Source organism: Colletotrichum graminicola (genome assembly GCF_000149035.1).
Source record: "Colletotrichum graminicola M1.001 genomic scaffold supercont1.1, whole genome shotgun sequence".
NCBI lineage: Eukaryota > Fungi > Ascomycota > Sordariomycetes > Glomerellales > Glomerellaceae > Colletotrichum > Colletotrichum graminicola.
Window position 1 is genome coordinate 1,390,736 of NW_007361005.1, and position 121,896 is coordinate 1,512,631.

Here is a 121,896-nt window from a genome sequence, read left to right on the forward strand (position 1 = left end):
GCTACCCTAGGCGCCCTTTGTCCTTTTCAGGAACGTACCAGGCGTTAAATACAACAACAACAACAACAACAACAACCACTGTTAGTAGCTGTTAAGACCATAGAGGGCTCCGGCCCACCGCACTACTATTTCCCATCATCAGCCCACGCGAGCTGAATCCGACTATCATGGCCGTTTCCTTAAACGTATGGCCATCCACCACGGTTCATGGGAACGCCAGTACATCTCGACGGTCTGGACGTGTCCGGAAACCGACCGCAAAGGTCAGAGTGGTTGAGCAAGTCAGCTAACAGGACAATACTGAGCTTAAGGATGAGATCAACAAGCTTTCGAATCTCGTCCAGGACCTCCTATGACGGGATGCCGAGAAGGAACAATTCCTAAAAGACTGCTTAAAGAGAATCGGATCCTTGGAAAGAGAGCTTCAGAAGGAGAAGCAGCGTTCAGACCGGCAGCAACGTGGTCTAGCAAGGTCCATGGACCCAGCGAGTCCGCCCTGAGTCTCCAAGAGCATCCCTTACATACATGTTCTCTCCAGAGTCTCAGCTAAAGGCGTAATCATACCTTGTTCGACCCTCTCCCAAAGCTAATTCATGAGCGAGACCTGTGATGAATTGGCGGCGCTTTGCAGTGATGATTCTGGAATTGAAAGGGTGGATCCGGGGCCGGAGAGATGTTCAACAAGAGCAGAGACGGCCTCTTGGTGCCGGTTGGATGGGGGCCCATCTGGCCCGACGAGACGGGAGTAAGGGGCTAATGGTATTTCCAACTTGGAGATTTGTCGTCGTCATTGAGGCGTTGAGGCTGGAATGGGGAATGGCAGTCGTCAAAATCCAGTCTTGGCGTTGGTTTAGCTGGCGTGATAGCAGAAACGTATTTGTCGTCAACAACGAGTGGGCCCAGGAACTCCAGTCAGTGACTGATGCGTGTATAAATCGCGGGAGACACGTTGCTGACGTTAGGCGCCCTGATGTGGTGATCTACATAATGACGTCGGTCTCGTCGACGGTGATGGGCCGCTGGAAGTTGTGGGCTTTCATCTCGAAGGTACGGAAGAGAGCTGTTATTATCAACCGACATTATTATCGACCGACATTGCCATCGGCTGCCATTACCATCAACCGCCATTGACGTCAGCCGACATTGTCATTACTAGCCCTAACGGTCTGCTGCCTCGGGGATGCCTGTGACGATAAATGCGGTCAAACGGTGGTTTTTGTCAGCTCAAAACAGTGCACAGTGCATTCCTCAGCAATTGAAATGTGATGGACGATGACACTGGAGCAGCCGCAAGACCGTCAGCTCGGAATAGCTAGCCAAGAACTTTAACAAACTTCCATCACCATGATACGGACGATATCGTAATCATACAAGACAGAACCAAGGCCAACCGCATTAGACGCACAGCCTGACTTGCATGGATAGCTCCTCAGGGGGCAGGCAGCAGCTTCAATCATCTTCCTCCAAAAGAACGACACGCGAGTAATCGTGTGCGTGTTTCCCATTCTCCGCCCTGACGGAATTGACACCAAAGTCCGAGTCAGGCTCTAGACCCACTTCGACCGCCGCCTCACATATCCCCCGAAGCCCCAATCCGCCCTCGACTTCCACGTGGATTGTCGGCGTGTTACCGCCGCCATCTGACAGAAATGTCGCACCGACCGTTTTGATGTTTTTCGGCGTGATCTTGGTCAGCTGGTACGCGAGCACGATCTCGCCCGGGACGCTCCGCTGCAGCATCCGCGACGCGGCGCTCGACCCGTGCACGCCACCGGACGCGGATGCGGATGCGTCGGGCGAGAGGGCCCCGCCGAGCCCGGCGCCGCCCTCCGTCGAGTTCCCGGCGACGGTCCAGACCTTCAGGCCCGTGGCGTATTTTATGCCCGTGATCATGTACACTGAGGGACCGAAGCCCATGAGTTCCTTCTGCAGGGCCGCCTCGCTCGGGCGCGCAATGCGCTGGCGAATGTACGATCCTACGCCCGAGAGCGTGACGGTCTCGAGATGGTCAACTTCATAGACGACCTCTAGATCTCGCCCGTGGTCGGTGCCGACGGAGAGGTGCAGCACGGAAAGGAACTTGGCCAGGAGATTGGCGCCCCAGGACGAGGCGTGCGTCTCGCGGAGGTAGAGACCTGTCTCTGTCACGGATTGTGTCGCGCTAGCGGGAATGTCTCCCGGCTTGACTTTGGACAGCGGGCCGGCGACTTTGTCTTCTACCTGGAACGGGCCGTTGAAGATATTGCCCAGCACAATGTGGCCATTGCGCGTCGTGCTGAGATCCGAAAGAAAGAAGGTGGGCTTTGCGACGTGCTGGGGAGCCATGCTTTTCTGGAGGGTTTGTTATTGATCCTTCTTGAATGGTGGTTCTTGGCTGTAGGTGAATGCGGTGCGAGAGATTGCAACAGAGAATGAGACAAGAAGAGGGAAGCCTCGCAGCCGAACAGGGGGAAACAGCCCGGAGCTTAACGATGCAATAAGTACTTTGGTGGAAAAGTTCGGCCCATGGGCATAGACACCTAGGTACCCAACGTAGACTGACGCCTCAAGCAGGCTGTGTCCAAGTCCCGGGTTGTGATCGGCGGACCAGTCCGCAGTCAGCCAAGGACAAGCCCTGCTGCATATGCATTAGCGGGCCGATTGCTTGTGGCCGCGAACCATCTCAGATGACTGGATTGTGCGAGAGAGCCGCCTGATGGGAAATTCTAGGCCCGGCCGTCAGCAGTTCTGGTTTCTCTGGGGCATTCAATGTTGGGAAAGGAAAGGGAGAAGCACCCCCGACCACGAAAGGCGATTCTAGGAGACCTAGAAGCCAGTAACAAGCAGACCCGAGATAAGTGTCACAGAGCCAGGTTTCTTCTATCGACATGGTGAGGCAGTGTATCCCTTGATCACTACTAGCCTTTACATGACGCTGTGTGGCCTTCGTATTAGTGCGCCCGCGTAATCATGATGTGGTGCAGTCCTGAGTCATGTCGATGACTTGGGATATGTTGTACGTCTTTAGTACCGTCTCTTTTGCGTTCCATCGTCAGATCCTTCATGGTCATCTCCAAGCCTTCGTGTCTTCGATCATCTCGCCACCCTTGTCTACAATTGAACTTGTAAGTTCCATGCACGAGATAGATAGCCTGTGGTGTGTCAAGGCCATGTCAGGCCTCTTTACTAAGTCATCAGCCAATTTTGACCGTCCATCTTGAAGTACTAGTCTCTTCGGCTTGAGAGACTACTCCCCCCTATTTCCCAATTGTAATTTATGCCCAGGAATCAAATCCATCACCCGGAACGGCAAGAGACAACAACCCAAATTATTAATTTGACGTCACGTAGCAAGACGACGCCGTTAGTTACAGGGCAGTAACTAACGCCTAACTCCCCCACCATATATCTGGGCCGCCCAAGAAAAGTAAATATACTGGAGTAGGGCGGGGTGATCAGCCCGGACTTGGTAGGACACGTGCACCGATCAGAACAACTTAGTATCCGATCGTAAGCTGAAGATATAAGCCGACAGACGATAGATTTAGGGATGTTCATACATAATTTCACCTTTGTTCTTAGACCTACCGTTGCCTGATTGAACTAGAGCCTTCCTATGATCTACTATCGAACGCGGTAACACAAGATGATCGGGAGTATCTACTGACCTGATTCGGAGCACTGCTGTGTCCGATCGGGACACTTGGCTCTTATGATTAAGGCCAACCATAGACCGATTGGCATGATATGTACACCGATTGGCGAGGAATCTTGTGTTGCTTTAGTGGTTGAGGTGTTCTGTATAGTCACCGCACCGCAAAAGTCCCATCATACCCTATGCGCTTCTAATAGCTTTTATACTTTTAGAACTTATAGTTCTTACATGATGAAGCCTAGTATACTTGATCTTATAATCACTATATACTCTTAGTAAAAAAGTATTTAATAAGATTTTATTTTATTTTAAACCTTGAATAAACCTTTAAAATTATCAAAAATAAAGTAGTACTCTTTGACTAAGAATAAGATTATATAGTAATATTGGAAGATTACTAAGCTAAATCTCAGTACATATAAACTTTCTACCTTATACTACCTAGTATGTATATAGTTATCTTTAGAGCCTAGTATGATATAGTGTTAAGGTCGAAAGAATAGTTAGGATGTAATGGCCTGGATATGGCGGTGGCCTGGATGTGGGGTAGGGGAGTTATAATATTGTGACACTTGAATAAAAACCGTGAGTCGGTTTAAAATCCTTTTGTTCGCATTTTGAGTCCGGAAACCGATCGGCTCGTCATATAAATCAAAGGGCGGCTTGTCATTCTCCCAATCCTCTAAGAGTTTGCCTCCGTGTCGACGTGAAGTTCGACGGGAAGATGCTCCATCGTCGTACGACGGTGAAGCTGAGCCCATTTGAGATTCGGAGGAACACCCAGCCGACAGGGGGTGCATATCGGAAACTGATCGCTGCGTCATCGTGGGCGAAGGGATAGCCGAGCCCGGGCTTTGTGTTCTTGTCCTCCGTTTATTTCGGTGGGAACCAGCCGAACGATGGGCCACAGAGGGCTCGATAATGCGTGGGATATTCAGAGTCTGGGGGTAGCGAGATCGATATACGGAAGGGCTTGCTTCGCCGGCTATTGAGCCCGTCGAACTCATGCTTCTGGGTCTTCTCCTATAAGGTATGCATAGTGGGACAAGCCCCAAAGCTTCACAGGGACTCTTTCCACTGCTAGTCGAAGGTGGGAAGGCTGACCAGGCTAGATCCTGTAAGCAGGTCGCTATGTGATCCAAGTCGCTTCCCTCTGTCGAACGAAGCGCGCACATAGGGCACGAAAGATCAAAATTCGGTTCATTCCGCGCGTGAGAGGACACTATCCATGGCATGCAGCGTTCTGGTATTTTGACACTCGAAACATGTTCCGTGGCCAGGTGGGAAGAGAAGTCATACTCTTTATCGAATGTGATTTGGCAGTCCGGGCAAACCCAACGCATGGTGGCATGAGCACTCAAGATGTGAGCTTTCCAGTCTTCCTTTGTGGAATAGAGCCAGGTGTCATTTGCGCAGTTAGGACCGATGCAAGTAAACGGACAAAGATCGGCGGCCATGTGTTCTCTCCAAGGGCCTGGGTCCGCGAAAAAAGCAGGCAGCATCTGATGACAGTAGGGGCACTCAAAAGCTGCGCAGTCGTTGGAGATTTGAGGAGGGTCAGGATAGACAACTTTGGATCGTCTTGACCATTTCGGTTCCACGAGACTGGGTCTTTCGCAACGTATGCCATCCGGGCATACCTGTGCCCTGCCAGAACGAGATTCGCGAGCGTAGAGGAATCGATGGCGCCTGATGAGGTTGGCGCGCATCAGACGTGCTTGGATGGCTGTGGCCTTTAGGGGCGATCTCATCTGTTCAAGCGGTTTTTGCCCATAATCCCGCAAGTCGTCGTCGTCTTCTTTAAAGGTGAAATCTGCAAGCCATAGACTCGACTGCGCAAGGGAACGATGCGCTACAGCGGTGACTTGAACGACGGAAGAGAATGTGTCCTCTGCAGCATCCCTGGCCTCGCGTTCTTCTGGCAACAGTTCACGTTTCGGCTTTTTGACCTGCGTTCTGAACCATGACGATGCTTTGTGGTGATCATGGCTGATTGCAGCTCCGCCGGTTGAGATGACTGGGGTCGCTGAAATACCTGGGCCGGTCCGCGCTTCCTGCTCAACGCTGCGTGAAGCAGACTCCAGTAGACTGGGCGAGGGGCTGCAAGCGTCAACAAATACGGAGACAAGGCCAACAAGGTCCGAAACCACCGTGGATGTCGTTTTTGTCAGGATGAGCTTGTTGTCCAGGCTGTATCTACCATCGTCCAAGGCCCCGGAGGCAGCAGACCACATATTGAAGTCGATCAGGCGCTGGCTGGCCCAGTCGTCGTCAAATGGCGCATACCGATCGACGCAGCGACGAAGGCTTTCATGGCAGGAAAACGAAGCCGTGAATATGGGCCGGTCCATGGATATGTGCGCCACAAGAATGAGCGAGCGATGCGCATAGTTGGGTGGTGTTGTTTTCGACTCTAGGAGAGAGCAAGATGCTCAAGAGATGGAGTACATATTACTCCGTACATAGTGGTCCGCATTGAAGGATACCGTACCTATGCGTCAGGCGGCAGCAGGCGGCATCAGGCGCGAGGCATCCATCCAAACTGTATGTGGCTTGGCCTGTTGCAATGGCGCGCTCTGACATTCCTCCTGGCTGCAGTGGTGTGTCGTGTGGTGTGGTGGTGGGTGGCGGTGGTGATGCGCCTTGCTTATGGCTCATGTCGGTCTGGGTGAGTGCTCGCTCCGATGCGGCGTGAGTTGTCATCTGATGCCTCCGACCTCTTACAAAGTGCCATTCTATATATAGGCTGACTGTTACTCCGTACTGGATGCCTACTGCATCCTTTCTTAGATGAAAGCCTCGGAACCGCCTTACAAAGTACCACACCACATAGAGTAGGTAATAGTGTATCCGTAAAGGAGGGGTAGATAGGCGCTAGGTTTGCAAGGAAAGGAGCTGAGCTGAGAGAGTGGCCATTTGTTGCATCACTACATATGTATAATGTCTCGGCGCCCCCCCTTTCCAACAGCATAGCGCGGGGGTTCGATTGCAGCTTTCTACATACATATCGGCGGCTAAGCAACTTCAACATGCGGTCCCATTGGATGGTTGACAGAGATAAGGCATCACAGTCCTTTCCGGATGGAATCCTCTCCGGAACAGAGCCTTTACAATCGTTCGGCCTTGTCTGCAGCAGGTACCGGTATGAGGAAAAGGGCGCCCATGTCCCCTGTCTCGTGGATGTCAGCCGAGGGCCGATCCCTTTGCTCTTCTCGAGAGCCGGCTGAATCATCCAGTGCTTCCATCTCCCTCTTCTGCTTGACATCCGTGCAAAGCGACAAGTTGTCCTCGTTCCCTTGAAACAGCGCATGCTGCAGTGACCGTTAGCCAGGCAGCGGGCTACATACCTCATGATTATTACTCTTCAGCGGTAATACCCGCAACCATCAGGCAGTTAGTTAGGCAAGTATTCCCATCGAATCAAGGACGGGAGCCTGATTACGTTCTTCGTCCAATCTCTGAAGCCGTCCGGAATGAGCTCGACGAGACGCTCTTCCTTACGCTCGGCAAGTCACATGCAACTGGCAGTCTCGGTATGCAAATCGCTTGCGAGTCGCTGTTCTGCTGCAGCCAAAAAGAATTTCGGAATTGACATCCTACAACGGCGCCGACTAGGAAACTTGGCCGCCAAACTTGTCACCCTGTCGTTGAGTCTTAAGGAACAGGTCGACTACGACAAGATTTTGCATTTCCTGGAGCTGTTGGAAGGCTTTGTAGCGCCACTTAATACAGTAAGCGCAGTTGTTCCCCTTCCCACTTGTTATATTTCCATCAGCACATGTTGGACCTGATTGACATGACCAGTCATACGACCTCGCCGTAGTCTCCGTGCTACGGACTCTGTCGGTGCAAAACTTTCCCGTCGGGCCATGCTGACCGCGCACTTTTGCACAGGCCACGGATACCGGCTACGATGGCAGCCAGTTTCAACAGTTGCTCCAAATCGCAAGCGCCGGGTTCGATCCCAAGCGACTGGACGCTTACCTTGTTTCTGTAGACTCCAACGAGCTTGAGAACATCATTCAACGTTTAACAACCACGGCAGAGGCACCCGAAAAGGCGCCGTTGTGGGAATCGCATAGGCCCAGGCCAACCACGCTCGCACCCAGGTGGCATCCTCGCGACTTTGAAACAAGCCTCTGGTCTAGTTTAAACAGCCACACTTCGTGCTCTTGTAGAGGAGAGGAGACAGACTACGATCATTTGCGCCAGCTGTATATTCGCTGCCCTGCCGAGGCCCCGCAGCAGCATGATTCGCGGCTAGTGTCATACGATGCTCTGCTGTCCTTGTCGCCTGAAGTCACCCTTCAGTCATATGATGAGAGGGCAACTTTCCTCCATAAGTCAACTTTTTACGTAGCTTCGTGAGTCGCGATACGACCGAACCCTTTTCACTGACCTCGCTAAGGCGCAGCTGACACCGCGCCAGGCGCTCTGAGGAGATACCGGACTCTTGCTTAGGACTGCCCATTCCCCGTGCCTATGGCCGTTTGTGCCATATTCTACGCCATGAGCGACGCAGAAACTCTAAGTTCTTTATTCACGAGGGCGATAATGGGCCGCGTATGTGGGACATATCGTCAACGTTGGGCCCCTCACAACCCGGACAGGTCCCCGTTCAGGTTTACTCCCATTCGTTGGAAGAGCTCATGCAGGCGGAAAAATGGATCCCGTCCGCCGGGAGAGACATCCGGCTGGCCTACATTTTTGCTCTTGCTATATGGCAGTACTACGACACCGAGTGGATGCCGCATCCTTGGACCAAGAGCAACATAGAGATCACCAGCGAGATAGACAGCGACGATTGTTACCCTTATATCAACCCTTCTCTGTGGCGTGGGCGGACAAGTTCAAAAGGCCGCGAGACACTCGAAGAGACGCGCATCGCAGGATACGGTACTGTTTATCCCAAGCTCATGGCGTTGGGGATTCTGATGGTTGAGCTGCGCAAGGGCCCGACCTATGGCGACGGTAGCCAGACGGACATGACCGAACAGAGAATCCGCGATAATATGGATTACTTCAACTACCTGCCGCGCTATGGGCGTGATTGGAATCCCGACTACGTCAACGTCATTCGTAAATGTTTCGACTCCTCACTGTTCCAGGGCTCGTCCGGTGTAGAATCACGGCAGCACATCATCGAGCGAGAAATTGTGATACCGCTCGAAAGACTGTATCGATATGCCGTCTGCAACGAGCCGCCCACAAGGGCCATCACGGAGCCTGATGAGTCGCCTGATGCCGAAGCTTCGCAAATTTCTATCCAGGCTGCTGTATCGTTGTGAGTCGGGTTTCCACGCCTTTTCCACCTCTTAGTTATGTCCTCGTCCGTGTTGGTCATCTAATAACTTTTACTGGAAGGACGCCAGAGGAAATATGGATCCAGGAACAGTTCATGCATGTTCAACCCATATTTGCGGAGCCAGGGACAATCCAGCAAGTCAAGATCGCCGTATTCGATACAGGTTGTAGCCCCGACGCACCTCATTTCCGACAGCGCAGGCATGATTGGAGGCGGGTTGTCTGGCGCGACTTTGTCGAGACGAATAATCAGACGGCGTGGAAAGACGAAGATACGACAGCTCGATCGTTAGGGCACGGCTCTCTGATTGTCTCGCTGCTCCTGAGATTACTTCCCAAGGCCAAGATTTTTGTCGGTCGGATTGCACGGACTCGCAAAGACTTGGAGACCAAGGCCGCCAAACAGGCAATCAAAGATGTAGGAGCACCTGAATGGCAAGCAATCTTGGCACGCGAGCCTGTGGCTAATTCACCGTTCCATTGCAGGCTATAAGATGGTCGGTCGAGCCAGAACAAGATGTCGACATAATCAACCTCTCGTTCGGCTTTGACCAAGAGGTCACGGGCATATCCGACGCAATCGAGGAAGCCATCAGAGTGAAGAAACACAAGTTGCTTGTCTTCGCGGCCGCCAGCAACCAGGGCAACGGGATAGAAAAGTTCCCAGCCTCCATGCATGCGAGTGTAATCTCGGTCCGTGGCGCCGGGACCAGCGGGGATCCGATTCCGGCTTATAACCCTAGACCGATGGCCAGCACTGCGCCGCGAATGTTCTGCACTCTGGCCGAGAACGTCCCATGCGACTCGGCAGGCCACAATATGTCGGGGTGCTCGGTGGCAACGCCCATTCTCGCGGCGACTGCCGCCCTGTTCCTGCAATATGCTTCTTTGATGACAACTAAGGACCCGAAGGTCCATGGAAGGCAAGTGCAAGCATTGTACAAGAAGAACAGAATGGAGGATTTGTTTCGTTCGATTGGCAGGCCAATGCAGAAGGACCTTTGGTATGTGCAGCCAAAGGATCTCTTACGGGACTCGAATACGGATATCGACCACATCATTATGGCTGCGGAGATTTGGACGATCATAGGTCGTCAATTAGAGATCGACGAAACATGAGGCCGGGCACAAGAATCATCCGTCTTTGAATTTAAATGAATGCTTGTGTCGAAGTGGGCAATATGGCTGTGCGCGCCTCAGCGAAAGTAGGGAAAATAGCTAGAAATGCACTAGTCAGTCCTAGATTTCCCTAACTAAATAAATGGAAAATCTTATTCTTAATATTTACCCCTTTAAAGGGCCTGGTTAGTAATAGCAGCAGATAGATACACATAGCAATGTCGTGAAGCTGGAATAGCTTCGTGTGGCTAGTACCAGTAGACACCGCCACGAAGGTGGCGTACCAACCGCACAGACCATGTGAGAAGGGTATTTCTACCACTTCTCCGGTTCATACGTAGATTCTTAATAAGACAACTACTTTACCCTCAAATGACCAGACGCTGCGGTTCATCGCAACATAATCATTAGTTAATACAAGGATATTACTGCCGTATTATGTACTTTAATAGAAGTTGAGCCTTTCACTTTGGATTCAGCCAGAAGCGCCCAGGCAGCAAAGTGGATGCATAAGGCATATCCACCGTCCGAAACGGATTCGATCGGCTAGACTGCGTTCCGTGCCGTCCGTTCATCGGAACGGTGCCCACCACTTTGGGTTGGCGAAGCCATCACGAATAACGCTGCCTCTGCTCTATTTATATGATTCCAGTGAGGGCCGGATTAGTAGTTGGGTCGGTGACGACTAGCGAACACTTGGTGTTGTATGTCTGTTACGCCATGTTTTTTTTTTGGATTTCAGACACTTACTCGGTCGCGTGGGACTCGTTTTTTTTTGTCTTGTCATTAGACATTAGCAAGTCGGGCACTAAACTGTTGAGGCTTGTGGTCGACGCTGAACGCTTCTACACTTAAAGTGTGTTTTGTGGCAAGGGATAATCGAACTTGAACGTCTGCGGGAGTGACTGAGTGAGACTTTGGGAGCCCGAACACCCTGAATCCACGCGTCAATCTAGTCGAGTGACGTTTTCGACAAGCAGCTGCCAATCACAGTTCTATGGATTGAGTGATACTATTCGACCTGGCGCCCCATGCACGAATTGCTCGTTAGACACATCCCTTACGTCGCGATACCCTCATGACTACCGCGCAGCCCCGTGAGATCGATCTCCACCCGGCCCGAACAATACCTATCCCGGCCCTCCGGAGCGGCCCCATTTCGCGGGATCCGCTTTATCCGTCTCGGCCCAGACCATCTTACTTGTGGATGTTCAAGCTGTTTCCTCCATCCCACCCATAGGTGACTCTGCGCCTCATTCGCTGTTCAATACCTCATTGAATATGTCGTCATATGGCACCTGTCAATAGGTGTAATGCCTGCATCATTGTTCCTTCTTGTGGTAGAGAGAAAGTGACTAGTCACAGTCTCAAGTGTCTGTCTGAACTCCACTCTGTGGTTCTATCGGCTGTGCATGGCCGGACATTGCTACGCATCTTCTTTACCCATCTCAGGATAGTTACTAAGGACTATGGGTCGGTTATTATTTGCAAGCAAAGTAGTGACACAAATCAATTTAGTTTCTAAACATTGCAGGCTAGGGATATCGCCCTAAAGATGTCTAGACATGCTTAATTAAGGCGCGGCAGTAACAAAGGATCCTTTAATAACCGTGCCATAGCGTCAGTGCTAATGTGAACCGAGATATCGACGCCGCTATCAGTCCAAGACGGCTGAGTTCCCGACAATAATCCACCAGAAGATGGGGGCGCTTCCTTGATAACAACGCTGCTGTCCAGATTTGGCACAACGCTGTCGGCAAACCGTATACGTGAGCCGAGTCCAAAATCAACATCGTACATGCCGGCGCGCGCCCAGGTTGTTACCACGATATGGCGCCGTCCTAGAAATCCTTGCCATATCCGTTGAGGTGACTTCTCGTACGCAATGTTATGAAGATGATCCGCGAGGCTAGAAACCTTGTTCACCCTGGATATTGTATCGCGAATCTTCCGAGCGATGTGAACCGTGGCTCCCGGGGCGTTGCCTGATCCCACACAGCTGACCTCGGAGTAGGGCAGCTCCACATTCATCATGACGATTGGGGAACCCATGAAGTCCTCACCCAGCTTGAAAGCGGATCGGACGCCGAGCGCAAGGTCGCAATAGACCGGGCCGTCATCCTTTCCCGTCCCGAGTTGGCGTGCACGCATGATGCAGGACCAAACATGAGCTAAGACGGCATCATGCTTGCTAATTCTCGGGCCATGGGCCTCTGCACCATTCGTAGCCTGCTTCCAGAGGAAGTCAACCTGCTCTTTGTTGAGATGAATAGTGTAATGAGAGATAGGCGCGTTGAGATCCCACTCATCCCAGGGTATGGGCTCGCTTGCCAGAGACACTGGTATGGCCTTATCGAGGAATGCCGCGGGGGGCTTCCCAGGTGTGGCCCACCAATCATACCGGTGAAACGGCAGACTGTGGGCACGTCTGATGATAGCCGAATCCGGCTCCTCGGCGCTGATGTCTCCCGCGGCAAGATTGTCCAACCGCGCTGGCTCGAAGACTGGGTTCAAGACCAGAGACGTCGAGCCCTCGACTACGGTGCGGCTCACACTCGCCCAGTCCTTGACGAAGCGAACAAGGCTTGTGATGTCTGCTAGTGGATGCGCCGTTTTGACAGCCAGGACGAAGCCACCATCTGATAACGCGGTGTATTGGATGGCCATGACGGGCTTTCGCAATCCGGTCTCTGTATCGGGCTCGTTGGGAAAGAGAGCATGCGCTATGTCGGAAGGAGGCACAAACATGTCGAAACTGTCATCTTTGCGGTCCCATAGGGGTTGCGCCTCGGTGCGCTCGGTTCGGTAGAGCAAGTTCGTGGTAGCAGAGCTGGTTGCCGAGGTGAACTCCACACCGACGTCGGCGGCAGTGCCGAAGTGCGCGTATACGCGACCGAAGCGACGGGCGTGAACAGGGAAGTCCTTGGCTTCAGCTGGAACCAGTGCGTCGTCCAAGACAGCGATGGACTTCAACTGGCCGGCCCATTGAGGGTAGGAGCTCAACGCCGTGCCGAGGGTTTGGCGGAGGTGCTCGACCATGTCTGGCACATCCTTCCCAGCAAGGGGCTCAAAGAGCCATACGGCGTTTGTGTGAGCAAAGTTGGTAAGAGTTGCATCCAGCAGCGACAAGGGGATCACTTGCTCATGTCTCGACGGCGTTTGGGGAAATACTCGCTCCGATTTCGTTATTTGGATTTCCACGGGCGGTTTGGTTGTGGACGGCATGTTGGACACAGAAAGCAGGTGCTGCTGATGAGACGTGATACGGTATTCTTCCTTCTGTCGTGGATGTCAAATGCAGAAGATGATGAGGAACTACTCTCAGCTACTTAATATCCTTCAGAGACACAGCAAAACTGTCGCAGGCGGATCGTTCAATAGAACACCTGCCCGGCTCTTGACTTCTCCGAACTTTCATGATGCGGCCAATCCGGTCGGACCAACGAGGTTGAAACAAGTAGGATTGTAGTAGCTTGGGCCCTGGGCTAAGATGCCCTACTTCGGATGTCTGTAAGATAGAAAGGAATGAGATTCAGACTTGTTTCTGGATCTCTCTTTTACATTTCTCTTCTTGATACTGGTTGGAGTGCTCGCAAGTTATGGTACGGAGGTGATGGAGAGTGCTAGCGATACTGGGCAGGCAACTGGCCTGATGCTGGCGGCTGGGCTCTGGCAATAGTGGGCAGGTATTAATTGGCAGGCGCTATTAGCTGCTACATACATACCAAGCATGGGCAGATAAAAGCTGCTCCTCAGCTTACAACGTTAGCAGTATCCGTTGCTTGTGTTGCGCTAAGTGATCCTTGCAGCGCCGAAACGAAGTCGTTTCCCCGGCTGCACGTCGTTCGCCCCGTGAGACGCCTTTAGCTGCGCGCCGGGGCCTTTCTGACCCTGCAGCTAAGCTGGGGAAACCCATGTGTGAGTTTTACAAGTATGCAAGGAGGGGAATTGAGAGTCTGCCCTGCCACCCTGCGTTTGGACGTGAAACCATAACTTTCCAGGAAGTTTCTGGCAGGGTGTCATGTGGGCAAAAACGCGTTTAGCAGACGTCCCTAAGAAGCGCCACATGCGGCTAACTGTGCAATTGACTAATCATTGCTAGCTTGTCCGGCACGTGTTTATATCGCCCTATTCTAGTAGTCTATCATTATGCCCAAGTCATTCATTGTAAGTCACACCACCAATCCGACTTATTCTCTACCTCTGTGTATTCGGTAGGCCCATACAGGTCATTGTCTGCTACATCCATGTTACAAACGTTGATATTGAAGTTGCATGGCGTCAATAGATCCAAAAGGGCGCCACTTGATGATACCGCCTCCCAGGGGTTATATAGCTGCTTGTGGCCGTGCGTGTCGAGGCACTTGGTGTGCCCGAGGGAAATGTCCTCCTTGGGAAGATTGTAGGCTTCCTGAAGCTGGGACGCGATATAGTGTTCAGGTACAGGATCCGGGGAGCGCATTTGGGCTGCCGCTGACAGAAGAAGGCGCCCGTGTAGTACTTTCCAATACTATAACTCGATAGGTTGAAGGTGAGAGTGATGTAGACGTTTTGCGCCTGTAGTATCAGGCCCATTGCATTGATACTGCCAGTCTTGTACATCCACTTCTCGACGTCATCTTGCGTGAAGCTCTTGCTACGCATGAGGTACTCGCCGCCCTGGAGAACCGAGTTGACACCATACTTTGTGTTGTTGATGGGGGCGTTGATGCTGTTTTGCGCGTGCTGGCTGATGACTCCCTTGTAGTCGTCCGGCTTGACACTCAGCCGGTCAGCTATGCCACTCCATTTCACGTATTGCTGGTTTGCCGCTGGCGGCTGCATCATGCCGTCGATGTACGATGGAATTCCAGTAACAGTAAGCTACTTTTTTTAGCAAAGGGTTTTGTTACCTGTAGTCATGGTAATTTTTAATCAAGACATCTGCCTAGATGTTTGGGTAGATAGAGGCTACTAGACCTAGCTAGGAGAGTAGAGGGGTCATCAGTGTTACAACCTAATGAGCACTAACCAACAAAGACCACCCCTTGCTTATAGTTATGGAAGAATAACCCACTTACTGAAAATATTAGAGACGGACGAACTCCTTATAATGCCCATCCAAATTGATCCGCTATCCCTAACCACTCCTCACTAAGAAATACCTCACTTGTAATTCCGTCAATGTTAAGCTCATTGTCACCCTGCCGTCCAAGCCCTTCGCCACTTTCCCAAGTAAAAGGCTCCAGCATGCTAGCTAACTTGCGAAACACTGCTGACTTCCCATCTCTCTTTGCTCCGGGATGCATCGACGCATCTCCAAGGTTGCGAATCACCTGCTGATACCAGTCTGCAAGCTTCTCTACGCGCTGCTTGTCATACATCTGTGTCGTGAGCTGGGATGAGAGTTTCCGCAGCGAGAGGGCTGCATGCATCGTCTGGTACAGCTCCGCTAGCGTAAAACCTGAGTACTCGCTTGGTTGGAAGGAAAGGAAGGCGTTAAAGTAGGATTTCAGGGCCTCGTATGTGGTGTAGAGATGCTGTGGGTCTGGAGAGGGGAGAGTGAGGGTGAATTCCGAGATCGCAAACGAGGCGTAGGTGTGGTGGCATGCTATAACTGCGCTCATGTGTCAGCTACTGAGATCGGTACTTTCTCAAAGGACTGAGAAAATCATTACCGGGACTTTCCACGGGATAAGGGGCCTCTGTGGCGAGCTTTTCCAGCTCGGTTTGCAACGCCGCAGCGACGAAGTCTGCTGGGGTTTCCAGGACTGGCATCTGCGAGTTTGGAGGGGAGTAGAATGCCCTGTCAAGGATTCTACTTATCTTAACCACATATACGAGTGCGGCATCACCAGGTGTACCGCTGATTGTGAGGTCGTCAAGACAGGTGCTCATGTACCGCGTCCACAGCAGTCTGTCTGTTCGACGCATGTACGACGATACGCTGGTTCTCATATTACCAGCAAATTCCTTCACCTTCGTCAGAAGGGAAAGATGTGAACTTACATGGAGCTGAGATAATAACACGCAACCACGGCCCTTTGCTCCTCGACCGTGCGGGTCCCAGATACCCATGGCCGATGGATGGTCAACCTCAGCATTGCCTCGGGAATAATCTGCGGCGGCTGGTTTAAACCCAGATCAAAGACGATTGTGTTTGCAAGCTGGGTAAAGAGGGTCAGAAACGGGCGCTGATGGACTTGGAAGTTGCCCCTTGAGAGTGGACCCATCGTTAGTAACGTATGAGATGGTGGCTGGTGATGAAAGGGTTGGTGTGGGGAGCGTACCATGCTATGCACACCAGAAGGCCTTGGAGGAGCTCTAGATTTCGCTCTAGATTGAGGACCATACGTTGTGCTACTATCCTTCGGACTTTGTCGTTGAAGGCGGCTTGTGGGAGGGTGTGACTTTCGGAGACGGCGACGAGGCAGAGCCAAAGGAAGGGCCTTTCTTGGCGCAGGGAGCTTGGGGGTGAGTCAGATGGGAGGGATAGGAAGGGCAGGTGTGGGTGATGAGCTTTTTTGAAATGTGAAAGGACGTCCTCGTCGTTGATTGATGAGGAGACTTCGTTGATATATGAGAGTAAATCACCGTCAGCCTGCGGCGACAGCGTCACTGGCAGCGAAATGTGGCTTGAGCTGAACACTGATCCTGCAGGCGTCTCATGGGTGTTTTTCGTGATAAGCGAGACCAAGCCATCAATCTTTGCCTCTAATTGACTAGGCTGGGACGGCTCGTCGTTCTCAGTGCTCTTTTGTGTCCGCTTGTGATTTGATGGGACGCAATCCTTCCCCAGACGCTGACATCTGATGAATGTTGGTTATCGAGTTGGATTGAGACAGGCCCAGACTCACCTTTCACAGGGCGACCCCGGAGAAGTTGCGATGCAGCGGGATTTGGTTCGTGAGCATTCAGAGCAAGCCGTCCCGTACGGGGCGTGTCGTTTGCGGGATTGCATGTGCTTCCGTGCGGTGCTTTCCTACAGGGCATATGCCAGGGAATATGTTGCAAGTCAGTCAAATTCCGGATATGGCAGCCAGAGACGGAGATGGCGACGGATCGTGAGCGCAAGTTATGAGTTGACATGGACGGTAGGGTGGAACACAATCGGATAGATCGGCATTGAACGCCGGAACGCCGGGACGCCGACCGCAGACGGCGTTCAACTCTCCGAACGCCGCCTCAGCCTAGGTTCGCACGGTGAAGTCGGTTCAGACAAACGTGTATATATCTCAGCCTCCATTTCCCACTCGATCATCCTGTAGTTTCTTATCACCCAAATCGATCAATTTTCTAGCGACGTCTCGGAACTATTTCCCAAAACCGGTACAGCAAACGCAGTGCTACGACCATGTCTTCCTGGCAACCCCTCTCCTTCTCAACGGCCGTCGTCGTCGCCAGCATCCTCACGGCACTATGCTCCAGAGCCCCACGCGAAGCGGAACGAACATGGGGTAGGGACCGGCTCGGCATCTGGGCGACGCCCAAGGTCTCATTCATCCGACGACTTGTCACGGTGGCCGTTGGCGCATGCCACGCCGTCGTAGCGTCCTCGTCTTCCGAGACCGACCTCGTCTGTCGCCATCCGCAAAACATTAATCGCAAACTCTTCGAATGGAACAAATACACGACGCTCTGTTTGTTTCTCATCGTTGGCATCGGTGCCCCATTGCGGCTTTTGGCTTTCGCCCAGCTCGGTGGGAATTTCACGTTCCAGCTTGCAAGGCCGAGCGGTCTTACGACGACGGGAGTTTACCGATACATCCAGCACCCGGGATACACGGGACAAGTCCTCGTGTTGTTGGCAAACTTGGCGTACTTGTTCCGATGGGACGGGGTTGTCGGTTGTTGGGTTTCTCAGGAGCTAGAGGCACGGTTGAATGGATGGGGGCTGGTTTGCTATGGTGTTATGGTACTGGTCATGGCGAGGAAAGTTTTGGTGAGAGTTATGGATGAAGAGGAGATGTTGAGAAAGACCTTTGGAGACGAGTGGGTTCTGTGGCACACTCGAACTATGCGGTTTATTCCTGGGGTCATGTAATTTGAAAGAAGAGCCTCACAGTGGTCATTGTTAGGTCTTTCTCGGGTGCCTATACTTAAGGATAGTGCAGCCTCTATAATTGCAGGGGGGTGGGTTGAGAGCCTGCTCTGCCGTCCTGCGTTTTGGTTGTAAAAACGATAACTGCCTGGGAAGTTTTTGTGGCAGGGGTTATGTGGTAAACTCGGGTTTGGCAGAAGTCCCTTTCGAAGCGCCAAAGGCGGCTAATTGCGTGTAATTGTTATCTTCACTACCCCAGTCTTGAGGTAGTGTTATACCTCACATGAATTGCGAATATATCCTGGGTGTGAGTGCAAAAGAAAATAAATATGGAAGATGGGAAAATCGGGACAGCGGCGGATCATGCCCATGTTATGTGTGTTGGAAAGCAGGTATCCTGTTTTTGTGCGGCATGAATTGCTGCGGGATCGTGACTCTCCTGGACAACTGGCCGGATTGGGTTGGACAGATGGGCGTCCAACGGTCTGATGAGCCAGCAAGCCACACAAAAAATGTACTGTCTGACCCACAGATAGATACCTCACTTTAGGTCGTCTCACGCTCGTGTATGCAGCCAGAACGGGTTGCATTTGAGGTCAAACAGGAACACACTTGTTGAAAGAAGAAGAATGGCGGGAGGAAAACACATTGAAAGAATCATTTCTAACATTGAACAGAATGTCCGACAGTCTGACAAATGATGCGTAAGAGCCCGCTAACTCGCTTTTTCGATCAAGAGAAGTTTGCTCGGCAGACAGTTTGTTTATACGGTAAGACGCAACACAACCAGCACAACCGAAAAAGGAAATCCCACAGAATCATACCGCAGGATCCCCATCACTTACCGGACAATCAGTGCCCCCCATCGGCGACAAAAGCCTTTTACATATATTGTATATATTACTGTATTATTACAAGTATCAACCTTGGCTTCTGTAAATCACCATCAGTGCGAACCGCACCAGTCAACTCCGTTGGCACAGAGGCGCACTTCCTGAACCCGCATAGTACAAGAGCGTTTGGCATTAGCCCTGGCCACCAAAACCAGTGCGTGACGCATGTACTGAGCCACCATTCATTCTTCCACTGAAAAACTATAGTCAACCAACCGACCGCTGGAAGGACTGCAGCGCATACACATGGTCTACATCATGTTTTCAGTTACCTATCAGGAAGCATGCCGCGAAGCTGCGCAACAATGTGTACTGGTTGTTTTGCAATGGGATTTGTAGCGAAGAAAGTAGTCTGGCTACGCCAAGACATGCAATCATCCATATTACCGCACAACCAACCTAACTAGCTAATCCTGACGTCTCATGACTTTCATCATGCAACTTTTCCGACCGTAGGCTGCGCAAGGCAACCGTGACATGAGCAACCCCGCGCTACTCGACATGAAGAGTGTAAAACAACCCGCAATACCAAAGCTATAGGCTAAACCTTGCCCCTCTTTCAGCCCGCATCATTTGTCTCAACCAACCCATCCGATTCGTAGGTTGAACAACAACTTCGCCGGGCCTTGAGGTTGTAAAGGACACATCTCGAACCACAAAACCCAGCGTCTTTATCTCAGTAGCTGGCTGGAGTTGAGTAGACCGCCCAAGCGACCCGCGAGCACAGACGTTTCTTCTACCAGCACGTCGTCAGTCGCCACCCGAGCATATAAATTCAAAGTACTTGACCTACCTGCAGGATGCTGCGTAACCTCACTGGCCGATGCAGCCGAACGCCGCCGTCTCGCCTCGAGCTTACGAGCCCGCCGACCCCGCCTAGCCTCAGAAGTTATAGATTGTCGCCGCCGAGAGCTGACTGGGGTTGTGTCCTCCCAGAAGTGACTTCGGGAAGACGCTGGCGCACGCTCCCATGGGTTGGACTGCCAGAAAGGGTCCTCAAGGACTGGGGTGGGAGGCATGGGTTTCAAGATGCTGTCAGCTTCACGCTCTTGACGCTTGAACCTGCGAATGGAATTGGCAAAGTTTTGGGCAGCCCTGCCCGAGATTTTGAGTGGTTCCTCAAAACCGTCAAAGACGATGTTCGTCTGGGCTTCAGCCTCATCGAGAAACGCCTCTAGATCCTCATCCTCGCTATCGTTGGCGCCAAAACTTTCTGCTCCGTCTTGAGGTCCGAATTTTTTGACTTCTCGGGGGGGCAGTCTGGATGGGACTGATCCATCGAGGATCATGTTCTCCTCCCAGGAATGTATCGTAAAGTTGATTCCTGTAAGCTGAGCAAGTTTTTGAACAAAAGGAACACACCGTCCCGCCTTGTGGGGTGTCCCACAAGGCGCACGGCTCAGATGCAATTCGAAATGGGGCTTGAGACCCTTCTGTCGCAGGCACTGACGAAGTCGACGGAAGTCTTCCAGGAAGACCTTACGCGTCTTGCTAACTAGTCGAAACTTGGACAAGAAAGTCCACACAATGTGTGTAGCCAGCTTCTTCTCGATGTGTCCGGCTCGCCAGTTTCCGATATTATCTGGGGTTGCTTTCTGGTTATGCCCATCGTATATCGTACGCAAATTTATCTTCATGCGCTTGGCGAATTGTTTAACTCTTGTAGCCCACTTAGCGTGGAAGATGAAGTCATTCTTGTCCTCCTCCCGACGTGGTTTAAACGAAGTGCCACTGACGGCAAGCTTGAGCACCCGCAACTGACTGTCAGAGTCACGTGTACCAACAAACCCACACGTCTTCTTGGCGAAGGTATGTTTGACTTTAGATGTTGAAGATGTAGGGTCCACGTACTCCACGTTCCCGATGGACTGCAACAACTTAATTTCCGCACCGCCTTTCCGGTAGATGTACATGTCATCGCATGCCTCCCAGACAGCGAATTCGGCCTTATTCGTGCCTGGATGGAGACTACCTGTTCCTATTTGGAGAAGGACGTCGAATCGGGGATGACCGTTGAAAAATCTCTTAAAAAAGAATATCTTTTCGCAGGACTTTTCGGAAGCGAAAATGTCGCCCAGGGATGCGGACTCGGGAGCTGGACTCTCTTCCTTGATCTCGATGTCACCATCGGGATCGACCCGGCTTTGGCCTTTAGGTTGACAAGCCATTGTGATGAGGATTGTGACTGATAGTTGGCGATCTAAAGATACGATGTAAGTAAGTGAGACTTTGTGAGCTCACCCAAGAGAAAGTGAGACTTGGTAGCAAGTGAAATGGTACAAACCTGAAAACACGTTTCAAGGTGAGCGGCGTGTCTCTCTGGAGTAAACGTTTGCTGAGCAGCAGAGAGGCTCGAGATACGAGAGAGGGTGCGGGACGAGAAGAGGAGGTCGACGTTTGGACTCGACAATCGGGTGATGAGTTGAATAATTGAGACCTTCAAAGAAATGAGGGGTACTGAAGAAGAAAGAGACTGAAGTTCAACCCGACAGAGAGATCATTAGTTCTCGCCTGCCCAAATTGTGCTGGCGGAGAGAAAGGATGCGTTGAAGATGGGTTGGCGCAAATATCGCCAGATATTGACACGACGGTGAAGGTGACGCGTTACAGCGGCTGCGGTTTTGTGGCGAGATAGGTTCAGTGGGAAAAGTCGGTAGGAAATGATGAAGATGAAGTAAAGTGAAATGACTGGGCGGTTGAAAGAAAAGGGCAGGAGCGACCGTGAGGAAGGCAGGACCTGGGTGAGATATTTGGAGGTTATGAGTGAGGCCTTTTGTGATGTGTCGATGATGACGGCCGTCGTGGGATTGGGAAGGATCAAAATAAATGAGAAGGAGGGCCGCCAGTGAATCACAGACGCGTGTGGAAAGCAGGCAAGAAAGAAAGGTACAGCGGCATCACTTCATGACCAACATGACAGCGGGAGATGACCAAGGTCCAGGGCGTGGATTCTGACGGCACGCAGAACTACATGTCAGGATAACAATGCGAGTACGACAAAGCACCAGGTGAAGACGGAACTTGAATTTGGGTGCGGTTCCAAATGTGGTGGTCAATCATGAAACCCGTGATCCATTTTCAGACGCCTAACCCAATGCCCTTTTTATGTTGCCGTAGCCATGACCCGGAAGAACCTCAATTTTAACCACAAGCTTTTCATTTTTATGAGTAATATGCACGAGGGTTGGGAATAATTTACTCGTCATCCTCCTCCTCCTCCTCAGCCTCGGCAGTGGTCTGGGCGATACCTGGTGGGGGGTGTCAATACTCCAATTCGGAAACGCAAAAGTATGCGCAGGGGGGAAACTCACGGTCCAAGTCACGCTGGCCGGACTGGGTGATGCGGCGGCCACCCTTCTCCTCGTCCTGCTCGAGGACGCCAATCTTCTCCAGGGCCTGGACGATCTTGCGGTCGACGGAGCCGGAGGCGTCGACATGGTGGGAGGGGCGGACACCGCGGTTCTTGGCGGAGCCGTGGACCTTGCGGAGGCGGCCGACACCGACGGTCTTGCGGAGGTAGATGTGGCGGGCGACGGAGGCGGCACGGACGTAGAACCAGTCAATGTTCTGGGGGGGGAGCTCCTTGGCGGGGCCGGTCTTGACGATATCAACCCAACCTGAACAGGGAGGTTAGCCATGAGCTCCCAAGGCCGACGAGGGCTCGTGTCGTGTGAGCAGGATTATACATACCGGGGATGGGCAGCTTGCCCTGACGCTTCAAGAAAGCGGCATACGCGTTGATGAACTTCTGCGCCTGCCCGAAGAAAAACAACCAATTAGCATGATTCCGTCATCAGAAGTCTTTCGACTCCCTCGCGCCTGCTCCGTTTCCTCAAATTGTATCCATGTGTTCTTCCTTCGTATCCCCCTCGCCGGGTTACCGTTTGTCCTCGAAAGCCTGTCGCTCCTCGTACACTGCTCGCCGCCTCTCTGCTTCCGCGCGTCATTATGGCGACAGCCGCAAAATGCATAATGGGGTATATCTCAACTCCTCATTGTGAGCAAGATTTGCGGGCGCGGAAGCGAGGCCGAAACGAAACTCGTGGTCACGGTGATGAAGCGCGACGTGTGCGTGCGTGGATGTGCGGGTGGCTCATGGGCTTTCGAGGCGACAGCGCGGTGTCATCGGAGGTACGGAACGGTCGAAAGATTGCAATTCGAGACTTCGAACTAGTCCTTTTTTTGTTTTCGCTTCGAGAGAGAGTCTCTGGGCAAGTGTGGTGTTAACCTACATCGACATCGCGGACGTTGATTCCACCGGCCATTTTTGCGGTATTGATTGGGGTAGTGAGGGAGAGGGGCGGACTTGGGTGCGGGCGCTGGGCGATGGAAGTGGGCGATGAGGTCGGTCGGTCGGTCGGGAAAATCGTCGCAAGGCGGGCGTTTCGATGGAAATTTTTGGTGTTAATTGCGAGCCTTGGTGCAGGGTTTTCCTGCCCTGGGTGGGAGCGGGGCATCACGTGCTATTAAAAAAAAATACTTGGTTGAAACAGTCACCGAAGCCTCACCTGGATTACCTAAGTGTTCGCTTGCGCTTGACTCGAATGGTGTGCGGTGGGGTCCGCCCGCCTCATGTGGGGTTCAACATCGGGTTCAGATCTTTTGATTCTTTTGCCTCAAGACCCCACCAGTTGATTTGATGCTCTCTTGTCTGAAGTCCAGCTATGAAGCATTCGAGACGCCGTCTAAGCATTATCCTTCGGATATAATTCCGTGCGGAAGATTGACCCTTACCCGGTTTGCATGCCGTCCTATTCACGATTGGGCTGATCACTAACACAAACACAACATAACCAATGATACCTCTGGCATTGGGACCGAATCGTAATCGATTCCTTCTATAGACATAATTACTGTGTAGGTTTGACAGGCGCCATGCAACAGCTTCTTCTCATGCAAAAATCCAAAATGCCTCTAAAGTGGAATACCCCGCTGTGCAAACAAGGCAGGCTCACAGGCCCAAATACCATTACCTTCCCATTCTTTTTCCGTTACCCATGACACGCCGCTCAAAAGGAGATTCCAATTCTAATCCGCACAACGGCCATTGCGGCCAACATGTTAAGCCTAAGCCCAGTTGGCCAAGATAGCCATGACGCAGGCGCCGAGAGCGACGCAGCCGAAAGCGAAGAGCTGCACCTTGAGCGGCGAGTTTCTCATTTGCGGGTTGAACATGAATTCGTGCGCCAGCAACTCGACCAAACCTGTGTACATCAGAATACCGGCACTGATACAGTCGAAGATTCCGTTGACGAGAGTCTGCGTCTGGGCGCTGCTCGGCCTAGCAGCAATACCAACGGCAATGGCAAGTGGGGTCGAGAGGCCATAGATGGTCGCAAGGATGTGAGGCCACCAGCGTCCGTGGGAGGGCCAGTCGGCAGTCGCCAGACGGGAGCCCAAACCGAGACCCTCAAAGCACTGGTGGAAGGTCAGGACGATGAGAAGAACGACGAGCTCGTCGCTGGTGGCGAGGACAAGTCCTATGAAGATGGAGTGGAACACGACGCCAAACTCGAGGATGAAGATGGCGATCAGCTGGCCAGCGAGACCACTGTGGCTGTCTCCCTCCTTATGATCGCGAGCGTGGCCAAGGTGGTCTCTTCCGCCTGGAGGGTAGCTGACATCGTCAGGGAGTCCAGGCACCTTCTGGGGGTCAATGAAGCCGTTGCCCCTCTCAGCGTCGCCGATCTCGTGCGGACAAGCATCGCTTTCGGTTGTTTGTTCGTTGGACTTGACTGCAACAGGGCCCTGTCCCAGGTCGTGGTCATGACCGTGAGAAAAGGCGGAAGAGGCAAGGTTAGATGCCACCATTTCGATCAAAAACATAACCATGACGGTCATCAGACCGATGGCGAAGGCCCAGTCGTAGTCACCGAGCATGGGTGCCAAGCACTCGTTGTGCAGGGCCTCGACGCCGGGAGACAGAAGATGCATCCAAGCGGTTGCGATGATGACGCCGGTACCAATATACTTGAAGATGAAAAATGTCATCTTGGGAACGTGCATCCTGGAGGTCCGGGCCAGGCAGATGGGCAGGAAGCTACCGAAAAGCGAGGCGATGAGGATGACGAAGATAGCGGCGATACGCAGGGGCATGTTGCTCACGTCGACGGCGGCAGCGCCGCACGCGTTGACGGCCTCGTCGGCTCCAGCACCCTCATCCTGACGGAGGGCGAGGAGCTTCACTGCGGAAATTTCTAAAGGATTCATGATTGCTGATATTCTTGCAGATTCCGTAAAATGGGGTACGCCAGAGGTTTGCTCTAAGACTCTGGTGTGCGTTGATCTCTAGAGAGCAGCAGTCGGAAATAGGTAGCGGCTCGGAGGAGCGAGACGCCGCAAAAGGGTCACACACGTTGAACTTTGTCGAACAGAGATGGTGACGGTATGCCGACAAGACGGTGGGCTTTGGGACCTTTGCGTCCACGAGACGATGCTTCGAATGTCGACCAGGTGTACCCGCGAGTGTCAGTTCAAGACAAGAATGCCGAATTCGTCGAAGAGGCGCCGCGATTGGGGGTAGTGGGTGCGGTCAGTCGCGGGTCGTAGGGCGGGGGGGAGGCTCTTGAAAATGGATCCTCGCAGGTCTCGGCTCGCAGCTTGGCGTCTTGGTAGGTGGGAGGGGATGTGAGGCTCTGGGGCAGGCGACGAACAGTATATAAGGTGTGCCAAGGGCAATGGGGGAGGGTACTTGCTGCAGCAAGAGAAGAATGCAAAATAAAAAAGTCTTTTGAGGGTGGAGGGGAGGTATGTCGGGAACCCGGATGGTCGATCGGTCAGTCGCGAACGGGGGTCAGGAGAACATAAGAAAGACAGAGGGACACCCCGCTTGGGCACAAGGGGGCTCGACGACGAGAACCACAAAAGGGTCGGGAAGTCGGCAACCTGCAGATGGGAGACCGAGTGTATCTTTTTTGGTCGACTTGACCGGTTTTCTGTAGTTTTCCGAGCTCGCTGTATCAGTTACCTGCCTCTTTTTCTTCCCGACTGACAAGAGTCTGCGGCGGTAATGAGGTTTAGGTAGGTAATTATTAACGGTTTAGGACGAGATATCACAGCTACTGGGGAAAGAAGAGCCGAACTCTAAGAGTGAGAAGGGGGAAGTCATCGGAAGGCAGTTAGATAGAGTTCCGGCGGCTGATCTTGATTCTGCTGTCAGACCGCGAAGGTTGGCACTTGGTAGTGAAGGACCGGGAGCAGGGACACGGGACGAGCGGTTGCGCAAATGGAAGAATGAGAACCTTGATGGCCCAACCGTAGATTCGGGTCCACTCTCCCGCATCTCACTTGCTCTTACCTCACCTCACGTTACCTTACTGTTCTTATCGCCGATAGAAGCAACTATCCTGTCGCAGCAGCTTCTTTCTGCTTTCGTCAAATGTCAAGGAGGGATATCGCGTCATCAGATCCGCAATCTTTACATGCCTCCGCTTGCTGCCAGTACACATTCGGTGTTTTACCAAAACAGAATAAGACATTATACCCGGGAAAACTATAAAAATAACAATAAAAAAGATTTGATTTGTCGCGCGGCGTCCCTAAGAACAGTAGGTAACAGCATCCAGAAAAAACAAAAACCTTGATTCAATCGTTCATCAGCGCACATTCCTTCCCAGTTCGCTGGCATCCCGAAACTGGCTCCATCCCTGCTCCATCGCGCTAATCTTCGGCTGACCCGTCAGCCTCAGATTCTGCTTCTACCATTGGCTGTCATGTTGACCATCAAGGTTCTCCATGCCACACTACGTAGTTAGCTTAACCATCAAGGTCCCCCATTCTGATGTCGGAGAGACAAGCGCGCAACAAATCCAAGTTGGCCACAAATGAATGCTGTCCAGCTATCATCGGCCATATTACATGCATAGATGAGCTGACACGGGTATGGCGGCCACAGTCGCTTATACCGTGCACTCCATCAGAGTGAGTTGGGGCTTGGGTGTACCTTGTTTGAATTACCTAGGTTTTAAGAATTATGGTTCATTTTATATTGATTCTGGGAAGCAAGCCGTCGCCGGAGATGCTGCCTCTGCATTTCTCCAAGGCTTGCGCAACGGTTTGGTGGCATTTGCTCCACCCATCGAAAATGACACTATCCAAGATGGACCTGCCTCATTATGCTTCTCATTAATGGCCACTCGATCCCTTGACGTTGGCAACTGAGATGCCGCCTCGTCGTCGCCTATCTCATAGCTGAGAAAGCTTGGCTAAGCCATGTCTCGCTAGCCAAGCGTCAGCCAAGCCGGGCACGCGCGCCTCCATCGGCGGTCCTGTGATGGAGAACAACCCAGAAGCTGTACTAGTCCTTTATTCACAAGCCATCGTGGCGCGGGACATCTGTCCGACTTTTTTCCTCCTTGCCTCCTTGATGTGCTTTCAACGTGGGTTCCCTGAGATAGCCAACGGCCCGGGCGACGTTGCATTCTTTTCTCCCACCTGATGCAACCGTCAAGGTTCTCACGAGACCGTCCTGCATCAATAGCCACGACGCCAACTTGGGTCGCGCCCACTAGACCCGTGGCCGCGACACAGGTACCGGATCACACTCGCTCATGCAAGCGGTGGTGCTATTGCTACCCTATAGCAGATTGCCGAAGGGTCATGCTGCGCCCTAGCTGCACGAGGTTATGCTCGAGGCTTCGGGCCCAGCGTCGCATCGCGAGGATTGTCAGTGGGCTTCCGATGCCGCGGTCCGTCATGAAGAGAACTGGATTTCCACACCCACTGTGCGGAACGGCGAATCAAGCTTGCGCAAGTCGATGGCGCTCCCTAGGCTGAACAGCAAAGATTTGAACCGGCCTTCCCACAGGACGCCGATCTTCATGTTTTGGTCCAGCCGTGCCTTGATGACACTGCCGTATTCGTCCACGCCCGTCGCCTGCGGCGTGCCGCCATCTCCCGATTCCGTCCCATCCAGATCAGGGTCGTCCAGTCTCCATTCCATCTTGGCCTGAAAGCTGCGCTCCTTCGGCTTCTCTTTCCGTTCCTTTTCGGAGATTGGCTTCACAGGTTTGGGCAGGGCCTCCGGCTCGTCCAGCCTCCATTCCAGCTTCGCCTGGAAGCTCCGCTCTTTTTGGACAAAGTTCTCGGCGGAGAGCGCGGGCTCGATGTTGCGGGTCAGATTCTTGCGCCACAGCTCCATGCCCACGGACCAGTCGCTCTCGTAACTGTACACGTTAAAGTCCATGCGCGTCGCGAGGCTGCAGTGCTGGCCCGCCACAACAGCGTAGCTGGCGCTGATATTGCCCATTAGGGGGTTGATCGTCAGCGTCGCCGTTAAAGGCGTCCCTCGATGCTCTGGCAGCGTGGCAAAGCGGCCCCCGAAGCTGATTCCACCGGATTTGTTCAATGTGCCGTAGTATATCTCTCCGCCGGCGCTGAAACGCCCGTAGATGCGCTCCTTTGTCTCGTCGCTGAGCCCGATCGGCTTCCCATTCAGCCGGCCGGTCGACCGTGACTGAGACGGCTGGTTATTTTCCGCATCCCCGCCAAAGTTGTAGACACCTCGAAATCCCAGTAGCCCACCGTCTGACGATCCGAGACCCTCAATGGCGTACCTGCCAACATCGTATTGGGCCAGTCCGAGAAGCGTACCGCCGTTGCGCAAGAACTTGCCCGACACAGCGCTGACCTGGAGCTGCAGCGCCGGAGAGATCCGCTTGACAACGAGCGCTTCGAGCATCGACTCCGGGAGGTAGAGGCGGCCGTACAGCAGCGAGGCAGCAGCTGGGCTGAGCAGGGGATATGTTCTCTTATCGGGCCGGGGCGGAAGATCGGCGAGCGGGCGATAGGAGCGCAGCAGCGCCGGCAATGGGATGGCATTGGATTGCGGGGTGAGATGCGCGCGGAGGGGCACAGACGAGTACAAGTAGGAGATGGAGCCGTCGACGACGCCTACGGAGCCAAGCTGATACGAGGTCGCGAAGTGAGGGGTCGCGAGGGAGGAGAGCGTGAGGCGTAGGCCTTGCGGCGTCGGGAATTTGAGGAGTGCTGCCAGTGACTCGCACGTCAGCCATTATTCATCTAGCAAAGAGCATCCAATTGCGCCAACATCAAGCGTACAATCTGCGGTTGCGTTGAGCGACGAGTACGAGTTGTCGCGGTTCCAGCCAGTCGCCTCATAGAACGCGCTCTGGACGTAGCTCATGAACTCGCGCATGGTGGGCGGATTTGCAGGGTTACGTTACTGAGCAACGTGCTCGGCATGTGCTATTGCGTCAGGGACATTTGGTTCTGAAGTGCGCAAGGCCTGTTCGACGTCGAAAGCTGCATTGACAATGTGCCGTCTCAAAGTTACGGCAATCGACCATTCAAGGCGGGTCTGAATGTATCGTTTGCTTATGTAAGCAGATTGGTCTGCAGGAAACTGAATATCAGAAACGTACCGATTAAGATATTTTCGGTTACACTGATCCCGGCTTATGTCTTCTCACTCTTCTTGTCATGTCAGAGGTATCTTCTATGTATTTTGGGTTATTACACTCGCTACTGCGTTGACGGGTTTTGCATCAGTGCTGGAGTGGAATTTACACAATATGCTACGCGTCCATTTTTACATGACAACCTCCGTTAGGCAGAACCATACGACATCATAGTCAAGTGGCTCTACAAGAATCTTTTAGTCTCTGTTTCCATTTTTTATGTGTTGGCCTACAGATTTCCTCTGTCGAAATAACTATGGTCATATACCAGCCACAGTGGCGGCTAAACACTTCTGGGGGCATTATGTATAATGTAAATCTCTATCCCGATAATATTACTACATAGAGACAGAGCCGAGCAGCCATTTGGCGTTTGGCCAACGTGTTCTATTCCTGTCAAGATTGGGCCCAGTCCGCTATCTTTCGGAAAATCAGTTTCGCATCTTCTTCACTTGAGGACATCTCCGAGTAGTAGCGCTGCAGGTCCTCCTCGGTGGGCAAGGTAGCTCTGTAATATGGCACATTCGTCTCGAAAAGCTGCCTAGACAGCTCCCCGTAGATCTCGGGGTGTCCTTGGAGAGACAAGACAAGCCCCGAGTCGGAAAAAAGGATTTCGTTGTCGGGTGCCATTGGTTTGAAGCCATCCGGAACCTGTTGGACAAAGCGCCTGTGGAACTTGGTGAGTTTCTTTGTAGCGGGTCGTTAGCATCAGTTGTAATGTTACAGAAAATGTCCCTGACGTACTAATGTATCCCTCCCAAACATCTCTTTTCCGTTATCATTCAGTGTGAGGTGTTGTACGCCAACCTATGCAGCAATTCATTAGTCCGGACTGCCGAGAAGAACGTAGATTGCATAGTACATACCCTTGGATGCTCAAAGCTTCCAATACTTCCTGAAAGCGCGGTTGCGATTGCTTGGTGACCCCAGCAAATACCGAGGAGCTTTGTTTTGGTGATGTGCTGCTGTGACACTACCTGCCGAATCCACTCGAGAGTCGTGTTGACCCATGGCTCAAACGTCGCCTGGCACAAGTTGCTCAGCCCACCAGTTATAATGACGAGGTCGTAGTTCGCAGGGTTCGGTAGATGCCCATCTTGATTCATCGGCCTGTATGCGTTGATGACTGCATCGGGCACCTGCTGCAGGATGTTGTCACGAAATGACTGCAGCATGCCTCTGTGCTTTGGCTCATCGATCTCATAGGCCTTCACGATGGCGACCCTCAAGGGGTTGCTTTGCGGAAGTGATCCCATTGCTACAGTGAACTGGAATTCCTTCTGACTTCTGGTGACTCCGCCGGTGTCTGCTGAGAATGAAACGTTGAACTTGGGTTATCGGGCTGTAGCGATGAAAAGGGGGAGGGGGGGGATATTGGCTGATAAGAAAGATAGCAAGCTGTGGTCGCTTTCCTAGCTCGTTGTGCTTGGGGTTTCGGAAGGCCAACACTGACCTCCGTAACCCCCGGCAAGGTGTTCCGGCTAACATCGGAGGGACGTCCCACACCATCTCCGGCATCGGTCACTTAAGACATCCACGAGACCCCAAGCCCATATAATTGCTAATGGAAGGGTGCTGCTGCAACCATTGTCAAGAGCATGCAAAATGGTGTTCTGCTACTGGTTACTTCTCAAGCCGGGTCTGCCAAGGGACTTCGTTGTTGAAGGAACATTACTGTAGAGTTCGAATTGTGGCTTCCTCATCAGGAATGATCTTGCATGAGCCAAGAATCCCTGGCATTTAGGAATGCATGCGTGCGCCCTCCAGACTGGGCTCTCCAAAGCAGCACCTTATCTATCAACTGCAAGATCTGGTCTCCCTTCCGCAGTAAACCCGTCGCCAGGGTTGAACAGTCTCGCCCCGCCGACCGTCGGATAGTAGGCCACGGCTCCGATTGCCTAGATTGGAAATTTTAGACCGGGGCCGGTAATCTCGGGGGAGCCCAGCCCGATAACCCTCAGATTAGAACCAAAGCGAGACTGCTGGCCTCGCTATCAAATCACCGCTCTTCTTTTGCTAGTCTACGTCCATCTGGGTGGTGATTTCAAACGTATTGCCCAATCCGCGCGGGCAAGCGATCAAAATGTCCAGAAGCATCGGGCTTGGCAATCACGGCCACGAATCAAACAACCCAGACTCTCAACTATTCCCATTGTCCATCTTTGGAGGTCATAACAAAATCGAGTTATAAGCAACAAGCCTATTCAACATTCGGCCACTCTGACGCCTTCGTGCTGTTATTCTCGGGCCCGATTTCTGCATCCAAGTGCTACGTAGTGGATCCATGGAGGGGCTTCGGTTGCCCTATCCGTACACAAGACGATAATCCAGGGCATCCACCTCATCCACTAATTGTCTCTGTGGTCCTCTCCCTCCGTCCACGATGGGCCCCTTCTTGTCATCTTCCACCCGTCCTGTCCAGCACGCACACAGTCTCTGTGGCTCAGTCGGTAGAGCGTTGGTCTCATATTACATCAATATGACCGTACCTCTAGGTAGGGATATCCAAAGGTCGCAAGTTCGAGCCTTGCCAGGGACAGTGAATTACTTTTACATTTTTGTTTGCTTACTCTATCAGTTATATATTCATGTTGATCATGGTATTATCATCATTTGTCCGACCAGGCCGCATGAATGTAAGACATCCATCCATCCCTCGGACTTGATGACCGGGGGTCAGTTCCTAGGCTATGATAGGGACTCTTTCCTTATTTAGCAACACTGATCTACGTAGTACTGTTTTTCGCCCAAGGCTTAAAGAATATTGAAGCTGATGCCGCTATGCTTCCATTTCGACTTTGCGGGGTTCCAAAGTCTCTTCTCGAGCATGACTGAATGTTCGCGGAAGACGACATTGCAATCAGCAATATGGCATTGCTCATCGAGGGCATAGCCGGCCGATGACATCTCGTTCAGCCACTCAATCATGAGCAGAAACCCATGTGTGTCCCAAAGACCATCACGTCTAGGATACTCCTTGAACAGCCGAACGACCTCGTCCTTCACTTCACTGGCCTGGCACATGAGGAAGGCTGACCCGAGAGGCCACGTCGGGCTGTCTTCCAACGTGAAGATCTCGCCGTTCGGCACGAGGAGCTGCCGGGTGGCCTGCGCTGGAAGAAGCTCCCGGCTGAGCGCGACGATATCGAGGAAGGTGGGCGTGATCCGGCCTATGTCTTCGAAGTCCGTCCACCCCACAGTACGTATGGACGCCCACATGTGCAGGTAGTGAATTCTCAGGTTGAGCGCCTTGAGATAGTCCGCGGCGTTGGCCGTTTTCCCGGACTCTGCTTTGATGGCGAGCGGTTGGAAAGACAGGTCCCAGGCGTCGAGGAAATGGACGAAGCTTCGGATGCGTTTCTGGGACGCTGGCGAGGCGTAATCCGGCGGCACCTGTTTGGTCTTCCCAGAACGTACTCCTTCTACTCGAAATCCCGTTTGCAGTGGTGCATGGTGCTCGAGATGGTGTCTGACGATATCCCACCACCGACGAGCCATTTCCAGGCTCTCGAAGACCGAGGGCATTTCTTGCACAGCGTATCTCGCTTTGCGCCCCCGGCAGCACCACGGTACCCGGATATCAGTCTCCTTAGGATGTGCGCCGCTGTGGCTCCAAGACTGAAGGCCAAAGTGCTGGAAACTTGTCATGACTTCATCAAGCAAGGGGTCCGGATCAACACCCTGGGGAGTATGCTGATCAAGAATGAGGGAGCCGTGATTGATATGGCTTAGCCCCGCAACTTTGTTTCCTCGGAGACTTTCAAAGGTGATGAACAGGAGGCATGCCAGTAACGTTCTCTCGGGCGACATTTTTGACGAAAACAAGAGTTTCATAGCCTTTCCATAGTGCATAAGAGCGTCCGAGTTGAATCTCCCCTTTCCCAGCATTCGCTCTCTTCGCGTGGTCCCGCTAAGAGCCGATGCACCAACCGCCAGAGCTGCATGTTTGATTACAGGATCCTGCCAGGAAAGCTGTGGGATGACTTTTGTAAGGAGGTCAGAACGGAAAAGCAGCGTGGTCTCAGTAAAGGCGAGCCAGTAGTCGAAGTGATCCTTCTCTAGTTGGTTGGAAAACATGCAAGACGTGTAATTCGGTTCTCTCGGAAAGGCTTTCTCGGCATCTTTGCGTTCCAGCCTCGGGCGGATTGTTCGATATTGATATCGAGATGGATACCCAACCTCTTGAGACTTACTACCCTCGTACCCCTCGCACCGGCCTTGATACTTGAGACACACCGAGCAGGCTGGCTTGCTTTCGTCACACTTGACACGGCGTCGTCTATCAACGAACTTTAGCTGCAGGCCCAGAACAGAAATGGTACGGCGTCTTATCATACCTGCAGGTGATACAGCCGGTGCGCACTTTAGGCTTGCTAGCCCTGATATGAGGCAGCCTGTGGTCGAGGGCGAACTTGGCAACAAAGGGGGTAAGGCTCGTCATAGTCAGCAACAGGTTCTTGTTTCCAATTGACGAGGTCTGTTTTGCTTCAAACAAGAGAGTTTCTATAACATATTGCCTGCTGGGAATGTGTCTCTGTCAGGAAGTAGGAATGGCAATGTTGCCGTGCACATTCGAGAACTTGGTGCGTAGCGTCATGGGCAGAAACCATGGTAATCATTTACTAGGCAGCAGCAGCATCCTGTGTAAGCACTAGGCCAATTCAGATCTTACAGCAGCATCCAATACCTTGCACCATGTCGTTGTTTTGCGTATACGTTTGAAACGTTGGTTCCGCCAATGGACTATTAGGGATACGAGGAGATTGGCTACAGTGCACCTCCAACCCGGCATATGAAGAGCTGTTCGGTTAGCCCTCCCCATAAAAGTTGAGGTAACCAGTCCGGACTAGACTGCATGCCAACGAGGAACCTCAGGGTTGTCAATATCGCTCGACGGCAGTGCTCTTAACATCTCGTGGATCACGCATTTCTTTCACATAAGCCATGATATCGAGAACAATCATTCTTTTTGAAAGAAAGAAAAAAAATGCTTTTGCGTTGTTGGAGAACACACCATATTCATTCATGGGTTTCTCCACTGTCGATCTCGGGCGTCCTTCTACCCAAGTACTGGAAGTCGCTGGTTCCCGCTACACCAATGGTAAATAGCCTCTCTTGGTCCGTTGACCTTCGGAACCATCCCATTCGGAATCTCAGATACGATATCTGGCCGTGGAGCTCGTCCGGAGACAGCAGCTCGGTGCTCTCAGGCAAGTAGTCCGGCGCGTTCGAGCCCCGGAGCAGTGCGCCCATGGCCGCCATGCTGTGGAACCCGTCGGGGGCCAGGCCCTTAACGTCCATGTCGAACAGCCAGCTCCCGCCCACCAGGGGGCGGCAGGCGGCCGAGACCAGCGCCCAGACGTTCGCGAGAGCCACGACGCCCAGCACCCCGACTAATACGTACGTGACTTGAGGGTTCTGGACCAGCCGGCGTCGGCCATTGTCTTTCACGGTCGCTTCAAGCGCCGGGAGCCCATCGGCCGGAGGCGGCCTGTCCCTGGAGCTCTCGGTCAGGTTGTAGCGGTTTTCGATATTGGCGAGCTGGGCCGCGACGAGTCCATAGTTGTGCTGCAGACCCCGCAGGATCTCGTCGTCTCGGACCGGGTCGCCTATTGCTTCCAGCGGAAGCTGCCCGAACGGCTCAATCAACGCCTTGAACTGGTCGTCCATCGATCCGGCAAGGGAGTTAGCGAGGGTCAAGCTGGGGAAGGCGGAGTAGATTCCGCGACCGGAGAACTCATTGTCCACATGCGGTACAGCCAATGGAGGGCTCCACGGTTTTGTCGTCGACAAGTTGGGCCGAGGAGGCCTTTCCGGGTCCAGTATGTAGTTCCCTTGATTGGCGGTGAGATGGACCTCCGTCGCTGTCTCGACCCATGTGTAGTTGCATCTCCACATTGAAAAGTGTTTGAAGTCGTTCTTCTCCTTCGAGTATTCCCCCCAGGCATAGGTCAGGAATCTCCACGACGCGTACTCGTAAGCACTTGCATTTAGGCCCAGTCTGCAAGCGCCGTTTAGGTTAATGAGATTCTGTGGGGACGGCAAGATGTCCGCGACGTATGAGCGACCGAGACGATGCGTCGCGGAACCCATGTCCATCGTGGCAAATATTTCCCCCCGAGATCCGTTTGGGCAGCTGAGGGACTGGGTAATGTCGGCCTTGTAGTACGTAGTCTCCTCTGTCCAGTTGTTGATGTCGATGGTGTAGTCAGCCGTAGGGACTTGGAAGCAAGTGACGGGATGAAGTTTCGCGGCTGGGACCGTGGCTGTAATCGTTGTGTTCTCCGGAGCAGCAACGCCCTCGACACCTCCGAGAACGGGGAATACGAGGTCATCGTACGTGTTTCTGGGGTACGCCAGAGCGGCTTCGCCTTGACGAGAGACAAGGCTGCTGATGAGCTGTCGATTAGCCCGGGAGACGGATAGGTCGTCCAGTCCTCCTGCGATATCTCTCGAGCCGAACCAGGTTTCCTGTCGGAGCTGGACGGTCTTGAAGTCGGGGATATGCTCGACCGTGAAGATGACGGACACAAGTGTTGTCAAGAAGGCGCAAATGATGGACAGGAGCTGTGATAGTGTGACTGCCCATGTCCGTTGTCTGACCGAGTGATAGAGAGCCCGGAAGCCAAGCATATCTAGCAGCGACATGTCCAGTTCCCTTGCGCTGCATGGGCGTGAGGAGAGGCAAGAGAGGGTCGCCAACTCTTTGTGGGCGAACGCGCAACAGCTGGCATACACCGCGATCCCGAGCATGACGAGTGCCGGGCACGAAGTCCACAGCAAATGGAGATAGCCTTCGTCACTCACTGTTGCGAGGCCGCCGGAGGTTTCCGAAACCTTGAGCGCATACAAGAGCCCGACAATCACGGCGAGCGTAAGAATGGCGGACAAACCCCTTGCCCAGCCCCTCAAGACCATGGGTGTGAAGCCGGAACGGCTCCAATCCGTCGAGCCGTTCTCGGTGGAAAGCGTGCTGTAAGCGGCGCGGCTCAAGACGTCCGGGTGTTCCTTGAAGAAGATCATGTTGCCCAGGATGCTCGTCGGATCCCTGTGCCAGATGGCGGTTCGGGCGGTGTACCGTAGCAAAACGAAAGTGACCATGACGCTAAGAAGAGCAAAAAGAGCCGCCATTGACCAGCAGACCCACTGGTTGACGACCAGCCTGTCAATGGTATTGATCGTGAAGCCCGTGGTCAGCGGTTGGGACTCGTTGTCTGCCCGGAGACGATAATGCCCCAGCAAAGGACCCAAGGCCTGAGATGTGGCCATGACGGCATGTTCTAGCATCTCGTTGGTGTACAGCTTGGGATCCGAAACGTTCAGCCCGGTCCCTAACGACTCGCCCCGGAACCGTGCGAGGGAGGCGACCGGCCCTGCAACATTGCCGGTGGCCGAAGTGCCCCAGAGGCCGCCGGATTCGGGCATGGCCCAGTTGAGCATCGTCCAGAGATCGGAGTTGACCGGTGTCTTGACTTGGTTGTCCAGGACCGTGGCCATCGGATTGACGCCGTCGTCGACCACTCGAACCTTTGAGACCCAGTCGGTCGATGTGCAGAGAACGGCGGCGACGTTGAGGAAAGCCGGCCGCGAGGAGTTCTTGGCGGAAGGGCTGAACATGGCGGCGTAGTACAGCGACTGGTTGTTTTGCCGAGGCAGGTTGGGGCAGGGCATCCCGACGGTCATGTTGACCACCCAGTTGCCGGTGGTTTCTCCGCGCTCCGTCCTGTTCTTGTTCCGCATGATCCGGTTGCTTGCGACTGGCACGCGCGCATCGCAGCCAGGAAACGTGAGGTCGACGTCGAAGGTGTAGTAGTTGAGGTTGGTGACTGTCGGCTCCGAGGCAGTGTAGCTCTCCATCTTTAAGCATTCCATCTTGGAGAAGTAACCGTCGACGTCGACCGTCAGCGGCGCGCCGGTGGAACCTCGAGCGGTGCCGTTGCCGAACTTGAAGGTCTGATACGACAAATCCTTGGTGACGCCGAAGGGGAAACGCATGTCGAAGTTGTCTAGGGCTCTTGCCATGTAATACGCACTGCCGTCCGTGTACTGTTGCGGCGGGGCAGTCGTGTTGAACGAGTCTAGGAGCTGGACTTGAACTTCTTCCGTGATTCTGAAGGTGGCCAAGCTGTACAGAGACGGCGCAAGAACGATCTGGATCTTCAGGACCAGGGTTACGACGGCAGCCAGGAAGACGAAATAATGCCCCCTTTTCAACGACTGGAAAAGGACCACGGGCGATATCATGACAGTGTAGTCGAGATCGTATACGTCTACATCCTTCCCGAGTTCACGTGCACGACGTTCAGCAATCCAGGGCATGTGTAGGTTAACTTGGAACTCGACCCTGGCCCACAAAGACAATACTACGGTCAGGACTGGGACACACATCCGTTGTTAGAGGCGTTCTTTTCTCTACCCCGGGTGGGGGGAACAGTAGACTTACTTGCTGTTGGACCAAAGCGCCACAGGTAGACAAGGCTCTCCCGAGTCTGGAAGAGTCCGTTATGGTTCTGAGAGTACCAAAGCATCACGGGAAGAACGACGGCGAGTAAAACGAATAGAGCGAGGAAGGTCAGCAGGACAATGGGCCGGAGCCAAATCGGACGCCATCTCGCGATTTCTGCCCGAATACTGCCGCTCTTCTCGGTGCGGAGAAAAGAGTCGCTCAAGAGTCTGCGGTGGCTGTCCGGAGTCGGGCGAACGTCCATCGGGGTTTCGGCAGGGTCCGCATATTTTCCCTCGTCCGGTTCGTAACGCGGGCTTAGTGTTTGGCCGTATGATCCGGTGAAGTAGCCGCCGCCTGTTCCGGTTGTCAAGCCTTGTGGGCCCGTGTTGTGCGGCGCCATCTTTGGTGATTGTGGTTGGGGCCTGTTCTGGTTCCCTAAAGGCTCATTATCCACATCAGTCGCTTCAGGGCTTCGTTCGAACGATAACGCCAGGAACCTCGGGTCGCAAGTTTCAGCATTGGCAGTTATTTGGTTGGAAATCGCTAAAGGAATATGTATTCGGGAAAACTCGTGCAAAACCTCTTGGGTGAATGAGCTCTATAAATCAGGTGGATGCATGGTCTTGAAATGCAAATCTGCAGGGTTTCCGTTTGGCCACAGCTGGGGAATGACTCTCCCCCTCCATTAGGTTGAAAGAATTAATTCAATTCACTGGCCAGTCAATACGAATTATTGAACCGAGGTGGGTTTCAGACCACCCGGGAGTCCTGCATAAGCCCCAGGCGACGCTTCAGCTGGCGCTCTTGGCCATGCATGTCAGACGGGAGGACATCGGCAAGCCTACCAGAACAGGCCATGCCTCAATGGCTAGCTGCTGTACCACAGTACCAGTAGGCTACGAGCAGGCTGCTAGGCAACAGTGTAATAGAAGCCGGGTGCTCATGACACAACCCTTGCAGCTCAGCGCAAGACGCTGGCGACCAGTCTCCACGCACGAGGAATCTGATGGGGTAATTAGTATGGGTGAAAGCAAACATTCGGCAGCATCTTCTGGCCCCTTTTATAGCGCTCCGGAGAGACACCGGATGACACTGCGGTGTTCGGGACAGTGAGCGCGGGGCCGCCCGCGCCGACTTCGGGCGGATTCCGTCCGACCCCGGAGAAAACTTCGGAGGCACGTGCCTCCACCTTGCAGTCTGTCTCTCACTCAACAACCCGATCAACTCAACCCATCTCTCTCACTCTCACTCCACACTCATCACGGAATAACTCACCTCAGTCTATACCTACAAAACTCATTTCCCAGAACTGCAATTCTCTCAAAAGTAGCCCCGCGGAACCTCCCCCTCCTCCCACACCTGCAAACAAGAAAGAGGGAAAAGAGAGAGAGAGAAAAACAAAATGTCCTCCACCCCTTCTCAGCCCCCGCCGCCCGCCGCCGCCTCCGCCGCGGCGTCGGACCCCGCCACCTTTGCCCACATTGAGAAGTACATCGCGACGCGCTGCAACGCCTCCCCCATCTACGCCTTCCTCTTCGGGCCCGGCCTGCGGCTCACCCATGCGTCCAAGGGCCTTGTCATCGCGCGCCTGCCCGTCGCGGCGGAGCACCTCAACACGGCCGGCAGCATCCACGGCAGCGTCTCGGCGACCGTCGTCGACTGGGCCGGCGGGCTCGCCATCGCGTCCTGGGACATGCGCGAGGCGACCGGCGTCAGCGTCGACATCAACGTCAGCTACCTGTCCGGCGCCAAGCTGGGCGACGAGGTCGAGATCGAGGGCAGGGTTGAGAAGCTCGGCGGCAGCCTGGCCTTCACCCATGTCAACATCTACAAGGTCGCCGCCGACGGCACGCGGGGCGCCACCGTGGCGAGCGGGAGGCACACCAAGTTTGTGAGGAGCCGGTAGATGAGTAACGCGATTTGGGGCTCGGAAGACGGGGGGATGGACCATAGACTGTGTGCTCGCTTTCCGGCTAGACAGGGTAGCACTTGGAGAAAAAAGATTTGTTACAGCGTTTCGTGATAATTATTAACAATATTCCGAGGTTTGACCACGCCATGCTCAACAAATATGTTACCTAGCTGCCGGGCAAGGCTCAGACCCGTTGTCATAAGCCTTCTTGGAACGGCGAAAGCAAGGCAAACATCGTCAGAGGGGGGGGAGGGGTATTTAAGGTAGAGCACTCTAGCCGAAGCCGAAATCTGGCGTGCACGCGTCGCGAGGCTTCGAATAGCCTCTTCAGACCCCTGTCAGACCTCGAGGGCCAAGCCACCAACAAGTGGTTACCCTAGCAAGCTCCTGACGTTGCTCCAACATTAGCTCCGAGAGACGCGAGCAGAGAGGGAGCGGAGCGTCTCTCGGTCAATTTGAGCAAGTTCATCAGCCTAGTTATCCAAAGTTTGACAAAAGATGAAAGTAACCTGGTCTCATTACTGTAACGGATAAGAAAACAGATCTAACCGGCCGTCTATCCGATCGGGTATCACAGCGCGCACGACGACAATGAAATAGCAACTCTTCCTCAGCCCGCAGGGGTGGTAGGGAGGATAGAATGGAAGGGGGTCCCCTACTCCGCCTTGGCCCTCCTCCTCGCCCTCCTCGCCCTCCTCTTCTTCTGCTTCTTCCTGTCGGCGCTGATCTTCCGCTTCTGCCAGAAGGACACGCACCAGGCCCAGATCCAGGAGCGCATCATGATCAGGATGGTGCAGAAGACGACCGGACAGGCGATGATCCAGCTGTTTTCCGGTGAAGCTTGGTTAGCAAAACAAACCCCAAGGCCGGAGGCTCCGTGTTGTTCGTCAAAGGAGAAGGGGGGAGGTGGGCTGGAGGTGATTGGGAGTTAGGGACTCACAAAAACTGGATACCCATGGGGTTCTCAATGTCGGGGAATTTAGTAAAGTTCTGGCCAAAGTAGCCGGTCAAGAAGGTCAGGGGCAGGAAGATGATGGTGATGATGGTCAGCTGCTTCATGCTCTCGTTTTGGTTGGCAGAAATGGTGTTGAAGATGAGGTCGATGAGGTTGTCGGCGGAGCGCTTAATCTGCTGCATGCTCTCGGTGATGATGACGCAGTGGTCGAGGACGTCGCCGAGGTAGGTGTGGGTGAGGGGGGTGACGATGACGCCGCTGGCCGGGTTCCGCAGCTGGCGGGCGGCCTCGTCCTGGGTCAGCTCGGTGCGGTGGTCGCGCAGGACGTTGACGAGGTTGTCGATAGGGTTGAGGAAGGTGAGCATCTTGTTGATCTCGCTGACGCAGATGTACAGGCTGCGGGTCTGCTTGATGCTCGGGGAGGTGAGGACGTCGAGCTCGAGGTCGCCGATGACGTCGCTGTAGACGGCCGTCAGCGGGATGGCGAGGTCGATGATGGCGTCGATGATGGCCTGTACGACGAGCGAGGCATCGCACGATTGCCGCAGGATGGTGGAGGGGTCGCCCAGGCGGACGGTGATGGGGCGCTCAATATCCTCGGCGGACATCTCGAAGAAGGAGATGACGGTATTGTCCGAGGTGAGAAAGATGGCGACCTGCTCGGCCGAGACGGCCAGGCCGCGGGAGATGAGGGACGAGTGCGTCTCCATGTACTCGGTGCGGACCTCGTTGGCCGAGGCGTGGTAGCGCTGGAGGGTGCGGACGAAGGCCGTCTCGGGCAGCTGGGATAGGTTGCTGGTATGGTGGTTCAGCCGGTGCCCGTAGCCGGTGCCCTGGGGCGTAATGGTGGGCCTGACGACGGGCGGTCTGCCGGTCTCGGGGTCCGCCCGCGGCCGCGGCTTGCCGCCCAATGTGAAGGCGCGCTTCAGCTTCCTCATGCCCCTGGTGGACTTGCTGGTCTTGACGCTGTAACCGTCGTCCGAGTCGTCGTCGCTACTGCTGCTGCTGCTGCTGCTGCTGCTGCTGTCATCGTCGAGGAGGAGCACGAGCTTCTGTAGGGTCAGGACGATGAAGGCATGGTTGGCGTACCAGTCGGCCTTTGTGCGATTCCTCGTGTTCATCACGTCCTCGATGGAGAGCTTATGCAGCTTATATGACTGCCCGCAGGCCTGGATGACGTCCCAGCTGAGGCCGTTGACGTTGATCCAGCGGCTCTGGACCCAGGGCTCCTGGGGCTTCCGCAAGAAGTCGACGAAGCCCTCGTTGCCAAACTTGTGCTGCACCATCCTGTTCTGGCTGAAGTCGAAGACGGATATGTCGCAGTCGGCGCGGAGGGTGGGCATAGAGGCGTGGCCTCCGTCCGACTTGTTGGGGTCGAAACCGGGCTCGGAGCCGGGCTGCCAGCCGGGACGGGACATCTCAAAGTCGCCATAGTCCTCGACTGGCTTGAAGGTGCCGGCTCGGCGACGCATGGGAGAGATGATCTGGTCGGTGGATGCGCGCGTCAGGGGGGCACCGATTGTGTCGCAAGGCATGGCGAAGGCGCGGGTCCCCGTGGGCGAGGTCGGGGAGATGGCATGGTCTTGTGCGTCGATCTGGAGCGAGGGGAACCGGACGGTGCGCGACCGGTCTTCGGGTTCGTCAATGGTCTTGGGCATTGTTGCGTCGGAGTCGATGGAGTCGGACGACATGGCATGCGGGCGCCTCCGCGGTAGGAAGGGGGGGGGGGAGGTTTGAGTCGGAGGAATGGAGACGGCAATTCAAGACATTAATATTCTCGAGCGACTCTCTCAGCTGTATAGCGTGGCGCACATGCGCTAAGAATCCAGGGACTCAAACGGCGCGAAGTCCAGCCCGAACGGTCGGTCAGAAGAGATGGCAGTTTCGGCTTCGTCGTGGCGTCGAATCAGGGGGCGAGCATCGTCGGATATGCTCTCTCAGCCGCATGTACCAAGGTTGCCCGTGCTTTTTGCTACCGCTTCATTGGTAAAGATATACCTAGGCTCAATTGGGGTGTGGCATGAGATGACGGGAAAAGGAGGGATAAAATAGAGCGTGACAACTTTGTGGAATGATTTTGCAAAGTGGAAGCAAAGCACAGCGAAACGGGGCGAGGTTGCGGCTCTTTCCCCTTAAAATAACAAGTGACCGACTGTGGTGAGTGTATGTACTGCGTACAAAGGTGCAGAGTCGCTGGTGTAATGTAATGCGTAACCGCGCTATGCCCGCGACCCCCACTATGGTCTCTCCTCTTGGCGCCTATTGGACCATCACCATCCCTACCTAAAGGAAATACTTTGGTTACATATCGTATTGATACCTGGGATTAAGCTTTCGGCTGGTGCCGGTCATCCGCCCCAAGCTTCTTTTCCCATCGATGCGGTGGATCGAATGGTGGTGCGGTGGGTTTGTCGAGGAGCACGTAGCCAATGGCTATCCATTGACGATGCCCATCTGTTTCGGGAGACATCGAGTCAAGCTTTTGCCAAACTATGTAGAGGGTCTGGGCAGCAACCCCGTCCCGAGATAAAACAAAAATAAATATGCTTATATAAATAGGAAGAGCAGCACAATGTCAGACAACGCCACCATATGCATTGTTCGGCATGGCTGTCCATCGTCTGAATTCCGTGTAACCTAGCCATACACACCCGTAATACAACACCATGATACACAAGTAATTGAGGACCTGTTTCGAGGTCTCTATCGATGAGAAGAAGAAGAGTGACTCCCATAGCCACTAAAAAGGCCACGAAAAAGAAAAGCGGGCTCAAACAACGATCTTGTACGTCTCGCTGCCGTCCCCCTTGCACGCCGCCGTGACCAGGCGCCCCTGGTCCCCAGGTACCACGCACGTCGCCTCGTCGTTTACGGGCGACCACAGGAAGCTGTCCCCAAACACTCGCACCAGCTGCCCCGCGTTCGTCTGGCCCTCGCCCGCCGCGCGTCCGCCGCACGAGAATACGGTCACAGTGTCGCCGTCCGTCCGCCGCCCGTCCGTGCTGACGCATCCGTTCATCAGGCTGCTCACGACCAGCATGCCGTTGTCCTTGCCGTCGTTGTGCTTCCCCTTGGACACCATGTCCCACTGCTGATTCGCCGTGCCGTCGCACTCTGCCAGAGCGACGGGGATGAGGTTCTGGCGGAAGTCGCCCGCCGTCGGGTCCACAGAGAGGCATCGTCCGTCGGGGGCACTGATGGCCGCCTTGGTGAAGGCCCGGGTGGCCGTCGAGTCGAACGCGTTCGCCTCGGCCGCCGCCGTCGGGTTGAGGGTCCCGCCAGCGCGGGAGACGGGCACCGGCGTCGTCGGGTTGACCGCGGGGATTCTTCCGTTTCCGTTTCCGTTTCCGTTTCCGTTTCCGTTGCCGTTGCCGTTGCCGTTGCCGTTGCCGTTGCCGTTGCCGTTGCCGGTGGCCGGTGAAGTCGTCGCAGCAGGCGATGCCGTGGCCGTTGTGGACGTCGTGCCGGGTGCGATGGTGACCACGGGCACGTTCCCAGAGTTATCGGTCCCATTATTGTTATTACCTCCGTTGTTCCCGCCGTTGTTTCCTCCCCCGCCGCTGCCCCCGGTAGCAGGGCCGCCAAACGCAAAGGACTGCGCCTTGTCGTTGGCGTCGCAGTCGGTCACGTCGACGACGCCACCCCGGACCGCAAAACACTTGCCCTTGGCGTTCCTCGGTTGGAAGGTTGACGGGCCCGCCCCCGGGTCCAGGGCGAACAGTTGCGAGTCCGTCACCAGGCCCTCGCCTGCCGCGCGGCCGCCGCACGAGAAGAGGTTGACCTGATCTCCCGCCTTGCGGCGCGGGTCAAAATTGAAGCACGCTTGCGTCTGGACCGCCCTCCGGTTAGCAACCGCTACTCCGACGGAAAGGGGTGTGTTTAAGTACCAGAGTGCTCACGAGGAGCATCGTGTTGGCCTGATCGTTATGCTTCCCGGAGGTGATGACGTCCCAACCCTGGCTGTCGTTGATGGCGCAGTCGCCGACCTGAATGGGGGTCAGGTTCGCGCGGAAGTCGCCCGACAGCTTGTCGACGAAGAGGCACTTGCCGTCGGCGGTAAGGATCTGGACGTTGGAAAAGGCGCGGGTGGCCGTGTCGTCGCGCGGGTGCGCCTCCTTGGTGGCGGCCTCGTCGAGTTCCGTCACGGCCCGGCGCTGGGCAACGGGGCTCGCCGTGGCGAGGAGAGCGGCATATGCCAAAAGAGTGGCCGCCAGGGAGACCATGGTGGGCCAAAGGTCGAGTGACTGTTGTCAAACTTGTAAAAGGGTATATCCGTGTATTCGAAGGAAAGGAAGCCTGCTCAGCAGGTATCGACGCAAGGAAGAAGCGACCGGCAACGAAGAGAAATATTAGAGAAATGAAACGAATGAGGTGGGGCGGCAGCAGTCGATGCAAAGGCCGTGATTGACACTGTAAGGCGGCGATGTCGTAAATGGAAGCTGGAGGGAGAGAACCCCGGCGGTAAAGCAGTCTTATACCGGATTTATCGTGACGGGTGAGTCTGCGTCGCCCGTCGCCCATGACCCTTCGCCTGTCATCCGTCATCTGTTACCCAAGCGCCGTCCTGTCTACGTCCGAAAGACAACAGGAGCTCCCGCATGCCTCCGCCCTCATCCTTCAGCCCCCCTTGGCCCCCCAAAAGCCTGCGGGTTTGAACGAGGTTTCACGATTTCGCCAACTGCAGCGTGTTCCCGTTTATGTCGGTCCTAGAGGGGAGGAGGGCCGAAGACACGAGGCCGCGGGCATGTCCAATCCGATCGTCTGGTTCCCTTGGTTGTTCGTCTGTTTCCCTTGGCCTGCTCAACCCCCTGCAGCACATCGTTCGTTCGTCACCGTCCGAGCAACTTTGTCCACTGGACGGGGACACGGCGCGCTAGGTATCGCCCAATTCGTGCAGTAGCGATGCGGGAAGGAGACGTCGCAGCGGTTCCTTGGCTATGATGTCCCGGCCCATGAAACTGTTCGCGTAGCAGGGCGACAGATCCTGAAGGGATGGCGCGGGGATCGTGGCGGGAAAGATAAGACGGAAAACAGGGGACAAGAGGGGCAAGAACCAACAGGAAATGGAGGGGAGGGGGAGATACTGCGTAAGAGGCCCGCGCTTCGGGCCCTTCAATGGCGCAATGATTGGACGGCGGGCGCAGCACGCACTGCCGGACCCCGAATTGAGTCCCCTGATATGCCCGATGGGGCGTGGGCGCTTGTCGGACTTTCGGGCGTTTAAATTGCAGAGGTGAGACGTTTAATTCAAGCTTAAAGCCGTTTTCTTCCCTTGATAGGTAGATACCAGGGCCTGTTCTATGCGAGTGCCCTTGATATCGTCGCATTCATTCTCTTCTGTTTCGTTGGTTTGCTCTCCTACGTTTCAAGGCAGCATCCCCCCCCCCCGGCGATGCTTTCCAGATTCAGTTCCAGATGGGATTCAGAATAAGCCACCGGCTTCAAAAATGGTTCATGATACAGCTAGAGTCGTGACTTGGCGATGCGTTACACAATTCACACCCAACTCTCCACGGCAGGAGTTGGTGAAAGGCTGGTTTTGGTCATCGCTGCCAGCAATTCACTGACTCATCCATTCCATTGCATCAATGTAGGTTCACCACGATGGCGTAACACAGACACAGCCGGACACCATGGATCGCAATATCTGACATCCGCCTGCTCCCCCTACCTAAAGCCGTTCAGCTCGTTGAAGCCGGCCTGCACCAGGCTCTGCCTTCCCTTACGGTCCCCGACGCCGGTCCAGTAAAAGAGCCCGCCGAGGCCCATGCTCTTGGCATACTGGGCCTTGATGGCCACCGTTCCCGGCACGTCGAACGTCATGAAGCCGTGCTCGGCGTCGACATACGACGCCGCCGCAGCCGTGGCGTCCACCGTCGCCCGGTCCACCATCTCGTCCGACATGTCGCAGTAATCCACCTCGCCCGCGTCCTTGGACGGCCCACCGGGGCCTCTGGCCCGCGGGAACGTGCGCGCGTATGCGGGGATCCCGAGCAGCACCTTGCGGCTCGGGAACCCGCTTTGGATCACATAGTGGACACCGTCAGCGCACGCCGCCCGGAGGCAGGGGTTGTTGCTCGCCAGGCTCCGGGGAGGCAACAGCTGCGCGTGGTTGCCCGAGACCTCGGTCCAGGGCCCCGTCAGGTCGTAGCACATGAGGTTCAGGTAGTCGAGCAGGGCCGCCGCCCGTCTGAGGTCGATGTTCCTCAGGACGTACTGGCCCTGCGGCAGCGCCGAGGTGAGGAGGTACCAGCCCGCCGGCATGTAGCGGCGGATTTCGCTCAAGAGGGCAATGTAGTCTTGGCCTTGCTTGGCGTCGCTCGGATGCTCCCAGTCAACTAGGTAGGCGGCGTGTTAGAGGAAAACCAACAGGTGGCCCAAAGAGAGTGAGAAGGAGAAGAAAGAAAATCACTCACTATCGACACCATTGAGCTGGTACTTGTCGCAAAACCCCTTGATCTCGTGGGCGAAACGGGCGCGAGCGGCCGGATTGGCGGCCAGGGCCGGAAACTCGGCACTCCCGCCGCCGCCGCCGACGGAGATGAGTGTGCGGATGTGCGGGGCCGAGGCCTTGAGGTTAGCGAGGGCTGAGAGACATCCCCTGGTGCCGTCCACGGCGATTTGGGTATCCGCCCAGTCGTCGGTGAGCTTCAGCGTCCCGTCCGTGTTGACTTTGATGAAGGCGTATAAAACGTGGGTGACGGCGTTCGTCGGCAGGCAGGCCGGTGTCTGGTTCTTGTAGACGCGCCAGTTGGGGTAGTAGACGGCGTTGACCCAGCCTTGAGACATGACGGACAGTTTGAAGAGTGCAACAAAGATGACGAGTTGGAATATGAACAAGGACAAAGGAAATCCCCGTCATGAAGGTGATGCTGTTGAGGTTGAGGTTGATGTTGGTTTTGGTTTTGGTGTTGAGGCTGCGGCGCGGGGGAGGGGCACTAATAGTGCTTAGACCATCTTCTGCATATGGGCGATCCAGCGCGTCCGGGTGCGGCGGAGTGGTGCTGACGTGGAAGGCTCAGAGGGCGGTGCTTGCCGTGGAAGCCGCTGCGTGGCGCCCAGCCGGATCGCTACTGGGGAGCAATGACAGCCAAGGCAGCTAGCTGTAGCTATGATGGAGCGCTGAGCCCATGAACTCTCCTTGGCATCTCTTTTCTCCTCCCTTTTTCTCTCAATCACCGACTTTGTTGATTATCGTCTGCCACGAACGCAGCAGAGACACAGCCGGCATGGATACGGCTGAACGACTACACTCCTTCACTCACGCAAGCACCGCCCTATTTTTACATGTACTCTTCCCGGCGTCTTTTTAGCCGTCTCGCCCAAGGAGACGCTGCAGTACAGCTCGCTCCCTTTCGGGACGACAGAACACGCCCAGACGGGAAGCGATTCCGAATTGAAGCCATTCCGACCGTGTCCTCGGTCGGACGGAGGGCCCGCGTTCGTCTGACTGGGAAATGACACACTCGATGATGATTGCAGCCGGCGCTCCGAGGCACGCATGCAGGCAAACCAAAAACTCTGCTTTGGGGGCAGTAGCAGCCACCTAGATCATGGCCTCTATCGTCAGGACGCCAGCCTCCCGAGTGTACACCTCTGCCCTCACTTCGACTTCGATGGATATGTGGCTCCCAAGACCCCTAACTAGTCTACGGTCAACTTTCATAGTTCCGGTAAAATAATGAAGGAGGTGCTTCGCCCCTCTGGGCATCTGCTAACCAGCATCGAGAGACTCGGTATCGTGGCCTCGTTCTTTGGCGATCGGGTTGCTTACGCCCGTGGATTGGACAGGATCAAAGACGACTGGAGGGTGGTGGAAGGCTAATGGACGCACCATGACCGGATTTGCAATTGACTGACACGATGAGGCAGAGTATGTTCTCGGCAAAGCTCCGCAGAGTACGAAGGGTTGATGGAGGTTAAGCATAACCGACACCTATACCGACCCAAGGACCACCGGCATCGACAGCCGCGCAATTACATGCCGAGAGCAGCGGCAGCCTCGTCAAACGTAGCCGAATACCCGTCCCGGGAACTCCGAAAAACAAGTTTTAGGTCCGGTTTTCTGAATCGTTCAACCATCCTGGAGATGCGTGAGACACGCACTCTCGCCGGTTACGAGGTCGGAGGTCGAGCTACCTTGGTCTGCTCCGAGCTGGCTTCTCCGATTAAACGCGTAGGTACCCTCTTCGGCAGCGTGGAGGGGGGGGGGGGGGGGGGGGGGGGCGGGATCGACGAAACCCCGTTTCAATCCCGAGGTCGAAACAAAAGTGCGTGCTCGAAACAAAGTGCGCGCAGACGACAACGGCATCGTCATCCGCGCTCGTCGGGAGGCGGAACGGGTTCTCGGCCAAAAACATCGGGATCAATGTTTCGCACATCGTGCAACGTCCAACGTCGAAACATCGCCGACTCGTTTTGAGAACTATCCCAATAACGGCACAGGAGGCGGCACAAACGTCGTCGGCGAACAGCTGAAATGGCAAGCATCGGCCGCTGCTGACTCGTGAGAGGACAGATGCCGTGCGTTTGGGCTGTCATTCGCCAGCCATAGGAGCCTTGACATGTTCATGTTTGCTGCGGAATCTTGAAACATGGCTTTTGCCATGCTTCAGAGACTGGTGTTGTGGTTTTATCGATGCATTATGTCACGCAGGCGGGGGGGATCTGACAACGGAAACGAGGAAACGAGGCTGCTTGGAGTGGAGAAGGCGAGAACTCGGCGGCGCACCGTAACAAACCGGGGAGCCGTTTGCCGTCTTGCAAGGTCTCGCAACAGATCTTAAATCGGGAAGTCGGAGTAAGTGTCAGTGAGTCTGCCCGGCCGTCGACGGTGTTCCATACAACGGGCGGATGCCCGCTCCATTTTCTGTACGGCTTTCGGGACCACCAGCGCTGGTTGGGCGAGCCCCAGATGGATCCAGTTCGGGTGGCGTATGTTTCTTCGTCGCAGAGCATCTCCAGCCCAGGAGAGAGAGGGTTGGAAACCGGTTCGGCGCCAAGAGCAGCTTCTCTTACGAAAGACCTCAAGGTGCGCCTGACGTGGCCGTGCATCGCGTAAACGAAAAGAGAAGAGCAGAGAATGTCGCTCCAGCGTACCGGTCAAAGCCAAGCTCAATGTCTCGTTCGCCTCGCAGATGCCCGCCCTGTCTCGGAGAAGAAGCACTAGTCGCGTATGGACTTCAGCCCTTGGAGAGGCATAAGCCAACATGACTTATTGCTTCCATGGTAGTATGTTGGAAGCATTGCCAGGTTCGCCTGCGGGATGGTTGGCCCCGTAAGCGCAAGTATGTCGCATGCCGGGCCTGGACTTAAGCAGCATGCATCTCTGCGACATTCATTCGTTCGTCTGCTCATTGAGGGTTTGATTGACAGGAAATGAAGGGGGGGCGAGGAGATGAGATGGCGCGCCGGGTTAGCACGACGGGACGACAAAAACTTACAGAGACACTCACACACATTTGATGCCGCTGATGGTGGTTAGGTACAACACCACGATGCACAAGGTCCAACGTGGGGCTCCCGACTTGTCGGGATGGTCCCTGAGTCTGTTTCTTGTTTCGACCGCCAAGAGCCTTGGCCACTGAAAGATGGCAAAGTCAAAAAAGCCGAGCGTTCCAAACTTGGAACTCCACGACTCGCCCAACGGTCTACTGCATACGGTCGCTGGGGGTTCCGGACAGTGATATCCTATCTGGTAATACTGACCGCAGTATCACCGATTCCCAGCATCATGGTTTCTATCTTGCTGGTACCCATTTCCACCCAGATTAGCTGCGGCGCATTTGCTCTCTGGTCGGCAAATGTGGACGAGTTCGTCCTTTGTTCTGCCGTGATTGTGGCGCTGGCACTACGCATGTTTCAGCTTCCGACCCGACCACCTGGCCAACCGCACAGAACAGGAAGCTTTCCTACCTTTGCGGCGATGGAAAATTCCACCCTTGCCCCATGTCTGATCTGGTCGTCGTCGGGCGGCAAGACGAAGCGAGCCGGCAATAGGAAAGCAACCAACACAGATACCCAACGGCATCGATAACAGATGGATGGAAGCTGCCTCCATGGGGCGGGATGATGAACAAGGATCTATCTCACTGCTCCTGTCAGCAGCTTGCCACTGCGTGCGTGGGCGTTTCTCTTGGATGCACGTCCATAAGACACAAAGCCCACGGTTGCGTTGCCAACTCACCATGCACCGATCGGTTCCATCATTACAGGGAATGGGGGAGGTCAAGAAAACAATATTTCTGTCCTCTCTGGGCGTCGTCACTTCCTTTGTTCTTTGCCAACAAGGAAGGGCCTGGCAGCCTCAGTTTGACACGACTCCAACTCTTTAACCCTTTGCCCCGTCGTCGCCGTGCGTGAGCACCTCACATGACACGACATGTCAAGCCTTTCTATTGCCAACCCAATGCCGTTTTCCCCCCAATATGTACGCTCAAGAGCTCGTCGCTCAATGCACACCTGGCAGATGCGCCATTGTCCTCGGCATCTTGTCGAAGGGCGGACTCCGACAAATCCAGGGAAACTAATGGCTATGGCAGGGTACAATTCACGATAACATCCTGCATGAGGAGTTCCACGACAGTCCTCGTATTCATAGAATCGAGTCACCCCAGGTCCCACCCCCCGGCTTTTGGACGATCACCCACCAAGCGCCAAGGGTGGGGGAGGGGGGACCAGTCTCAGATTCGCACCGAGGGGGTTGGGTTCTTGGCACACGTCCCCGGTGCATTACCTAGTGAATCCTGACTGAAGGAGAGAAGGAGGATTCGAACCTCGGGGCATTTGGCCGTTGCGGGTTGATTCTCTGCTTCAGCTCCCCTCCCCCCTCCGTCTTAAGCCTCGTCCTTTCTGTTCTGGGTCCTTTCTCCCCCGCGCCTATGCTACTCGCGCTGTCTTTCAAACGTATTGTCTACTTCAGTTTGAGAAGACTCGCACTACCGGTAACACTGATATGATTTGCGTAAGAGTGAACGCACTAATTACTACCTATACCCTAGTAAAGAGAGCCAGCACTAGGCTGCGGGACGATCCAGGGTGACCCGCAAGTGGAGGTTGGCAGGCATCCGCATCCGCATCCGCATCCCACCAATGCTCCAATACCCCGGCCCAGCCTCTCTCCCACGCCCCTCCCCCAAGGGAATTAAGCACGGAAGAGCCTCGATGGCAATATATCTTGCGTGTCGATTGCCGGATGACCTCATCGCCAGGACAGCCGCGCCACGATGGCTGCAGCATCTGTGCTGCTGCCTCACAGTCCCTGGAAGGACCGTAGTCTGGCTCTCCACCTGCCTATGCACGAGCGAAAAAAGGCGAATGAATCTCGTTGTTGCGGCAAAGGCGCTTTCGGTTTCTGTTTTACGACCGAGGGCGGCCCTGTCGAGGGGAACCCCTCGTTCCATCCTCAGAGACACGCGAATTGTTCGTCAGGGAAGCGCCCAGATTACAGTTGTTTTACCCGGTTTCTTTACTTATTTTCTTTTTTTCCCCTCTTTCTTTTCTATTTCTTTCTTTCATGTTCATTCAGTCATCCGTGCTCTACAGACAGGGGGGGGAGGGGGGGAGGGAGTAAAAACGAAACAAAGTTTGAAGGAAAAGTGTCCAGGCACCCAAGCTAAAGGAAGGGCTGGATCAACAACGGTGTCGTTGGCGCATACTTAGCCGGTCCCCAGATTGAGGCATCTTGATACAGCGGACAGCGGCGCTTGTTGCTGACTCGAACCCCCCTGGCCGGGTTTGGCCGAGTCCCATGCGGCTTCCTACGCCAGAACACACCACTTACAGTCTCAATTTACCGTTTTATCTAGCGTCGTTCGCGTTGCCCCAGCCATCCTCCGCAAGCCGCGAGCAGCCAGCCTGTCAGCTAGTCAGCATGGTTGCCACCTTTTTGGCATTGGCAGTGTTGTGTGTGCCGGACTCGCAAGTGCCAGTATGATGGAATGGCAGATTTGCTCTGCCTTCCACATCCCGGTGGGCTGAAATGGTTTCCTCGTCTCACCCATCCAAAGGTACCATGTCCTCTTGTGAGAAGAATCCTTCCAGTCAGCTGTCAGCTTAACGGCCTCCAAGCCTCTTGACGTCAAACCGCGCCTCCTCCACGGCTATCTTCCTGTCAACCTCCTCAGTCCGCCATGCCCTTCGCCGTACCATGTACGGGGTCTACAGCTCGTATCGGAGCCTCATCCGTCGTACGATAAATCCTTGACAGCTGCCAAGACATCATGACGCCCCAGGGCTGAACGGCCAACATCCGTCGAGCACCTCGAAGCAAGCGCTTCCATGCGGGATGGAGGGGGGATGAGGGGGAGGGTAGGAGAGGGGAGGACGGGCCACCGTCTCCGTCTTCTTCGTCCGGTTTCTCAAACTCGTCGACGATGAGGCAGGACAGCCACCCTTCGCAGCCTGCGGGTTCGTCCTCTTAGCGGGACAATGATTAAGCTCTGCTCATGGATGAGTCGGCCCAAGGGTGGTGAGTTCTTGGCAAGGACCCGTCAACTCAGACCGTTCAGTGTGTTGCATGTCTCCTTTCTGTCCAGACTCTTCCTCCGTAACGTCTCAAATCCCATCATCATATAAGTCTTCTGCTTCTCCCCCCGTTTTGCCCAACCTCTCGACTTGGCTTCATCCTGCATCCTGCATCCTGCACCCTGCTTCCTGCTTCCTGCTTCCTGCTTCTCGTTATCCAAGCAAGCTTAATATCAACCTCACTCCACATCCGAGTCCCTGTCACCCACTGACTTTCCCGGTCACTGTCACTGTCACTCTCAGTCTCACTTACTACCAAGACTTCCGCGCTCCATCACAGCAGCCATGTATATCTCTTCTACTCTTCTTGGCGCCGCTGCCGTCTTTGCCCTCAGCGGAGGTGCCAACGCAGGGTACGTCCCCTCCTCCCCTTCTTTCTCTGTCTCCCTTCGCCTTCTCGGCCCTCGGACACGGACGTGAAACTAACAAGCTCCATCAGCCCGGTCACCCGCCGTCAAAGCCCTCCCGTGGGCCAGCCCCTCTCATCGTGCACCCAGCCTGGCCTCGTCGCGCTCACGTTCGACGACGGCCCCTTCATCTACACGTCGCAGCTGCTCGACACCCTCAAGGCCAACGACGTCAAGGCGTCCTTCTTCCTCAACGGCATGAACTATGGCAACGTCGAGACGGCGCCCTACCCGGACATCGTCAAGCGCATGAAGGACGAGGGCCATCTCGTCGGCTCCCACACGTACTCGCACGCGGACCTCAGCACGCTCTCGTCGGCCGACCGCATCGCTCAGATGACGCAGCTCGAGGACGCCACGCGGAGCATCGCCGGCTTCGCGCCGCGGTACATGCGCACGCCCTACCTGTCATGCGACGACGCGTGCGTCACCGACCTCACTAACCTCAACTACCACATGATCGGCACCAACCTCGACACCAAGGACTACGAGAACGACACGCCCGATACGACGCACATCTCGGCCGAGAAGTTCATGAACGGGCTCAGCGAGGACGCCTCGTCCAACAGCTACATCGTCCTGTCGCACGACGTCCACGAGCAGACGGTCATCTCCCTCGTGCAGAAGATGATCGACACCCTCAAGGCTAGGGGTTACCGCGCCGTCACCGTTGGGGAGTGCCTCGGCGACGCCCCCGAGAACTGGTACAAGTCCTAAGCCCGGCCGGATGGGGGGACTTCTTCGTCGTCGTTGCGGTATTGCGGCGTTTTTAGAGAAAAACTGGCTTGTGATTTGTTGTTTATTTATTTATTTACCTATTTATTTATTTAGAAAACGGGGGGTTATTTTCAGCATGGGAGAATTCGGCTGCGAGAGTCGATTTCCGTCGACGTTTTCTATCTATGGGCTCGCGCGTCGCGGGAGAAAATGGGGGGAAGAGGTGGGAGGCTTTTTTCTGTTTTTGTTTGGTTCTCTCTTCTTTCAGCTGTACATAGAGCATTATGCGGTGACGCAGGGCATCCGCGGTGCAAAAAGGCAACTTGATGGGAGGTGTCAATAATCCAACACTCTTTTTTTTTTAAATACAAAAACTCAAAACCACGTTTAATCATGTGTGCAAACCCGTCCAAGTCGACGCGGACGATCTCGGAGAACCCCTCCCCTCTTGTGGAACACCACCCACAAATCTCACACCCACGCCAAGAGTAACTAACCCCCCTCCCTCCCCCCGCCAATCTCTCACACAATCACTCGCTGGGTATATCTCCACGACAGAGTGCTCTACTTATATCGATGAGTAATCACTCTCATAACCACTCATCCTTCGGTCTGGTGGCTCAATTGGTAGGGCGTCTGACTTCGATTGATTTTCACAAAATTGAATGAATATTCGGAAATTTATCAGAAGATTGCGGGTTCGAGTCCTGTCCGGATCGAGTGTCCTCTTTTTTTCCCCCGTCAGTCAGTATGGTCGGTGATTCATCGGTATCTTTTGTCATGGGTTTTCGAATGGTCCCTCGTGGCTCCCCCGTAGTTTTGGAGGGGAGGGGGAGGGAGTCTGGATGTGACGCATCGTCCACTAGTGTCTATTTTTGCAGCAATGTGTTGATTGTTTCTCTATTACCGTCTGAGCCTCACGTCATGGCACGCTCGGATGGTTCGTTCGTCTTGTCTGCTTGTCATTTGTTTTTACGTTATTGTGTTCCAACAGTCCGAAAGTCTTTTCCTTGACCATTGTCAATTGTACCGGGGCATGAAAGGGGGGGGGGGGGGGGGGGGTTCTTCTGACCGTTTGACTTTTCCGTCTCTTTTCCTACGGTGTGTGCAAAGCATAACTTAAAACCGACTGCTTCGTGCACCGCTCGAAGTCTCTGTCAGAAGAGGTGTGTGTGTGTTGTCAGTTTCATGTCCCTGGAGGATGCATTCTGCTATTTTGAACCACTGCCAGCGATGTCTTGATATGGCGAGTTCAAGTGATGGAGATACGCGACTTTACAGTAGGGATTGGTTTTTATTTTATTTTTTGCCCGTCCTTCTTTTTTGCCTCCCTGCGCTGCATGAGAATTACATACACGGGTCTATTAATCGGAAGCAACTAAAGCACTGCCATATGAAGGCTTAGCAGGGTCTCCCCCTTCCCCCGACCTCGAGGAGAGACATAACAACTTGGAGTCGTTGTCGATTGAAGGCCAGCGTGGAAGATCTGCCAGGGCTCGATTCGGGCTTTGGTGGTCAGCGAAGCAGTAGACGGAGCCGACGGGCTCGGCGGCCCTGCCGAGCTTTGGTCTTCCGGAGATCGTGCGCATTGTAGAGATTGACAAAGGTTTGGTCTGTGTAGGTTCTTGTCGTCCTCTTGATACCCCCGGCTAGGACGCAGGTCGCGCTCTCGGGTTCTACTGCGATGGCTAGCGGCGATCTTGGGTCGGCTGAGGGGCCTTCTCAAGCAGCGTCCAATGCAATCGACAAGCTCCCTCTCATCCCTTAAACCAAGGCGGCGAACACACCGAGGCATTTCATACCGAACCTTACCGGCCTCATATCATTCGTGGGGTTCCTGGCTCGATCCTCCTGTCGTCTTCCCCGTCCTTTCCTCCCTCCCGGGGCTTCCACACAGGTGGGTGTGCCCCGTCCTGACACTCACGTCCCAGCTGAATATGGACGTTTTCCAACCTCCCCAGCCGACCTTCAGCTCGAAGCTGTTGGAGAAGCACGTTCCCTGACTCTCTGGTTCGTTTTCCGGTTTGGTTACGACCTCCCAGTCCCCATCGCCCGGCTTCTCTTTTTCGTCACGGCTTGATGTCGGAGGCTCAGACCCGGCTCCTTCGGTAGCTACTTTTTCCCCTTCGATTCCAGATCAGCACCTGATTTGACATTCTCGGTATCAAAGAACGCGTTACCTGGCGGTGCTCGACTAGTGGCTTCTTGTTGTTCCATTTGGTGGGTCAAACGGGCCGGACGTGGTCGTTGGAGCTGGCTGGAGCAACGGGCGCTCCCAACAGAAGTAGCCTGCCCTACAGATAGGAACCGAGTGGCAAAGGGTCGTATGCTTATCGGGCAATAAGCCCGATCCAAGCCCGTAGCCCCCCTCCTTCTTGCGATGCGATTCGGCTATCAGCCGGTAGCAGAACAACCTCGGCGCGACAGAGTGATAGACACACTTGAGAGAAACACGGAGATGGTTGAAGACCAGAACCCCTGAATTCACCAAATAGGCTTGGATTCATTAGACAATAAATTCTACCCGATTTATCAGAATTTCTTCCGAGGAGTGTTTCTGCAATCGACGCAGCAAGCCAGAGCCAAAGCCGTTTCAGGTATTGTCACCGCATGATGTTGTTCTGTGTGCCACTGTGGTGACATCAGGTCTGCGCAGGCTATCCAATGTTCATATTGCTGAAATTCTTTGACTCATCGTCGATCTTGTTACTTTTGGGTGTAATGTGGAACAGCACTCTCTTTTCCGGCCCATGTTCCTCTGGCCACGTCGGGGCAAAGACGCCCTTCGCCCCACGCCTGAGCGCAGGTTGAACCACGTAGCCTGGCATCTCACTTGTTGTTTCTTGCGAGCTGCCAATCCGACGATTCGGCATGAATGGTAATTTACAGGGCGTGGAGGTTGGCGGATTAGCCTATTACGGCTTGACCTGCCTCTTCCCCCCTCAGACTTGCTTTGTCTTGGTTGACCGAGAACTCTCCGGGCACTGTCCGCCTTCGCGGGCATCTTCAGTCGGTCGGGTCCGTCGCTGTTGCATATAGCTCGAAGTTTCGGTTCCTTTCGGCTGCTTCCAGGAAACGACAACACACCCCCATGCCCTTTCATCCCCGGCCCCGGCCACCTCTCGAGCCTCCCGGGGAAGATTCCGTGCTGCTGTCGATCCACTTGTCCGGCGTCTTTGGGCTTTCCGTCTCCGTCGTGCTCGGGTCGGGGAGGTTGTTGAGATCGATTCTCTTGAAGTCCCCGATCAAATGCGCTATTGACGACTCATCATATACCTCGACGGGCGGCTGCCCGTAAGCGCCTGTCGTTGCCTGCGTGGCTTTGCTTGCGTCATGGGAGTCCTTGGCTGGGCAGAAGCGGCTCGAAGAAACGCGGGTTGCTTCCACAATCTTGGGCGATATGGCCTTCCAGGCTTGGCGTGCGCTCGGAAGGCAGGCCACAAAAATGCCCACGCAGAGCTCAATGTGGGAGAAGAGGGAGGACTGGAAGGAATTGCCTAGATAAACGAGCTCAGTCAGCATGTTTGCCGTCATGTTGTAATCTCGCAGTGGACGCCGACCTGTGATGTTGGTAGAAACTGCAAAATCCCTGACCACCTTGATACGGTAAGCGCTGACAGCCGTGAGACTTGTGGGAGTTAGTATCGGTAAAGGACTCCAGAAGGTGGCCGTACGTACAATATCCCAACGCTAAACATGAGAATTACGCCCGCCTTTTTCTTCCACTCCATTCTCAGGTTGTAGATTTGCGATGCCGGCAGCATGAGCATCCATACATCGAGCGCGAGGTTGAATGCACCGTTGCATATGGAGAATGCATTCATGTTGATGCATTTCTCTTCCATCTTTCCTGCCCACCACCCATTCCAAAAGAAGTTGAGGGGCCTGCACCCGCCGAGAACAACGGCGGTGAAAGAAATCCCGAGCAGAAGGTTGAAGAGCTGTGTACCCCAAAGAATCCTCCTAAACTTCTCGTCGGGAAAGATGCGTAGATAGAAAAATAGAATCGATGCCTTGATGAACGCTAAACCGTTCATGTATAGTATGGTGCAAATGAACAAATTCTTGCGCCAAATGTCAGTGATGAGACCCTGAAAAATATCTCGGGCAATCGGCCTTACAAAAAGACGGTCGGTAATCTGGTCAGGAGTAAGCGTCCAGATGTCTCTCCCAGCGCCAGACTTTTCGGCTACAAGTGATATTCGTCAGTTCCGTAATGGATAGAAATACAGTCGCCAGTCACGTACCCAGAATGCTCAATGGGAAGATGGCTGCGACATGAACCTATTATACGATTAGAACAAATTGGTTTTGGGTGGTTGAGAAGCAAAGGACAGGGGAGCTATACATATGCTATCAGGATGGTCAGATCGTCCCAGCCCCAGCCCCAAGGCGAGAGCTTCAACAATTTGTCGACGACCTTGAGGATGATGAAAAAGGTTTGGACGCCGAATAGAAGCTCACGAAACCACTGCATCATGTCGTATGCCGGAGTTGGAGGAACTCCACAGGCGGTCATTGACTGGTTAAGGGCCACTGTAGAAGGCAAAGATGAGCTTCAATCCTTTGCTCGGATGGGGTCGACTTGATTCTAGCCCTTACCCAGCATCTCCTTTGCTGTGCAGCTCTCTTGGACGCATGTTTGCATATCGGCGGCCAATACCTCGTCGTGGCATATGCATGTTTGGTTCGTAATGGAACAATCGGATTGGCCTATTTCTTGAAAGAGGCATGTGATCTATTTGTGTAAGTAGATGTCATGCTAAGCCTGTTCTTCTGGGATCTGCTCACAGCACAGCCTGGGAGGCCGTTGACAGACACATCCGATGCAGTCACGACGCTGCCGAGCCCAAGTAAGCAAACGAGCAGGGCGAAGAAACGGCCGGTAGCCATCCTAAGCTATCAACTGCTATATAGCGCGGCCCAGGAGCCTCTCGTGAACAGGCGTACCCACCTGACGGTTGTAGCTGCGTTTATCAATGCTCCGAGCTTACGCAGGATGGGGAAAACGTCAAGGTAGGCCGACTTTTTGAAGGAATATTGGGTGAGTATGGTGTCGATAGTGTGCGTTGAGGGTATCGAATGGAAAGAATACAAGCACCAGTACCCAAGAGATGGAGAGACCTGGCGAAGGCAGTGCCGACTGGCTAGCTGGCATTGCACTTGGCTGAAGAATGGACTGGTTTAGGACCGGTTTAAAACATTCTGAAAGTCTTTGAGAGATGGAGCGTCTTTCCGCCTCCTCGTGATAGAACCTTACTGGACCCGGTTGAGGTGTAGCTTGCGACAACTGGCCCAGTCGATTGGCAGGCAGCCACCAGGGGCTCCTCTTTTCACATTCTCTCTAGCAAAAAGGACCGCAAATGCGGCATCGCTTGATCTCTTTGGCTAGCATAGATGATGGCCTCCTAGGAGATGCCGCTAGGGCGATCGCCAGCCATGAACTAGTCTCTGCTTGGGCGCGTTGACTTACTTAGAAGCAGTAAGATGGCTATGCCGAGCCCCGAATGGGGAGAAACACTGCAGTAATACCGTTTGCGGTCTCAAACTATGGCAATGATATGTATTCGGTAAAGGTCATTCATTCTCTTTGACGTTTATACGTTATTGATGACATTCGATATACGGTGCCATCCAATTACCACCCCTCGCTTTGGAAAGCCCGATACTTCTCACAGGCACGCCATCTTCCCGCTACATCATCGTGTCTTGCTGTTTGCGGCTCGCCATCATGGGCGCCGCCCTTGTGAGACGGGTCTGGCCTTTTCTCCTTCGAGGACGAGCGAGCCACGTGGAGAAACCAGAGGAGACACAGCGAGTGAGGCGGTTGACCAGAAAGAATGGCATTCACCTGGCTTCCAGGCCTACCTATTTCAGCCAGGCGCTCTCGGATAACGGTGTGCAAGACAGGCAAATTGGAATGAGCTCACATGCCATACGCTCAATGATTCTTGATCCCTTGCTGTCCCGCTGCTCTTCTTCCCACGGCCTTCCCGATCCGGTCTTTGGGCCGTAATAGAGTGAGTGAGTGAGTGGGTCACTCGGCAGCGGAATTCTAGGCTGACGACCGAATGACCAGGTAGAAGCTGTCCTAGAAGGGAGGCATAGTGGAGACACCGATCTTTTTCTTATTGGAACTTGTAGACAAAAAGGAAGACAATATAACCTGCCTGCACAGAAATAAACCACATGAGACAGACTTCGATTCCACTACAGATAGGTGTGTGTGTGCGTGCGTCCATGCGCGCAAACACCGAAATAAATACACACTGGTACCGCACACACACCCACACACACACATTGCGCAAAAAACATGGACGTCTCGGGTGGGTTTTAACCACTTATATCTCCCCGAGGTGGGCTCGAACCACCAACCTCCAGATTAACAGTCTGACGCGCTAGCCAATTGTGCCATCGGGGATGAGCTCGAAATGAGCTGCTCGAGACGCTGTTGGTGTGACCATCAGAATTGGGTAATATGTACTACTCTTACTACGGATGCCAGGTTGTGGGTTGTTTCAAGGCCCTAGGGTGCGGGTCTTTGGGGCCTACCTACCGGTTCCTCCTGCTGGGATGGAAATGGTGATTGGTGGTACGAGGTACTGACACAGGCGGCGAGATATGGGTATGACGCGGACAGCAGTTGGGTGCACCAAAAAAAGTATCCGGCCTGTCAAAAAGCAGAGCGAAAGATGGGTTTAATCAACTCTGATTTAAGCCTGGTCTTCAGTAACAGACAGGTTATGGCGGGTCCAAGTAAGAATGGAGGGGCAGTAGCCGCATTTTACCAACATTCTTCCAAGAGGGTCACAGGGTAAACTCTTAGAAAGCCTACCAGTCACTAAGCCAAGGTAGCTAGCTTCGTTCAATTCCAGTCCTGTCGGTCAGTCTGAGATGGCAGGGATTGTTTGACAAGACCGGGTCAGAAGTAAACTTAACAGTGTCGCCATATGCAACAGAGGCAAATCACTGAGATAGACTGTAGAGGTTTTCTTTCCTATTTCAAATTGTTGACAAGAACCTGTCGAGAAACACGGCATTTACTGGAATAACGGAAGCTCGATCAACCTTTGGCATTAACACGCCGTCATCTCATGCCACGGAGCAGCCCCCGGCGGCAACCGTAACAGCGGACCCAACCAAGCCCGATGATACCTGTCAAGGCAAACCCTGCCCACGATGGAGTCAGTCGGAGCCCACCACCACCTTTCTCCGTCTGACCCTCACTGGCGATGCGGCCCTTCCCTCTGATAGGGCTTAGGGCAATGACATGACAGCAGTGCACGCAGGCACAAGCAGTCTGGTCGGTTAGCTCAGTTGGTTAGAGCGTGGTACTAATATATCATCGGATATGTTGAGTGATGCCAAGGCCGTGAGTTCAAGCCTCACACTGATCATCAACTTTCGTTTGTGGTGGCGCTGGTTTTTATTTTATTTGATGTATATCCAATTAGTTGTTGGTTGGTTGGTACGGGCTGCGCTGCGGCCTGGCCAGTCTCGCGCTAGGCATCTGTTTTTTTTCTCTCTCGTCACGATGCAGGCTGGCTAGGATTGGGGTAAACGCTCTTAGACCTAGGACTAACGAGTTGGCTTTGAAGTAAGTTAATTTGCTTGCGCATTGCTCGTAATCGGGCGATCAACTCAACGTTCACTTCATCCGACAGAGACGATGCTGAGGGACTAAACAACGAGGGGGGGCAATCTAAGACAGTGAATGATGATTATGAATGCAGCCCTGCCACACCGATGTTCGCAAGCTAGTTTGGGAGAGCATGACCCGGTCGATGGCACGAGAGGAACTGACGAGGAGGACGAGGACCCGGCTTGGGTTATCGGATAGCCTTTGACGCGGACATGAAGGACATAACGGCGCGGATATGGGACATGTAGTTGTTCAAATGCCATTGTTGGAGAACCGTCTTCCTCTCTTACACCTTACCCCCCTCCGATGCCTCATGGATGGCGAGCTTCCCAGCCATGGACGACAAAAAAGAGAGAAAGAGAAGAGAAACGAAACACAGCACGCGCATAACTCGAGCCCAAAACGCCGTGTCATGAAGTTTCAATGTTTCATTTGCCTGCCTGACCCTTTTTACAAACCAAGCCAAGCAGCGATACCGCGAGGCATGCCATGCAATTGCATCGACGGAAGCGCGACGGCGGAGAGAACCAGCGCGATGCTAGGCTTCCCACGCACGACCCTCGCCCCCATGTGTCGAGCCCTGGCCGCAGTCCCGGTCCGTTTTTCCCTAGAGACGCGAGACCAACGAGCCAGATATTTTGATCCACGTTTGACTCCCTCGTTAAACAGTAACTGCCAAATATTCTTCGCGGGAAACATCAAATGCTGGACCCGGTAACCCACAGCGCTTCCCCCAAAGGTGTTGTGCTGCATATCCCTTTTCCCCCACCACCGCTCGGGCAAGAAAAAGAAACCATCCGACCCATACCGTTTAACGGTAGGACTTCTGGAATCTGGAGCGGGCACCCTTACCACCGAACTTCTTGGGCTCGCACCGGCGGTTGTCGGCGACGAGGAGGGTACGGTCGAACTGGACGAGAGCCTGCTTGAGCATGTTCTTCGAGTGCTCGTCGACGAACTTCTGGTAGTAAGCGACAACCGACTTGGCAATGGCCTGACGGATGGCGTAGATCTGCGAGGTGTGACCACCACCGGTAACGCGGACGCGAATGTCGATGTTGGCGAACTTGTCAAGGCCGAGGACGAGGAGGGGCTCGTAGACCTGTGTTCCATAGCGTTAGCCTTCATTGAGCTCTTTTTGAATGTGCCTTTCCCACCCCCTGTGTGCAGGGGCCTCGATCGCTATAGGACTTCTCGAATCGATTCGTGGATGTAGGTGGTGAAGAGCAAAAGCGATGCGCGCGTTCTTCTCATCCGTAGAGAGAGCCAAACGTCACAGCGCTTGCTCTTCATTCCATCCAACCTCCCAATCCATCCAGTTCCTTTCTTCTTGCCAACCGGTTTTCGTCAATGGGTTCGTGCAGGATTGAATCGTACCTTGAAGCGGAGGATCTCAGGCTGGACAAGCGAGAGAGGCTTGCCGTTGACCTTGACGAGGCCCTTGCCAGCCTATTGCGCGGGGGGGGAAAAGTCAGCCTTCCCAATTCTGATATAAATGTCTATCTTTCCCCTCTTTCCGTCAATCCGCTTCCCGTATTCGTCTTCTTTCTCTCGGAGGGAACATCGGGTTTTGATCGTACCTTGCACTGGGCAACGGCGGTGGCGGTTCTCTTCTTGCCGAAGCACTGCACGCTCTGGGTGGACGACATGTTGCTGCGTGGATGGAGAGACTCTGTGAGGAAGTTCGCAGCGCGATCGTGAGGCAGGGCGTGTAATTTGCTTTGGTCAGGCTCGGTTTCAGTAATTTTTGCGTTTGGATTTGAGAGAGGGTTTGGTGCCCTTTTTGCCGGGGCTATGCCCGATTAGTGGTCAAGATTCTCCGAGTGGGTCGTGCAGCCTGCGTGCACGTGACGCAGGAGCTTCGCTGATCTGGGCCTGGCTTTGGTGGTCCTTGGAACGCTAGACGACCGAAGATGCTTATGTCATCTTTCGAGGTTGGCGGACGACCCGACTTGTTCACAAATGACATCGGCGCCCACGACCCCCGATGTGGCATCCACCGCACCCCTCTATTCGCAACCTCCACCCGCCTCCGCATGTGAAGCACCACGCTCCAAACTCCCCATTTCCCCCATACTCTACCTAAACTCCCATCCCGACTCCGACCACAACACACGCGACCATGTCTCGTAAAGGCGTCGGCCTTGCGGCCTTCGATCGCTCCCGCCTCACCTCGGCGCAGTATGCCTCCCACGGCTCGAATCTGCGCAACACCAATGCGCAAGCCCTCGAGACCCAGCTCTCCGTCTTCCGCTCCCTTCTCCAGCAGTTCGCGCAGACCCACGCAAAGGACATCCGTTCGAACCCGTCTTTCCGCGCCCAGTTCGCCCGCATGTGCTCCGCCATCGGCGTCGACCCGCTCGCGTCCTCGTCCTCGTCCTCGGGCGGCGGCTCGTCCTCGATCTGGGCGCAGCTGCTGGGCCGGTCGGTCAACGACTTCTACTTTGAGCTGGCGGTGCGAGTGGTCGAGGTGTGCGGCGCGACGCGCGACGAGAACGGCGGGCTGATCGGGGTCCGCGAGGTGAGGGAACGGATCATGAAGGGGCGCATGGAGGGTGCGAGCGAGGTGACCGAGGACGATGTGCTGAGGGCTGTCGGCACGCTGAAGCCGCTGGGCAGCTCACACAGCGTGATCAAGGTTGGCAGCAAGTCGTATATCCGAAGCGTCCCCAAGGAGCTCAACACGGATCAGAGTGCCGTACTGGAGGCTGTGCAGGTATTGGGATACGTGAGCATCTCAATGCTGATGATTAACTTGCGGTGGCCCAGGGCGCGAGCCCAAACTGCATTGGAGGATCTTCTCGGTGAGGGCATGTTGTGGGTGGATAAGCAATGTCCAGAATCGGAGTACTGGAGTCCTGGGTTCATGGTGGACACTGGTGAGACGCCGGCTGGAGAATGAAACAGGGAGTGAGTGAGTCCAAGATGCAAATTCAACCCAAGCACTCGACCTGCCGTTTTGGCTGCTGTCGCCGCTGCTTCATCGGCGGACATCGGCCACGTCGATTCGATTTGCAACCCGCAGCCAGCAACGCAATGCCAAAGGCCCCCCCGCCTGAGGTAAGGCGTGAAGGCTAAATCCCAAAGAGGACCAGGCCGCCTATGTGCTAGCCGGAGCCATCCGTGAGAGACACGATGAAAAGGCTCGCACAATGACGCGTTGGTAAACGCTGATATGACTTGGAATAATCGTAACTGCACTATGTGCCGTAGATGTGGATTAGAGCATTAGGGACCACTTGAACGAAAAAGCGCGTAGACAATACCAAACATTTCGAGCCTAAATCCAAGCGCATTCGAACCTATTTACCGACACAGGAAATATAACATGACAGCAGCGTTTGAAGCAAGCAAAAGTTGCAAGGACGCTGGGCGATCGGCTGCAACCTTTCCGAGCTCGCTTGCTCCCTCAGCTCACATATCTTCACACTGCCCCCCCACGCCTCTCAACTCCAGAAAGCCGCCCCAAAGGGCTGGGCTTATTTTCGCATTAGATGTTTACCGGGTTTCTCATCAAGTGGGCGTTATATCGACATCATCTCAACCATTTCACCATAGCAGAGTCGTTTAGTAAGCGGGGTTGGGACCTCCAATCGGACCTCCCATCGGGCCAGGGTAGTCCTTAGGGCCCGGGTAGTCCTCAGGGCGGCCTCCCATGGAGGGAGAACGGCCGTCACCGAAGTGCTTCTTCCGCAGAGCCGCAAGGCGCTTCTTCTTGGTGATGGTGTTGATGTAGGTACCGATGATAAAGGCAACCAGGTTGAAGAAGGGAACCCAGAGTTGATCAGGGAGGAACTTCTGGGCAAAGGCCAGGCAGAGCGGAGATGTGATCCAGCTGACCTTCATGACCTTCCAGAATCCAACCCTGACAGTGGCACGGACCTGGTGGTACGTCTTAGCACCGGCAATGAGAGCCATCGCGGTGAGGTAGACGGAGTTTTGGATGGGCGCAATCTGTAGAATGCGAGTTAGCACGCGCACAGCAGGTTTTGATGAGCGACAGGGCAACATACAATCAAGTTGCTGACAATAATCTGCAAGATCTTGGCGCGCAGGCTGGTGCGGCCGGCGAAGGTCTTCTGAAGGGCCCAGATGAGGAAGTGGCCGAGAGGGGCACTGACGAGGGCGCCGTAAGCAGCCATCTTGGGCACGCGCGAGGTGAAGTAGTCGCCATGCTTGTTGCGGTCCTTGGCAAGGAAGGATGCGATCAGTTCCTGGGCACCAGCGAGAGTACCAGAAGTAAGCATCTTGGTGCGCAGAGGGTTCTTCTCAAGCTCCCTGATGTAGGCCTGTAATAAAAAGCACGTCAGCATCTCATTCCGAGACTCCACGAGGCTCCACGATGCTGCTCCTCTCGCGCGCAATTCACGGCGGGCAGCATCGGAGGGGTTGGCAGACAAACCGCAAGATAACCCTTGGTTCCGGCATTCTTCTTGCCGCCGGTGACGGCGGTGCCGATGGCCTCGGAGATGGGGTGCTTGCCGCTGGTGCCGGGCAGAGGCTCTCCGATGAGGCCCTTCTTGACCTCCTCCACACCCTTCTTTATCGTCTCCTTCTCGAACTTGACCGACATTGTGGGCTAAGACTCCGGGGGTATCGCTAACGTAATCGAGAAATCGCGGTGGGAACTGCGGTGAAAGAGAGGAGTATCAGCATTCAAGGCCCGTCTTTGAGGGTGTTTGCGATGGATTTTCGGGGGGGCGTTCGTCAATTGATTGCGGCTCCAGAGTACAAGCCCGGGGGGGCAGCCAATAATTTGTTTACCGCGTCGCTCTGCCGACCGACCGGGGATGATCGGTTAATTGAGCGGCTAGAGCTTCGGTCACTGGAAACTTCAATCGCAATGACGGGCTGACCCGGGGGGCACGGTAGGAATTTGAGGCAACGTACTGAAATACTATTGTTCGAGATTTGTAAAAGAAAAAAGAAAATTGAGCGTCTGGGCCGTCGTCAGAAGTGAGGGAGGTTGGGCGGCAGCAGCACAATGGAGAGAGAGAGAGAGGGAGCGACGGAAGGGTTGTTGATGTGGCTGTGGTTGAGGAGGTTGACACAATTGGGCTGGCTGGGGGGTGTACGGGGCCTGGTGCGACGCATACTGGGGGGGAGGGGGGCTCTAGGTACGCAAGAACGGGAGAACCACCTCGGCTGGGCTGGGCTCAGCTGGGCTGGCTGGGGAAGAAATTGACAGAATTGATGGGGGTGGTGCCAAACTGGGCAATCTTGGACTTGGAGCTCTGGTGTGAGATGCTCATTTGTCTGGCAACGCAAGAAATGACGGGGGGGTGTTGCAAAACGGGGCAAGAGCTGGTCGGAGCTGCAGGGGTGTGATCAAATGTGGATTTTGATTGGCTCATTCTCTGCCAGTGGTCCGAGCTTTGTTTTCACTTTGTGAGCGGGGCAATCCAGTGGCATCGAACTGGTGTGCTCGCCAGTTCGTTTTGACAGCAGTCCAATGACTGACTGGCAAAGACTGAGAAATGGGAAATGCTACCTAGTTTCGCGATTTTGCAATCTGGCTAGCCTAGATGTGCCGGGTTGACCCATCGACGTGGTCCCTCCCCAAATGATAGTTTGATGATCGGCCTTCATGCTATACTTCCCCGAATCGTCCGAATGTCGTCCGAACCACGCCATCTTGCATGCATATCGATGCCCCTCACCGCAGCTCAAAACATGCGGTGAGCTGAGTGCTCCACGCGCAAACTCCTCGCTTGCCACGGGCTGTGATTTGTATACTCCCCTCAATATAGAGGAATGAAGACTGTGGCCTGCTTTTGTATCGGTCGACCTCGATACACGGAATGATGCCCGTCGATACTGATATTGGTCCAAGTCGGAGAGCACATCTCCTTCTTTCGCGTAACTTTGTCCGCCAGACTGCAGAAAAAGCTATGGTCTCTAATACTTAATTGTCGAGAGCCGATGTAGTCTGTTTCTCTGCCATGGCCAAAGCAACATCAGATAAAGAGCCTCGGCATCAGATGAAGTTGTTGCGCCAGTATTTCTGGTTTCTCCGAAAACACCACAAGTGATATAACATGTTAATCTGGTAGTCCCAGTACGTTGTGGCCGATGATGGCTGAAGTTGATGTGTTCGGGGAAACAGGATCGTATTAAAAAGGCAAGTTCTGTATTAAACCGAAATACACCTACGTAGGCCATGTCGCAATTTTAGTTTCAATTCAGCATGAGCCGAAACTCCCAATGCTGTGGTCTGTCCTCCTACTGGTCCAGTTAATTCAGATGAACTGTTGCTAAAGCAAGGTGCTGCTTCCCGGACCTGTCCAGCCCAACCGCGCCTTCCTCCTCGGTTCATTCAAGACCTTCTTCACCTGATCACAAGACTAGGTAGGTACCCAAGAGTCATCACTACGCGAGACTAATAATTCACAACGTTCCAAGTAAACACCGATCCTAAAAACATTCTTCACCCACCTATCCTTGTCTTGAATTGGCCATCTCCTCGAGGTCGTTTCTGGGGTATCTGGTACCGTTATGGCCGCTCAGCCCGCCCCTCACCCGGCGCGTGCCTTCGCCGCTTGTACACACGTCACAATGGTCCGCGTGTACAGCTATATCCTTCGATGCGACTCTTGTGGCAACTACGGCCCCTTTGGCTGGTTATATCGCTGCTCCCAGGATCAGGAGGAAATCCTGCGCGATTCCATTCTCAGCGGAGACGAGGTGAGGTGGAAACCATCCAAGGCCAGAGACGACGCTGATAGGGTTAAGGTCACATTCGATGACTTGGGCAGGAAGCTTATAGCAACTATACAGCCGAGGAACCGCGGTCCTGAAAAACGGTCTGGAAATGCCGCCTGCTTCCTTGAGGAGATGCCTCCGAGGGACATCACAACCACCTACACCAGTAACCAGCTTCTGACTATCTTTAACCAACGCAAACATGTACGTGTATCTTTGCTCTAAATGCGCTTACACATCAATTAATGCCTCCATTTTAGCTTGGAGACATTCTCCGTCAAGAGTCGTTCCGAAAGAACCCGACATCTACGGAAGAGCACGAAGGTGCTCGCCAGTGCAGCACTTACGATTTAGACGATATCCTGGGCCGCAGCGTATCAACTCCCTGGGTTCCCAACGCCAAAGATGAGTGCAAATACAAGATATGCCCTTATTGCCGCCCTGGTGGAGCGGACCGAGCATATATCAGTCTTGACGGTGTCGCAGAGGGCAGCATTCCTGCTACGGCAGCTACCGGATATGGATTCCATCTCTTCCGCCAGAGACCCATCTGCAGCTCCAGTCTAGTCGCCAATCTAGGTTTACGACCAGCTTCAGCGGTGAGCACCTCCATCGTAAGCATACACAACATGTCTGACATCATTACAGCCAGCAAGGGCTCCTGGGCCTGCCTTCTCCCGTACATCGTCGGCTGCGAGTAATGATATTACTAACGACGCACGACTGGCGAGCCAGCTAGCTTCGCAGCTCGATCCTACGGACATGGCTAATGACACGAGGATCATGTCATCTTACCCTCTCCCACACGCCCAATTGCCCCGGTCGCCAGGCTCCCCAAACCTTGCCGTCCAGGCTACAGGCCGCCAGGAGACTGGTGAGATAGATTCGTCCTGGCAGGATACTACAGCCTCCACTATAGGCCTGCCGGCTGCCGCGAGTGCCCGGCGGCTTAGTGGGGATGCCACTGCGATGGAGGAGCACGAGAAGGAAAAGGGCAAGTTTCTCGCAAAGCCTCTAGAGGTTGCGCATGGAGTGGCCGTCTCGGAAGAAGGCGTGGAGAGGCATGCTCCGGATCTTGTGACTCAGGTCTGACGACAGAGACGGAAGAATCATTGTGTTGATCCCCTGCATTTGGTGACCGAGGCGTTGGATTGTACGAGATACCCCTGTTGCTAGGTGTTAAATGGTATTCTTTCACGCACGATATGCCCTTTAGGAAGATAGGACACGAGCTCTGCATGGCTCATATACACATCTTGCAACTGCCTATGCAGCTTGCGGCGTAATTTGCAATCGCAGAACCAGCCAAAGTATGCTACAAATGTTTCAGGGGCTGAAGATAAAAACAAAAGAGAGCTAAGCAGACGACTTAACAAGAGCGGAACTCTTGGCCGGGGTAAGTTCAACTACGGCACGTCAGCGTCTAGCAGAGGGGCCCTAGCTTGTTTTTCTCATCCTTCATTTCTTGACTCTGTCTAAGGAAACCCCTGTAATTGCTCGCAATCGCGTCACTCTCTAGTGCACCCATCCGCCCCAAGACGCAACGTCCACCCCGTAAACCGTAAATGCCCGCATCTCCTTCCCGCGCACACACATCCCCTTCCCTCCCTCTCAGGTCTCTCAGTCCTTCGTGCTCTCCAGCACGGCCTTCATCATGGCATTGCCCACGGCGACGGCGTCCTTGAAGCGCGGCTGGAAGAACTCCTGCGTGGTGACAAACCGGTTCTTCCACGTCTCGAAGTGGCCGAGCGAGACGCACTCGGCCCACCCCCGCGCCGCGAAGGTGAACTCGAGGTCGTCGGAGCGGTAGGTGTGGTCCTCGACGGCCGTCCGCAGCGCGTCATCGAGCAGGTCGCGGCTGCGGAACAGGTGCTCGGCGACGCCCAACCACAGCCGGAACAGCGGCGTGGAGCAGATCATGTGGTCGTAGGGGACGATGCCCAGCTGCGCCCAGCAGTCCACCATGGCCAGCAGACTGAGGTGGTTGTTGGCGCGCGGCGGGCCCGTCTGGTCCTCCTTGCGGCCGAGGGAGAAGCGCTCGAGCAGGTCCGGGTTGAGGAGCGGCCGGTCTGCCCACTTGGGGCTGCCGTCGCGGCCGAACACCTTGTCCTTGGCCGCGAGCACGCGCGCGCGAAGGGCGTCGGCGTTTCCCTCGAGCATGAGCTTGTAGAGGTCCGTGACGGAGCGGGCGAACTGGGAGATCTGCTTGCGGGCCTCGGGGTTGAGGATGGCGAGGCCGGCGTAGACGTGCCACTTCTGAGAGTAGATGCGCAGCATGATGTTGATCTTCACGTTCTCGACGCCGCCGACGTAGCGCGACATCTCCCAGGGGAACTGCGTGTTGGCGTGCCACGCCTTGCCCATGGAGAGGAACGCGGCGTGCGTGACGGCCTGGGTGTCGGCGGTGATGCGGTCGTGCTCGAGCGCCGTGAGGTGGACGTGCTTGGACCCGAGCACGGAGAGGACGGTCTCGACCTTTGCGGCGGACGCGGGGGAGGAGCGGTGGGGGATGATGACGAGGGGCTGGTTCCGCGGGTCGACGTTGGGGCCGTGGAGGGAGTGGCAAGAGACGATTTCGACGTCGGTCGGGAGGTGGCGCTCGAAGGCGGCGATTTCGGGCGCCTTGCAGGACGTTTGGCCCCCGACGATGGCGCCGAGCTTGGTTGCTAGTCGCGGGAGAACGGTGTCAGATAGGCAAACCACTGTCTTGTACAGACGAGCATGGAGGAAAACTCATACATGGGCCGTATTGGGAAATCACGCGGTCAATGGCGGCGGCTTCAACGCTGTAGATGATGTAGTCGCTGGCGCGGGAGACGTAGTGGCCATTGCGGCAGATTTGTATTTTGTTCTAATCAAGAGAAAACTGCTCAGCCGGGTTTGCACACCGAGGGAGGCAGGGCAGGCTTTGTGTAGCATTGTCCCGTACATTTCCAGAGAACTCTTCTTTCAGGCTCTCGTACTTTTCCTCCTGGTCACACGCCATGATCCTGCCAGAAGCCCAAGGCGTCAGTATCTCCATCACGTTCAACCATCTACTGTGCAATATTTTGGTATAGCAAGGATAGGCATGAAGCTATTGCAGATTCCTGGGAAGCATGTTAGCCTCGCAACTTTCAAGACAAAGGGTCATAGGAAAGAGTTTGTGATTGTGTAGGTTCAGACAGGTAAAGTTTAAGGTAGCTAGGTGTATCATCATGGAAAGCCTTCAGCCTTTCCTGGGGCCAAGACGGCTGGCCAGGAAGTCCTCGGGCGATACTCTAGCCAAATGCGCTCTTGTCATCAAGACCAAGGGGTGGGAATGTTGTGTGTGCGTGTAGGAAGGACATATAGAGAAGGTGGGTGGGTGGCTTACCAAAAGAACTGCAAAGCGCAGAGGCCCAGGCTGGGGAGTGCACAATTACTCACTTCCATCCAGCGGCAGAGAGCCTCTGCGCGTACATCTTCCCCATGTCGCCCATGCCGATCAGGCCAACGACGAAGTTTTCCATCTCCGCGGGGATGCCGCCGCAGGGCTGAGGCTGTACGGGAACAGAAGATGCCATCGTGCCGATGTGTGTTCCTGCTAGGTTAGAAAATGCCTCGAGCGGAAGCGTTCTTTTTCCAAGGCTGCAAAAGGTCTGCGCGAAGCAAATCTCTCACATCCTGAGCAAGAGGAAAACTCTGCAGGGCCGGTCCACCAGCTTCGAGAGCTTTTCGAGGAGATGGGAGCTCTGAGAGTGCCGACTGTGTGTGAGTGTGTAAGACGAAAGAAAAAAATTACTCCAGGTTGGAGTTCCGCTTTTTGATCTTCTGGCGCGCGGCCGGCGGAAGCGCGGGAATGATTGGCCGAAAAGCCCCTCCATTGAGCTGGATAGATACATGCAAGAACCTGGTGGGGGACGACTACGCTTAGTGTAATATTCGACCGGCATCCACCACTGAATACTTACTTCATCTTCACTGAACGAGTTCGAGTGTCGGGGCTACCACAAAACGATAGCTTCGACCAAAAAAGAAACAAATAAAAAAAATGTCGGTTCTTTTTGCAATCGGCTCCAACGGATCTGGCCAGCTCGGCATCGGCCATAAGGAAGATGTCTCCGTCCCCAAGCAGGCCATCTTCTTCCCAGACCACCCCGCCTCTCCGGTAGTTAAGGTGGCGGCGGGCGGGAATCATACGCTGCTCCTGACACAGTTCGGAGAGCTTTACTGGAGCGGGGACGCTACGAGCGGAGCCTGCGGTCTGACTTCCGCTGCAGAGACCAGTGAGCCGATCTTCCAGCGAGTCCAGCTGAGCAAGGAAGGGCAAGAGAACGTCTCAGGCAAGATAGACCTGATCGCTGCAACTTGGGAGGCTTCGTTCGTCGTTCAGAAGGATGCCGAGGGGAAAAGGACAAAGGTTTACAGCTTTGGCGCTGGACAGAAGGGCGAGCTGGGCCTTGGCGAGCTGCTTTTCCGTTCGCCGTCTGCCACCCTTTTCAAAGAGTTCCCGCCGGCCGGGACCGAGGTCGCAGATTTGGCAGCGTGTATGGGTCATGCCGTGGCGGTCCTCAGCAACGGCGACGCCTACGCGTGGGGCAATATTCGCAAGGGCCAGGGCGGAAGCCCCGAGGCCGTCGTCCACTCGCCGAGAAAGATCGAAGGCGTCGACTTCAAGATCTCCAGGGCTGTCTGCGGAAAGGACTTTACGTGTTTGTTCGGGGCTTCAGAGTCAGGCAAGCTACTGATCTTGGGATCCGACAAGTGGAACATCAAATCCTCCGCCCCAGCGTCTGTACCCGAGTGGTCGGATGTCGGTGCCAGTTGGGGCAACATCTACGTCCTGAAGAAGGACGGCGGACTTCTTTCGTGGGGGAGGGACGACCATGGACAGCTGCCGCCACCAGAACTGCCAAAGCTACTAAACATCGCCATTGGCAGCGAGCACGTCGTCGCATTCACTGAAAAGGGCGACGTACTCGCCTGGGGATGGGGCGAGCACGGCAACTGCGGCCCGCAGGTCGAGAACAACGACGTCAAGGGACGGTGGAATGTCATTGCATCATCAAGGTTCATTCCGCCCGGTTCTCAGATCGCGGGTATCGGTGCGGGTTGCGCGACTAGCTGGGTGACTATCATCACTGGTTGAGCAAATGGTCCATGCATATCCCCGATCCACCACGGACGTCTCAATCTTCCAACCTGCAAGGTATCAAATACCAACTCCTTCTAACAGTCCGGGGCTTTCACGGGCCCTGGTAAAACAAGCCAAGGCGTCTGACATCGGAAATACGCTGTGTGGGCTCTAAACCTACGCTGCTCGCCTGAGTTGGTTCGAATTCGTTATTCTGTTCAGCGACAGCGCGGCCCAGGTGTGTTGCAGACACATTCTAAGAAGAAGCGAGTTAGCGTCGAACCGAGGACAGAACAATATTGCAGAGTACGACTTACGGGCTGGTTACTATGATCCCACTCTAGTCTAGCATTCTCCTCCGCATCCTCGTCCTCTTCGTCCCTAACTGGCTCCCATTCGTAGTCATTATCCACGAACAGGCCCTCGGAACGATTGGTTGCAGGGGGCGGTCGCTGGGATGGCCGCAAATCGAACAGTGATGTGCGCGCTGCAACGGCACTCTTGGCCGCAGACGCCGCTGGCGGGGGAGGCGGCATGCTCTGGGCTAGCGGCTGTTCGACGGGCTGCGGGATCTCGGACGGCGCGGCGCTGTGTCTTCTAGACGCGGCCTCGAGCTGCTGTCGTGGGGCGGCGTTAGCAGCGTTGGCCTTGCCCTTCTTCGTCTTCTGGGCCGGATTCCCCCTCTCGCCGACCGTCATCAGCAGGAACTCGCAGCTGATGCCGTCGCCGGGATATGTGAATCGGATGGGGCGGGCGGGGCTGGAATAGCGGGCGGAGAGGTGGTTGCCGGTGATGCCTGCGTGCTGGATAATTGCGCGGAAGTCCTTGACTCTGACAACGATGCGGAGCTTGTCTTCGACTTCGATATCTTCAAACTCATCCACTTCGATCGCAATCGATGTGTGTAGCGGCTTCTTTAGAACCTCTGGAACAACGTGAGCATCAATTGCAGGTAAAAATGGCATGCAAACCAACCATCTCCAGTCGTCGTCTTCTCTGTGAAGCATGTAAAGTTGACGTGCTCGCCGTCCGAGTTGATGTCCAGCAGCTCAACACCGGGGCCGAAGTGTTCCATTAGCTGTCTCAGGGTTCGTGAAGGAATGGTCCAGTGGTGGACGGCCTCGTCACTGTCGAACTTTGCATGGACTGGCACCGCAACCTCAAAGGGCAGTCGATGCGTAGATGTCATACCTGAGACTGGTCAACAAATGCTTCTGGGTGAGCCAGATCATAGGGAATACGTGCCGTTTCGGAAAGCCAGCTTCACAATCAACCGACTCTTAACGCCCGAGCCGTCCTGAACGGCAACATCACAGCGGTCGATCGTGCTTTCCTTCTCGCGGTCGCGTTGCGGATCGCCGCCCACGCGGCTGCGGAAGATGGAGGCGAGAGACTGCACGGTTTGGTCGGTTCAATGCAAGCCCTCAAGGGATACTCCCACGAGCATCGAAGGCTCACTTACACGTATGTGAAGCGTGCAATAGAACTTGTCCCGGTACTGCGCATTGCCTTCGAACTGGTAACGGGAGCAGAAGCGGTTGGTGGCGAAGGTGAAGCAGGAGTAGGCTGATTTGGACTGGTTGAGAGCGGTAAGAATCAACTAGAAGCCTTCCAGTTAGTCAATGGGTCCCCGTAGCACGGTCAAGAGTGGAACGGGGAGTGGCTGAACCTTGTCTTTCTTGGCCTCGAGGGAGACGTCGTCGCTGAACTTGTTCATGCAGGTCAAGACATCGCGGAAAGCAGCGACGGCATCCTCACTAAGGGTGAAGTTAAGAACAGCCATCGTGACACCACAAGATGGTAGGCTCGGTGAGAGGGCGGGGGGTGAGGGCTATGATGTCATTGAAGCCAGACTCATGGATGTGAAGTTCGATGTTGGGTAAGCGGAATACCGATGGAGATGTCGTTTGCATGGATGAGCGGGAGGCGCTGTGCATTGAGGCGCGTCGGGTTGCGTAAAGTGCAGCGGGGCACCCTGGGGCAGGCACTCGGGCCCACTGAGGAGCGAGCGCAGTGCACCCCTTACAGAGGAGCTTTCCGCTGAAGCCGTAATCCAAACATCACAACGGTATCAGCACCACCAATGCGAGAATCCACGCTCGACGCTCAACTGAGCATTCTCAATTGAGGCCCGCTGAATACTCGCGCCACTGAATATCCATTCTGGCTCTCCCACAACTAGACGTATCAGTCACACGAGGCAATGCGCGCGCCCGTGTTTTCCATCAACCCCAGGAACGGAGGATACGGCCCGGAGCCCCTCAACAGCTGCAGCGCTTCCGCAGAGCCTCTGATGTCATCCCAGAGTTGGACAAGCATCCGCTCCTCGTCAAACTCGTAGCCGTTGCCCGTCCAGATCTCCCCGCGGTAGTTCTGTTCTCTCGAGTACACGACGACGAACCTCAGCATATTCTTGATGTTCTCCGTCGCCGGGTCGGTGATGAGGTACGAGGGCGCGAAGCGTCCAAGTAGGGTCCTCCTCTTTACGACTAACGAAAGAGGTCGTCTGTAGTTTTGGTACGTGCCTCGCGATGTTCTCGAGCTCTTTGTATCCAGGAGGGAAGTAGGTATGCAGCCTCAATTCCTGAAGATCCGGCATGGCCGCCACGGCGTTCATGATGATCCCACCACGCTTCCTCCACCCCAGAGGGGGGTTGACAAGTAACATGTCCGGAGACTCGGCTAGGAACAAATACTTGAGTTCAGCTCCGTCAGGGTTTGGAGTTCGAGCAACCTGTGCATTTCGACAGGCAGATGGATGAGAAACTTCAAGCTTAGCTTCTGAAGATTTGTCTGTTTTGGGATAGCCCGCAAGACCGGCACTTGGATCCTGTTGATGGAGCAGCTGAAGTCCCGTAGCTGGCGAGGCTTCGGATGGGAGAGAAAGGAGGCGAGAGCTGACGTATGAGGCACGCTGGCCTGTACCAACTCGATTCCGCTTAATCTCGGGAGATATTTCGTCAACACCTCCGCGGCGGAAGCGTCCAAGTCTTCCATGGAAACCAAAGAGAGGGTTTTAACTCCTGAAAGGAGCATATCACGGGGAGCACATGTGCCCATTTGTCGATCGTCAGACTCTTGAGCATCACCCGCAGGTCTCGACGTCGAGCCACTCGGCAAAGGTCTCGAGGAAAACGTAGCGCGAGGACCCCGATACTAGGTGTTTTGGCTGTGATTTGGTCTGCTACGATAATGTCCTGGTCGTTTGTGGAGTTGAGGTTCTGGTGGTTCGTCTGTTGGAGAGCGGCGGTCATGAAGTGAGGGTGCAGAAAGTTTATGAAGTTCTTGACGGAGAGGAGGTTAAGGAATCCGAGATGGCGGAGGTAGTTGATGTAAGGTTGCGTAGTTTGTGGGCTCTCGGTACTCGGTGAGGAAGTCCACAAGGTGGTCTATAGGACGTCGTCAAGTTGTATGCTCCAGCTTGCCGAGGAGGAAAATTGATCCATGGAGGTAGTTCAGTATGCGGATAAGCATACATGGAGTCTAGCAAGTTGGGGTGGTAGAGATGAACTGACATGTACAGACGCCGAAGTGCGAGCCACGACAACTCCCTGCTCAACCGGGCGCAACAGACCAACGTCCTGTGATGCTCCAAGATAGCGAGTTGATCGAAGATGGCCTCCCAAATGTCGATATGAATGACCACTTTGGCGGGCCTGCGTGTGGCTGATCGAACCCATGCTTGGTTCATGATGAAGAAAAGATTTGGAAAGATGTCTCAATCCAGTAAAATTGACGGCCGTCCGGCAAAAGCTTGACTGTTCTCCAAAGGGGGGTTTATTTCATGGAGGAGTTCCGGTTAGCTACATCGTGATTCAGAGCTCACTTCGAACGACTTCAATCCCAGCAACTGGAGCTTGGGAGAATGTATCACGATCAGTTAATGCAAGTCCGCGAGCTGGGCCGAAAGAAATTGTGATGTCCACACTCGACTACTTTGCCCAGGAACGTGATTCTTGTCATTGTCCGAATGAATGCATATCGTGAATACAACACCGAGTGTCCTCTCACCGAAGCACCGTGGGTGGCAGATCATGGGCAGCATCCATCACGAATTATATTCATTACGTTTGGATGCCCTCACTCCTGGCAACTATCTTAAACATGCAACTTCATTTTATTAAACTAAACCTAGCGCATATCTGAAGAAGCGATGCATTGTATGTACCGACAGTCCCATCGACACGAGTCACTCGTATATATCGGTCGGATGTTTCCTGTCCCAGGATGGCATGATTCGGGCACGTTGAAAGGGATCTCGCTCAGAGAGCTGCCATCCCAAGCGGCGCGGTGATTGATACGCTGTAGCTCCTGAAGTCTGAGGCGGCAAGAGGTGTCAAAGAGAAGAAGCGGCTGGTGATGGCAAGCCGGGATCAGAAGAATGTAGGTACACATGGTGGTGAGGACCAGGTGTGGCCGGTATGCCCACCAGGAGCTTAGCCGGTCGGTAACGAGATCCAGTGAGAACAGGTAGGCGATGAAGGGTAGCAGTATCGAGACAGTCAAGAATGGACAGGGGTCATCACTTATCATTGCCAGTAGCCCGGGTGCTTCCCGTTTGCCTACTAGCGTGCGGTGACTAAGTTGATATAACGGTCCTACCGGCTGTGTCACGGTAAACTCACAAGACAGGCGCGGCGGAAACATTGTTTTGCCATGAAAAAGAAAAAAAAAACCACCGACCCCGGACTGCCTGGCATTTTAGGTTGATCCCAAGAGTGAGGCGGCGAAGTAGCACGAGCCCACCTCAGAGGGACGAACCGTAAGCCAGCCTTCAGGGTCCTAAGTTTTGGCGATCATATGCATATATAAGGTAGTCAAGCTTACAGATGCTGTTAAACATTAACCCTTCACGAACTTGGATGGAAGCTCGGGGTTGGTTCAATGTTCAATGCGGCCCGTACATCATAATCGGAGGATGGCCTCATCGAATATCCAAGACATGGACGGGAAAGAGGGCGCCCGCCATCATCAGGTTTTATTCATCAACGGCATTGCCATTCGTGTCCAACAAAGACTCCTCCTCCTCCCATCCCCCTTCCACGAGACCAATGACCGTTAGTGTAACCAACGGCCACCGGACTCATTCTAACCCTGGTTTGGAAAGCCTCGTATTAGGGTGATGGAAACAGCACCACCCATCCCCAACCTTTCCCCGCACATATATTGGCCCACATGATGCAGAGGTCGGTGAGGCTCAGCTTAGCTCACCCGTCGCCCAATCCGCTGGCCCCAAAGCAAAGCAAACTAATCCGATGTGCGTGAGAGGGTGACGGACGCTTGTGACCACGGGATGACAGGCGGCGGCGTGATGTCACGGCACATGGAGGGTGGCTGTCTGAGAAGATACCCGGGTATCTGAGCGGCAGAGAAGAGAGTCCGTGACCAATTGCCCAAATGCGACCTGCCCTGCCTACCGCTGGAGCTCTCAAGGTTCGTATCGATAGTGCACCTTAGCTTACTCCTGCCCACTTAGCTAGCTGCCTACACCGACCCCGTCCTTATCAACCCGGACAAGAGTCAGGACGCACGCCGACTCAAAACCCTCTCCCACCCCAGAGCTTCCCACCTGCGACAGGATCTGAGGCAACACAGCAGGCCAACATACCCACCTGTCTGTGTCAGGACCTCAGGGCCAGATGAACACGTCAGAAATGGTAATGCCGAACTCTCTTCCAAACAACATCAACGGATAGGCTTTCCTGCTCTGCATCCTCCCTCCAAATCATGGCTAACATCGCCGCAAACTCACAGTCCTCCGAACGGGCACCCCTCATTCCCGGCCCCCGCCACGATGACGATACTGCCGACACCTCCACGTCGTCGGCGCCCTCGCGCCTGCGCGAAACCGTCCTCTTCGTCTGGGCCCTCCTTGCCACCGCCGCTGTCATAGTCCTCGCCGTCTGGACCCAGCACCGCAGTCAAACGCGCTTCGAACCCCCCTCTGACGCGAAGCGCAACCTGATCTTCATGGTCTCGGACGGCATGGGGCCTGCCTCGCTCTCCCTCACCCGCAGTTTCCGCCAGCACATCGAGGGTCTACCCGAGGGCGACGTCCTCACTCTCGACCGCCATTTCTGGGGCTCCAGCCGTACGCGTTCGTCCAACTCACTTGTCACTGATAGCGCCGCCGGGGCCACGGCATTCTCCTGCGGCAAGAAGAGCTACAACGGCGCCATCTCCGTCCTTCCCGACTATGAGCCGTGCGGCACTGTCCTTGAAGCCGCCAAGCGCGCCGGCTACATGACGGGCCTAGTCGTCACGACCGACATCACCGACGCGACCCCCGCCTGCTTCGCAAGCCACGTCCTCACCCGCGCCATGGGCGACGACATCGCCCTGCAGGAGGTCGGCGACGGCCCGCTTGGCAGGGTTGTGGATATCATGCTCGGCGGCGGCCGATGCCACTTCCTTCCCAATGGAACCGAGGGAAGCTGCAGACTCGACGACACCGACGTAATCGCCAGGGCGCAGGATAAGTTCGGCTGGAACTATGCCGGCGACCGTAAGGCCTTCGACGCCCTCGAGGGCGGCAACAAGGTCAGCTTCCCGACATTGGGCCTCTTTGCCTCTGGTGATATTCCCTTCGAAATCGACCGCCGCAACATGAGCGACGTCTACCCCAGCCTGAGCGAGATGGCCGCCACTGCGCTGCGTGCACTCGAGAAGGCAACCGAGAACAGCGACAAAGGTTTCTTCCTGATGATCGAGGCTAGCAGGATTGACCATGCCGGCCACATTAACGACCCCGCCGCCCAGGTCCGCGAGGTCCTCGAGTACGACAAGGCCTTCAAGCATGTTTCGGACTTTGTCAAGCACAGCAAGACCGAGTCGCTCTTGGTGGCCACCAGCGACCACGAGACTGGTGGCCTCGCGACTGCTCTGCGTAAGTCCTGACGTGCCTTTGTACTGCCAGCAACATAACTAATCGATACTATAGAGGAGCCCGGCCACCTGCCCGTTTACAACTGGTACCCCAAGGCGCTCGCAAAGGCCACCGCCTCCGCCGAGCTGCTGTCCAAGAAGTTCATCCAGCACGTCGCCAGCAGCAAGTCGAAGAACAAGGATGAGCTCAAGACCTGGGTCAACGAGAAGCTCGTCATTCCCGGCCTGGGCATTGACAATGCCCACCCGGCGGAGCTCCAGGCCCTCGTCGACCGCCCCGATGTCTCGGTTCAGACGTTTGCCGCCATGATCAGCCTCCGCGCGCACATCGGCTGGAGCACCCACGGCCATACGGCGCTCGACGTCAACGTCTACAGCACCGGCGGCGAGGAGGCTCACAAGATCCGCGGCAACGTTGAGAATACCGACATCGGCAAGTTTCTGCGCGGCTACCTCAACGTCGACGTTGACGCCATCACGGCGGAGCTGAAGGAGAAGATGAACAAGCAGCAGCTGGGCGTCATGAATGTGGACATGCAGCAGCAGTTGCCGGGCCTGACCGAGGACCCCGATGCATGGAGCCAGAGCCAGGAGTACGCCCATCTCTCCTCGGAGGCTGGGGCGGCCTGATTCTGGCCCCTTTTTCTTTTCTCTCTCTCTCTCTCTCTCTTCTTTTTTGTCGGGAACGTCTCCCTCGAGTCGTCGGATGGGGTCTATGCATGTGGCATTATAGGAGTTGACTGGCTTAACAGGATTTCTTTCGTAGCATATGACTGGACGCTTTCATCCACCCATCCACAGTGGCTTGATCTACGCATAGCAGTAACATGCAGATTAGAAACAATTATACCATGTATTCACATCACACAACCCATGGCATAAGAGACCGAAAACGGCTGTTTGGGCCGATCGTGAAGTGTTTGCGAGCTTTCCCTTAGGCAACGGAAACTTCCAGCCCGACCAACGGAAATGTCCGTCCCGCCAACGGAACTGTCCAGCCCGACCGTTGATACCCATAACAAGCTCGCCGTAATCTCGACGCGGGTGAAGGATGGCACAGTCACGTCCCACAAGGGGACGGTGAATCAATAAGCAGGGGGCCCTCCACAGATCACATTCGGCGACTTAAACCCCTGAGGTCTTGAGCCACGGGCATTCGGCCAACCCCCAATCACGATTAGTGTCGGCCTTGGCAAGTGCAACCACGGTCGGCGTTCGATACGGCGTCGTGTGTCGTTGTCGACGGACAATCTCCCCCGCTTGTGGTGAGCGCGCCCAGACGTGACTTCACTCGCATACGCCAGATATTCTGAGACGTGATGTGATGATATGCTGCTGATGCAGCGACTGTGGTGACTCATTGCCGGCAGGTGCTGCCCAATTCCACAAACCCCACACGCGCCACATCATATCAGTCAGGGTCCGCCGAATGCCCCCTCCCCCCTCTCGTGCACTCCCACATCCTTGAACACTGGGGGGTCGGCGGTTCCTTCATCGACCATGTTTAGCCGAGAGCGATATGTGTAGTGTCACTAGTCTATAGTAGTTGGGCAGATGGAAAGAGAAAGGATGGTTTTCCGTCATGATGCAGGAATGCTTCTTCACAACATCGTCTTCCGAATCCTCATTGGCTTCGATATCATCAACAAGGGCCAGAACCAGGCCGACAGCCTAATCAGAAGCCTAAACCTTTCGGCCGTAAGAAAGGTACCCGGGAGTCTCGTGCGTGCGCGCGCGTGTGATAAAGTGGACTGCGGGTTACCGGCGATTTGGGAGGCTAATACGGATAGATTCGAGTGTAACACAACGGCCCCTAAATGTCTTATCGAGTGCGCCAAGTCAAGTGAAGCACAAATCTCTGGTTGGGGAACTAGTAGGCTGCGGCTGCCCGTAGGTTGATTCGGCCGTCTGTTGTTTGTTGCTTTTTCAGCGGCATTTCGGCCGTAGTGATGGATACTGGGCTTCGAACGGGCTCTCATTGTCCGCAGGAAAACCAGGATGGTCTGCTCCCGCTTGCGGTTGTTCGTGTATCCGATTGAATCCGGTTGGGCTTAACCAACAAGAACGGACAACAGCCATGAGAAATTAGTGCTGATTGAAGAGGACCAAAACAAAAGGTCAATTTTGCTAGGTGCTAATAATAATACAGAAAAAAAAAAACACCCCTCCTTAGTACTAACTCCTAGGCCCTGTTTTATAACCTATTAGTACGTACCTATACCTTTTATGTCCCTTACTAATAAGTATTACCTATAATACTTTAGTTCTAACTCTTAATTACCCTCCTCTTATTTACCCTTTAGGTAATAAGAACAGCCTAGATACTAAAAAACTCTCTTAAACTTAGTCTTAACTCCTTAGCCCTAAATAAGTCCTCTTATTTACCTATTTACTTTAATACTTACTAAGTCTAGTGTGCCTTAAAGTAGCTACTAACTAATTCTATTTTCTCCCTTAATCTAATAAGCCTCTCTAACTAAGTTATTGAAGGCTACTAAGTTATAATTAGAGGTTTTACTAAGTGCTAATTAATTAGGTTAAATAAAAGGTGTATTTTAAGTAAGAATTTACTAATTTATAAGTAATTTTAAGCTAACGCTCTTAAGGCTATCTTAGGCTAAATTTTAACTAATTTCTATACTAAATTAATTAATTTAAATAAAATAGAAGCAGGCTAGGGCCTAATCTTCTAGGTTTCTAGAAGGTGAGACTAGAAATTAGTGCTAATTAAAGAGGACTAAAACAAAAGGTTAATTTTACTAGGTGCTAATGATAATGCAGAAGGGAAAAGCACCCCTCCTTAGTGCCAACTCCTAGGCCCTGTTTTATGACCTATTAGTACGTACCCATACCTTCCACCATGTTGTCAATTTCGGGTTACCTATTCGTGATGGGGAGCCAGCGATTTACTGGTCTGATAGTTGTCCACTGGGCCCAACGGATGATTTGCGCAGCTTAAGACTGCCCCGCCTCCCAGTCGTTATAAGCGAATCCTAGGCGTCGCCAGGCAGAGATAGCGCGAGGAGGCATGGAGGAACGCTGAGTATTGCTACAGACGAGAGTGGGACGAGACTTGGCTGGTGTTGGCATCTCACACCCTGGCCATAGTGTCTCTTTTCTCTTTCATCCCAACAGTCTGGATGAGCCGACAAGGGTGGACAGGGTAGGATCGTGTAGGAATGCGTGCGCGAGAACATTAGCAAACAATATTGCTCGCAGCCGTTCCCCGAACAGCAAGCCTTCTTTCAGGAAGTAGTTTTTGATAACAACATGCGTGTTTCGGCCTTGATCAGGACGAAATGATGGCTGGCCTGGGTGGTCTTTGTTGGCCAGACGGAATCTGATGGCAAACGAATCGTTCCACGCTGCCCGCTGCCGGTTATGATGCAGGTGCCAACGAGCGCCGCGATTGAGGGCGGGCAGATACATGATGATAGAGACTGCATAATGCCTATCGCAGCCCTTGTCTGGGAGGCAAATATGTAATGTAGTATGCCAATTCGGATGAATTTAGCTACCAAACTTGAGTGTCCAAGTTGGCCAATGAATAACGCCCGGGGTGGAATGCACCCGATATCCGATCCCCCTTATCAAGCATACGCATGATGTATCCGTACGTTGGTCCGGTCATTCGCAGTGTAGCATGAGACAAGGGATTTGCCCTGGTTCTTCGGAGAGAGACGATAAAGGCCAAAAAGGGAAACCGGGGCAGCGCAGGGGTGGACGGTACTCCGTGGGAATCGTAGCGTAAGGGCTGTTGCCTCGGGATCAAGGGCAGCAAGAAAGTAAATAAAACAATAAGATAAAACAAAATGACACGTTCCGCCGACCGGCGCGCATGCCTCGATTGGGACCGTTGTTTGCTTGCATCAGGACACCAACCGGAGCTTGTCATGGGGGGGTGTGGGATCTGGCCTCACAGTGTGGGCGTCGCGGACGTGCGAAGTTGGACTTCGGCACAGGAGTTGATACTGTGCTTCGGAATCGTCTCCGTGTAAGTCGCCGAGGGGTTAGGTATTGAATTTGCACAACAAATGAGTGGCGAGTTGGACGATAGGATGGATTGATGGGAAGACACGAGAAGAGATGTTTTGGGACGCATGTGCCCAGAGAGGGAGAACGAGCCGCTCGTCAAATAGTTGCTGCACTCTGTTACGTTAGGCTCCGGCAGGACAGACCGACTTTGAAGATGCACGGGAAGGAACAATAGAACTGTAGACATACATGTACGTATCGCAGCGTTCTGGCGCTATTCCTTGACTTATGGTACGCCCGTACGGGCAATGCTCACTATAATGAACCCAGACTTTCCACAAGAAAACGTTGTGCTAGAAACGCAAGAGCCGCCCTCCCATGCTATCGCAAGGTACTCGTATGACAACAATGCCTTCCAAGGCACAAAACACCTAAGTCGGCGACTCGTGTCGCATCACGGCGTGGATGACGTGGAGGGGAAGAAAAAGAGAGAGAAAAAGGGAAGGAAATACAAGATGAATGTGTCCGAAACGCCCTAGACGCCGTCCAACGCCCTGATAACATGACATGCCCTGCCAATCCGACCCCGGCTCGCATACCTATTCATAACCACCCTCTGTGAAACTCCTGAGTTTCGTGCCTCGTCTGCTTGTGTAGTCCTTCCTATCTGTTGACTGTGTCGCGTCCATAGCCGATGTCAATGACGTGAGGGTATTGCCGGTGCTCAATCAAGGTCTAATCCTGCATGTATCGAGTCCGACTCGCCAAATAGGCCATAGCTCTACATGACCGTCGACGACAGGAGTCGGGCGTCGACATCGTCCATAGGAAGCTCCATGCTACCACGTGCCTCCATCCCCTGTAGCCGCGACTCCATGTTTTGGAAGCGAGGTTCATAGCCGCCGGTGCGGTTCTCGAGGTTCTCCAAGCGCTTGTTCATCGTGTCGAGATGCTGCTCGATGCGCATAAAACCCTGGGCCATGTCGTGGCTGAGGCGATCGATCTTGTTTGTGAAGGAGCGGATCGACTGGGCGAGAGGGGTGTTTTCCTGGCCAGGCGGAGCAGTCGCGACGCGAGGCTCATGGTTGTGGCTGCCCTCCTGAACAGCAAAACGCCATTGGTTTCCCAGCTGGACCTCGCAAACGGCCTTTGCGCGCCACGGGCAGTCGACCTTGCGCGTCGAGGGGTTGCGCTTCTTCGCAGTGCTGCTGTACTTGACGCCGCCGCGGTCGCAAACCAAGTCGTACCGAGTAGGCTTGCCATCGCGGTAGTTTGAAGCGCGGAGCTTGACGACACCGTAGCCTTGGTCCTTGGCGACGCGCTGAACGGAAGTCAGGAGGTCCTCAAAGGTCCGGAAGATACCCTCGGGCGGTGGTAAGAGCGCCGGCGGAGGCGCATTCGACATGACTGCGGAGGAGTCCAGCTTGGCGGTTGAGAAGGGAAAGTGGGGGAAAGGGTGTCGTTGGATGACGGATCCGGGAAGAGCCAGCGGATGCGTCAGAAAAAAGAAGGAGAATCAAGAGGGGAGCGGGGTCGAATTGAGGTTAAATGTGCGCGCGACTGGTTGTCTAGTTGGCGATGATCTGAATGCAACTTGAGACCAAAAGAGCAGGTAGGGAAGCTGTTCGTGACGGAAGGGGTGGGAGACACGGAGAGGTTGGAGTCAGAGAATTCCAATCCGCACGGTCTGATCTAGGTTAGCAGTTAATCCGCCCTCCGGCTAACCTTTTTTAGCGAGTGCCAGCTTCCAGGATCCAGCTGCGAAACTATGGGGCCTTGGCACTGCAGTGGGCACCTCACGTACCTTGGTGCCTGGGGACGTACCTATAGCTGTACTTCGTAGTGGAGGACCTCGAGGTTGTTGCAGGTAGAGAGGGGGAGAGAGAGAGAAAGGGAAAGAGAGAGAACGTTGTCGGCAACGGTGGTCCTGTCTTGCTGAGACTACCACTGGTAAATGAATGAGCTGAACAGACAGCGGCTGGATATTCGAAGACAAAGAATAGCTGCTTTAGTTTCTTCTCCAGCCCAGAAGTGTCTTTGCTCCTTCCCTTGATTGATCATTTCCCAGAACCAACCTACCAGCCTTGACAACCTGCACCTCCCCATCTGGTTTTGCAGTATGGCCGTCACGTGATATAATATACTAGGGCCTGTCGAACCGACCTCGGGAGAGTGTGGGGGTACCGCAAGAATGACGCACCAACCACCGCGACGTGCCGTTGGGACCTTTGCTAGGAGCCGAATGTGGCCCCTGTCCGCCAGCCCAGATGAACACTGACTGCACCTGGTCCATTACCGGTCGGATTTGAAGACACCACCATCAAACACAGTACAGCACCTCCGGCCTGTTGCCGTGTCCATCTTGGACCCCATTTAGCAATCTGCATGATAGCGGCGCGTTTGCTCTTCGAACTTGCGCTTTGAGGCGCTTCGCAAACATTCAACGCGCTGCTTCTGGATATACTGTGCTGAGATTGCGCATTGCGCCTCAAGCTCGCTGCATCCACCCATCCCTAAACTGCGCCGGTGTGGTCCAACACCTCGGATTGCGGCCCTCGGTTTCGTCGACATCGGGTCCAACTACACTACACCGCCTTGCCTGCTGGTTGGCCTGTCACTCGACCGTTCCTCCTCTCCTTCTCCCTTTGCTTTCGTTTCCTGATTCGGTAGATCCTCGTTTGTCCGCAACCAACTTGTATCATCATGGCAAACAACGGTCCGACCATCAAGATAGAGACCGGCGCCCAGGGCAGCGAGGCATGGGACGAGGAGCGTCTGGAACTGGCTTTGGACCAGCTCAAACTCTTGCACATCAAAGTTTGTTTTCCTGTACGGCGCAGAATGGCAGGGCCTGGAACTGACCTTTTCAAAGCTTCGAGGTTTGCGCACAACAATCCCGATAATGTTGGAGCCATTGTCAACTAAGCACTCATCTCGTACGTTGCTTGCACTCCCCGTGCCACAAACCCCTGCTAAATGTTTCTGCTAGCCCAAGTCGAGTTCGACTCGTTCATGGAATCGGTCGCCACGGCTAAGAGGAAGGTCCAGGATTTTCAAGACCTTCGCAAGAGCGACGAGATGACCAAGATCATGGACCATGTTGCTCAGCGTCGGAAAGAAGAACCCAACGGTATCAAGGCTTGGCGAACAATAGACCATCCCGAATGGACTATGCCGACGCCGACGACGACAACGACGACGACAGAGGAATCGTAGCGCTAGCGTACTTCGGACTGGATTATAGTATGCGTGTGGCGTTGGGCGGCTCGCGCGTGTGAACTAGAGAGTCATCGTTGTGGGTTGGCTTCGGAGTAGTGGGGATAACTGGGCAAAGGTTTTGAAAAGGGACATTGCATATAAACCGACAGACCGCATCAGACGATGTCGAACAAAGCGCATTTTAATAGGGGTTTTTTTTTTCTTTTTCTTTTTTCCCTCTTCATGAATGGAATCGGCTTGCAATACGAGAAGTGGATGGTGCCCCTTGCACAGAAGCGGTTAGGTACTCTGGGCACTTGGTTTGGACCAGTCGATCTACCTATCTGGTTACCTTATACATGCCAATCTGCCCCTCGGTGGGTTTGCTGTCCCCGCGGGCCATTTTCTAGCAACCTCGAAGCCAATTGGTTGGCGTCACCACCGACCATTCACCGACACCTAGCGCGCCTTGCACGTGAACTGGGCTTGCTCCGGGGCTTTTCCCACAAAAAAAAAAGTATCAGCCACATGTGGCTTGCTGCGTCCCCATCGCCTAAGCGGGCTTTTCCACATCACACAAAAATTTCCACACGAAATATTCGCTCGCGATCTTCGACTCCCAACTAACCAACCCGCAGCAAATCAGTCAAAATGGCCGGAAACCGTGTCACGTACCGCCGCCGCAACGGGTGAGTGACTGCTCCTGGAGTTTTTTACTTGCAATCGATGCAACGAACGACGATGTTTCTTATCCCGCCCGATTGATCGCATGCTTGTGTCTTTGGAGGATTGCAAATGGCTGACTTTTGGGTTCCCCCTCATTCTACTGCAGCTACAACACCACCTCTAACCTGACCCGGATCGTCAAGACCCCCGGTGGTGAGCTGAGAATCCTCCACATCAAGAAGCGCGGTACTGCCCCCAAGTGCGGTGACTGCGGTGTCAAGCTGCCCGGTGTAAGTCCGAACCCAACACCCATTACCGAAGCCGAAACGACCGATTCGAAGGGCCATTTGAGATGGAGCATGGGACTGTGGGGTGTTAGCCGGACACGAATGCGTCTACCACAAGGACGAACTTGACAGACAGGCCAGAGGCTGTCTATGGAGAGGAGATGTCTATGGAGAGGAGACATCGCATTGGAACCAGCGCTCTCAAATGGCTACAACGAACATCGGTCTCGAACGACATAGCCCAAATACGGTCAGCGTACTGACGGGAATATTTCACAGGTCCCCGCCCTCCGCCCCCGCGAGTACTCCCAGATCTCCAAGCCCAAGAAGACCGTCCAGCGTGCGTACGGTGGCTCGAGATGCGGCAACTGCGTTCGTGACCGCATCGTCCGCGCCTTCCTCATCGAGGAGCAGAAGATCGTCAAGAAGGTGCTGAAGGAGCAGAGCCAGAGCGAGAAGAAGAAATAAACCCACACATGTCTCTTCTTGGTCAACGTCAACACAACACTGGCAGGAATGGGATTTTAAGGGGTTGGTTCATTGCTTCGGTGTTCATTAGGGCAAAAGGAACTGCATGATACAAAGAAATCGTCAGGCCACAGGCGGAGTGAAAACGGATTCTTCTGCCGATGCTGTCGTTAGGGCACTCTCTAGGCCTCGATACCTGAATGAAAACGGAAATCGAGCCCTTCAACGCTGCATCAGCCTTTCGTTTGGTTCATGTCGGGTTTCTCGTTTAGTCGTTCTGTGACGGGATGACCCCGCGGTGTCGTGGTTTCGGCGCCCAAAAGTGGTTTACTTCCCAAGATCCGGATTATGACAGCGAATTCAACTTTCTATCGCTTTTTTGGCACATGTAAATGATGCATATACTTCCATGCTGGCGTTTTGTCCTCTGTCTCCCCTTGCCATAGTCGCTCGCGGCTGCGCTGGGAGCGCAACCCTGTAATGATGACGTTCAAGGTACTAGTCGACGAGAAGGGAGAGGGAGAGGCGGAAAAAAAAAAATCGCGGAGTTGCACTCAACTCTTACCAAGCACCAACCAATCCACGAAATCATTCTTTTCCTTTCGCGCGTCTGGACCCGAAGACTCAACTGTTTGTCTATTGGAGAGAAGAGACCCCAATTACGAATCAATGCACTCCTCAACGAGCGCCCGCGTGCTACGCGCCTTCGCGCGGGCGCAGCTCAGCCTTTCGCGATCCGTCCCCCGAGCCTATTCGGCTGCACCCTTACAGACGTCGACAGCCCCCGCACAGCTCGGCCGCCTTGGCAGCCAATTTCACACTTGCCCCATTCGGTCGCGGGAAAAGCCCAAGGACTACCAGGGCGCAACCGACTTTGGCGAGATGGACGTGCTGGGCAATACGCCAATCCCCTCGACCTCGATTGACGCCTGCGTGCCGGACGGCTTCCACCTGAACAGCGGCGTCAAGGTCATGGACGGCGACGCGGCGCTGCTCGTCGGCGGCGAGGCGTTCGCGTGGCGGCCGTGGGAGGCGAAGGGGTCCAAGAAGCTGATCAATGCCAAGGGCCAGTTCGAGCTGCCGGCGGAAGCGTTCGGGCTGCTGGGGCTGGTCTGGCCGAGACCTGGTGAGTTTCCCCCGTCTGGGCATCGGCTGGCTTTTGGAAAAGACTGGCAAGTGGCTAACGAGACTCGCCCGCAGATCTCCTCATCATCGGTGTCGGTCCCAAGATTGTACCGCTCAGCCCGGCGACGAAGAAGCACCTTAGCTCGCTCGGCATCCGCGTCGAGGTCCTGGACACAAGGAACGCTGCCTCACAGTTCAATCTGCTTGCTACGGAGCGAGGTGTCGATGATGTTGCGGGAGCCATGATTCCCATCGGATGGGTTGATGGCAAGGGAGCCATGTGAGTTGACTGCTGAAAGAGCCACGACCAACTGAGTTCATCACTGGTTGAAGAATGGTCCTCCTGGGATTACCGACACTTAGGCAGATGCGGGGGGTTCACACGGCAACTTCACTATAATTCACGAAACGGGGGGAGAAAGAGAGGCATGGCACTCTGCCTGCCTGCCAGATCTTCAAGGCCTGGAGCTGATACGCCCGTGAAGTTTAGCGGAACGAGCTTCTGGGATTTTGGCGAGGGCTATTGCCAAAGTCGCACCTCACGGAGAACCGAATATGTAAAAATTACGACGGGCGAGCTGCACGCCTGCTTTCGGCGGATGCGTTTTTGCGGCCGTTACTCTAGCGTCTCAAGAGACGAAACATCTCTCGGTATGAGAGGACTGACTACATGTAATATTGAATGCACTGTTTACTTGAATCATATGTACAAAATACCCAACCCAAAACTCGGCTTCATCAGATAGGTACGTAATCGGCGTTGCGGGCCCCCGGACCCCTATCGTTCGCAAGGCGTTGCAATTGGCCAAAAATTCCAGAAACAAGGAAACCAATAGCAAAGGTTTGCTAGTCCCGGGTGGAGGAGTAATGAGCCCGAATGACGAACTGTTGGCTGGAAGTAGAAGTGAGCAGTGACATGAATTGCCAAAAAGGCAAAAGTCTGTTCTGCTGTATTCTTCCGTGCCCGCTGCGCGCCTGGACGGACGGACCTTGGCTTGCTTGTCTTGCTTGTGAGGCTCGATTACTGCCCTCGGCGGCCGTCTTGGCTTGTCTCTTCCTCTCCACTCATTCTCACTCACCCTTCCGCCCACTCGCTCGCTCGCGCACTCACTCACTCATTCCCTTCCTCGACGCTCACAAATCTTGCGCCTTAGAAACGACCGGCCCTCCCTCGACCACGTTGTTGCCCAACACCGCCTCAGTCGAACCCAACAACGACGCTTGCCCCGTTCTGCCCCTAACTAACAAGGAAAGGGGAGGGAGAGAAAGGGCATCGCTCCTGTTTTTCCTGCCGTGCTCTGGGCCTTGCGCCCAGCAGCGCCAGGTGCGACAGACGCTCAAAGTCGACGAGGAAGAGGGCCGCTTCCCACCCACCCTCGACCAACGGATTGACTCACATTCCCACCAAGTGTCACCGGCCACGCCGCTGCCAAAATAATTCCTGTCACTTCACTTCTTGTTTTGTTTACTTCGTCCAGACACACGTCTTCTCCCGACATTACCACACGCTTGACACCCCAGAAGATCATCATTCTTTTGTCCCAGTAGCGCATTACTTTCAGAGATACCCGCGCATTATCTGGTCTGCTTTGGTTACCGCCCACGCTCTAGGTTTATCTTGATTCGGTGGCTTTTTACTGTCATATCCGCTACCCCGGCGGTGCCGATAGTCACGTCGCGTCCGGATCCTGGTACAACACAAATCCCACCGCGTCCGCCATGGCAGATCAACAGCAGGCCGCGGCACAGCCGACCTCCGCCAACCCTCATGATCCTGACGCTACTGATCCGCCCTTGCTGAGGGACAACTCGGAGTTCCGTGAGTACAGCACGGATCGCTACACATACTCCGGCATCAGAACGTTCTACAAGCGACACCTTCAAGCAGACCAGCTACCCAAGCCACCTCTTCCTTTGCTGGTCTTTGTCCATGGGCTTGGGGGTTCCGTGGCCCAGTTTCATCCGCTGTTGATGAGCCTTGTTCACATATCGTCATGCTTGGCCATCGACCTGCCCGGGTGTGGCCGCTCCGAGTTCAGCGAGCAGGCATGGGATGCCTACACCCCAGAAGCACTAGGGGAGCTGCTGGAGGTTATCATTGACGACTACCGTCAGAAAGAACCTGATCGCAACGTTATTCTCATCGGCCATAGCATGGGCACGGCCCTGTGTGCACGGCTGGCTAGTCGCAATGTTGCGCACAAGACGAAGCTGCGGAAGCATGTCGTTGGCCTGGTCGCCATCTGTCCTGTAGCTGGACCCCCAGGGGAACAGAAGACGAAGATATTCCGCACGCTGTTGTGGATTCCTGGCTGGCTCTTCGACTTGTGGAGAGCGTACGATCGATGGGGAGGTCCGCAAAGCACCAGCGTCAGTCGGTTTGTAGGCCCTGAGGCCGACTTCGAGCTGCGTACGCTCCAGGACCGTTTCAATAACCAGAGCCGGACGCCCATATGGCGCAGGATGGCCTGGGGCTCACTCCCGACTTTTGAAACTGGGGTCGCGAAAGGTGGCGTCCCCGGCAAGGACGTCTGGGCCGGTCTTGACGTTCCAGTCTTCTTAGTCGGTGGTGCAGAAGACAAGCTGACACCCCCCAGCGAAGTCGAGAAGATCAAGGAGTATCTGTCCGGAAAGGCTCCTTCTTCACCAGAGACCGGATCTGATGACGGGCATGAGACAATCGTGGACGCTGCGGCGACTGCCAACCTGTCGAAGGATCCGAAGGACCACGGGCCCGAAAGCATAGACGACATTCGGGACGAGGATTTCCATCGCGATCGTCGGCCAAGCGATGAGGCGGACAGCACTTTCGAGGATCCGTCTACGCCACAAGAATCACCAGCAAACGTTCCTCCCCAGCCCAGGCATCCTACCAAGGTTGTCAAGTCGATAATCATGCCCGCTCCAGCCAACCACGCTCTACTTTTCAACCCTGCCACTGTCAGGGTCCTCGCCGGTCTTGTGTCCGACTTTCTCACCAACCATGTCACTGGTCGCTTTTCTCTTGGTTGGCAACTGCAGTACCTGTCGCGTGAGGGCAAATGGGATGTCAAAAACTTGGCCAAGTGGAAGGGGGTGGTCCCCGTTTCCCAACCCATTGGCCCAAAGGGCAAGCCGGCAGTCTTCAGGGCGATGAAGACCCTTCGAGAAGCAGACGACACGCACTCTCCCGCAGAGTTTGTTAAGAACTGGGGAGGCATCATCAAGGACGTCATCGACATCAGCCACGACAAGCCAGTATATGACCCCCGAACTATGGAAAAGGGCGGTGTCCGGTACCACAAGTACGCGACGGTGTCCAAAATCCCTCCCAAGGATGACGAGGTCGTCCATTTCGTTTCACTGGTGGACAAGCTGCGGGAGCAGCAGAAGACGAGAGCAGAGGAGGAGAAGTGGACGGAGGTGGATGGCCAGACGCAGGTGATTGGCGTCCATTGCCACTACGGCTTCAACCGAACCGGGTACTTTATTGTGTGCTACTTGGTCGAACGATGCGGGATGGATGTGGGTGAAGCTATTGACACGTTCAAAGCGGCAAGGCCTAACGGGATTCGCCACCACCACTTCAGGGATCGATTGCACATGCGATACTCGGGTTTGAAGCTGGAAGAAGACCAGCAAGGGGTGAGCCAGTAGTCGGAAGGAGACCAAAAAACAGGAGGAACAATAACTGTAGGAGGTCGCACCCGTAGGTTTACTGTTCAGCGATGAATACGGATTGCTCGTAGTGAGTTTTGGTTTCAGAGGTTAGACGATACCCAGCGTAACTCATTAATGATAAATATACTCAACTCGGACTCGTGGCTAGAAGGAGAACGCATATTCGTGGTTCAAATCGCTTCTTGCTTAAAATTGGACGCTGTGCAGGCAAGGTTGGACACTACATTGAACGCTTTCTCTGCACCATTGATACCTCGGTTGACAGAGGCCGATGTGAGATTTACGCTGGCGCGGATGAACACTCAGAGGTCGGCCTCCCGATTCTTTACCACTGTCCTCTTTTCCCATTCGCCCAAATACACACAACTCGTCCTTCCTTCCCGCCAGCTCAGTTTTCCATATCTTCTATGTCACAGAGCACACCTCACCTAACTGACTTCCATGTTCAGGTGGCATCCATGCCCGACTCCATTGGCACATGCTTCCAGAGCATGAACCATGAATTACTACGTCTGGCTATTGAATTAACCACCGCAAATTACGAAGACCGACCGACGAGTGCAAAAAAGTGCGGTTTCATTCCCACCTCCGACCGCAGCGCGGTGGAAATGGCAAAAGATAAAATGATCAGTGTGAGGCTTGAACTCACGGCCTTGGCATCACTCAACATATCCGATGATATATTAGTACCACGCTCTAACCAACTGAGCTAACCGACCAATTGCAACCGTATCGCGGTGATGCTGTGGTGTGTGTGGGTGGGCGAGGTTTGAGGACCCTAAGACAGGCCCACGATATGGAGCTCGCGATGGATGGGGCCGGGAGGGGTCCCGGAGGAGGGTCCGGCGGACGTCCGAGGGCGCCGGCCGAACTCGGGAGCGGGCCGTATGGCGGGGACGACATATCTCAGCAAGCTCTAGCCAGCGGTGAAGCCTTTGGCTATGATACTTATCGACGTTCCTTAGATGGAGGTGCCAGAAGTGTCCTCCCACTCAGCCCGTTTGGCCACGATCTGAAGCCGTCTAGCCATGTGAAATTGAAGAGGCGTCGTTTGGCCGCGAGTTTTCAGCCAGCACACAGAGTTCCGAAAGTGAGTTTGGTCCAGCCCGAAACGGGAAACCCTTGCAGAGTCGCGGAGCACAGCACCGAGAAGCATGGCGCCGGGCTTCGAGCTCGCGGGAGAGGTTTCCAAACTATCCATGTATGGAGACGGTTGGATCTTCTTCGGGATCCCCCCCCGTGGTTACCTGGTTTCGACCCGTCAGCTTCCGCATCGCGAATGTCAGTTGTGAACTGAAACTATCTTCTTCCTCTGGACAGGTTCGTTTTTACGTTGGAAAGCCAGTGTATGAAGAAAAACACCGCGGCCCCTCGTATCATGATTCCTACGGTGCATCGCCAGATCCCGTACGGGAATAAAAGCATAGGCAAGCAGAAAAAAAAGCCCCGACACGACCCGTCTCTCGTCTGGGGATTACTCCAGAAGCCAGTCGGGGTGAGAGGAGGCAGCGTCACGGAATGGACTTGGGTCTTATACACATTCTTCATCAGAACCAACACTGCAGTTCCAGTCACATCTTCCCGGCCCCAGTCTTGCCGGTTCTACCTAGGACAATAGTCTGACAAAAAGAAAGGCCTTCTTCGCGACAACGGCAGCACTTACAGACGAGAACAAGGAGTGGCCAGCTATGGACGTTATGCCGGCTCGACGCGAGTGAGGCGACGGAGACATGAAACAATATCAGTCCATAGAACAAGAGAGGGTAGTTTTCTTCCAGCAAATATCTATCAACCTGAACTTCGTTCTGCGGAGTCTCAAATAGAGTGAGAAGTGTGTTGTGTGGCTCAACCAGTTGTCTTGACGAAGGTTGAATTGAAGGAGACAGCTTTCTTTGTGGCCCTCAATTCCACGCAGTATGTCGTCTTGTTCTTCCTTCTCAATGAACCACAGCTGATACCTTTTTGCATACATCTGTACACGCTAAGCATGGCTCGATGCTTATAACTGCATGCAATGGATTACAACAACAGCCCTGTGATATAGCTGGCGTCTGAATGTCTCCCAATTCATGAAGCTGCGCTGATCCCGTTCGGCAGAAAACCATTGTGTTTCAATGCAGCCGTCAACTTCAACCTACGTTAAAGCCTCCATTTCAATCGTAAGAGCCGGATACGAACCAATGCCGGTTTCTATTATTTGGAGCATCTCTGGTGGATATGAAAGTCATACACAGGCTGGAAGCTCGGCGTTATAGACATAATCTACCTACTGCCTTTCTTGATACCCATCTTGGGAAGGTAAAACGGCCGTCTGAACTGATGCGCATCGAAACCGGCTCCGCAACTCGATTACACCAACTCCCGCAACCAGCCCGGCAGCCAAACACAGTACAGCACGCATCATATTTATGGAATATACTGATTTTCGTACCATCCTTCTCCAACGTCCTAACATCGTTTGGAACGATCAACACAAGCGCCAGAGCCGGTTGCTTTCATCTCAGTGGCTTCGCACCACGTCAAATCTGACAGACGGGCCCCCGGACGTTGACACAAGAGACGGGATGACGCGGCGGACTCGACGGACTCGCTGGCCTCAACGGACTGGCTCTTGTCAAGGCAGTAGGCCGCGCCACGCCCTCGCGCACGTCGAGACACGCCTTTCGGTTCCTTCAGAGACACTCGGGCAGGCGGCGAGGCCAGACAAAAAGGTCGTTCCTCTCTTCTCTCCTACTTCGTCGCTCTTCCAGCCTCACAACAAACATCTGCCGCAGCAACTCCTTGTGCACTGGCCGAGGAAGGACGTGTTGAGAGAACTGACTTTGGCTGTACATAACGTGACATTCACACCTGCAGAACCCGCACTTCGGCATCACTTGACCCCCATAGACTTCCCGCCTGCTGCTCGCCCAGCCTCTTACCCTCTCGTGACCGGCGTTGGGACCCCGCAGGCCAAGGTGGAGGGGACCACAGCAAGAAAGACATAATGTTAGAAGGGCGCAGTCAACACCGGGGTGTATCTCGCAGTCCACAATATCAGTCTTAACCTGAGACCAGCCCCCTTTCCCCCTCCTCTCCTTGTGATGTGCTTTGACCGTTACCTGCTGTGTCTGTTCAAATTCATCTGCACTCTGCACTCCACAATGCAATGCACTGCTGTGCTGGCAAATGGACAACAGGTAACGACAGCCACCCAAGGACGAGAATCGGATGGCCGAGCCCCCCCTGGCTGCACAGCGCAGACGACGCCCGCCTCCCCTTCAGACCCCAGAAGCAGCAGCAAGGACAGCAACAACAAGAGCGTCACGCACGAGCGTTTCCCCCGTCCAGCCATCACCCATCAGTCTAAAGTTCGTCTGACAACTCAGGCCACAGCGGTAGCTCGCTGCCACTCACCGAGCAGTTCCCTCGTCAGACGGCCGAGCACATGTCTCTCTTCATCCTTCCCTCATCTCCCAGGAGGAGTGGCTGGCGTAAGCTTCGTGTGCCATCTAGCACACGCACGCATACACGCACGTACGCACGCAAGCTTGCAAGCGCCGAGCAGTGACCTATCTCCTGACGGAAAAGTCCGTGATGTAGGATGTGCGAATCTCGAGAGCCTTTTCTATTCTAGTCGTCACACACCACCTGCCCACACACCTACCCCCCACCTTCTCATCTTCTTGGCTGGCACATTCGTTTTGATTAGCTGACACCAGATGGCAAGCCCGTAGGTCGGGGGAGGAGGGGGGGTTTGTTCAAAAACAGTCAAAGAGCGTAGCAAAGATACAGGGGCGGAGGGCGGGAGGAAACAGGCTGGGCAATTTGGAACGGGCGATGGACGGAACAACTGGCGCTCTGTGACATCCCGCCTAGTTGCCCGTTGCCCTACAGGCCCCCCTCCCCTTCTTCGTCGTCGTGACCTGTTCTAGCCGCAGGACATGCTGCGCATTGTGTATCGTATCTTGAGATGCGCAACAGTTTTTACCCTTTCCCTCCTAGTCTCTCACTCCCCTTTCCTTATCGTGTTAGCCTCATCTTCCCATCCTGCTGATCATGGTCCTCATTATCTCTGGCTCTCCTTGTTTCTCATCTCCGCCAGTCTAACTCCATAGCGCCGGCCGGTTTCTTCTGTCTTCCGTCCTTGGCTCCATTCTCATCGGCCCCCTTGCCGCCCCATACTGAAGCTAGAGGAAGCTCCCACATCCGAAAGAATATACACACCTCCTGTAAGAGCACACACGCCCTTTGTGGGATCAATGCCCTCCCCCCTCCCCCCCCCCCCAACGACGCCTTCGCGGAATAAGGGCGCCCGCTAAGAGATATTGCGCCATCTGCCTAACAAACAAGGAAACTAAGAAAAGGAGTAATAGTACGACACTCGTCCGCTAGACACGTCCCTTTCTGTGAGCAGCACACTAGCAACGGATACCCCAGAGACAATCCTGGAAGAGCACTGGCGTCTGTCCTTGCCTGTGTGTATCCGGAAATCAGACCAAGACCGCGCGAGCAACAGCACAACATGGGCACCAACGCCAACGCCAGCGCCAGCACCAACGCCAACGCCCAACACCAACAGTAACATCGATTCGCGGGCCATTTGAGCGTTGGCGGCTGGGTTTGCATGGGGGGGATGGAAGAGTGCGAAAGAAAAGAAGACGAAACAACGACCTAAGAGAGACCGGAGACAAAGTGCGTGTGACGTGAGCACGTTTTGGACAGCGCCGGCTCCGTTCGGCCGTCGCCCTTTGACACCTCCGTCTCCCGGAGTTGACTCCGGGAGAGCGACCCAGGCATCAACAGACGACGCAAGAGAGTATAACCGGCCAACTGACCGGTTGGAGCGGGAGAGGCGGGAGGAAAAGCAACAACAATGGCTCAGGACGATTTGTCACTGCCCCCCCCTCGTCCCCATTTGAAGAATCATCAAGCAGCCTAGGAGACGGCGTACTCTAACGTCCGGCCAGCGTAAGGTCGCCCGGTACCTTTCTCGTCATCATAATCAACCCCCTCCCTCCCTGTCCCAATGCTAGTGTCGATTTCCAACAGAGAAAGGACCTTCTTCGATGCGCATGTGCCCGTGTTGTAAGAAAGATGCGGCCCAGACAAGTCTTTCCTCATTGATCGAAGTTCAAGGCACACACGCATACACACGCACGCACACGCCCCCTTGCTCCCCAACAGCAATTATCGCATCCGATGCGCCATGTAAGAAAGTGCCCGGCGAGCCGGCGAGGGCATCATAATGCAAGGATACGGAAATCGGCCAACAAACCACAAAAGGGATTGTCATGGTTCGCACTACCACCGAGTACCCTCGCAAGGTCTTCGGGCAAAAGAGAACAAAGATCTTCGACCTGCCGGCCTAGCGCGGCGGGGGAAAGCTGGCTAGAAACGACACGAGAGAGATACCTAGGACCGAAGTAGGGGGGGAGGGGCCTGATGAGGCACCCTGCCGTGGTAGCATGGGAAGCTACTGCATCTCTTCTCTCCGATCACACTCTGCAACCTGCCTCACTCACTCGTTCCCGCTGCCGGTCCTCCTTCCGCTCTGCCGACTGCCAGGAAAAGACCTTGTGATGGGTTCTTGCGAACAAGGTAGAAGAGGGAGGGCCGTGTCCACAGCCGAGCTGAGAGAGGAGAGAGGCAACACGGCTTGCCGGCAACAAACCATTGAGAACAGACGCCGCTTGTGACGCAGCGGGAAATTTGATGGTCATCGGATTAATTATCCCAAGGTCCCGTGGGTTAGGCCGAGGAAGGGTGGAGAGGGGGGGTGGTTGAAAAGGATGTCGAGGGGGAGTCCAGAAACATCGGAATTCGACAAATCCACACTTTCACTTGGCAGGTACGGTTACACTCAACGATCTGTTTCTTCATTCCTGGTCAGGATTGAACCGCATTGATGAAGAGGGGGAGAGGGGCTTTTCGTCACTCCTGTACGCGTATCGCTGCCGCTTTGGATGAACATAATTGCCGTCTCAAGACAAGCATGGACCGGTTTCCTCTGCGGGGAGAGCAGACTCGGTTTGAGAATTGAGGGGGGAAGGAAGGGGGTGGGGAGGATGCTAGTGTCCCAAGAGCTCTCCCTCTCTTGCCATTTCTCTCTACATTTTCCCGAGTCATTCAAGTTCCAACGAAGCTCTCCTGCAAGCTGCTTATGCTGTCGAAGGAAGATCCATCCAGTGGCGCGGGACGGAGACGCTTCCTCCACTCGAGGTGTTTGAGGAGACGGGGCCAGGTGAAAGGGGAGCCACAAGAGAACAAAGAAGACTGTTCACGAGGCGTGGAATAAACGAAAAAAGAGACGACGCTAATCTTCTTGGAGGCCAGCTGTCTGAATACCTCTCCTTCTCCTTCTTCCTAGGTGAGCTCGGGCTTCCTGCTGAGCAGGATTATCGCATGGGTAGTGGCAAATAAAGGGGGTGGGGGAACGAACGGAATTTGGAAACTAAACAAGACTATGGCGTGTGATAATAATGAACAACCCCCCCCCCCCCCCCCCACAATGCCGCAGTAAAATGGCTATCCTGTGACTATGCGAGGATGCGGCTGACTTACGCAGATGGGCCTTGCTACCAAAATACGAATACAAGGCGGCCGCTCTTTAGGTCACGCACGCAGGTACACAATGATCATCCAATACAGTTGGAAGACGGGCCTTGATAAAGGATGTTGTCGAGAGGCGGTGTAAAAAGGGATGCGAGGCCGCAGGTGGGAAACTCTATTTGGGCAGCATGTCTTGAACCTGTCGCCGTGATTGGACGGGCGGGCAGCAAATCCGGGCAATAAAATGGACGAGGTCTCAGACCTCGCTGACAGACGGTGAGATTACGCAGATGCGAGACTCGTTTGCGACCGTAGGGATGAGGGAGAGCTCGTAGTTGCGTCTTCTGGTTTTACCGCCAGCAGCAACAAGGTCGTCGGCATCGTGCCGTGCTCTAGCTACTCACTCTGATCGTCTCGTGGCCTGGCGGGATAGCATCGCATTCATGGTGGCGCTGAACAGGCCGCACGGGCGCGTCATCGGGGGCCTAGCCCGAAACAGACAAGCCGGCACCGCGGGCTTCATCATAGTCGGCGGGAGAGCATCAATTAGTGCCGCCGTAGGCCGAGAAAGAGAGTCCCAGGCCGAGCCCAACAGACCACCGGAGGTGCTGAAGAACCACTAACCACGAAGGGCGCTGGCCTCAAGTCTGTGGCGTTCCGCCCAAAGCCCTGTCATGGAAGAGAAGGGGAAGGAGGAGGGCTCCGAGGTTTCTTGCAGGTTCATGGACGAGGACGTCAGGGAAGCGAGTGCCCGGGATACCTGTTGCGATGCATTTCGATTCTCGGCGGCGCATATACGACAAAGGCTCGAGGCCAAGATGAGAGCGCGAGTGCAGCGCTTGCGTCATCTTCGGGATATGCCTCTCACGTCTCCTTCAGTTGAGTTTGCCTGACCTGCATACACACAGGGGCATGGAAGCTTCCCCCGCCCAATTCTCTAGAACGACAAATACCGCGACCGCAGTCCTGGGACTACGTGAGTTCCTAGGGGCCGTGTAGTTCCAGGACTGCGTTGTTCGGCCGCTCAGCCTTCTGCCTCTGTCCGATGTTTTACAGTTTCAACCTCTCTGCTCTAGGAAGAAGGCTTGAGAGGGCGTGCGGAGAGGGCTTTCGAGGTTTAGCCTCTCCTCTCCACTTCTTCTTTGCTGCCGCAGTACCCGTCGTCCCAATCGAGAGGGTAAGACTATCGCGGCGCCATGTCAGACCGCCCTGTTTCTGCCCCTTTTCTTTCCTTCTTCTCTTTCTTCTTTTCTTTTTCCTCTTTGTGCTCTTGGCTCACACGAGACGGCTGTGGAAAAGAAAAGGGTTAAGCCGAGTTTCGTGCAACCCAAAGCCCAGGAACTTGGGGCCTCGGAAGGGGGCGGCAAAGCACAAAAGCAACAACGTGGTGTCCTGGTTGATGGATGATGTTCACAAGGATCTATGTAGGCCCTGGTTGGGGGGGGCATGCAGCTTAAGCCCCCTTTTTTTGACGACATCGTATCTGGCATCGTACAAATTAGTTTCCGTAGCCGTGGTTGATGAAACCAAATAGAAAAAGTAAAAGAAAAAGACTCGGGATTACAACTGTCTGCTTCGATTTATTCGCAATGATATTCCCGTCCGTCAGGAATAAATTCCCCATCCGGTTTCCGGCTGAAAGTAAAGCCTACGTGAGTGGCCACCAAACGCAGTGATTATTACGGTTCTTCCCATCGTAGCCTGAGGGGACCCTTGAGCCAGCTTCTGCAAAGAATGCATCCCTCAATGGATTACTGGAGCTAATGGCGTTTGCGTCAACAAGCCCCGATGACGAGTGACGACGTGATACTGGACTAAATAAGCGCAATCGAAAATCTGATGGGGCATTATTGACACTGGACTCAATCTCGCGACAGCGCTCTTCGTCGGTCGCAAGATGTTTCTCGGCCCAGAAACCACGAGACGGTATCAATGAGCGTTCAGTAGTTAGCATCCGCTAATGAATGACGGAGCCCGGAAATCGATATAGTGCTTGTGATGGAACTGGCCACTGGCTGGACAATGCACCTCTAGCGTACAGCAACACGTCTTTGCTGGCTCGGAATGCCTTAATCCATTACTACTAGCAAAGGGTGTCGGCTCTATTGATCCGCTTCTTGAGTCCTGGCCTGTCCCTATCCTCTTTGAGCCTTGCCCCCCCCCGGATATGGGGCTACTCTGGTGTGAGAAAGGCTTCCTCGCCATGTGAGAAGGCGCTGCCACCAGCGGCGGGTGCTTTTGTGACCCCCAGATACGGGGGGTTATGGTTAGACTCTTCATGTGACAGTTGCAAGCCTCGACAGCTAACCACAAAGCTATCGTGTGGCACAGTTCGATTTGACTCGCGGGACTCTGCGACGAAACCGGCGTTCGACGCACGGCCAACGGTTGCCAACAAGAGGTTGGGACGAATGAATAGCGTCATGGGCATGATGTCGGTCCCAATGGACAGTTGTTTGGTTTGTGTTCATAGATGGAGTTGATCACGGCTGAATCATGTCAGTGCTTGAGTGTCAATGGGGGAGGGGGCCCTCGCTGCTCTGGGGCCAACGAGGTCTGGATGAAGGTTGCCCTGCGAAATATATGATCCTCTGGAACAGACACGCGATTCCATGGTCCGAGACCTGAAAGGCTGTCCCGCATGACATTTCGTGGAAAGGGAAGAGCAAGGATGGACGTGCATACTTGATATCATCCGATGCTGTTTCTAAGTTCAAACCAAGATGATCTAGTTCCTAGCAGCAGTACGCGTGGTTTGCGTGGGGGGAGGAGGGGGAAAGGCTCATTCAAGCTCTCCAGCCGCAGGCATCATTGATGCGGCAACCACTTGTGATCCAGAGACGACAGACCTCGGTCATGAACTATGGTTTTCGTTGTTTCGCAGGGCAATCGTGGGGTGCTGTGACATCTACGAGGCTAGAAAGCCTGGTCAACGGGCAGGGCCTTGCTACACCAGACATGGGCGGGTACATGTCAATCATCAATATCCAAGCCCTTTGCCTCTCTCAGAACTTCTCGTTCGGGCCTGGGGGGGTTCATTAGGCGGGGAATACGTAGTAGGATTGGCGGCAGCCTTGGTTGCATCGACTCACGATGATAGTATCTGAGCTGATGGTACCACTTGGCCAGGGTCAGGATATCCATGAGTGGGAAAGACAGAAATACCAATGCGGTGGGTTTTGCGCTTCGTAACGTGCCTCACCGTCGTGGTGGATAGCAATGTCGAGCCCAGGTCATCGGTGTATGTGGATGGTAGCCTACCTGCAGTATGAACCCGTCATGTGCCGAGCTCCGAGGGTAGAATGGATCCATCTGATTGGACGAGATTGAGAGTTGTAGTCAATATCAAGTTAGTTTACCACTCGATTTTCGGCTGTCCTTCCGGAAGCCAGATGCCGATCAATTACTTCAGCCTCATTTCAGGACAAGCAAGCAAGCAAATCATCACCTCAAAGAGTCACGCACAGTCGCACTTTCGGGGTACGAGCCTACCCAATTTCCCGTCCTGGCAACCCCATTCGAGCCGCTCCTCGAGATTTTCGGTGGAGATTCGACCTTCTTCAGTGATCATCGTCGCCCGCACCTCGCCTGTTGCGCTCAGGGGCGGGCGGACGGGCGGGCATGTGGAGGTTCTACAGTCGATCATTGACAAGCGAACAGTAAGTAGGCTGATCGACAGGGCCAAACCAGCCCTGGGGCATGCGTGCGGTACCCGTTCTTCCCAAGCGACGAATGGACGGACTGGTACGAGTCAAGTTTCCTTGCTGCCGAACAGACGATCTAGGCAGAAGGGCAAGTCAGTCAAACCCACACGAGGCTGCGATGGCTTGCAGGGAAACAAACAGTGCGCAGGGCAGTTGGACGGTGACGTTGACGACGCAGACCTGCAAGAAACGCCTCTGTTGCTGTTGACTCGAGCCTTTCAACCAAATGTTTGACGCTGTTTTCGTGAGACGGAAGACACCCTAGAATGTTTCTGGGCGCAAGGCCTCTCTTCTTGGTCAGAGGATCGCCAAATAGACTAATCCACTGCGGAGGATCATCGGGCTAGTCAGTCAGGTTCCGTCGGGTGTGCTGGGGTGATATTTCGCATCGCAGGACGCACGCGTCGTTTGGTAGCTAAAGCGTCCGGCGGCATCGTTCGTGCTTCGGACGTTTTGGCACCGCACGCACTGAAGAGAACGGAAGGCGGCTGCAAGGGAGGAAAGGCTTGTTTGTGGAGGCGCGGTGCTCAAGTGCCCGCTCGCTTAGTGCAGGTCCTGGCCGGATAGCGGAAAGGAATCGCCCCTGATGGAATTCGCGCCATGATACGGAGTACTCCGTACATAGTAACGGGGCTGCACTCTGCCCAGTTCGGATTGACCCGAAGGGGGTTAGCCCATTGTCGAATGCCGTCTTACCTGAGCGACTATCGATGGTTTGCGGGCGAAAGCTTCGCCTGCATCCGTGGTTACTTGGTAATAACTTGTTCTTTTTTTTTTCTTTTTCCTTTTTTGCTTCGGGCAAGCTGAAGCAGTGGTCCCAGCGCGAGAGGTTGATCTTCATGTTCATGTCGGGAGCCACTCACTATTAGCAGAGTGTTGTTGATGGTCACGGTGCAGCAGCTGGAGAGATGATGGGCTTTCCCACTCTTCCCACTCTTTCTTTGCCTCTTGGCCTTCTTCGTACCTCCGCTTGGAGGCCGTGTTTCCCTTCCCTTCCCGTATACCCACGGACGTTGATAGACACGGAGTAAGCAGCGGCACAACTCTGATAGGCGCATCAATATTTTGGTTGCAGCCTGGAGCATGGGGTCGTCACCGTAGGGCAGATCCCCAGTCGGCTCGAGCGGGTATGGGCGACATTCCCGTTTTGCTCACCGCTAGCTTCCTTCCCATTCTCATCCCGGATCGGATGGAGAGAGAGAAAGAAAGAAAGAAAGAAAGAAAGAAAGAAAGAAAGAAAGAAAGAGATACAGCATACATGCGGAAAGAGCCCGAAATACCTGGCTTGCTACATATCCTGTGCACGTCTTTGCTCGGGCGTGGTTCGGATACCGCTCGATGAGTGAAATTAGCCGCTTCCCAGCCTCTTATGTTACATAGCACACTCTGCCCGTGCGCCCTCGTTACATAAGGCCGGCCATGCAGCTTGTGCCGAGCTTGATCACGGTGCCAGCATCTCCCTCCCCATCTTGTCACCGTGTGCTCCAGCGAGCCTCAGCCTGTCCAGGGATGGGGGGTTAAACGCACCCCTGTGCATTGGGGTTGGGGCCTTGAACTGGTCGTACGGAGTGGTACTCTGCTTGGAACTCCCTGGCGGACCTGCTTCTCGTTACTCCGTAATGATTACAGAAAGGGTTGACCGCTTAGTGGCCTCATGATCTCATCCCACAGGGGTGCCATATGCCATTGTCGCATAATGTCCCAGATGGCCTGGCCTCGCGGGATTCCCAGCGACATGTGAGACGTATCGGTTAGAGCAACTCGTCAACGGGGGATCATTGTCGACGGCTGTGTAGCTCCATGGAGGCGTTTTTCCCGTCTGGTTCCTGGAGCTTGGTTATGATTCAATCCCGTTAGCGGCGCCCCGTACAATCAATCCTCAGAGCGTTGGGAATAGTCAGGAACATGTGTCTCAGACAAGCGTTGAATGCTGCGAGTGATGCTTCCTAGCCTTTCCGAAAAGAGAGAGGGAGAGAGAGAGAGAGCAGGCACGCACCAACTGCTCATTATGATTACTAGGTGCGCACGGGATGCGCTCTACTGAGAGCAGCAACACGCAGACCGCAACACGCTTGGCATGCTGCGCTGCTCTGCACGGCTTCCGATCCGCATGAAGCTGCCTGTTCCTACCTAGTCATTGGATCAACAAGTGGACACCACCTTTTCGCCTGATGTTGCGGGATAGATTGAATGACAAAGTGCAGGGCCGTGACTTTCGATACAATGTGGTGACGGCAGGCGCCGAGAGTTTCCGCTGGTGCACGTTCACCGCATGCGGATTGCTGGATGTCAAGTGATACTCAAGAGTGGCCCGTATACGATCAAATCGTGTTGCCCGTAGGCAGTCTGTCCTCGAGCCAGGGAAGATCGGGCTACAACCGGTACAGAGGCAGTGTCAACGACCCATGCACCCTGTATGAACGGCCCTGCATGCTGCAAGATTGGTTCCAGCCTCAGGAAAAACTCAAAATCCCTCCCACCTTCAGTTTGGGCATCAAATGACAGAATGGAAACCTCCCTCCTCTCCCTTCGGAATGGGATGCAAAGAACAGCCGAAAGTGACCCCGGCTTATACTTAGGTGGGACCCCCTGAGGAATAAAAATCCATGTTGCCGAGGTGCCTTCCGATATTGGCTGGAAAGTTGAAGTGAAAGATTGGATGGGAGGGGGCAAAGAATACCAACTTTCGGGGAGGCGGGTGGGGGGGGGGGTTAAGGACTGGTAGAAGACGAGTAAGGGAAGAGGGGAAGAAGGGCAGTCGAGAAGATGTGAAAGGGCTTGGTTGAGCGTCCCTCGGGAAGAGCGTTGATTGAAAGAGTTGGCCAGAAATACTCGGGTGTCATGTAGCGACCTGAGAAGTAAGAGGGAATGTGCCACGAGAAGAGGCGTTCAATTGACACCACGCCAACGGGGCCGACAGGCGATGAGCTGCTGGCACGCAAGCCAAGCGGTTCGTAGATGCTCATCCGGCGGTTGCACGGGGTTAAGCCACTGTTCTAGGGCGCGTGGATTGTGCTGAGGACCGTCTCTCTGGACGACATGGTCTGCACATCAGTGGATACTCCACGTGAAGCAGTATCGGTCAAACTGCAGATATCGGGCGTACAAAGTTTTAGCCTGCACGTGGAATTCATCGCCGAGGTAGTATCTGAGCTCAAAAAGGGACGTGCAAACCACAATCATAGGCGAAGTAAGGAGGGGTAGACAGGCCTCCCCCCATGCATGGTGTGTGTGTGTGTGTGTCCGTCTCGCGACCGCCGACCTGGCCTAGTCTGGCTCAATGTTGGACGGTCGACCGCTAGGGCCTTTGCAAAGACAACGGTAGCCAGAGGCAGATGGCAGCCTCGACGGCGCCACTGTGAAGCGCAGGGGATGGCCGGCTGGTAGGTGTGCAACAAGCGCAACAGTAGGGCGGCAAAGAGGGGGCCGGCCAACCAGCGACGATTGGCATGGATGGCGGCCATGGCAGGAGGGCCAGAATTTGGCAGGTAAAAATGGGTGGCCCGTTGCTGAGCCGCTGCAGGCTTCAGGCAGTTGGAACCACCACATGGATACCATACCGGTGATGCGGTCAGAAACTTTGGGTCTGATGACCTTGTCCAGCCTGTCTTCCCGAGGTGTCCGCGCAATCTCGTGCCGCCTCTTTCGCGTTCCTCTGGGATCCATGGCCCAATGCAGCCCTGTCCTGTTAAAATGCTCCTCCTGCAAGTCGAAGTACTTTGGGAGGGGACGGGAACTCTGATTACCAATGCTAAGCTTCTCGTCCAAGGACGGCAACGGAGTGCCGGATCCGGGGCGATAGATCAATCAATCGATGAAGGGGTGTGCGATGCAAGCGAATCGAATTCGTTATGGAATGCGTAAGGGATGAAATCATTGCCCTCCCTGGCGCTTGTCAGTCATATCGATTGGTCGGCAGCACATATTGCGTCTGCCCATGGGAAGGTTGCCGGTCACAAACCTGAATGATCGCGGCATGCGACAACTTGGATGCGGCACTGACAGTCACAAAGTGGTGACGGTGGTGACGGTACCAATGACACAGCACCCGCGGAAATGGCAATATGAGTGGACAGCCGTTGTGGTGTATGTAGTTGTGGTGGTGGTATTGCTGGTTGCGGGTGGCTGTACCGGGCTTAATGTGTGCATGCCCAATTTTGATCTTGGCGCACCCGGGGTTCTGTTTTGTTCTTTGGCTCAGATGGCTCCCGGCTTTCTTCAGACCAACGGGCGATAGCAACTGGGCGCAACCGGAGTGCTGTGCCAGGCGGCTTGTCGTTGGAACAAACATATACAATGCCGCGGGCTAGCACATTGTTAGTCGTCCCAAAGATGGATTGGCGTCGGACGTAGCTCGTATGCTCTATTGCTTCATGTACGTGTACGTGCGTGTGAGGGGGGAGGGGGGGAGAGGGGAGAAAGAGAGAGAGAGAGAGAGTGTGTGTGTATGCGTGTACCGTTACTGGTAAGGTAGGTACGAGGGAATGGCCATGTAGGAAACGGCTGTTGGTTCGGTTTGGCTTGGTATAGTTTGGTTCCGTTCCTTCGCGCAAGTAACCAACAACCTTGGAGGAGGACAGACACTGTGCCCCTCCGGAGCATTTACGCTTGCTTAGTCTATTCCCAGTGGTTTGGGTCGCTTGAGATCTGTCGACGCCCTAACCTTCGCGACAGATGACTCTAGCAGTGGGCTGCGTTTCTTGGTGAACCCCTAACCAGGGTATCGGGATCTGCCTAGTTCTTTCGAGAACAACCGTAGATTGAGGGGGGGCCAAAGCCAGCTTAGAATGCACAGTAGCCCCGAAGCACGTTGGGGGCGACTCCTGGTGTGTGGGTTGGCGCTGGCACTTGTGAACGAGCCGCAACCACATTGGCACGACGAGGCTATCAAAGCATAGCAGGGTAATAATTAGTACATGTGAGTGTGTGTGTGTGTACTCTACTTAAACGGTACGGAGTAGACGCCTTTTACTTGGTGTAGAGGGTGGCAACAGCGACGACTGGGGGGGCTTTTGTGCTGTGATGTGTCCATGACGCATCCAGTTGCGTACAGGTACAGAACCGCTGGGGAGGAAACTGACCCAACCATGGAGTGAGCGGTGAGAAGCCCATGAGCATGTCAATGGACATGGCGGACCCAGACGAGGTGACCGCCCGCAGGGCGAGGGTTGGTGTCGGATGGGTTCTTGATTTGCAAGCAGGAAGAGAGGAAAAAAGTAAGAAAGAGGGGGGGCGAAGGGTTGCGTGCGGTTGTCACTGCGGAATCTCTCCGAGGTTGAGAAGAGTCGAGGTCGAGGCCCGAGGGGTTGTTCGGGGAGGGGCAATGCCTCCCCGTCGGCCGTGACATGCGTAATTACCGCTGTTCCTTGCCATCATTTCCCTCTTCCCTTTCGTAGGCGATTGCTTCCCTTTGTCATCGTCCTGTCCAGCTGAAGATGATTCCATACCGGTATTTGAGAGCCCCCGCTCGTCCAAGGCAACTGTGGGAAGGTGCAGCTCCGGGTGGTATGAAAGTGACCGTATCCGTACTTTTCATACTTTCTTCCAGTGTGGATTTATCATAGCACCTACCCCGTATCCGTCCCGCATATTGATGAGGAGAGGAAGGAGCGGTGTGGGGCCACGCTGGCGAATCATGTGACTACATCCCAGGTGAGGCGCGTTCGGTATTTGGGGGGAAGGGGGGGGGGGGGGGGGGTGCCTCACCGAGCAAGCGCAGCCGTCGCCCGTCCAAGCGGACCGCTTCCGTCTCTGCAGTCAACATTTTTGCTCGACCCTTTTCACTTTCACCGTCAGTGTTACCATCACCGTCGCCGCTGCCGCTGGCTGCCGCTACCGCTCGACAGGCGTGACATCCTTTCTGCACAGACATCGTCGCCTGTTGGGGCTCGTCTTGCTCATACTCCCACAGCCCGCGACGCGACATGCATATGCATAACTGACCCTGTTCTTTCCGTGTCCCCCTCTGGGCCTCTCCCCTGCTCGCAGCTCAGTCCACTGTTACACTCCGTCTCCTCGACTCTCAACTCCGCAGCCCGTATGCACGCACATGCGGGCTGCAATCTCAATCTGGTGTGCCCACATTGCAGGGCAAAGTAACCTGGGGATCAGTCGGATAGTCATCATCGCCGCCTTCAGGCAGGGTTGTAGGCTGTCATGGACTAAGCGAGGCAAAGGCGAGAAGGGAAAGAAGAACAAAGTCTTTCCCGGCCCTAGGCAATGGCCACTTTCCAGGGAGAGGGGGCCCCCAATGGAGTCTGAGGTATACTACATAGCAGATACGCTATATATGATGGGTGTGCGGATGCTGTCACTCAGGTGACAAAAAAGAGAGCCGGTTTTGAAGAACCTTATCTTATAGCCCTATTGCTTTTAAATACCAGAGAATAGGTCAGATAAATACTTTTTTACACTTTATAATCTTTCTTTTCTTAGGAGGACTCATAAACGTATTTTTTAACGAGTAAAAAGCTGTATTGCTGATTACAGGAGCTGTAGTACTGGTGGTGAGGGTGGCTGTTGTGTAGGGGGAAACCGGCTCTCTTTTTTGTCACCCGAGTGGCTGTGTACCTAGACAGGCATCGATGGAGCTCTGCACGTATAAATATCTGTATATCTACACGGTACACTGTACACAGTACTTGTGCAGCGACCAGGCCACGGCGGGGCAATGAGAAATGGCATGGGAGTGGAGGAAGGAAGAGGGGAAATCTGGATGATGCAGGACAAGCTGGGTGGGCACCGGAGAATGGAGCAGCATTGCGCGTTACAGGGAACCCAACGAATGTTGCCTGGAGGGCTGGCTATCCCTTCCTTGCCTGTCCCCCCTTGTCCCCTGTCGTCTTCCGTCCTTGCGAAGCACCTCGCCCTTTTGCCCATGGTCGCCATTGAACCCCGCCCCCCCCCCTCCCGGGCTCCCTCTTCGGTCCCCGGTCTCGCGTTTGGCTCGGTATTCCTAGTAAATACGCACTCGGTAGATCGTACCTGTGACCGAGACTAGACAGGTAGAGAGTGCTGGCCGTCGCGTCCTGGTCGTCCTCCTGTTTGGTGTTGGTTAATCGTGGCTAATGACAAGGAGGGCAATGGCAAGCACAAGCGACAGTCCCATTTCGATATTGGAGGAGCGGAACGCCGCTAGATGCATTTCTGGTTAGGCCCAACCAACCCCTTCCTTGCAACTGAAATCTGACGCGCTGCTCTCTCCTCGACCAAATTGGAGGACGACAGCATAGGGAGGGAGGGTAAGCAACTTCGGACCAGCCTCCAAACGTCGTCACAATGAGATGGCATTATCCGTATCGAGATGCCGTGCTCTGTATCCTATCCCGGTGTGAAGAGACGATGCGTGCCGACTCCAACGGGCCATCAACCCTCGAGGCCAGCCACCGTTACTGACCGACAGCTTTCGGCAATTCCGTCGCAATATTGTCCTTCACGTCAGCTTTCATTCCAGCCGGGATCGACACTCCAACATCGTAGACACGGCTGTGGTGTACACCGTTTTGCACCGGCAAGTCGTCTTCCAGGCACTGCCACCTTCCCCGCCAACACTACGAGGTAAATTGAGTTCAGGTCTTCAATGCCCGTTGCTTCAGGGCTGCCGCCAGCTCGACTGCCTGTGCGCTCACTTCGGCATTGCTCCCTGTATGCCGCGTCGCGTCTCGCCCTGAAGTGGATGAGAGACTCGAGACAGGATGGGCCAAGGCCTGCGTCCGCGCACACCCACGTCTAGCCTGAGAACTTGTTTGACAAACCGAACTTGCGGGGGAAACGCTAAGGTAGCCCCGAACCTCCGATGGCTGACAGGGACAAGTACAACATCAGACACCTTGTGTCAGGAGACACGTGCCATCTCAGCAATGCTTCTCTCTTCAGGGCCAATTGCCCCCAACAATAATCAAGCCGAGACTAGGTATCGACGTAGTGCAATACATGGATCGATCCAGTTGCGCCAATCCTCTCTTGACGGTGATGCTATTCTTCATAGCGTTACAAGGGTGATGCTACGGCAACGATGCTTAGTGATCGACCAGTAGACCCATTACGCCGTCTTCTGTCTCAGTCCGCGTCTTCAGGTCACCCAGCTACGGGAGCCATCCGACCATGTCTGGCCTCCATTCGGGGAGCGGGAGGCGGACAACGTAAAGTCAGAAAGGCCGCATTTCGTCCCATCGACAGCTATTTTTGTTGCAGGCCAGGCTTATTTATTGGTCGTGGCTGCTTTGGAAACAAGTGAGTCCCAAGGTTCCACACAATTTGGCTGAACAGGTGCAGGAAACCGCCGAACCCCCTTAAGCATCGTGGGTAGTTTCTAAACGATCGCCAAACCAAACAGTCTAGACCACCGTTTGGTTCCAAGCCCTGGACTGGCGCGCTGAAATAACCTTTGCGACGGCCCAAGGCGCCAGCAATACCCCTCGACAACTCAACAACGCCGTGAGACTCGGGGTCTTTTGGGCCTGGACGTTGCCGCTTGCTTGCGTCCTCGTTAAGAGCCTCGTAAAGAGATGTAGGGCTGTGCTGCGCAATGGTCGACAGGACGTCGAGCCTCGTCTTGTCCAACTAAGGCGTTTCCGAGCTGTAAGGGCGATGAAGATATATAGAAATAAAATAAGAATAAAATACCATCCTTCCTTTTACAGACCACTTGTTTGTATCCCGTCGTACAATCTCTGTCGCGGGCGGAGAATATTCTGGCAGCAGAGCCCCGTGGACCCCGTCACGCCTGTTGGGGTTAGTGTTGTGTTCAACGCACAGAAGTCCCCGAGGAGTCTATGCTCTTTTCGTCTACTGGGATCATCTCCAGCGCAAGCATTCCTTCAACTTCGCCCGAGTCAGGGTCCCACACCCGCGGGGTCTAGATCGCGGGCACCACACGGCAGGTCCCTCTTTCAAGTACCCTCCTTGAACGACGCCTTGGTGGGCACTTGCTTTGTTCTGATGTTTCGCAGTCTCCGTCGTCGGAAGAGAACAGAGACGAGACCGGAGTCTCCATCTAGACGGACGGGCTGCTCCTTGCCCGATGCAATTGAGTGCGAATGCCAACCCTCGTCTGCTCGTGCCGAGACGGCTCCGGCCTTCATTAACTACGACGGATCGGACATTGATAGAGAAATGGGGCCTATGGCATGTATTGGTAGACAGCAGTGCCGTCCCTGTATTGGCCCGCAGTCAGTACTCCGTACTGTAAACATAGACAGACATACAGTACAATGCATCCCATGCAGGAAGAGGCAGGAGCCTGGGACTCTTCCGGGACCGACGTCTCTTGTCCTGGCACGCTGGGCATGCGCAACGCTCGCTTTTCAAGTTCTGACGGGCGGGTGATGATTGTCATCCTACTGCAAATGCCAATGCAACGGCAACCGAGCATCTTGACGATCGACCAGGGCCTCTTTTTTTGGGGGTGGCCAGTGAGGGATGGAAGAGTCGGCACATCAGCCCCCTCTCACAAGACCTCTAAAGCCATGACGAGGCAATGTGCAGGGGAGCGAGCATCGGTCTTCACCTTGCGTCGCGCATCACTCGAGCTTACACTAGGTAGCCCGCCGATGATTCGTAGGGACGGGAAGTTAGAAAGAAGAAAAAAGACATGCAGAAGTGAGACAGGGAAGAGAGGGTGGGCCAAGCCACAAGGTTCCACATCATCTTCTATCAGGCTAGCGCAAAAAAAGGGCGCAGATCTCTGTTCTCTGGGGCCTGGGCTTTCGGTCCACGACCCCACTACACCGTGATGCAACCTTCAGTCCAGGGGATGGAGAAGGACCCACTCATCTCGCGTTCCTTCCCTCATTGCTCGCTCACCCTGGCATCATGTCTTGGGAGTACATCGTAGGTGCTCCTCCCCTCCCACCTAGTGCGTATGCTCCTCCCAAGCAAGTGGCACGAATCCCAGAACCCCCCCTGTCCACTGGCCCCTCCCCTCCCTGGTCGTCTTCGCCCGCCCTAGTTGTCTAATTGCTCGGTTCGTGAAATCTCACGATGCCTGCCTCGCCGTTCGGTTCTCTCGGGCGTCATCGACTGCACGGAAACCTTGTCTTCGGCGCCTTACAACAGGAGCTCACAAGCACCCCCATACATTCCTTCTCTTTTTCTTTCTCCCCGTATTTCACTTTGGGGACATCCACGCTGGCTCGCCCCTGAGGTATGTCATGTACCTTGCGAAGAATATCGCAACACATGATAGCAGATTCCATATTCGCTTGTCTCACATGCGCCTATTCCTTCCTCTTGGCTTACCGTTTTCTGTTCCCGGTCTTCCTTGCATCGCTACTTCATGGTAATGGAGGCTAGGTGGATGCCATCTTCTACGGTATCCATAACCTCCCTCCTGACCAAGGCATACACTGCCCAGCGTCCTATTCGTCGATATTTCTTACGCTTTCAGCTTACGTACCGGCGGTTGCTCTCCGAGTCCATTGCCAAGGAACCCCACACAGGCGCACAGCACACACACCACAATGCCAGCAAGACAGGGGGGAAATTAACCCACGGTGCCGTTCCCTCAGCTGCCTCGCGGCATCCCGGCCCTAGACCTTGCCCACCCGCCATGATCTCCTACTCAGTATTCGTACAACCATCGCCGCCGACCGGTTGCTGTCGCCTGCTCGGTAACCATGCACACCCTCGATGCCAACCTCACCGCGCTCGATTCCGCGGCACGGCCATCACTCTCCTATTCCGGCACTAACCCCTTTCCTCTGTCTGCCTTAGTTCATGTACGTGCCGTGCCTACGGCTACCCAAGCTACTTCCCTGCAGCAAGGACTCCAGGTTTCCTATGCAAGACCCCAGGCTCAGCAGCAGTCGGCTTGCCCCCTTTGTGCCGTGTATGATCAAGGCCTCCTGGAGCACCAGCATCTCCCCGTACCTGTCCATACGACATGGGGCATAAGAGTTCTGAACCCAGGCGTGCAAGGCAATGAAATTGCCCAATCATCATGATCAAGGCCAACATCGTGTCCAATGCCTAGAATCCGCTGTCCAGATGGAATGCCACGCATCCGGAAGTACAGCAGCAACGGCACCGGCACCATCAACAGGTGGCCGTGCAGCACAATCCAGTTCGGCACGTCGTCGTGTCCAGGCCTGTCTTTCTCCTGCGGACAGCATACAGGACGTATCTTGGTGTGCATGCGAACGTCCGCCAGTCAGATGGCCCTTGACACGCCCTTCGTTGGGCATCCCACACCCCCTCGCCGCCACGAGTATGGATTTCTACCAGCCGGGGACCTCGACCACAAAAAGCCCAAAGGCTGAGCAGGGAACATGGGTTCTTGGGGCTGGGATGGGGCCATCGTCACTGTTCCGAGTTCTCTGCTTTGTTGGCACAAGTCCCATTCATCACCGCTGTCTTCTAGCCACGAAATTCGTGTCGGAAAATAGCATACCTAGTGCACACAGCAATGCCTACCGCTGCCAGGGTCAGGCCCGAGGGTGTTTCCCATCGGCCCCATCTGACACGCCTCTTGTCCTCCCCTGTGATCGTTTTTGGAGTGGCTGGATCATCATGGAATGGGAGGGGCGATCTCAACTATCATTCCATTCGATGACTACTCCGTAGACATCCTAAATAACGGATATCGGATACCCATCGCGTCACGGGATCCTATAATTATCTTTGATCACTCACAGGACACTAGACACAGTGATTCCTGGCTCCAGTAACATGTTGGACGTAATCGCCTCTCGTTTGTTTGGTCGTTGTGCAAGTGGCCCCCTACCCGCGAGTCAAGAGTCAGCGGATCCGTTCGTCCCGAGCAGCTGCAACAGCCATCGGAATCCCGATCTCTGGGCTTAGAGATGGAAGAGAGGCCCCAGGAAAAGAAGCTTTTTCGTGCTTTCAGGCTGAAGAGCTTTCCCAAATCTGCCGTCGGAAACGGCCGCAGTCGGCAACATACGAGTTCTCGTTGTTCTTAAGTTTTATCCAACCTGCTCTCGACGACGCGCTTCTGGAAAGACAGCGCGACAGATGCCATTTTGGGGGGTCAAGTAAGACATTCATCCTCCAACTCACACCCATATGCATGCCACACCCCTTATTATGCTTGTTGCTGATTCCCGGCTCAACAACAACAACAACAACATCGTTATCATTGAGCAGCATATGCTTTCAGGACTCAATGGACATTGGCAAATTTCCCAGCACCTACGACAATCCTAGCAGGGCCGGCGTTACGGGTGACGAATAATATGACTTGGCCCGCGGGCCGTATGCTGTAGAAACAGGCAAGGTTCACCTAGTCTCTGGGTGATAGAATCAACCTGACACACGACGCGGCAGCCATGCTCGTCGGGATGATCTAGGGTCATTTGGGCAAAGGAGGAGAACGCTAGATCTAGGCCACTTGGTCATTTCATTGATTCGTGCGTTTCATCCTATGTGTCGTAGAGCTTTGCGGAACGTCCAATTGGGAATGGGACATAGGGAGAGCAAAGAAAAAAAAGTCGCTGACCAAGAATACGATATGCATTTCAAAGAGTTGGAGACGCCGATAAGGTACATATACGGATACACAGGCACGGTACGGATACAGCCAGGAGGTATCAAGTTATCCTATCAAGCCACCGCAGTTTTGGCTAGCTCCGGCATCCAGCGAGGGGCTTCGCCAAGCTAGGAGATCCTCAGCTAGCATGTTTAGCTCGAAGAGTGAGGTACTGTCCGGAGTAACTGGTTTAGTTTGGAGCACACATCATCATCATTCGAGCACCAGCATAGCAGCATCCAGTCAGTCAGTGCGCACCTGCACCTGCCACCCAGATTCTGCCATCTGCCAGCTGGCGTTGCTCGTGCTGCTCCTTCTTGTCCGATACACGAGCCGATGGGTACGTACCGAAGTGAGGGAGGACCGGGAAGAGGACCAGAAAAAAAGAAGAGAAAAAAAAGGCGGGAAAAAAGATACTTGGCCACCTACCTGCCCTGTGCTTCGATGTCGACGCTCCTCAGCCCACCCAGGTCCATTCCCGACGTACGATGTACATCGTATATCGCACACCCCTGGAAGGCGAACTCAGGAATCTAAATCTCACCCCCAGCTCAGTGCTCAGCAGCCAGCAACCCTGTGCAGCTTTCGGGGGAGACACCCAGTTCGTACATGCCGCCTGTCTCTTTTGAGGGCATTTCCTACCTTCAAACCTTCACATCAAGGATTGACATACGTATCGCCGTTTTCACAGGGCAATGGGTGGATCCACATGACTTTTACACTTGTCTCACAGGGCGCATCATTTTCTGCCGTCACTATCGATCTACACACCCCAGGGAAGGGACGATGACCAGAGACAACGACTGCTAGAACAAGGTGCATTGGCCACGGGGGTACGTACCTTCGATCAGTCTCCCTCCCACTCACCACGCCGCACACCTTCAGTACACTTAATGGGAAGGATAGGGGGAGAACAGAAAGCGGAAGGGAAAGAGAGAAAAATGGACAAGAGGTACAGAGCAGTGAGTCTCGAAGAGCAACGTCTTGTTGGGTCGTTTTCCAGCCTGCGATCCGTACCTCTCTTCATACCTATAGTAGCCGTAGCAAATCACCAATCACTCACAGTTCTCACTCCCCCCGGAACACGTCGTCTGTCCGCCACTCACAATCCAGGCGGACTAATCCTCTGGGAAGGGTGTTTTTTTTTTCTATCGTTCTAGTCCCCCCCCCCCCCCCCCCCTTCTCCCTTGGGCCAATTGTCCACCCACAGACAGCAACCGCATCCGTCCAGCCGTCCGTCCATCTCTTGAATCTCACCCTTCACCCTTCATCCTTTCACCCTCTCTTCCGTGCCCACTTCACCTCGTCGCGTCTCCACCAGCTGCAAATCAGCCCTCGCGCTGACCCCGTCACCCAGGTGTGGTCCATTATTTCCTCGAGGGCCTACCCCATTCTGTCTTTCCCTCTTCCGTCGCAAGTATTAAATTCGTCTTTCTCCCGGGAACGGCGCTAAGATCGAACTCCCCCTCGTCATTAACCTTCATTGGGTTTACCCCCTTACCCCCTTCCCTTTCCCTCACTTGCCTCACCGAGCAGAGCAAGAAAGAGCGAAAGACGAGGCAGGAGACATTCAACAAGACAGAAGGAGAGAGAAAAAAAGAGGGCCTTTGGCTCTTTCATCCATCCTCCTCCACCATCCGCGCTACTTCAACTAGCACCACGGGAAAACTCGCTGCCCAAACTACGACGCACGCACATGCTCTCTTGCCTTTCTCAAAGTAGCAGCATCAGTGGCAGCACGTACCTCACGTAGCCGTCGTCGAGTCCAAGTCCAACCTCAAGTCCAAAGTCGACTTCGGCACACAGAGAAATCCACCCTACACACCCACCACACCTTGCCATCGAGTACCCAGGCCAAGGCCAACTACGCCCCCTACCACACGCACGCACAAGCATCAGCGCCCACCATCCACCTCGGCTACACCTCACATCAAGGCTACTTGACCACCGCCAGCCAGTCTACACGCGCACTTTGCTCTGCTGTACCAGCACCTTCTTACCGGTGTGCGCTGCACATCTACGCATCACTTGCAACCCACCACCACATACTACGCGCGCACATCATCTCTCCAGACTGCAGTACTTTGCTTTGTGGGTTCTTCTGTGTTGCAGCAGCAGCAGCACCTGCATCCCGCAAGCCGGATCAGACAAGAATCAGTCGCTTCCTTGGGAATCACATCTGCCAGCTTGTCAAACTCAGGTCCCAACCTCAGATCAGGCCAGATTCCGACAGACGCCAACCCAGATATTAAAAAAAGGACTAAGACACACCCTGCGCTATACGCAAAGAGGAACGCTTCGACGTCCCATCCTCCTCTATCTGCTCTCCACCCTCCTCCCTTCCTTCCTTCTTCTCCTCTCGCCGTGTGTACCTGGTCCTACACCTACGGTACTGTTCGCCGCCTCGGATCCCTGAACCCATACCACCACACCCAGCTCGTGGACCTGCCCCCCCCGCCCTATCTCCGATCCTGACGCTAAGAGACCGCTCGGCCAAAACTCAAGCGGAGAGCCCAGCCCATCCATTACCTACTTAGCGCACTATTTTAGTGTCGCGCTCCCCAGGCATTGCCGTCAACCTCTCAGCCAAAGCGAGAAAGAGAGTCAAGAAAGAGAGAGCAAAAGAGGCGTCCACTCCGTGATCTGGCAAAGACAACGCTATCCTTGCCACTTCCAGAGATCTTCGCTCAGGGCCGGTGACTAGCGACTTTGTTGTCATCACATCCCCATTTAACCATAAACCCGAGCCCTTGGGTGGTCCGCGCTATCTTGGCCGCCATCTTTATACACCATCGTCGCGCCGCCTCAAGTCTCACTTTACTCCCCAAGTTCACTCGTCGTCCACTACTACTCCTTCTTTCCATTCTTCAAGTACAAGCCCGCTCTCGCTACTTGAAAGACCGCGTCTCGAGCCAACTCATCAACCACTCTTGAATCCGGAAGAAAAAAAAAAGAAAGGCATCGCCTCCCACGAACCTGCGAACCCATCGTTGGCTTGAGAACTAAGGACTCTCCGGCCATTTTCTGCAAACTCAGAACGTTCCGCTGAACTGTAGCATGTTCGTGGTCCCAACGCAACACCAGTTCGTTGACAACCACGCATCACTACTCTCTTCAAGCTCTCCACAGCTTGGAGGTTCCCGCCCTGAAGCCGCTGCCATCAGCTCGCTTCTCACCTCCCTCAGCACCTCTATGGAACGCAGTGCTACCGAGTACTCGCAGTCAGGTTTGCCTTCGCCTTACCCAAGCAACTGCGGCGACACTCGTTCTGAAGGTTCATCTGCAGATCACGCATCTGCTGCGCAATACGCGACCCAGCAGGAGGTCCGCTCTAGCAACTACTCCACCTCGGCGACTCCCACCTCGGAGTACAGCGTCTACCCGCCCTCTGCGCGGTCAGGCTCTTTTCCTGAACACATTCAGCGATCATACCATCCAGCTAGCAACCACAACGGAAGCAGCGGAGGCATGGCGCAACAAGCAAGCAGTCCGTCTTTGCCCCAGCAGGATGGACGTAACCATCAGGTCCCGATGCCCAAGTCTGACCACGATGTACCCATAGATCCGTCCATAGCGGCGCCGAGTCCGACCTACGCGTACGGCCAGCACTCTCCCTACGGCCCGCCTCCGGGAGATATGTCGCATTCCTACCAGCACCCTGCCTATGCGCAACCCCGACCCGACTGGACCGGCTACGGTCAACACAGCGCCGGTCCTCTGACTCCCGCCAGTCACGTCTTCCCCCCGACGCCGAGTTCTGCCCCACCCCAGGGACGTCCTAACCAAGTAAGTGAAACTAGCAGGCGGAGTGTTTTCAGGTGTGCTGGCGCGTCAAGGCGTTTTGTGTGACGCTGGCAAGTTCTCCCTCCAACCAAGGCCAGAAACAACAAGCTTTCCCAATAGTCTTGATGCCCTTTACCGCGAGCTGGGAGAGGAAGTAAGAGGGAGTGCCGGCCAGTGTCAACAGTACACCATTGACGATTCGGTCCCAGAGACTAGCATGCGCGCGTACTTTCATCCTGGGGGAGAATCAGTGTACTAACGTAACAGTTTGGCAACCAGGTATACTCTTTCGTTCCGATCCCTGGTGCCCAGCAGCACAAGCGACCCCGTCGACGTTATGAGGAAATTGAGCGCATGTACAAGTGCGGCTGGAATGGCTGCGAGAAGGCTTACGGCACGTTGAACCACCTCAACGCACATGTCACCATGCAGTCCCATGGACAGAAGAGAACACCTGAAGGTACGTCTTTTACGAACTCCAAGAATTGCAACCTCTTGGTCGCGTCAATAGTCCTCTCTTTGGCGTAGCTTTGATTGTGTTTTGTGTTCCAAGCAGTACTGTGCGCACAAGCGGCTCCAGTTCTGCACAAACGCGGTCTAGGTCCTGTTGGTCTAATTCCATGGTCATGGGTTAGCCTACATGCACGGAACGAGGCACCAGAACCGGTATGATAGCAGAGTCTTGAGACTGACATTTTCCCCGCAGAGTTCAAGGAGATCCGCAAGGAATGGAAGCAGCGCAAGAAGGAAGAAGAAGCACAGCGAAAGGCCGAGGACGAACGCCAACGCCAGGCTGCTGCAGCCGCTGCCGCCGCTGCTCAGAACGGCTCAGGCGATCCCCAGTCTGGGCCTGACGGCTCATCGTCAGCATCCGCATATGCCAGTGGTCGCCAGGTTCAGTTGCCGCCAATTGGATACCAACCTTCGCAGTACCCTGCGCCTCCTTCTGCTGGAGGGGTTGCACAGCAACCTCTTCCCGAGTACAACAGCTCTCACATGTACTCTGCCAACTATCAACCCCAGTCACCTTATGGGCAGCCAAACCAGAGCATGTACAGCTCACGTGAGTTGAAGACTCCTGGAGCATGCTGAACTTGGCAAGCTAACTGTACAGGCAGATAACGGCGCTCAGACGTCTAGCCACTGAAGCAGGCTGACTCACGATCGGAAAGGACCCATCCGTAATCGATGGAAGGGGGAAAGGACTTGTACATTACCGGGTATCCTTCCGCACGACGACAGCCGCTCTTCCGCATATGTTCATACCACGAACTTTCAACTTGGTCTCCTTCGGTTATTAGACGCGCGGCAAAATTCTGGTTTACGAAGCGATCCGCCTAA

The 121,896-nt window shown here is 54.5% G+C and overlaps 36 protein-coding genes and 5 non-coding genes across 41 annotated transcripts; 17 read left to right on the forward strand and 24 right to left on the reverse strand.

The window, feature by feature from the left end:
- Positions 1–1,449: 1,449 nt before the first annotated feature.
- On the reverse strand, positions 1,450–2,325 carry GLRG_00368 (uncharacterized protein; the record flags this gene model as incomplete). The annotated part of the gene is made up of 1 exon (XM_008091053.1): positions 1,450–2,325. The coding sequence occupies one exon, from the start codon at positions 2,323–2,325 to the stop codon at positions 1,450–1,452; it is 876 nt and encodes a 291-aa protein (XP_008089244.1).
- A 1,812-nt stretch (positions 2,326–4,137) lies between these two features.
- On the reverse strand, positions 4,138–4,809 carry GLRG_00369 (uncharacterized protein; the record flags this gene model as incomplete). The annotated part of the gene is made up of 1 exon (XM_008091054.1): positions 4,138–4,809. One exon carries the CDS (start codon positions 4,807–4,809, stop codon positions 4,138–4,140), a length of 672 nt encoding a protein of 223 aa, XP_008089245.1.
- Positions 4,810–8,188: 3,379 nt separating this feature from the next.
- Positions 8,189–10,057, forward strand: GLRG_00370 (uncharacterized protein; the record flags this gene model as incomplete). Its single annotated transcript, XM_008091055.1, has 4 exons — positions 8,189–8,197; positions 8,245–8,918; positions 8,999–9,356; positions 9,425–10,057. The coding sequence occupies 4 exons, from the start codon at positions 8,189–8,191 to the stop codon at positions 10,055–10,057; spliced, it is 1,674 nt and encodes a 557-aa protein (XP_008089246.1).
- Positions 10,058–11,626: 1,569 nt separating this feature from the next.
- GLRG_00371 (transferase) lies at positions 11,627–13,282 on the reverse strand (the record flags this gene model as incomplete). The annotated part of the gene is made up of 1 exon (XM_008091056.1): positions 11,627–13,282. The coding sequence occupies one exon, from the start codon at positions 13,280–13,282 to the stop codon at positions 11,627–11,629; it is 1,656 nt and encodes a 551-aa protein (XP_008089247.1).
- Positions 13,283–14,338: 1,056 nt separating this feature from the next.
- Positions 14,339–16,997, reverse strand: GLRG_00372 (uncharacterized protein; the record flags this gene model as incomplete). The annotated part of the gene is made up of 6 exons (XM_008091057.1): positions 14,339–14,920; positions 15,202–15,653; positions 15,715–15,983; positions 16,046–16,252; positions 16,327–16,845; positions 16,894–16,997. 6 exons carry the CDS (start codon positions 16,995–16,997, stop codon positions 14,339–14,341), a joined length of 2,133 nt encoding a protein of 710 aa, XP_008089248.1.
- Positions 16,998–17,390: 393 nt separating this feature from the next.
- Positions 17,391–18,080, forward strand: GLRG_00373 (isoprenylcysteine carboxyl methyltransferase; the record flags this gene model as incomplete). Its single annotated transcript, XM_008091058.1, has 1 exon — positions 17,391–18,080. One exon carries the CDS (start codon positions 17,391–17,393, stop codon positions 18,078–18,080), a length of 690 nt encoding a protein of 229 aa, XP_008089249.1.
- Positions 18,081–19,641: 1,561 nt separating this feature from the next.
- Positions 19,642–21,138, reverse strand: GLRG_00374 (uncharacterized protein; the record flags this gene model as incomplete). Its single annotated transcript, XM_008091059.1, has 1 exon — positions 19,642–21,138. One exon carries the CDS (start codon positions 21,136–21,138, stop codon positions 19,642–19,644), a length of 1,497 nt encoding a protein of 498 aa, XP_008089250.1.
- Positions 21,139–22,165: 1,027 nt separating this feature from the next.
- GLRG_00375 (ribosomal protein S19e) lies at positions 22,166–23,235 on the reverse strand (the record flags this gene model as incomplete). Its single annotated transcript, XM_008091060.1, has 4 exons — positions 22,166–22,218; positions 22,282–22,587; positions 22,661–22,724; positions 23,203–23,235. 4 exons carry the CDS (start codon positions 23,233–23,235, stop codon positions 22,166–22,168), a joined length of 456 nt encoding a protein of 151 aa, XP_008089251.1.
- Positions 23,236–24,037: 802 nt separating this feature from the next.
- Positions 24,038–25,180, reverse strand: GLRG_00376 (ZIP zinc/iron transporter; the record flags this gene model as incomplete). The annotated part of the gene is made up of 1 exon (XM_008091061.1): positions 24,038–25,180. One exon carries the CDS (start codon positions 25,178–25,180, stop codon positions 24,038–24,040), a length of 1,143 nt encoding a protein of 380 aa, XP_008089252.1.
- A 2,482-nt stretch (positions 25,181–27,662) lies between these two features.
- Positions 27,663–29,126, reverse strand: GLRG_00377 (uncharacterized protein; the record flags this gene model as incomplete). The annotated part of the gene is made up of 2 exons (XM_008091062.1): positions 27,663–28,957; positions 29,030–29,126. The coding sequence occupies 2 exons, from the start codon at positions 29,124–29,126 to the stop codon at positions 27,663–27,665; spliced, it is 1,392 nt and encodes a 463-aa protein (XP_008089253.1).
- A 658-nt stretch (positions 29,127–29,784) lies between these two features.
- GLRG_00378 (uncharacterized protein) lies at positions 29,785–30,644 on the reverse strand (the record flags this gene model as incomplete). The annotated part of the gene is made up of 3 exons (XM_008091063.1): positions 29,785–30,075; positions 30,133–30,195; positions 30,255–30,644. The coding sequence occupies 3 exons, from the start codon at positions 30,642–30,644 to the stop codon at positions 29,785–29,787; spliced, it is 744 nt and encodes a 247-aa protein (XP_008089254.1).
- A 1,176-nt stretch (positions 30,645–31,820) lies between these two features.
- Positions 31,821–31,927, forward strand: GLRG_13009. Its single transcript has one exon. It is a non-coding gene; the product is annotated as a tRNA-Met (tRNA).
- Positions 31,928–32,142: 215 nt separating this feature from the next.
- Positions 32,143–33,465, reverse strand: GLRG_00379 (C6 zinc finger domain-containing protein; the record flags this gene model as incomplete). Its single annotated transcript, XM_008091064.1, has 1 exon — positions 32,143–33,465. One exon carries the CDS (start codon positions 33,463–33,465, stop codon positions 32,143–32,145), a length of 1,323 nt encoding a protein of 440 aa, XP_008089255.1.
- A 942-nt stretch (positions 33,466–34,407) lies between these two features.
- On the reverse strand, positions 34,408–38,234 carry GLRG_00380 (uncharacterized protein; the record flags this gene model as incomplete). The annotated part of the gene is made up of 2 exons (XM_008091065.1): positions 34,408–37,763; positions 37,832–38,234. 2 exons carry the CDS (start codon positions 38,232–38,234, stop codon positions 34,408–34,410), a joined length of 3,759 nt encoding a protein of 1,252 aa, XP_008089256.1.
- Positions 38,235–39,236: 1,002 nt separating this feature from the next.
- GLRG_00381 (thioesterase superfamily protein) lies at positions 39,237–39,740 on the forward strand (the record flags this gene model as incomplete). The annotated part of the gene is made up of 1 exon (XM_008091066.1): positions 39,237–39,740. One exon carries the CDS (start codon positions 39,237–39,239, stop codon positions 39,738–39,740), a length of 504 nt encoding a protein of 167 aa, XP_008089257.1.
- A 942-nt stretch (positions 39,741–40,682) lies between these two features.
- GLRG_00382 (magnesium and cobalt transporter CorA) lies at positions 40,683–42,359 on the reverse strand (the record flags this gene model as incomplete). The annotated part of the gene is made up of 1 exon (XM_008091067.1): positions 40,683–42,359. The coding sequence occupies one exon, from the start codon at positions 42,357–42,359 to the stop codon at positions 40,683–40,685; it is 1,677 nt and encodes a 558-aa protein (XP_008089258.1).
- Positions 42,360–43,471: 1,112 nt separating this feature from the next.
- GLRG_00383 (ricin-type beta-trefoil lectin domain-containing protein) lies at positions 43,472–44,924 on the reverse strand (the record flags this gene model as incomplete). The annotated part of the gene is made up of 2 exons (XM_008091068.1): positions 43,472–44,530; positions 44,589–44,924. 2 exons carry the CDS (start codon positions 44,922–44,924, stop codon positions 43,472–43,474), a joined length of 1,395 nt encoding a protein of 464 aa, XP_008089259.1.
- A 1,444-nt stretch (positions 44,925–46,368) lies between these two features.
- GLRG_00384 (glycosyl hydrolase family 18) lies at positions 46,369–47,490 on the reverse strand (the record flags this gene model as incomplete). The annotated part of the gene is made up of 2 exons (XM_008091069.1): positions 46,369–47,039; positions 47,118–47,490. 2 exons carry the CDS (start codon positions 47,488–47,490, stop codon positions 46,369–46,371), a joined length of 1,044 nt encoding a protein of 347 aa, XP_008089260.1.
- A 2,746-nt stretch (positions 47,491–50,236) lies between these two features.
- Positions 50,237–50,737, forward strand: GLRG_00385 (uncharacterized protein; the record flags this gene model as incomplete). The annotated part of the gene is made up of 1 exon (XM_008091070.1): positions 50,237–50,737. One exon carries the CDS (start codon positions 50,237–50,239, stop codon positions 50,735–50,737), a length of 501 nt encoding a protein of 166 aa, XP_008089261.1.
- Positions 50,738–53,511: 2,774 nt separating this feature from the next.
- On the forward strand, positions 53,512–54,350 carry GLRG_00386 (polysaccharide deacetylase; the record flags this gene model as incomplete). Its single annotated transcript, XM_008091071.1, has 2 exons — positions 53,512–53,579; positions 53,666–54,350. The coding sequence occupies 2 exons, from the start codon at positions 53,512–53,514 to the stop codon at positions 54,348–54,350; spliced, it is 753 nt and encodes a 250-aa protein (XP_008089262.1).
- Positions 54,351–54,959: 609 nt separating this feature from the next.
- GLRG_13010 lies at positions 54,960–55,069 on the forward strand. Its single transcript has one exon. It is a non-coding gene; the product is annotated as a tRNA-Arg (tRNA).
- Positions 55,070–57,449: 2,380 nt separating this feature from the next.
- Positions 57,450–58,998, reverse strand: GLRG_00387 (uncharacterized protein; the record flags this gene model as incomplete). The annotated part of the gene is made up of 7 exons (XM_008091072.1): positions 57,450–57,847; positions 57,911–57,978; positions 58,029–58,414; positions 58,472–58,539; positions 58,598–58,634; positions 58,699–58,886; positions 58,953–58,998. The coding sequence occupies 7 exons, from the start codon at positions 58,996–58,998 to the stop codon at positions 57,450–57,452; spliced, it is 1,191 nt and encodes a 396-aa protein (XP_008089263.1).
- A 1,699-nt stretch (positions 58,999–60,697) lies between these two features.
- On the reverse strand, positions 60,698–60,771 carry GLRG_13011. Its single transcript has one exon. It is a non-coding gene; the product is annotated as a tRNA-Asn (tRNA).
- Positions 60,772–61,652: 881 nt separating this feature from the next.
- GLRG_13012 lies at positions 61,653–61,747 on the forward strand. The gene has a single exon. It is a non-coding gene; the product is annotated as a tRNA-Ile (tRNA).
- A 1,056-nt stretch (positions 61,748–62,803) lies between these two features.
- GLRG_00388 (ribosomal protein S9/S16) lies at positions 62,804–63,641 on the reverse strand (the record flags this gene model as incomplete). The annotated part of the gene is made up of 3 exons (XM_008091073.1): positions 62,804–63,094; positions 63,370–63,441; positions 63,573–63,641. The coding sequence occupies 3 exons, from the start codon at positions 63,639–63,641 to the stop codon at positions 62,804–62,806; spliced, it is 432 nt and encodes a 143-aa protein (XP_008089264.1).
- Positions 63,642–64,114: 473 nt separating this feature from the next.
- On the forward strand, positions 64,115–64,894 carry GLRG_00389 (EAP30/Vps36 family protein; the record flags this gene model as incomplete). The annotated part of the gene is made up of 1 exon (XM_008091074.1): positions 64,115–64,894. The coding sequence occupies one exon, from the start codon at positions 64,115–64,117 to the stop codon at positions 64,892–64,894; it is 780 nt and encodes a 259-aa protein (XP_008089265.1).
- Positions 64,895–65,559: 665 nt separating this feature from the next.
- Positions 65,560–66,565, reverse strand: GLRG_00390 (Mpv17/PMP22 family protein; the record flags this gene model as incomplete). The annotated part of the gene is made up of 3 exons (XM_008091075.1): positions 65,560–65,946; positions 66,006–66,281; positions 66,395–66,565. 3 exons carry the CDS (start codon positions 66,563–66,565, stop codon positions 65,560–65,562), a joined length of 834 nt encoding a protein of 277 aa, XP_008089266.1.
- Positions 66,566–68,547: 1,982 nt separating this feature from the next.
- GLRG_00391 (uncharacterized protein) lies at positions 68,548–69,786 on the forward strand (the record flags this gene model as incomplete). Its single annotated transcript, XM_008091076.1, has 3 exons — positions 68,548–68,898; positions 68,955–69,293; positions 69,343–69,786. 3 exons carry the CDS (start codon positions 68,548–68,550, stop codon positions 69,784–69,786), a joined length of 1,134 nt encoding a protein of 377 aa, XP_008089267.1.
- Positions 69,787–70,314: 528 nt separating this feature from the next.
- GLRG_00392 (prephenate dehydrogenase) lies at positions 70,315–72,239 on the reverse strand (the record flags this gene model as incomplete). The annotated part of the gene is made up of 4 exons (XM_008091077.1): positions 70,315–71,360; positions 71,434–71,545; positions 71,624–71,684; positions 72,103–72,239. 4 exons carry the CDS (start codon positions 72,237–72,239, stop codon positions 70,315–70,317), a joined length of 1,356 nt encoding a protein of 451 aa, XP_008089268.1.
- A 467-nt stretch (positions 72,240–72,706) lies between these two features.
- On the forward strand, positions 72,707–73,804 carry GLRG_00393 (RCC1 domain-containing protein; the record flags this gene model as incomplete). The annotated part of the gene is made up of 1 exon (XM_008091078.1): positions 72,707–73,804. The coding sequence occupies one exon, from the start codon at positions 72,707–72,709 to the stop codon at positions 73,802–73,804; it is 1,098 nt and encodes a 365-aa protein (XP_008089269.1).
- A 97-nt stretch (positions 73,805–73,901) lies between these two features.
- GLRG_00394 (uncharacterized protein) lies at positions 73,902–75,572 on the reverse strand (the record flags this gene model as incomplete). Its single annotated transcript, XM_008091079.1, has 6 exons — positions 73,902–74,045; positions 74,107–74,714; positions 74,765–74,980; positions 75,068–75,182; positions 75,252–75,389; positions 75,459–75,572. 6 exons carry the CDS (start codon positions 75,570–75,572, stop codon positions 73,902–73,904), a joined length of 1,335 nt encoding a protein of 444 aa, XP_008089270.1.
- Positions 75,573–75,976: 404 nt separating this feature from the next.
- Positions 75,977–77,480, reverse strand: GLRG_00395 (uncharacterized protein; the record flags this gene model as incomplete). Its single annotated transcript, XM_008091080.1, has 3 exons — positions 75,977–76,278; positions 76,947–77,178; positions 77,364–77,480. The coding sequence occupies 3 exons, from the start codon at positions 77,478–77,480 to the stop codon at positions 75,977–75,979; spliced, it is 651 nt and encodes a 216-aa protein (XP_008089271.1).
- Positions 77,481–79,516: 2,036 nt separating this feature from the next.
- On the forward strand, positions 79,517–81,304 carry GLRG_00396 (alkaline phosphatase; the record flags this gene model as incomplete). Its single annotated transcript, XM_008091081.1, has 2 exons — positions 79,517–80,675; positions 80,730–81,304. The coding sequence occupies 2 exons, from the start codon at positions 79,517–79,519 to the stop codon at positions 81,302–81,304; spliced, it is 1,734 nt and encodes a 577-aa protein (XP_008089272.1).
- Positions 81,305–85,430: 4,126 nt separating this feature from the next.
- Positions 85,431–86,054, reverse strand: GLRG_00397 (uncharacterized protein; the record flags this gene model as incomplete). Its single annotated transcript, XM_008091082.1, has 1 exon — positions 85,431–86,054. One exon carries the CDS (start codon positions 86,052–86,054, stop codon positions 85,431–85,433), a length of 624 nt encoding a protein of 207 aa, XP_008089273.1.
- Positions 86,055–87,352: 1,298 nt separating this feature from the next.
- GLRG_00398 (uncharacterized protein) lies at positions 87,353–87,865 on the forward strand (the record flags this gene model as incomplete). The annotated part of the gene is made up of 3 exons (XM_008091083.1): positions 87,353–87,466; positions 87,522–87,585; positions 87,639–87,865. 3 exons carry the CDS (start codon positions 87,353–87,355, stop codon positions 87,863–87,865), a joined length of 405 nt encoding a protein of 134 aa, XP_008089274.1.
- Positions 87,866–88,498: 633 nt separating this feature from the next.
- On the forward strand, positions 88,499–89,268 carry GLRG_00399 (ribosomal protein L34e; the record flags this gene model as incomplete). The annotated part of the gene is made up of 3 exons (XM_008091084.1): positions 88,499–88,536; positions 88,680–88,803; positions 89,080–89,268. 3 exons carry the CDS (start codon positions 88,499–88,501, stop codon positions 89,266–89,268), a joined length of 351 nt encoding a protein of 116 aa, XP_008089275.1.
- Positions 89,269–89,937: 669 nt separating this feature from the next.
- GLRG_00400 (uncharacterized protein) lies at positions 89,938–90,677 on the forward strand (the record flags this gene model as incomplete). Its single annotated transcript, XM_008091085.1, has 2 exons — positions 89,938–90,394; positions 90,469–90,677. The coding sequence occupies 2 exons, from the start codon at positions 89,938–89,940 to the stop codon at positions 90,675–90,677; spliced, it is 666 nt and encodes a 221-aa protein (XP_008089276.1).
- A 1,435-nt stretch (positions 90,678–92,112) lies between these two features.
- GLRG_00401 (uncharacterized protein) lies at positions 92,113–94,029 on the forward strand (the record flags this gene model as incomplete). The annotated part of the gene is made up of 1 exon (XM_008091086.1): positions 92,113–94,029. One exon carries the CDS (start codon positions 92,113–92,115, stop codon positions 94,027–94,029), a length of 1,917 nt encoding a protein of 638 aa, XP_008089277.1.
- A 648-nt stretch (positions 94,030–94,677) lies between these two features.
- Positions 94,678–94,772, reverse strand: GLRG_13013. The gene has a single exon. It is a non-coding gene; the product is annotated as a tRNA-Ile (tRNA).
- Positions 94,773–113,179: 18,407 nt separating this feature from the next.
- Positions 113,180–113,371, reverse strand: GLRG_00402 (uncharacterized protein; the record flags this gene model as incomplete). Its single annotated transcript, XM_008091087.1, has 1 exon — positions 113,180–113,371. The coding sequence occupies one exon, from the start codon at positions 113,369–113,371 to the stop codon at positions 113,180–113,182; it is 192 nt and encodes a 63-aa protein (XP_008089278.1).
- A 6,458-nt stretch (positions 113,372–119,829) lies between these two features.
- GLRG_00403 (uncharacterized protein) lies at positions 119,830–121,647 on the forward strand (the record flags this gene model as incomplete). The annotated part of the gene is made up of 3 exons (XM_008091088.1): positions 119,830–120,558; positions 120,835–121,015; positions 121,262–121,647. 3 exons carry the CDS (start codon positions 119,830–119,832, stop codon positions 121,645–121,647), a joined length of 1,296 nt encoding a protein of 431 aa, XP_008089279.1.
- Positions 121,648–121,896: the final 249 nt, after the last annotated feature.